We start from the raw sequence: 125,678 nt of genomic DNA on the forward strand, positions 1-125,678 counted from the left end.
CTACAGCTACTCTTAGTACCATTGATGTTAATGTGGCGAGACGAGGTTGGGATATAAAGTAAATACTCTTCAGTTTTAAAGAACGACAACGCCACCCTGGGAATTTCACCCAGAGAATACTGGAAATAACACTAAATCACCAAAAAGGCACTTAGGTTCGCTATACTCAATCCAGAGACGAGGTTCAATAATAAACAAATTGACAATTTATTGGTAATTATTTAAAACACCATATAAAAGCACAATCATAAATATTCAAGTACAAATATGCTTAAAAAGGTATTCAGAGCTGAGGCTTACCAGTGGAGGGGCAGGGATGCCACACACAAACTAAAGAAAGAAAACACACCCAAAACACAAGTGCAACACACTATCACACACACTCACACTAATAAACTAAACAAGGCAGGTGTGTACACTCAAGGGATCCCACCACCAAGGCACCCTAGTCTCCTCCACGTCGGCACTCCGCATCTGAATAAAAAGAAACAAAGAAAATTTTAATATATTACAACAAACTAATGTGTAGCACCGGGGGATAACCCAACTGCAGGACCACACTGGTGATCTACAGCTAGAAAAAGGGCCTCCCACCAGTGGTGTAACAAAAATCCAAACTACAAATCAAAAGCAATAAAACAACATACAATCTGGATAAAACTCTAAAATCTGGAGCAAACGGAATCGCCGTACTGCTCCAACTTGCCGTCCACACGACGATAAGTTAACAGTCAATCAATATGCAGGCCAACTGACTCCGATAACCGGCATGCATATGGCCGTCGTCCACGCCGACGTCCACTGTAAAAGCAAGTAAGCCGGGCCACAGAACGTAAGCAGAATAGCTCAGAGGAGGCTTCTATAGCTACGACCAGCCGCGATGGAGACTTTAGAGGAGTAACCCACAAACGATCTCTACCACACCGAGGAAGTCAGGTGACCAAAAAGGAGATCACAGGCAAGCGATGCAGAGACACTCAAATGGCCACTATTTATACCAGCGCCCCCTAATGGGCCAGGCTGAAAGTGGGTTGGACCGAGGGATAACATTCATCCTGCCACATTCTACCCCTCCTTCTTGCATCGTCGCCCCGACGATGAATTACAAAGACACCCAGATTAGTCCCAAGGCCTAAAAAATGCAGAGACAGCATGTACCCTAGGCTCAGAAATAGAGTTAGCAGCCCCTTGTGCCACCTCCCCTGTTGGTCTTGGGAGATGATGGATGTTTGAATGCTGGCCAGCTGTGGACCGGGTTGTTTTTCACACCACCACATTTCTTGTATCAGAACTCGTAGAGGGAGCAGGAAGAGAGCTAGATGGAACTGGTGCTACACTCGGAGTAACTGTACAAGTGGCTGGAACATCGGAAGTTCGGTCTTCTGGTGGAAGCAACAACTCAGGGCTACTTGGAATCACTGCCACTGGGCTGTAAGATGGTGAAACATTTACTTGAGGAGCTCCTATGCTCAGGAATAACAGGTCACTGTCACGTGATGAGTCATGTCCTGGTTCTGGGGAGGATATTTCTGGGCCATGTGAGCTACTGCTTGGAGCAGGCCCTTCTGATGGTGTAGCTGCCGTTACCACAGCCTTCAACAAGGTACGATGAACATGCTTCACACTGCTGGGATCATCTGCAGGTGCAATGGTATATACTGCCCCACCTCCTTTAGGTGCCTTCAGGATTCTATATACCACGGGTTTCCATCGATCTTGGATTTTACATCTCCCTCTTCCACTCAGATCGCGCAGGAACACCAACTGGCCATTGTTCAATGGTGCCTCTTTCACCTTTTTATCGTGGTGCCTCTTTCTGCGGTCGGCAGCCAATTGCAATCGTTCCTTGGCTCCTTCCTGTACAACCTGTAGCCAGGCTTGATGCTCCTGAATCCACTCGTGCACATCTCCACTGATGGGGTCCGGTACTCTGCCCAACAGAAAGTCCACTGGCAACCTGGGTTCTTGCCCAAACATCAATAAGAATGGGGTTTCCCCAGTAGCCTGATGGGGAGTGGTATTATAACAGTAGAGTAACTGGGGCAAACATACATTCCAGTCTCTTTTTCTGGATACTGGCAGGGTCCGCAACAAATTGTGCAAAGTCCTATTAAAACGTTCACACTGACCATTTCCAGCCGGATGATAAGGAGTAGTGTGGGACTTCTCGATACCATAAAACCTGCAGAGCTGCTGGATCAGGGAGCTTTCAAAGTTACGACCCTGATCGGAATGGATACGCGCTGGTACACCAAACTTCGAAAACCACTCAGTCACGAGAACCTGGGCCACTGTAGCCGCACATTGGTCACGAGTGGGGACAGCCAATGTATATTTGCTGAAAACATCAGTCATCACCAAAACGTTCTCCAGCCCATTCCGGGAAGGTTCGAGCAGGGTGTAATCAATGGCCAAGATTTCATTTGGTCGAGAAGCCAACAAATGTCCCATGAAACTTTGAGCTGCTGGTTGGGTGTCTTTTGCAATTTGGCAACGTTCACATCTCTGACACCAACGAGCTACCTCAGCAGACATACCTGGCCAGTAGCACTGTGAGCGGAGAAGCGCTAGGGTCCTTTCCACCCCTTGATGGCCATGGTCCTGATGAACATGAGTCAACACCTGCTCAATCAGTGCACTAGGCAGCAAAAGCTGAAGTACCACCTCGGCACCGTCAGGGCGATGAACCTGACGATACAGAACTCCTTCCCTTTCAATCAGACGATCCCATTGTCGTAGCAGCACCAGAGCAGGTGGAGCAAGCTGCTGCCGCTCCTCAAAGCTGGGTCGCTGCTTCCGTCTCCAGAACACCAAGATCTCCTTTATCACTGGGTCGACCTGTTGGAGGGCATGAAGATCAGGAGTAGTGAGATGGGGCAAAACCGTAATGGCAGTTTGTGATACCTCAGCTGGTCCCAGCCGCAAGGCTTGTTGAAGAGGTCCAGGCAAGGCTGTACCAGGAACCATGGCTTTAATCTCCTGAGGATCAGGTGGATGCTGGCGAGATAAAGCGTCTGCGTTCTTATTACTCCTTTCTGACCTGTACTTTAAGTCGAAGTCGAACGAAGCGAGCTGAGCTGCCCAGCGCTGTTCAGTAGCCCCAAGTTTAGCAGAAGACAAGTGACTAAGAGGATTGTTGTCGGTGTAAACAATACACTTATGGCCCAACAAGTACTCTCTAAATTTCTCAGTCATGGCCCACTTAAGTGCCAAAAACTCCAGCTTCATTGAGCTATAATTTAGCATATTGCGCTCAGTGGGCCTCAAACCCCGACTGGCATAGGCTATTGGCCTCACCTTACCTCCCTGCTCCTGGGAAAGCACTGCCCCTAGGCCGGCATGGCTGGCATCCACTTCTAAAATAAAAGGCAAAGAGAAATCTGCATAAGCGAGCACTGGTGCTGTTGTCAGTTTAGTCTTTAATGCCTCAAAACTTTGATCACACTCTGCAGTCCAGTTCTCCACGACACCATGCTCTGACCTCTTCTTTGATTTTCTGCCTCCCCACTCTGCCACCAGTCTATGCAGAGGTGCCGCCAACTTGGCAAAACCCTCCACAAAACGGCGATAATAGCTGGCAAACCCAAGGAAGGAGCGTAGTTCCGAAACAGTCTTAGGAGGCTGCCAGTTAGCCACCACTTCCACCTTGCTAGGGTCCGTAGAGACACCTTGATCGGAGATGACATGGCCTAGGTAGCGAACCTCCCGCTGGAAGAAGGCACATTTGGCAAGCTTGGCTTTTAAACCTTCCTGCTGAAGCCGACCTAGCACCACATCCAGCCGCTCAAGATGTTGCGATACTGTTGATGAAAAGATTACAATGTCATCAAGATAGAGAAGCAGAGACTGGCACTGTTGATCACCGAAAAGGCGTTGCATTAGTCTCTGGAAGGTGCTAGGGGCATTACAGAGCCCAAATGGCATTCGGTTCCATTCAAATAGGCCGAAAGGAGTACAGAAGGCAGTCTTGGGCCTATCCTCTTCCGTAACTGGGACCTGATTATAGCCACTTGCTAAATCCATGGTGGAAAACCAACGGGCACCAGTCAGCGCATCTAAGGATTCTTCAATGCGCGGCAGGGGGAATGCATCTTTCCTTGTCTTGTTGTTCAGTTGCCGATAATCAACACACATGCGCGGGCTGCCATCCTTCTTCTTAACGAGCACAATGGGAGAAGCATAGGGGCTGCTACTCTCTCTAATCACCTCGGCCCCTAACAACTGGTTAATATGCTCTTTCACAACCTCGTACTCTGAAGGGGGGATGCGCCTATAACGCTGCCGCACGGGGATATCGTCTAAGACTGGAATGTCATGGGAGATCAAGTTAGTGCAACCCAAATCAGTGTCATGAGCAGAAAAGACCGAGCTGTATTTCTTAAGGAGAGACCTCACCTGTCCCTGTTCCTCTGCTGACAGTTTAGACAAATCAATCCCTTCCATCTGATCCTGCACAGTAGGAGTGGCGGTGTGAGATGCCATTGTGGCTACGTTAGGGAGTACTTCTGTCACACCAGCGGGCAAACTGACCACATGAACATCTTCCAGGGTCCCTATAACGGTCCTAGGGTAAAGCAAGACCGCCGTAGTCCCTACATTAACAACTGGTATGTATGCAGTACCTCTAACCACTCGAACCAATGCAGGGGACGCTAAAAGTCCAGCAGGCAAGTTAACATCAGTAGGTTCAAATAACACAGTGGCACCTGAATATTGCTCAGAACAGGTGGCGGCCACTACTTTCATTACACCACCCGGAATGCAACATGCTCGCTTACCCCTCACTCTCACATGGCCAGACAAATCCAGTGGGGCTCTTATACTAACGTCATGGCACTTTTGCAGCGCCTGCACAAGGGGTTTAGGGGCCTCGGTGACAAAGCCCAAACTAAACAATGCTTCACCGTGTTGCCCAAAAAGCTCGTGGTAACACTTCCGAATGACATTCATCCCCAATACACCCGGAACCGTGGAAGGTCCTGCACCTGGAGGATCTTTAACGACCAACACGCCACACTGTGGAAGAAACTTGTCACAGAGCTCTACACTTAGCTCGATATAGCCAAGGTAAGGAATGGACAACCCATTAGCCGCTTTAAGCTGCAACCAATGACAAGCTTGGAGACGCTCTTGACCCCAGGACTCAAAATGCTGGCGGAAAAAACTTTCAGTAATGGTAGAGACCATGGACCCCGTATCAACCAAACAAGGTACTTTTATACCGCCCATGTCCACATCTATATGAGGACAGGATGAAATTAATTTCGAGACTGCCTCTGGACCATTAGAAACAACCCTTGAGCCAATAGACACCCCACCCGAACTGTGGCTCGGCAATACGGAGGGTGCTAGTTTTCCGAAGCCGTATTTAAAGGAGAGTGCCTGCGATTGTGCAGAGGGGCCTGCGAAGGAGGCCGGGAACGAGGAACGCGTTCCCCATCACACTCCCGAGCAAAATGTCCAGGTTGCTGACAACGACGGCATATAATGGAGTCGCCCCGTCCTGAGCGAGGCATTCGATGGGGGCCCTGCAATCGAGCAATGCTCTGAGTGAGCTGATTAAGTTGCTCCTGCTGGCGCTTTAACAATTCCTTCATCTCGCTCATCTCAGACAAATGGGTAGACTGAGCTATTCCTGAGGGACCGCTATGGACCCCATACTGAATGCCATAAACAGAAGGGACAGAACTGCTTCTATGCCTAACGCCACTAGGCAACCCTTCACGTTCCCACCTAATAGCTTCCCCTCTAATCTCCAGCAATGTCAGTGTGGGCTGCCTCCTTACTAGCTGCTTTAACTCCCGCCGCAAGGTACTATCTAAGACCTGTTCAACAAATTGATCTCTTAATAAAACGTCAGCATTGGGCATGCCATTGGGGGCACTCGATTTAACTTTTTCCATAAGACCCAAGAGAGCGAGGGAAAACTCTTGCAGTGTCTCACTTTCCTGCTGTTTTCTAGAGAAGAAAGCTTCCTGCAATGCTACATAGGAGTCTGAACAGCCATACAGTTCTTGCAATATAGTGATTATCTTAGCAGGATCAGTCCTCTCTGCACTAGAGCGATATTTGATCTCCTCACGTGCTTCCCCTTCTAGGTGGTCAAACAGGAAAAATGCTTTATCAGCCAAAGACAAATGACGTACTCTAGCACAACCTTCTATTTCCTCCAACCATTCATTCAACCCTATACCCGATTTTCCTCTAAACATAGGGCACTTTCTGTCACGGGGCACAAAAACTAGTCTCTCTGCTACAGAGACACCAGCCGTTGGGGGGTTAACAGATGATGCAGTTGAAGTAGAAGGTGTAGCACTAGTACCTGACCCAACAGCCCTCTCCTGACGCAGCCTCTCGTTGTCTGCTTTCAGCTGCGCGATCAAGTCCCTGAGTTCCTGTAACTCTTCCTCCATCTCTATAACACAGCTGTGAAATCCCACACCAAAGTAGCTGCTGCTTTGCCTTTATTCTGTACAAAATAATATAAAAAAACAATTTACGTTACACCAAACAAAAAAAGAAGAACACACGTCTCTGTTTTAAAGAGTATATTCTGTCGACAACGCCAAGTTTGTGGCGAGACGAGGTTGGGATATAAAGTAAATACTCTTCAGTTTTAAAGAACGACAATGCCACCCTGGGAATTTCACCCAGAGAATACTGGAAATAACACTAAATCACCAAAAAGGCACTTAGGTTCGCTATACTCAATCCAGAGACGAGGTTCAATAATAAACAAATTGACAATTTATTGGTAATTATTTAAAACACCATATAAAAGCACAATCATAAATATTCAAGTACAAATATGCTTAAAAAGGTATTCAGAGCTGAGGCTTACCAGTGGAGGGGCAGGGATGCCACACACAAACTAAAGAAAGAAAACACACCCAAAACACAAGTGCAACACACTATCACACACACTCACACTAATAAACTAAACAAGGCAGGTGTGTACACTCAAGGGATCCCACCACCAAGGCACCCTAGTCTCCTCCACGTCGGCACTCCGCATCTGAATAAAAAGAAACAAAGAAAATTTTAATATATTACAACAAACTAATGTGTAGCACCGGGGGATAACCCAACTGCAGGACCACACTGGTGATCTACAGCTAGAAAAAGGGCCTCCCACCAGTGGTGTAACAAAAATCCAAACTACAAATCAAAAGCAATAAAACAACATACAATCTGGATAAAACTCTAAAATCTGGAGCAAACGGAATCGCCGTACTGCTCCAACTTGCCGTCCACACGACGATAAGTTAACAGTCAATCAATATGCAGGCCAGCTGACTCCGATAACCGGCATGCATATGGCCGTCGTCCACGCCGACGTCCACTGTAAAAGCAAGTAAGCCGGGCCACAGAACGTAAGCAGAATAGCTCAGAGGAGGCTTCTATAGCTACGACCAGCCGCGATGGAGACTTTAGAGGAGTAACCCACAAACGATCTCTACCACACCGAGGAAGTCAGGTGACCAAAAAGGAGATCACAGGCAAGCGATGCAGAGACACTCAAATGGCCACTATTTATACCAGCGCCCCCTAATGGGCCAGGCTGAAAGTGGGTTGGACCGAGGGATAACATTAATCCTGCCACATTCAGTTAGACTCTTTTTCTCTAATTGATCTTTCTGAGTTAACTTCAATAATTACTTCCTCCAAACCATCAACGTGTCTTTTAGACCCCATTCCTACAAAACTGCTCAAAGAAGTCCTGCCATTAATTAATTCTTCGATCTTAAATATGATCAACCTATCTCTAATGATCGGCTATGTACCACAGGCCTTCAAGCTAGCTGTAGTTAAACCTTTACTCAAAAAGCCATCTCTAGACCCAGCAGTCTTAGCTAATTATAGGCCAATCTCCAACCTTCCTTTCATATCAAAAATCCTTGAAAGAGTAGTTGTCAAACAGCTAACAGATCATCTGCAGAGGAATGGTTTATTTGAAGAGTTTCAGTCAGGTTTCAGAGCTCATCACAGCACAGAAACAGCTTTAGTGAAGGTTACAAATGATCTTCTTATGGCCTCTGACAGTGGACTGATCTCTGTGCTTGTCCTGCTAGACCTTAGTGCAGCATTCGATACTGTCGACCATAATATCCTATTAGAGCGATTAGAACATGCTGTAGGTATTACAGGTACTGCACTGCAGTGGTTTGTATCATAAGATAAGATAAGATAAGATAACCTTTATTAGTCCCACACGTGGGAAATTTGTTTTGTCACAGCAGGAAGTGGACAGTGCAAAAGTTATGAGGCAAAAATTAGAATACAATAAGAATAAATACAGTACACAACTGTACAGAATAGAATAAAATAAAATACTATATACAGTAGAATAAAATAAAATAAATATACAATAAGATAAAAATAGAATACAAATACAAATACTATATACAACTGAGTAAAAATACAACGATGACAGAAAGGATTATTGCACTTAGTATTATTGCATATGTATGGATGTGTGTGCTTGATCAGTTAAAGTCTTTATTATGGAGTCTGACAGCAGTGGGGAGGAAAGACCTGCGAAATCTCTCCGTCCCACACCGTGGGTGCCGCAGTCTCCCACTGAAGGAGCTGCTCAGTGCTGTCACAGTCTGCTGCATGGGGTGGGAGATGTTGTCCATCAGGGATGACAGCTTAGCCGCCGTTTTCCTGTCACTCACCACCTCCACTGGGTCCAGAGGGCATCCTAGAACAGAGCTGGCCCTTCGGATCACCCTGTTCAGTCTCTTCCTGTCCCCAGCAGAGATGCTGCCGCCCCAGCAGACCACACCATAAAAGATAGCAGAAGCCACAACAGAGTCATAGAATTTCTTCAGGAGTGGGCCCTCCACTCCAAATGACCTGAGTCTCCGCAGCAGGTACAGCCTGCTCTGCCCTTTCCTGTAGAGGGCGTCTGAGTTATGAGTCCAGTCCAGTCTATTGTTCAGATGAACACCAAGGTACCTGTAGCTGTCCACAGCCTCAATGTCCATACCTTGGATGTTCAGTGGTTGCAGTGGAGAATGCTTGTGCCTGCGGAAGTCTACCACCAGTTCCTTGGTTTTACTGGCGTTGATCTGGAGGTAGTTCAGCTGGCACCAGTCCACAAAGTCTTGGGTCAGACCTCTGTACTCCTTGTCGTCCCCATCAGTGATGAGGCCGACTATTGCAGAGTCATCAGAGAACTTCTGCAGGAAGCACTGGGTGGAATTGTGGGAGAAGTCTGCAGTGTAGATGGTGAAGAGGAACGGAGCCAGAACCGTTCCCTGTGGGGCCCCCGTACTGCAGACGACCCTGTCCGACACACAGCCCTGAGTCCTCACATACTGTGGTCAGTCGGTGAGGTAGTCCAGGATCCAGGTAGTGAGGTGATGGTCCACTCCAGAGTTCACCAGCTTGTCCTTTAGAACCGAGGGAAGAATGGTGTTGAAGGCACTGGAGAAATCAAAGAACATGATTCTCACAGTGCTTCCAGCGGTCTCCAGGTGAGCGAGGGAACGATGTAGGAGGTGAATGACGGCATCATCCGCTCCAATGCCAGGCTGGTAGGCAAACTGAAGTGGGTCCAGTGATGAGCTTATTAGACGCCGAAGCTGAGTCAGGACCAACCGCTCCAGGGTCTTCATCAGGTGGGATGTCAGAGCCACCGGCCTGTAGCTGTTGAGGTCCTTGGGGCGTGAAGTCTTTGGCACTGGTACAACACAGGAGGTTTTCCAGAGCTGTGGAACTCTTCCCAACCTCAGGCTCAGGTTGAAGAGGTGCTCCATCACCCCACACAGTTGGTCCGCGCAGGACCTGACGACCCTCGAGCTGATGCCATCTGGACCCGCTGCCTTCTTGCCATTAATCCTCCTCAGTTCCCTCCTAACCTGGGTGGTTGAGAGAGACAGTCTGGAGCCTTGTGTTGAGTGTGTATTGGATGCTGTTGTTGGGGGTGGGGGGGAGTGAGCAGGGTGAATAGAGGAGGTGTGAAGTGTCTGAGGTGGAACAGCAGCAGTGGGGGTGGGTGAGTCTGCAGCCGATGTTGCAGACTGCCTCATGGCTGAGTCAAATCTGTTGAAGAAATGATTCAGTTCATTTGCCCATCTCACATCCCTCCCAGGCAGAGAGTTCTGCTGTTTGTGGCCCGAGATGGTTCTGAGGCCTCTCCAGACTTCACCAACGTTGTTTTCAATTCAATTCAATTCAATTTTATTTATATAGCGCCAAATCACAACAAAAGTCGCCTCAAGGCGCTTCATAGATACATAGTTTTGTTGAAGCTGGTTCTCCATCTTCTGCCTGTAGCTCTCCTTCCCATTCCTTATCAGTCCCCTCAGCTCTCTCTGCACCCTTTTCAACTCCTCTTTGTCTCTGGATTTGAAGGCCCTCCTCTTCTGCTTGAGGACGGTTTTAATTTCTGGGGTAATCCAAGGTTTGTTGTTGGAGAAACACCGTACAGTCCTGGTAGGTACAGTGTTATCCACACAGAAGTTTATATAGTCAGTAATGCATGTAGTAAGGCTGTCGATGTCCTCACCGTGGTCATCACAAATCACCTCCCACACAGTCGACTCAAAACAATCCTTAAGAGCCTCCTCGCTCTCCTCTGACCATCTCTGTACTGTGCGGGTGGCTGGTGGCTCCCTGCGCACTAAGGGCTCATACACAGGGACAAGGTGCACCAGGTTGTGATCAGATCTGCCCAGGGGAGGGAGAGGTGATGAACTGTATGCCTCTTCTGCATTGGCATACAGTAAGTCCAGTGTTTTATTGACTCTGGTTGGGCAGGTCACATACTGGGTGAAGGTGGGCAGTGTGGAGTCCAGTGAGGCATGATTGAAGTCCCCTGATATTATGAGAAGGGCTCTCGGTGATTGTGTTTGCAGTCTGCTGACCACAGAGTGGAGAGAGTCACAGGCTGCATCCGCGTTGGCCGAGGGGGGGACATACGCTGTTATCGCGATAACATGCGAGAACTCCCGGGGCAGGTAGTACGGACGCATGCTAACGGCTAACAGCTCAATGTCTCTGCTGCAGAGTTGCTCTTTTACAGTGATGTGCCCAGGGTTACACCATCTGTCGTTCACAAAAACTGCCAGTCCCCCTCCTTTCCTCTTACCGCTGTCTTTGGTCCTGTCCGCTCGCAGCAGCTGGAATCCCGGTAGTGTCACGCTTGTGTCCGGAGTTAGCGATGTTAGCCACGACTCCGTTAGCATCATGATGCTACATTGCCGGTACTCCCTCTGTGACCAGGTTAGCGACATGAGCTCATCCATCTTATTGGGCAAAGATCTTACGTTTCCAATAATTACAGAAGGAAGAGATGGTCGATAACGTCTCCTTCTCGGGCGACGGCGCTCCTTCCCAGCACGACACCCCCGTCTTTTCCTCCTCAGCTCGCTGGGAATATCGGGTCTGTCCGCCGGCAGTACCGCTGCAGGACTCAGCGCTAACAGCTGATCCTTACTGTAAACAAAGGATCTCTGCTCTGGGTCCCCAGACACAGGTGAAAAAAGTAGAAATAAACTGAGAAAAACGACCAGGACTAGCACAAAACGGTAGAACATGGTTGCAGAGTCTAATTACTAATACGTTAGTTATAAAAAAATTACGAGAAAAAAGATAAGAAAGAAAGAAACTCAGAATGAGCAGAGCTGCTGTAACAGGCTGCCGCACACGGGGGGCGCCGGATATGTCATATCTTCATATCTTCATATCTATCTAATAGACTCCAATTTGTTCATCTAAATGGAGAGTCCTCTTCACACACTGAGGTTAATTATGGAGTTCCACAGGGTTCAATGCTAGGACCAATTCTGTTTACACTATACATGCTTCCCTTAGGCAGTATCATTAGAAGACATAGCATACATTTTCACTGCTATGCAGATGACACCCAGCTCTATCTGTCCATGAAGCCAGATAACACACACCAATTAGTTAAATTGCAGGAATGTCTTAAAGACATAAAGACCTGGATGGCCGCTAACTTTCTGCTTCTTAATTCAGATAAAACTGAGGTTATTGTACTCGGCCCTGAAAAGCCTAGAAATATGGTATCTAACCAGATTCTTACTCTGGATGGCATTACCTTGGCCTCCAGTAACGCTGTGAGGAACCTTGGAGTCATTTTTGACCAGGACATGTCCTTCAACGCACATATTAAACAAATATGTAAGACTGCGTTCTTCCATTTGCGCAACATCTCTAAAATTAGAAATATCCTGTCTCAGAGTGACGCTGAAAAACTAGTTCATGCATTTATTACTTCCAGGCTGGACTACTGTAATTCATTATTATCAGGATGTCCAAAAAACTCACTGAAAAGCCTTCAGCTAATCCAAAATGCTGCAGCAAGAGTCCTGACAGGGACTAGAAAGAGAGAGCATATTTCTCCTGTTTTGGCTTCCCTTCATTGGCTTCCTGTTAAATCCAGAATTTAATTCAAAATCCTGCTCCTCACATACAAGGTCTTAAATAATCAGGCCCCATCTTATCTTAATGACCTTGTAGTACCATATCACCCTATTAGAGCACTTCGCTCTCACACTGCAGGCCTACTTGTTGTTCCTAGAGTATTTAAAAGTAGAATGGGAGGGAGAGCCTTCAGTTTTCAGGCCCCTCTTCTGTGGAACCAGCTTCCAGTTTGGATTCAGGAGACAGACACTATCTCTACTTTCAAGATTAGGCTTAAAACTTTCCTTTTTGCTAAAGCATATAGTTAGGGCTGGACCAGGTGACCCTGAATCCTCCCTTAGTTATGCTGCAATAGACGTAGGCTGCCGGGGGATTCCCATGATGCATTGAGTTTTTCCTTTCCAGTCACCTTTCTCGCTCACTATGTATTAACAGACCTCTCTGCATTGAATCATATCTGTTATTAATCTCTGTCTCTCTTCCACAGCATGTCTTTTATCCTGTCTTCCTTCTCTCACCCCAACCGGTCACAGCAGATGGCCGCCCCTCCCTGAGCCTGGTTCTGCCGGAGGTTTCTTCCTGTTAAAAGGGAGTTTTTCCTTCCCACTGTTGCCAAAGTGCTTGCTCATAGGGGGTCATATGATTGTTGGGTTTTTCTCTGTATCTATGAAGCGCCTTGAGGCGACTTATGTTGTGATTTGGCGCTATATAAATAAAATTGAATTGAATTGAATTGAAAAAGGCGGTACACATTAGATACCAGGTCGGTCTTTAAAGCACCTAATCAAAAATGATGCACTGGTCGTAAAAATCACAGAAAATGCTCACCTGATCTAAATAATAACAATGATAACCTTATATATTTTTGATTTTTGAACATTTAAAAGAGGCTTTACATCTTTAAATTTCAGCGTATTTTTAAACAATTAGTTCCACCTGAAAAAAATAACGATTGGTATCATGTGGTACTCACAGACAGGCCCACACAGCATTACTTTTATTGATTTTTTTGCCCATATCCTTTTCCTTTTGTTCAATGGGGCATCAAGGAGGAATGTCTGTCCAGAGGACAAGCTTTTTAGACAGATGGCCAAGAATCATAACTGTGTGTCAGGATGGGAGGTCAGGTAAAAACCAACAGAACCTTTTTTGGCCCCTTGTTCCAATAAGCTTTTTATGACCAGCCAGGGCAAAAACCACTCTACAGACACATCCTGTACTCTCTCTCACACACACAGACACACACACACATTTTAGATATGGTGCTAAAAGAGAGATTTTTCAAAAACATAGAAACCTTTAGGCTAACTTTATAGATTGAATTTTGAATGAATAAGCAAATTCCATTTGTGTTGGTGTCAGAAAGGACATCGGTGTCGATTTCATTTTCCAAGCCTGCCTTGGACAGGCCACAAATCTGACAAAGGGGCCACCACAGAAACAAACAACCATTCACACTCACATTCACACCTTTGGGCAGTTTAGAATCACTGGTTAACCCAACCCCACTAATTGCATGTCTTTGGCCTGTGGGAGGAAGTCAGATTACCATCTTTCTGTAAAGCAACAGTGCTAACTGTAATAATGTGAATTATTGTTTGCAAGATGGTTTGTTCCACAATGGACTGTGTTGCTGCACGGACGTTTTAGAGTGACACACAAGTAAGGAGTTTGGGCCAGATTGTTAGGCTGTATGTTGCTGTTGTACATGGCAGAGGACCAATCTGAGTCGCATGACTTGTTAATAAACCTTTTACCCCGTTGGGTAGGAAATAGATATTCTGGAGTCTGTCGTGAATGAGACCAGAATATAACACTAACCACAGTGTTGCTGTGCTCCCCTTTATGCTTCTCCCTTGAGATGCTCTCCCAGGCCTCTTAGTGGCACTTCAGATGCTTCAGTAGGTGTGTTTGTAGCTCTCTCTCCCTTCGGTTTTTGTCTTCATTAACTGAAAAGCACGCCATATCAGATTGAGACAGGTGACTGACTGAATATCCCATTCCTACACCTCCAGAAACTCTCTGGTTGCGTTTGCAGTATGCTTTGGGTCTTTGTTCATTTGCACTGAAAAGAACTCATGTGTGAGTTTTGTGGCATTTGGCTGAATCTAAACAGATAAAATAGCCCTGCATACATATTTTATCCTGCTACTTCTAGGAGCAGTTGCATCATCTATAAACACTAGCAACCTCCTTCCACTCCCAATTTCTGCCAAAGTCTCAAGAAATTATTGAGATTTATTATATAACCACATATAATCGCTGTTCTCAATTCTGTAATATAAAAAGGTCCACAAAACTACCATTTATAGTTATCAATACTATTTTTTAATGAATTAACACAGAGAATGTGAAACGTGCTTATTTTAAACTAGTCTGTACATTCAAAGTGGGGGTACGAAAGCTTCCGTGTGTTGGACGCATACATTTGTATCCCACACTCGCTGAAATGGGAGCTCAGGTGCCTTTATCAACTCCCTCCCCTGTGTCTTTGGACTGTGAGAGGACAGCTGCTCCAGGTAATCCAGCGTAGGTCAAACATGTAAACATTAGACAAAAAAGCCCCAGCCAGGATTAAACCAGTAACCTTCATGCTGTGAGGTAACGCCACTAACCACTCTATTTCAGATATCTTGTCTGATGGCATCATCTCACAAAGCAAACTCTCACCTCTGTATGACCTCTGTTCCTTAGACCTTTGCACCATATACCTTTATTTGAGAACAGCCTAAAAATGATAGCAACTTTTAATTGTATTGTTTTTTGGGTCACTCTGGGTCACAGTCATCAGATTTAAGGAAAAACTTTTGAAAACTTTTGTGTGTTGTCATAATGTCAACCCCAGGGTTAAAATCCACTGTGGTGACGTATGGAGGCAAAACTACAAAAAAACAAAGGCTGACTGTCCAAAAGCTTATAGACCTATTTCTACTTAAAGATAAAGGCAGAAAACAGAAGCTAATTACACTTTTTTTTGTGAAATATGCAAACCTCTATCAAGTATTGGTGCATGTTAATCATGGTGTTCTGATCTAAGTAAGCAGGAACATCATTTCTCCTTACATTTGACTGAATATTTATACAGTTCACATTCGTCTTAGAGAAACTGAAATGTCAGCAAACTAGTCAAGAAAGGTGACCATGTTTAGTCTTTATTTTTGTCTGCTGGTTCCCAAAAAGATTGTTCTCCTGAAGTAACCCAAGCAATGTGAAATTAAAGGCATTCATTTTTTTAAAGCATAGATATCAATCAGATTATTTAGACAATGATTCCTTTTTGTTCCTGTGAGCAGTAGCACTTATGTTGTTTTGAAACCCATAGGATGCCCTTGAGCTAAAGTGGTGTCAAACACCACTAAGAAAAACTTTACAAAGGTTTTTATTAGTAAAACAGAGAGAGGCAGTGTGTGCATCGGTAGAACTTAGATCTTACTGTTTATCTTTTCAAAAGGAGCTAAATTGCCAAAGAGTATTAAACAAAAATGCACTCCTCACAATACTATAACTGGCACATTCAGCACAGACTGTTGTAGTTAAACTGTCGTCTCTGGAACATGCTTATTGTGAAGGAATGCAGAAGAGAACAGGTGTGGCTGTTGTGGTATCTCAAGAGCTGCCGGCACATACTGCTCAAGACTACTGACTGTCTCATTAAAATATTTACAAAAAACAAGTATGGAAATCTGTCACTTCTTCTACAAGAAACACATTTTGTTAACGTAATATTTTGCAGGTTGTCTAGTAATTTTTCCAAATACACAATCGTAAGCTGGGAATTAAGGTGTTGGGCGTCAAGTGACAAGTTTTAGATTGGTTATTTTACACTGAATTAAAACCTGAAGGCGCTCAGGGAATATACTTGTAATTTCTACTGAATTTAAATTTAAATGCAAGGAGTAAGGCTGTAATGTGAACAGTGGCGTCTCTAACGCCATGAAAGTCATCTGAGAGACAGGAAATGAGCCATGACTGTCATATTCCAGAGAAATTGTATTTACCGTTGATTTTTTCTTTAAAATTAATATTAAAAAAATTCTAAAAAGTACACCAATGATGTTAATTCATAGCATTAATTAGAATGGTATTTGTTCAGTACTCTGGTGGGATGAGCTACGCAAGTTAATCGTGTCTGCACTCGAGAAATGAAATTTGAAGATCTTTAACCTGCAGGAAAAAAAACATTTACTCTCTTTAAGAGAAGCCAAATATTAATATGGTTATTATAGTGAGCTAGAGGCTACATAGTGGGGTAAAAAGTGTGACAAACAATCTAGGGCTTCAGTGGAGGGAGAACCCTTCCACTACATTAAACTGAAATTTTTGATGTAGTTAGGCTTTTTGTTTTTAATTTAGTGTCATAGTTACATTGCCATGATGCCATTTTCACCCTTTACAAATCATATAAAGTAACCTAGTCCACCCTGCACTCAGACTCACCTTTATAGCACAGCTAAGTTATTCTGAGTGACTGCTAATGCACAGTGTGAGTCATGTATTTTTCCCAGAAAGCAAAAGACAGAAAAAGGAGAGGGAGAGAAAGCAAAGTGAATGAGTTCAGCTGTTACCTTGTTTCAACAGAAAAAGCAGCTGGTTTAGCTTTGAGCAGCTGTTAAAGACGTTGAGCCAATGACAGATGTGAAGCTATATCTATCAAAATGTGCTAGCAAAATGTAACACCATGGGCAGAGTGAGTGCAGGAGTGCACTGTTTCTTAACTGGTGTGCCACGAGGATGATCATGGCATTTTGTCTGTCTGTTTCAGGCATTTTAACTCCTGCTTTTTATTTTAAAAACAAAGAAAGAACTGTTTGTAGGTCGTTACTTCTATACATGCATTTATTTTAGATTTTGCTAGTTCTAATGAAACATGAGCAGCACACCAACATACTTGTGTAAACTCTAACAAATGTTTTTATGTGTTACTAAATCATCCACTATATCTGCAAGACTATTATACACCCTCATATAACAACTTTGAGTTTAATAAAATCAGAGGAACAGTAATATATCATATCATAGCATGTACAAATACCCTAATTTAAGCAAATGCATTTTAAAGCACTACCATTATTCCTACTCATCCAAGTTGCTATAATTGTTGTGCTTCATAAAACTTGCACAGTTATGAAGATAATTACATTAATTAATATTTTATGATGTGCACTGGTTTGACCGCTGATGTGAATTACCACAAAACAGACCGAAAAGACTATGAGGTTGTGAACAGGTTTAGCAGTCCTGTGCTTCAGCTCAGTCACGGGGGGGGCACAAGTCAGTGTACACCTAGTGTCAGTCCCAAGCCTGGATAAATGAAGAGGGTGGCATCAGGAAGGGTATCTATCCAAATCAAACATATGGAAAAATGTGGTCTGAGGCCAGGTTAACAATGACCACCATTGGCCAACAGGGTGCTGGTGGAAACTGAGCAATTGTTGACTAAAGACAAAAAATGAAGAAAGGGGGAAGGTAGTTAGGAGCCAGTGAGAGAGAAGCAAAGGCAGGAATTTGAAGGTGATAGTTGGAAGTTCAAATGTAGGGACAAGGACTGGTAAAGACAGGGAAGGAAAGTATTCAAAGAAAGAGTTTGGCAATGAAAAAGTGGGATAATCAGGGAGATTAAAATAGTAGACAGGAGCACTAGGAGGCTAAGCATACAACAAGAGACATGGCATGGACAAAGGGAGAGTCTTAATGTGAGAGTGTAGGTGGAGAAGGTCAGAAAGAGCTGCACTGTATTTTTGCGGATCTATAGAGAGCAGATGATAGAGTGCCGAGAGAAGCAAAGCGGTGCTGCAGGAGGAAGTCAGAAGTGTCAGAGATGTGAGGTTCAGGACATACATGAGGGAAATAGTGTTGAATTCTGTGGTCAGAGTGAAACACCGAAGGTCTGTTCTGAGCCTTTTCTTATTTGCAGTGGTGATTGACTACTTGACAGAGGTCAGGCAGGAGTTTCTGGTGTTCAGAAATGACATTGTGATCTGTAGTGAGAGTAGGGAGCTGGTAGACAAGAACCTGGATGTTTAGATGAGTCAAGATGAGTTTAATACACGAGGTCAAGAGAGGTGAAGAATAGAGCGCAGTCAGGGTGGAGTAAGTGTCACAACTTAGGGCTGATTTGTGAAGCAAGGATAGCAGCAAGTGTGAAAGTGAAGGTTTACGAGATGGAACTGAGAGCTGCTCAGTCTGTGTAGCAGGCTGGGAATAAGAAGATGTGATAGAGGATAACTGATGTTTGAATACAAAACTAAGATTGCATTTTTTAAGCTTTATGTATCCTGAGAATCGTACTGAAGAAAAAATGAAGAAAATAATCCACTCTTAATTTTGATGCGCCAAGTAAAACTAATTTAACTATAAAATTAATTGTACACTAGTATCTTTAGGAGGAAGGATGAAATGTGAGGAGATTTCCAGCTGTGCAGACTTATGTATTTTTATTAAATGTTGCATACAAACAGCTCATTACTGGCTACCATAGCAGCCACTACAGATTGTTGCATACAGTTATTGGCATAATTATTTGTTAAAAATTATTTTATTTTAAGAGATATGTGAGAGAAGGAAGGGAACCTACAGAGACTGCGTATGTATATGACCCAGAGTGTTGTGCTACATCCTTTATGAGAGGATGACAGAGTCGCTCCGGATGAGTGAGAGGTGACCTTGTTGCTACCGATGTTCAGTTCACCACTGAATATGCTGATATGCAAGTTACCCATATGGAAAAGAAATAGTAAAAACTTATAAAAGACTTGCATAAGATGTGGCGTACTTCATACAGTGAATCATATAAGGCTAATATGATTTACTAATGAAAGTGGCCACTTTCTCATTACTTTCACATGTATTGTTTTAGGAAGTTTCATTTATGTAATTTTTCAAGGGATCTTACATCTGTTTTCACTCTTGTATGCTTTTCATACAAGTTTCACACAAGACAGATACAAAATGTATAAGATTTATATATATCTTTTCCATATGGGTATTTCTTATCCCAAAAAGTTGATTCTATTCATCTGGACGCAGCATTTTCAGTGGGAGAAATGTTTTGTCACTCATTCAAGCGACTTCTTCAGTCTCAGCTGACTGCAAGTTTCCCCAACCTTATAAACAGTACCTCTGCAATTTTTGTTACCACAAAACAGACCGAAATTGTCATGACAATTGACCAACAACCACTGATCAAAGACCATTTATCAATGACCATTGATCGATCAGTACTCATAGATCAATGGTCCATTCACAGAGAGTTAGGGAATGGCTGCAATCACAGCATTGTAAGATGATAAAAGATGTACCTTTAGGCCCCCTTCTCGATTCAGAGATGGTCTTTCCCTTTTCACGTAAATGGCGTCCTTGACGCCACGCTCAAACCAGCGTTCCTTCCTGTCCAGGATGTGTACATCCTTGTCACTGAAAGAGTGTCCACTGGCCTGTAGGTGTAAACAGACTGCAGAGTCCTGGCCTGACGAGGTAGCTCTTCTGTGTTGGGCCATCCATTTAGCCAGAGGTTGTTTGGTTTCCCTGCTCTATAAATCATGGCAATCCTCCTGGCACTTTACAGCGTACACTACATTACTCTGTTCGTGCCAGGGGACTGGATCCTTGGGGTGGATCCGCCTGTTTTGGGGTTTGAAAGCCACAGAGATGTGATGTTTAAATAAACCTGCAGTCAATTGAGACCGAAGGAGTCACTTGGGTGAGTGATGAATAGAATCAACATTTTGGGATTTCTTTACCTGGATGATTGAGCATGCATCGACAAGTTATTTCCATGTTACTGGCTCCTTATTCAACCAAACCCTCTCATAAAGTTATACAAGTATATTATAAAGGACAGCTGCTTCTCTGTGAGTGTAGCTGGTCAGAAAAGGCGGAAATAGGTAAATGAAAAGAAATAATGAGTGTTCCAATCTGCTAAACTAGCAATGATGTATCTATATGTCAGTTGGAGAAAGAGCTAGACAGACACACTTAACCAGCACAGGTGCATATAAATAGAAACATTTCTACAGAAATGTTGGCTCTCAAAGAAAAATACCACAGAAAACCTATTGGGCTCATCTACAAGAGTCATAGCAGGCTTCACTTATGACTGTGTGTGTGTGTGTGTGTGTGTGTGTGTGTGTGTGTGTGTGTGTGTGTGTGTGTGTGTGTGTGTGTATGTGTGTGTGTGTGTGTGTGTGTGTGTGTGTGTGTGTAGGTGTGTGTTTGCTGCGCTGAAACGATGATCTGAAATGGTGCAAATGTCTGTCACTTTAAAAAGTAACTTAGTTAATGCTTGTTCATCTTCTGTAGTGCTACCTAAATGCTGAAGTATCACAACCCCAACTTTATTGACATCTACCTATATGTACGATAAGTACAACAAGGACAAAGGACGGACAGATGGTGGTGAAATTATGTTTTAGATTTATTGACAAAGCATCTAAGATCATTTGGATCACTTTTACTCCTACCAACGATGATCTTCACCACAGCTTGTCTTGCTTCTATCAAGCTGAAGTAAGAGACCATAATATAAAACAAAATAACAGGGTGGATTTCCCCTTAAATATTGGCCCGAAGCGATACACTTCATTGCTCACAAAACACTCAGTGCACTGTGCAAAAAGAAATGATGCGTATGTTTCGGTAAACAGGTCATACAAAGTCACCTGTTCACATAGCTGGGGTCTGCTGAGGCTTGTTTCACTTCAGGTCAAACTGAATGAAGGGAAAATGTAGCCTTTTTTGTGTACACAGGATGAAATGTGCATGAGAGGTTTTGGCAATTGTTTTAATTTGGTAATTGTATAATGCATCTCCCCATCTATGTCTGTCACTCAGTCTCACACATACACAAAAACCCTGGGACGTGAAGTACCTGATGTTTGCTTTCCAAGCCGCTGCAGGGAAATAGTTTGCAACTGTCAAGACTTGTTCTTCTAAAGCTTATGTTAAAACCGCACCAGTGCGAACTGATGAGCATAATTATAGCCGTATAAGTGTCTGAGGTTCTTTATGAATGCACTGATTTAGAGGGAAAAACAGGGGCAGGTTAAAAACAAGATCTAAAAGCAAGAAGAAGTCAAAAAATAGACACACAAGTATAGAGATTCCACTTGTCACATGTCCTCCCCACCCACATGTGCAGGACGTCCAAGAAGAGAAGTGATGGGTCAGATATGTGACATGACTGCTGGGCCTCATCTTTCAACACACGGTCACACACGCTCCAACTCTCTATACTTGTGCCAGCAAAGATAAAACACTGTTTTCTTTCCCTTTTAAGCAAGAGCTATCAAGTAAGCAGAGAACAGGCTGTATGTTCTATCTACAAAGTCAGTGTTACTGTGCGGTGATTCATGACACAGAAATGCTACATCTGCTCAGGCGTGGGAGTAACGCTACATATATGACTTGTGCAAGTGAGTGCGTACTGTATGCTGCATTCCCAAGGTTTATCTCCCAAACTGCCCTCCTTTTGCAGCTAATATTTTCAAGCATTCTTCCTCTACCACCTCACCATTCGATTCAAAAGCCCTGCTTTCAAACACTGACTATAATTAATACACACATACATGACTTAAGTGTGTGACACAATAACAAAGAGTGTGTTTGTTTTCATAAAGTCTGGATCAAATATTTTGAGACACACAACACAGGGTACTCTCTCTTCATCACCTCCCACACAAACTGTCATACCTTGTCACTTAGTGAGTTCCCAGTAATTATGACATTTAGTGCAAATGCATAATTTGTGTTAGGTTTACTTGAGTTTTCAATTATTGTATCGTAGATGTCCTTGTCCTGGAGATGTCTCTTCTAAGTTGCTGTCCTGTTTTGTTCATAAATAAAGTGCAAAGGAAAAAAATAAAGGTCGTTTACCATAAAAAAACAAGGTTTACTTTACTTTTTTCACAGTCTTGTTCATCATGCCCTGCTACCAGTGTAAAACCATGCATCCTTTTATTTTAGCATTGTTGCAAAGAACCAACAAATGTTGCAGAAATGCAAACTTGCACTTTTGCAACTTCATTTGTAATCAGAAATGCACTTGCAAAAGTATCTATCTATCTATCTATCTATCTATCTATCTATCTATCTATCTATCTATCTATCTATCTCTCTCTCTATATATATATATATATATATATATATATATATATATATATGTATTAGGGCTGCACGATAAATCGAAAATTTATTGTCATCGCGATATCAGCCTGCGCGATGGGCCCATCGCAAAAGACGGCGTAAACTGCGATAATTGGGTACCTTAAAATGTTTACACACGTGCTGTAAAGAATTTACCAATCAAAGAAATCCATTTACACATTTGACCAGTCGAATAGAGCCCTTCACGGCATTAACCAATCAAATGGATTAGAGGCCCGCCTCCTACGCAGGTCGGGCGCGAACAACGCTGCAGCAACGAGTCAGAGTTGTAATGGCTGAGAGCGAGACGCGTGACGAGAATGCTACTGAACTCGTGGCTAAAAAAAAAAATAGTACCTCACTTATTTGGAGGTACTTTGGATTTGATAAAGACGACGTTCTCCAAACACAGGTACTCTGCAAAACTTGCCGAACACTCGTGGCAACCACCAGAGGAAACACGACTAATCTCCACCATCATCTTCAATACAACCACAGAGAACTGTTTGAAGAGTTCCAGAAAGATAGGGCTAGCCAAACAAAGGTTGCTAATGTTAAGACAAAGAGCGCAGCAGTCCAACAGCCGTCTCTGTATCAGAGTTTTTCAAGTGGAATTCCTTATGAGAAAACGTCGAAGCGGTACAAAGAAATAACAGAGGCCATTACACATTTTTTGGCTAAAGACATGATGCCTATAAATACAGTTAGCAGAGAGGGCTTCACCAGTCTGATACATAAAGTGGACCAGAGATACCGCATCCCCTCACGAAACTACTTTTCACATGTCGCCATTCCACAAATGTATGAAACATGCCGCAAGACCGTCATGTTTGAACTGAGCCAAGCTGAAAACTACGCAAGCACTACAGACCTATGGTCAAGTCGTACAACGGAACCATATATGAGTTTCACAGTGCACTTCCTCACCGAAGACTTTGAACTGAAAACACGGTGTCTAGAGACTGTGTATTTTCCAGACTCCCACACTAGTGAAAATATAGCCCATGTATTACGTGAGGTGTTAGCCAGCTGGGATCTTAAAGAAGATCGACAAGTGTGCATCACCACAGACAACGGTGCCAATGTTGTGAGAGCCACGGAGCTAAACAACTGGGTCAGACTTCAGTGTTTTGGACACAGGCTGCACCTTGCAATCGGTAAGTTTTATTCAAGGCAGATCTTTTTAGCAATGAAAATGTGCTATACATTATTATCAAATTGATATTGATAAGGATAATGTTACCTTTTTAGACAACTTTAGTTATAAATTTCAATTAGTTTTTTTTTTTTTAAAAAAAGGTTTTAAACATGACAGTTTTTTTGTTTCCTCTTATTTCTCCAGAAAATTCTATCAAAGATGATGCCCGCATTGCCCGAGCCATTGGACTTTGCAAAAAGTTAGTTGGACATTTTTGCCACAGCTGGAAAGCAAAGATGGCTCTGAAAAAAGCACAGCAGAAGCTCAACCTCCCAGAGCACACACTGATCACAGAATGCCCAACCAGGTGGGGTTCCAGGCAGAAGATGATTGAGAGAGTCCTGGAGCAGCAGCGGGCCATTTCTGATGTCATCTCAGCAGACAAGAAATCAAGACACTTGATTCCTACTTGGCAGGATCTTGAGGTACTGGAGTCTGTCAACCAGGCATTACACCCCCTGCAAGACTTTACAGATGCCCTGTCTGGTGAGAGCTACGTTAGTGTTTCATATGTAAAACCAGTCCTTCATCTGATGAAGACGTCGGTGCTTGCAGAGAAGGAAGAAGACAGTGATTTGACAAAATCAATTAAGAAGAAAATCCTCGAGTACCTGATTACTAAATATGAAAATCCAGCTACCCAGGAACTTATGGACATGGCGTGCTTCATGGATCCCAGATTTAAAGTCAGCTACACCAGCACTGATCGAGTCTCAGACATCAAGACCAGAGTGATGTCAGAAATGGAAGCAGTGGCACAGAAGGTATTCATGCATGCTTATATATAAAACCTTTCAATTCATATTTAGTCCAAAATGTTTACTTTTCTTATAATCTGCTTTCTGTTCCAGGAGAGAAGCTCCGCTGAACCAGAGGCCCAGACAGATGATCCACCCAGTCGTCCCCTGAAGAAGGCAAAAAAGTCCCTGGGCAGTTTCTTCAAGGCAGCTCCAATCCCTACCTCCTCTTTTATGCATCTCTCACAAGCTGTTGAAGCTGAGCTTAACAGCTACTTGCTATCCACGGCCATAGACAGTGAGGAAGACCCCTTGGCATGGTGGAAACTCCACAAAATGACATTCCCACAGCTAAGCAAGCTTGCAAGGAAGTATCTCTGCATACCTGCAAGTAGCTCACCTTCAGAGAGACTTTTTAGTACATCAGGAAACATAGTAACATGTCAGCGCACATGTTTAAAACCTTGGAGAGTAAACATGTTGGTTTTCCTTAACAAGAACTTGCCATAAAAAACATTCACTCAGGAAGGATGAATGCAAGATAGAGAAACCTTTTTTTTTTTTTTTCAAAAAATTACAAAAATACACTACCTACATTGTTCTTAATTGTTGATAATATTAGTCTTGGCCAGTACGACCACAAAGGTAGACAATTGTTCTTTGGTGTGTTCCCACAGCAGACAAGTTCTTACCTATAGTTTAATCTAGTAAAGTTTCCACTCCAGTTTTGACTTGCATCATAACTACTTGGTGAGTGGTAAAATGATGAACAACTGCATAGAGATAATTTGCAGTATAATTTAAGTTATGTTTATTTAAAACTAATTATAAAGACCGGGAGGGATGTCTTTCAGAATTCAAGCCTCAGAAATTTTTTTATGGGGGCAATGTTTCAATGTTTGACTGCACTTTGTTGTTACACTGCTAATACAGCAGCTTTCATTAAATAAAACTGTGCAGTAAAACGGAAATTATGTATTTGTTTTTTGTTTTTTTTTTGCTATTTATTTTATCGCAAGTCATATCGTTATCGCAGTATTGATCACAGTTATCGCACATCGCAGGTTTTCCTAATATCGTGCAGCCCTAATATGTATAGATAGATAGATAGATAGATAGATAGATAGATAGATAGATAGATAGATAGATAGATAGATAGATAGATAGATAGACGATTTTCAATTTTCTTGTAGTTTATTGCACTTTTTTGCAATTAATGTAGTTACTATGGACTTAATGCATACATATTATTAAAATATGGGCTATAACAGTTGTATAGCAACTTGAAATGCTCCCACAAATGGCACTACAACATGTAAAAAAATAATATAAGCTCTGGCGGACTTGGTTCTATAGTAGGTCTTAAAGGGTTAAATAAATATCGTCAAATAATCGAGATCTCAATTTCAGTGAAAATAATCGTGATTATCATTTTTGCTATAATCGAGCAGCCCTACTATACGCTTCTTCTGGGCAGAGGTGGAAAGAGTACTAAAATATTTTACTCAAGTAAAAGTACTATTACTTTGCTGAAATTTTACTCAAGTACAAGTAAAATTACCTGTCTAAAAATGTACTCAAGTAAAAGTAAAAAGTAGCTCATTTAAAATGTACTCAGAGTAAAAGTTACATAGTTACTTTTCTGTCAGCAGGAGGACAGCCGCTTCTGAGTAGTGCAAAAAAAGACAGTGGGATATAAAAGTAGTTCTTTTTTAGTGAAAAGAAAAACTTTACAAATTAAAGTGCAGTGGCAGTTAAACTGCAAGTCTATACATGAAAATGGATAATGGTCACCAAACCAATCAACCAAACTGTCAGGTATCACAGTGTTTTCAATACAAAACCATATCATTCTTTCACATGAGAATGTGTTCTAAACTGTCAAATAAGAGAACAAGTACTGAACTGAACGGCAGCTGCTTTAAAAATGTTTTTTAATTTTTTAAACTTGGCCCTGCCCTACTGTACCTCTAGATTAAAGTTCCTTTGTATCCATCCTAGAGTGTTACTCTCTGAACTTCCTGTTAATTTTGAGGAGCAGTTGATTTTCAAAGTTAGTAGAGTTCATACTTGCTCACTTTGCAGTGAACAGTAGTCCAGCACAGCTAAAGAGACGCTCGAAGGCAGCTGAGGCAGGCCAGTGTTACCGTAAGTTTGAGAGAACGTTTTTTGACGTCCCTAATAAGACATCCATGCATTACATAGCTACCACTGGTAAATTATGCCAATATACCTCGTGTTTTTTTTTATTGGAGGTTGCAAGTGCTAATTAATTTCCCCTTCCTATGCCTTCGATGCTTACCTGCCCCATGATGTGGACGTCGGGTCAGCTGGCAGCGCAGCCGAAAGATTGCAGCAGTTCCCAGATCAGATGTACACACTGTGTTTATTGTGTTATGATATCCCCTACCCAACCCTGTGGCTTGTCATGTCTTTCACTATGTGGTGATGTGTCCATTCTTATGCTCTTTTTTTTGTGCAGAGGAGTTTTTCTGTTTCCTGCTCTCGTGCTGTCCTGCCATGGAAGCACAGCATGAGTGGGGGTCTCTTTTTTTCCTCTTGTACCATCCCGTTGTTGTGTATATTTCAGTGTTTTTCCTTCTGTAACACTGCCAATCTCCGACTTGTAACCCCATGTGATGTCTGTGTTATGTGTGTAATGTCGGGGGGGGGGGGGTCCCATTTTCGCTGCAGGGCAACCTGCTTGCGACAAATAAAGCTTGATGATACTGATACTAATTAACAAGTGACAGAAGTCAGCTGTCTTTGACTAATCTAAGGTAAGTGAGCGCTCTGTTATTCTTTTGCCTGCAGTGTGAACATATGTGGGTTAAGTAAGAAAGTAGCCGCTTCTGTCTTTAATTTAACTATTTTTTAAAATAAACTGTTATTATTAACAAACAGGAAAAACATAGGTAAACACATTTTCTTTTGGCAATTTACCAACCCAGTAAAAAAAAATGTAAGTTGCGTGGACAACAACGTGCCCGATTACAGCAAGTTGCTAGTACCAACCAACGTTATCTGTGTTCTTCACAGATGTCTTAACTTAATGTGATTAATTTGAACACAGCCTTTTTGCTACCATAACGGTACGAGTTGTATTTAACTTACCTCGACATGCTTGCGCAGGTTTGATGTGGAATTTTTAAAAGCTGCTAACTCAGTATCTCTGGGCAAACACAGCTTACACTGCATAATAAAGCTGTTGCCTTTCTTGCACTTGAAGCCGAAATGGTCTCTTAAATACGGCCAGGGGTTCACATCCGTTTCTTCGAGTTCAGGGTCAGCAGAATTCGACGGGGCTTCTTTTTTCACTGGATCCGTAACACCGATGTCAGACTCCATCTTTAAAGTGACCTTAGTGCCAATTTGTTCTACTACCCATCATTCCCTGCAGTATTTCCGAAGCGCAATGGTTTTTTTATTTTTAATTTACTCAGTAACGGGTGTGATCGAAAACGTAGCGAACTACAATACTTTTTAAAAAATATACTTAAGTAAAAGTAAAATTACAGACTTGAAAAATGACTTTAAAAAGTACAAATACACAAAAAAACGACTCAATGACAGTAACGCAAGTAAATGTAATTCGTTACTTTCCACCTCTGCTTCTGGGGTATACTCTCAGCAGCATATTAAACATGTCAGGTCCCCATAAGGAGAATCATGTGCTAACAGCTGTCTAAATGACTCGGGTAAAGTTTGTAGCATGCGTGCTTGTTGTTTTTGTCTGCTTCCACTTGTCTTTGCACTAGGATGATGTCGGTGTAAATGTGCAGTCATATTTGTTGTGTTCCTAGTAGTGCTGTCAGCGTTAATCTCGTTGAAATGACATTAACGCCATAACGCGGCAAATCTCCGTTAACAAGTTACCGCGGTTCGCCCCGTGCGTGGGGCTGGACGGCGTCAACACATTAACAAGCAAGCTAACTGCGCTAACGCACTAATTCCCACCAATTGAGCATTGCGTGGCACATCCGACATACTGTTTTACTTTTGTCCATGACGTGCTTACCATCATGGTCATACTTCACATGAAAACCAAGATAGTTCCAAACGCCAGATCTGAATGAGGGTGGGGGAGGTTCAATTTGCCATGTTGCAACGAGCTTAGCTTCTGTCTTGCTAGCTTGCGCTGCGCTCAGTTGATCTGCACTCGACAGTGCAGCCTAGGCGGAGTAGTCGAACGCAGATCCACTGATCGCTCAACACAGACAGCATCGTCAGAAGAAAAGTTGATAAAATAAATTTAAAAATTTGTATTGTTCGATACATATGCGTACCGAACCGAAAGCACTGTATCGAACGGTTCAATATCGATGCGAGTATTGTTGCACCCCTAATACATATGTATATGGGAGACAGAGAGAGAGTTGCTAAATTATTAGTAAAATAACAAGTTTTAGGAGGACAAACTTCTGTTCCACAAAGGTTAAACATTAAACACAGCGATTACGCTCAGACCACAGGCACTCAGCCAGTATATAAATTACATATTATGTCTTATGTATTACTGCATAGGAATACTAAAAAGAACAAACATTTATCACATGTAAATATTTATTTGTGTATTTAGTTAAAAGGTAAAAGATGTCACTGCTATAAAGCTATCACAGATTTTTTATGTTAACCTCTTATCAGCACTCTGTCAAAAGCCCAAGCTGCAGCTTTTTGCTGTCACGTCTCCCTCAGTGTTTACCTTTAAATCTTTTCTAAAGATCCCACTGCTAACACAATTTTTGGATTGTTTATTGGGGTAAACTCAGAATACATCCACATCCCCATAGCTCCAGCTTTAACCCGAGCTGCTTCACAGGACTAGGGGCAGTAACCTGAGTCTCCAGGGGGTTTACTCCTTTCTAATGCCGTGGGAAGGTTGTGTGGGGTGGTGTGATAATAGCTGGACTTTCTCTGGAGCAAACACCCAAGAAGTTTAAGCCATTTTTGGTGCTTGGCTTTTCTCTCTTTATTGGCAGTGTCATGATTCCACTGTCTTTTTTTTTTTTTTTTTTAATTTAAATAAGAACTGGCATGGAGTAAAGACAAATCCGGACTTGCCACTCAGACATTCATCCCCTTATTTAGAACTGAGAGGATCTTCAAGCTGTATTGGGCATCTTCAACTCTTGGCAAACTCCGAAATGTTAGAGCATAGCATGCATAGTCATACACCGCAACAGTAAAATAAACAACATAAGACAGATCTGCACTTGTACAAGAGAAACAGAGTACGCGATCCTCACTGACACATAAAATGATAATTAATTTTCTCTGCTGTACTCATGAAAATCTATCCTATGCTCTCAGGGGGTTACAGTGCAAATGCATTTCTGGAGCCAATCTGTTCTTATGATAAATTCTGTGTTCATTAGTCCTCCGGGGAAGTCCACACTAAAAAGGAATCTGAGGATTTGTCACATGACCTGACTTACACTTGGCTCAACTCCCCAAAGTGGACCTGAGTTCATGATGAGGAAGAGAAAAAAGGATGGGAGCATGGGGGCTGTGGCGGGTGGTGATCTCGGTGCTTATGCCTCCCTGGGGAACTCAAAAATCTGTATGGTTTTCCCAGGCTGGGACAAAGCTCCTTTTTTTCTTTTCTTTTTCTAGGATCAGCATTCCTGTGCTACATGTACACACACCCATGGTAGTTTATTCAAGTTGAAAGATTTCAACCTATGAACTCGTCACTCTGTGCACATCAGTCTTATAAATTCAGTTTTGCTGCAGTTCAGGTGCAGGTGAGAACTGACATGTCAAAGATCCCAAAGAAAATACCTAAACATATAGTAACGATTTACAAATCCGATCAAATAGTAACACTCCAATGAAAAAGGAGGAAAATGTAATTGCTAAACTAAAAAGACTTTTTAAATACTCTTATATTTACTAAAGCAATTAATAACTGCCGAGTGAAGTGGCTTGTTGCAGTTGTCCCAAATGCCTTCTCTCAAATAGTTAATCATTTGTAATTTTTGCATTTTACTTTGGACTCTGCTCTGGGCTGTTGCCGTTTACTTTTTCAGCCATTCTATTGGAGATTTGCTGTTGTGTTTTGGATTATTGTTCTATAACATGAGCAAATTTCAGCCCAGCTTTAGCCATTGGACAGATTTGGCTCTAGAATACTTTGGTATATGATTCATGATTGACTCAATGATGTCAAAGTGTCTAGGTTCTGGGGCTGCAAAACAACCCAAAATCATCACCCCCTCAAACACTGTGCTTGACAGCTGGTATGAGGTTTATGTGCAAATATATTTTTATGTTTGTGTGCCTTGTTTGTGCCTCTTTGGTCGGTTGTTTCAAAGGACATTGTTCCATAAGCCTTGTAACCTATTCAGAAGAGACTTTGCAAATCTAAACTGTGTTTCCACTTTTTCTTTAGAAAGCAAAAGAAGCTTTCCCGTGGCAACCTTTCCAGACAAACCATACTTGTTTAGTCTTTTCCAAATTTTCCTGTTATTTACTTTACCAATAAACAGGCTAATTGAGTCCTGTAGAGTCTTAGATGTAGTTTGTTGCAGTTTCTCATAGTCTGACCTTGGGGTGAATTTGCTTGAACATCCATTCCTTGGAAAATTGCAACATTGCATTAACACATACCCAATGGTTCAGACTAGCAGGTTTTCAATACCTGTGGTTTCATGGAGATGCTCACACTTGTCGATGATCAGTAAATCAACTGCTTTTGATTAGCAACACTTGGCTGCTGCTTACCCTCCTAATTCCCATGGAAGCACCAAGGGTCAACTTAATTTGTCACAGGACTGCATAGAGTCCTGTGAAAATTTCTTTTTTTACTAGACTGTACACAGTCATGTCATGAATGAAATGTGAGGTTTTTGGAAAGCCAGTGGTTAGTTCACCTGATTTTCGGTCAAGACAATGAACCGCAAACTGTTTTATTATTTAGCTTGGTGATGAATCTAAAATGAAACCTAGGCATATCATGTTTACCACAGTTGCTGTATAAACATTGCAAATGCCCATCCTGGAAGAGTATTAATGGCATATCATATTAACTCTCGGTTGTGAGTCATATTTGCAAACACTATCATCAAAAATGTTTAGCAATGTGAAACCATAAAGATTTGATCACATTTCAAATATCTGACTAATTTGCTGAAGAGCCACAGCATACACGTCCTTGTGCTTACATCATTGTTTTTGTTTTGTACTTGTGCTTTGCACCCTTGGGTATTTGCAGTTGTATCACTGCTGCCAGCAGTCATGCCTCAACAGTTACAGTAAATGCTTGTTTGCCTCTTTATTACTGAGCCAAAGCCACATGAAGTGTAAGCCAGAAAGCAGTACCCAGTTGCCCATTTTGTTTAGAGAGACTAGTAGCTGCTGCCCTAAAGGGAAAAACAAGTGCAAGCCAACATACTACAAGTGTAAAACAGTGTAAAAGTGTAAAACCCTTAAATCTATATATGGTCTTTAAATGATTTGATTTATCTGCATATAGTTTAAAATGAGATCTGAAAAATATGCCACTATATATAAAAATGTCTGTAATTCTTGAAAAGTTAATACAACACTTTCAAGTGGTAAATTAATCTACACTTGGAACTCCCTGCGTCGGTGTACAGAGGCAAAATTATAAAAACTTTGTCCTCATCCAAATAGTTATGGATCGAACTGTATTTAGGAGTTATATATACTTGGTTTGCTGGCAATGTAGAGCAATGTAAACCTTTCTACAGGGTGGGCCATTTATATGGATAATAAAATGGGAATGGTTGGTGATATTAAAGTCCTGTTTGTGGCCAGTGTTGGTCAAGTTACTTGAAAAAAGTAATCAGTAACTAATTACTGATTACTTCCCCCAAAAAGTAATCCCGTTACTTTACTGATTACTTATTTTCAAAAGTAATTAATTACTTAGTTACTTTTTAAAAACACGATTTATCACCTGAATAGGTGATAAAGTGATAGATCTTTCAGCACAGTTCTACTTTTTCTGCATAATCCATCATACAAAATGTAATCAAATGGAAAAGTCTCCTTTTTTAAAACTTGTTTTATCAGTTTTAATCTTTTAACTTTATGCATCAAGCAAAAATTTAATTATATGCACCATTCTCTGACTTGAAGAAATTTGTTTAACATTTAAACCTATTTTCTGCACATTCCAGCACATAAAATAAAATATTTTTTGTGTTTACACTCAGTCTTTCAAATAGATGCAAGTAAAACACAGCAGAAAATAAATAAAATCAAAGACTCAGCGGTCCTGTTGCTCTATTTTCACCTGTAAAGCAGGCAGAGGTTTACCCTGGTGCAGGTGTGCCGCAGCGGTCAGTGGAAGAATCCGCGAGTTTCTCTGTGAATTTCCCATTACGTCGTAGCGCACTCGGTGCTTGTTTAGGGTTTTTTTCGCTGTAAAAATAAGTTTTCTTCCCACGCACAACAGACGCTAATATTTTTGTCACTTTTTATGGAATCAAACTCAAAGTAAGGTAAGTAAGTAAGTAAGTAAGTACTTCCACACTTTAAACGCTGCACGCTCATACTCTCTCCTGCACTCGATATATGATCCATTGTTGATCTGCACACAGCTGTTGTCACGAACGTCGCACTCGCTTACCTCACTGTCATGAGACATTCTCGCAAAAAAATCACGGTTTTAGTAACGCAGTAACGCAGCGTTCCTACGGGAAAGTAACGGTAATCTAATTACCGTTTTTGCAATAGTAATCCCTTACTTTACTCATTACTTGAAAAAAGTAATCAGATTACAGTAACGCGTAACGCGTTACTGCCCATCTCTGTTTGTGGCACATTAGTATATGTGAGGGGGCAAACTCCTCAAGATGGGTGGTGACCATGGTGGCCATTTAGAAGTCGGCCATTTTGGATACAACTTTTGTTTTTTCAATAGGAAGAGGGCCATGTGACACATCAAACTTATTGGTAAAGTCACAAGAAAAACACTGGTGTGCTTGGTTTTAAAGTAACTTTATTCTTTCATGAGTTATTTACACGTTTCTGACCACTTATAAAATGTGTTCAATGTGCTGCCCATTGTGTTGGATTGTCAATGCAATCACTAACCATTCCAATTTTATTACGGTGTATCCATATAAATGGCCCACCCTGTACAATAACAGGAGTGTTGAAATAGATAAATAAATAAATAAATAAATAAATAAAATAATCTCAATAAAGGGAAATTCTCTCTTGCAATTAGGACAGGAGCAGTGAAATGTGACAGATCTTTGTCCAACCCTTTTGCCATATAAAGTGGGGTCAAACAAGGATGTTTGCTGGCTCCAACATTTTTTAGCTTATATTCTTTTGCCTACTTCTACATGACACATTCGAAGAGAGCATCACACAAGAAACAATGTTAAACTTTTCATCACTGAACATTGGAAGAAAAAGACCAAAGCATGAGAAGTTCTGATCCAAGATCTAGAATTTGCTGATGATGCAACACTCATTTCCCGCCCGGGAAAGCACTACACTGCTTGACAAGTTCGCAGCTGCTTGTGATGACTTCAAGCTGAACATCAGATTAAAGAAAACCCAAATCTTGTGCCAAAGAACATCTGCTGTCTCAAAGCTTCTAATCAACAGCTATGCACTGGATGCTGTTCCACATTTTGCTTCCCTTTGCTACACAACTACCACAAACAAGTCCATGAAAATAGGAATTTGCAAAAGGACTGGCCTAGCTGCCACCAACATGTTCAGCATGTTTCTCCAAGGAAGTGATTCCTGGACAACCTATGCTAGGCAAGAACACGGGCTGAACACTTTCTACATAAGGAATTTACAACTCCATTTTGGGCATTACATGGACAGACAAGGTCACTAATATGCTCATGCTTGCCAGAACAGTGATACCTACTACCAACTATGTACACTATCCTCAAAAAATCAGACATTTGGACTTGAACATGTCAGAAAAATGGACAATGGACGCATCCCAAAAGACCTTGTAAGAAGGCAAGCACCCCTTTGGATGTGTGTAAAAGAGACATGAAGAGGAGTGGCATGGCCACTGGCCTTTGGGTGAAGTTGCCTTGGACCATTGAAGGCAGAAATTGAGTGACCTCTTAAACAAAATAAAGAGAGGATAGCTGCAACATCCCATCAGAAAAGACACCAGCAAAGAGAGGCTGTCAGACCATAAGCCACTCCCATAATTGGATTCATCTGCAACAGAGTGTGCCTTTTAAGAATTAGACTTGCTGGCTGCTTTAGAAAGTGTTCCACAACTTCATGGCACTAAACATGAACTTTTCTCTGATATTTGACTACAATATGAATTTGTTTGCTTTCTGACAAACTACCGGCTTAGAGACACAGCAATGCCATGAAACCTCTCAGAATATGAGACTTGCCATACCATTAATTAAACCTTTCACCTTGTACCTAGTTGTTACTAGAGCAAAGTTACCCATTAAAATGTTTTTTTCTGATATGAGTTATCTTTTTCTTTGTTGGAAAGAAAGCCTCACTGTGTGGTCAGAAGAAGTGCTACCCCTTTGAAAGTTTCACAAGTGTTGTGGTGGAGTAAGTGACACATTTGCAGACCAAGCTAGCATACAAACACTAACATCCTGCTCTAAATCATCTTGTTTACAAGTTACAAAAAACAGAATTGATTTGTTAGTCATGACTTGTTTAAATCACAACTATCACAACAACTATCAACTTCCTGACACGTGCCCTAACAAACATTTCGTTATGTACCTGCTGCAGCTGTTATTGCATCGCACAGTGTAAATGCCCATATTAAAATGTCATACATTCAGCAAACATAACATTGTGTTTGAAGTTGTATAGTTATAGCACTTTATATTATTTGGATTAATGGCTACTTTCTTAAATATTCGTGTCAATTTATATAATTGACATAGTCTTGCAAAGTTCTGAGGTGACTCAGTGGAATGTTTACAAGATGGAAAATGGTGGTTCAAATGTGTCTTTACCACAAGGTTAAAACCTACCACTGGCTGACGTAGACGTGTGTTCGACACGTTTTGATCTTTGAACGAAGTGTGAAAAGCAAATTAAGAACTTTATACAGCAATGTTTGCATTCATTGAGAGCAGCTTGGAAGCTTGTGCACATTTCCAGCTGTAGAGTGGATTCCTGTAAACTAGCATGTGTCACAATCTTTGTGTGGAAATCTGATAAGAAATGTGACAAAATACTATTTATAGATCTCTTGCCATATTGTCTTGTGGGATTTTTTTTTCTTTTTGTGATAACCTTTTATGTCATAGGAATCATTTGAAATTGTTTTGGTGTTAGCCAGTTAAATACCGGCGTACAGAACAAACTTGCTGTGCTTAAAAATAAGTCATCGGATTATTTTCATTTCTATGTCAGAGAGGGAGCACGGCAGAGGGAAGTACATTTTCTTCATCATGCTCATTAGCACTTTTTATATGACTAAAGCTGCATGAGTGTAACCCACCCAGTTAATTCTGCGTTGCTCTTAGCATAGAGCATAGCAGAATTAGTATACAGCTACAGTATACAGCTGACTCATGATAGCAAAGGTCATACATACATATATAAGCAAATACATCAGTGGGCTACATGAACAGTCTTGAAACTTTGTTTGTAAAACAAAATATTGATATGCTGCAGCATGCATTGCAGCAGCTTCTCTAGCTCTCCTGTATCAGTGTTAAAGTCTCCATTGCTTGGCAGTATGCAGCAATATCAAAACCTCAAGAACTGCAACAGAATCACTGGGAGGTGCGTGGGGTGGATGGTGGGCGTATAGAGCACACACTGAAATTTGAATACTTCCATCTGTGTTTTATTTTTTCATTTAGAAACTGCTTTGCTTAAGTCATCTTAAAGATTGTGGTTTTGGTTTAATCTTGATGGAGCAGATGTGTCTGCATGTCACTGGGGAATTCATCTGTTTTAAAAGATCTCAATCTAAGCTAAGTGAGATACTGCCTGTAGAGGTGTAAACGCAGTCATCATCAGTATTATCACTGGTTATGAATGTATTTTGAAGCAAACGTGTTTACCAATGTGGCAGCCAAACAACTGTTTCAAATTTACCTTTTATTCCAAAAACCCTGATCTTTGGCTAAATGTTTACCGTAACTGTAGCTTTGTCAAATGTTCTGTTTGGACAAGCGAGAATTGTTCAAGGCTCCTTGTTGGCTAAAGCCTTCCTGTGTCACGTTAGCATGTTCTCTGTGTACCTGCATGGGTTTCAGAGTACAGATTCATACATTTTGTTCACCAGGTACTTGCAGACATGGTGACTTTTATGAATGAGAGATAATTTGAAAGAAGTGAACGTCATCAACTGAGATAAAGAATTTGGTTTGATCTTTAAAATTGTCTGATTTAAAAGAGACAACAATTTTAATCTGGCCTAAATCAAATGCTCCATATAGAAGAGTAAAACCAGACATCGCTAAACATGAATTAATTGAGTTACAGAATTTAAATAGTAAAAAAGTAAAAAGCTATTTGGTGATTGGAGTCTGATAAAGCAACAGAATGACAGGAAGTAGGACAGGGCCCTTCGAAGTCTCGGTGCTGGTGCTAGTTTAGATGAAGCAGACTGAAGCTTGGAGAGGGTCTCTGATCGACCAGGGTGAAGTGGAAATGGCGAGGAGGTGGTTTGCGCAAATGAGAGCATCAAAGGCAGAATGACAGGAGAGCACTGACATTTAAAACATATGAAACAGAAGGTGGGTGAGAATGATGATAGCTGAACTTAGTTTGACAGCATGTGAAAATGAAAATGAAAATAATTTAAACCTGGCAATGTAGACAGATGAGTCTTCTCTTGGGCTTCACTTGGGGACGTCAGGTCTGGTGATTTCAAATGCCGATTGTACATGATGGAGGTGGAGGTGGACTTACCTTTTCCCCTATGACTAATTTGCTTTATCATTTGCATATATTAAAACTCTGGAAGTAAAACTTTCCTTTGTTTTACAAGAAAAATACAGCTGATACATTTTCCCTCTCACCCAGTTCTTGGGTATGATCATTTATAGACTCTACTTACACTTTTAATCTGGGTGCTGTTTCTCATCCTGCCCCCGGGTTTATCACTGACCATGTTTTAGTACTCACCACACTTTTCTTCATTGTGACAGGTTACCATTTCACTTAATTTCACAATGCTTAATCTGTGTCCCACACCATATCAAACTCTTAGAATGTAACTAAAATGAGTTTTTCAAAATTATACCAGTCAGTTATGTTAAAGTACTTGAAAACCTGGATAAATTCACTGTGCTAATTTTCAACACACTATTAAATATTGCAAAGGCATGCAAATTAAAACCACAGGTCCCGATAGACAGGTCCCAGTAATGGGGATAAAAAGAAGAATTTTTTTTTGTGCTTTTTTTGTTTTGTTTTGGGTTTTTTCCCCCCCATTCATTAGGAACTAAAAGATTATTCCCAGTTCACAGTGACTCATAACCTCTGAGTTTGTGCTGACTGGTGACTTTTTTGAAAAGGGATCGAACAATCTGCAGCCTTCTGTTTCCTCATTCAAACAGACGGTAAGTCAATTCTTTCTCAAGCTTATACTTAAAGTGCCAATCACAGTGTGTGTCATGCTTCGACTTTGATCATTTTACTTTGATGGAGGTATACGCACAAGTAGCAGTCGAACAAAGTAAAAAAAAAAAAGTTTAAGTACATTAAGTTCATTTTTCAGCTTAATTTTTCCAGCAGAGTGGTTTATGTTGTAGTGTAGTACCTATAGTTTATATCCATAATACATCAATATGACCGGGTTTATTCATTCTTTATTCATTTCTTGAAGCAAGTGAAAAATGACTACATAACCTGAAGAGTACCGTGCATCATGATCAAGATAACAGCGCATCAACACTGTATTTGTGTTGTATGAAAATAAGTCGGGAAACTGGTGTGCAGAGCTGTTTTGCAACTGTAGCGCAATAAAAAGTGCGACTTTTCCCTCTGTGTAAAGACAAAGATGAAGCAGGCTTCTAGACTTTAGTTAGACTGTTTCACATCATTTGAGTTTCCTCTGATTCTGGAAAAGCACTAAATCATCTCCTGCTATCTTTTAATTTGCTTGATAAATAAAGTCGCTTTTTCTTTTATAAACCACACTTATATACTCTATTTCATTAGATATTTTTTATGCATGGTTATTCCCAGTTTAATTAACTATTCTGGTTCAAACCAGCTGTTGTTATGACTTTTGCGGTGACGAAGACGTTGATAAACTCATGTCCTCGTAGGTGCACACTTGGAAATCCAATCATAAAGAAGACCTGAGACACTCATTTCTAACCTGCGCCTTCTTTCTGGCGGCTTCTCTGCTGCAGATGGTGTTTGGTTGTGTTGCTGCGCGAAAAGCTCGCTGGTTAAAGGAAATACAGAGGAGGAGCTGCCGTCAGTGACCCAAGAGGAAACTACTCTGTCAGATGATGGTGTAATTACAGCGTGAAGCGCAGCTCGCAACCTCGGTCGGAGCATCTCTTGCAAAGCAAAACCACCTGAGTGAACGTTTGTCTCCTGTGGATCCGTACTTTCACCAAAGATATGGAGTATAAATTCTGTGCGTAAAAAGAGACGTTTTGGAGATATGGGTTTGGTTACTGGAGAACTGGAGGAACGAGCATTAATGGGAAGTGTCACTGCTTTGCTCAGCGTGAACAAGTGAAAGAATTCATTGCAGTTATGAACTCCACGAAAGAACAACCCGGATTTCGTACGCCCACCATCCCGGTGATTATGTTCATCTTCGGGGTGGTGGGGAATGTCATCGCCATAGTTGTTCTGCGAATATCACGAAAGGAACGAAAAGAGACGACTTTCTACACACTTGTGTGTGGCCTGGCGGTGACAGACCTGCTGGGCACCTTGCTGGCCAGCCCCGTCACCATCGCCACCTACATCAAAGGCACCTGGCCTGGAGCTGATCCATTGTGCCAGTACTCCGGCTTCATCCTGCTCTTCTTCTTCGTGGTGCAGCTAGGCATTGTATTTGCAATGTCAGTGGAAAGATACCTGGCGATAAACCACGCATATTTCTACAACGAGTACGTCAACCAGAGACTCGCAGCGCTGGCTCTTTTAGCCATATACATTTCCAACGTTGTGTTTTGCGCGATGCCCAGCATGGGGTTCGGTCGTGTGAAACTCCAGGAGTCTGAGACCTGGTGTTTCATCGACTGGAACAGCAGTGACACAAGTGTCAAGACTTTTAATTTGATGTACGCTGGGGTGAACTCGGGCATCGTGCTGGCCACTGTCATATGCAACGTGGTCGTGTGTGGAGCTCTGATCCTGATGCACAAGCGGTTCATCCGCCGCACGTCTCTGGGAACAGATCCGCGGCGCGTCGCGGAGCTCCGGCGCAGACGAAATTTTGGACGATTAGCTGGGGCAGAGATCCAGATGGTGATCCTGCTTATAGCTACATCCGCTGTCGTCCTCATCTGCTCCATACCTTTAGTGGTGAGTATGGCGAAATGGTAACGAGCAAGCGCGCCACTAGTATATGCGCGCGCACTAGACTGTCACAGAGTTGTAACAAGCTGGTTCTTTCGAGACAGAAAAACCAGGAAAGATATTGTGTTAAACTTGATCAGTGTAATGAAAAAATAGACTGTGCGCACGCAAACACAAATACCAACACAGGTTTTACGCATATGCTTTCTGAATGTTGTGTCCTTGGTTTAGAGCTTTGTGGTCTGATGACACACTTTGTGAGCCGTCACACGTTTCGCTGTTAACACCCTTTGTGCTTTCACTTCAGCATACACACATACACACGTACACAAGGGAATACGTGTGTTTGTGTGGGGGACTAATGCGAGTATTTACAGTAAATGGCCTGCATTTGTATAGCGCTTTTCTAGTCCCTAAGGACCCCAAAGCGCTTCACACTACATTCAGTCCTTCACCCATTCACACACACATTCACACACTGGCGATGGCAAGCTACATTGTAGCCACAGCTGCCCTGGGGCGCACTAATGCGAGTATTTACAGTAACCAGTGTCGTTAAAGTTGCTAACTTCAAAAGTCTCAATTCTCAGTTTATTCTCAGCTTTATCAGCAGACGTCATTGTCCAACCTGAGATAATGTCAAGGAGCAAAGTTTTGAGTGTTTTTGTTAAAACATCGTCCTCTTTGTGTTACTTTCGCAGAAGTGAACTGTGCACTAAGAGAACTGTCGCTTCAATTAGTACAACCCAGACAAGTGGCACGTTTATCTTTTAGATCAACTCAACAATACATTTGCAAAAGCTTTATATTCTCACTGTGCCCGTTAGAAACGTTTTAGGATAAGGATTTTTTTTTAATATCCGTCAAAATTATGATGTAATGATTAGAAATTATAAGAAGCAATTCATTGTAATGTTAGTAGCGATAACTGAGTGCTGTTTTAAATCTTAAGATTTAAACTTCCGGGCCTGCGGGTCTTGAAAAAGACAACTGACGATTAGACTCGGGGGAAGCCCAAGTGCCAAAATCTCATTTGCTATTTGAGAGCAAGAAATGTGGGAATTTCTTTTATTGGCTTCTTGCCCTTTGTACTTTATCTCAGTTAGCAGAAGTCAGATAGTGTCTGTTTATGCTTGACTATTCCATTTCAACTGTGTAAGAATATTAAATAAATATATAAAATATTACTCTTAAATGAAGGAATCAGGTGTAGCCAATCAAGTGTCGACAAAAACCAAAAAATTGAATTGTTTGTGAAATGTTATAAATAAATAAATAAAAATGTTCTTAATGCTTATTAAACTTTTCTACCTTTCTGTTTTCTCTGCTTGCCTCTCAGCTGAGGATCTTCATAAATCAGCTGTTCAGAAACCGCAAAGACGAGAACTCGATACTTGACGACCTGCAGGCCATCCGCATGGCTTCTGTCAACCCCATCCTAGACCCCTGGATCTACATCTTGCTCAGAAAGACAGTTGTTCTCAAGCTAATGGAGAAAATCAAGTGTGTGTTCTGTAAAATGGGTGGACGGGGACGAAGCAGTGGCAGGCACTTCCTCTGTGCTGACGGTTATCTCTCCTCATCCATCGTCTCTCGGGACTCACCATCACTGATGTCCCGTGAATTGCGGGAAATGGTGAACACATCGCACACCATGCTGTACCCATCAGAGAGAAACATGCAGGCGCGTGGGTCAGTTCAGGCGGGAGTGCAGGGTGACTCTAGCATTCCTGCTGTACAGACATTGCAGGTCCCCCAGGAGGTCCACGGGTCTAAGAGGGGACACAGAGTATTAGAGGACAAAGTGTCGGAAACACCACTGAAAGAGCCTCCAGTGTGTCCCAAAGACCCACCTCTACATGTCACCTTTACAGATGAGACAGCAGATATACAAGAAAAATGTATATAACCATAAGCATAATCACCAAAATAAGACTTTCCCCTCACAGATGGGAACCAGTGAAAGCACTGCAAACAAAATTTGGAGACTGAAAATTCTGTCAGTCTGTAGATATCTTGTGGATTGCTACAAACATTTGACAGATGAATTACAGACCTTCTGTAAGTACCCGTTATCAGTGTATCACTCCACATTCATTCTTTGCTATATTGCTAAACTCACATGAATACAATCACATAACTTTTATTAGTACAAGCCCACCGAGGGAGCATCATAAAGCTCTCCTGTTGCACTTTTTGGATTTCAGTTCATTGCCAGGTTGTCTTTGTTTCGCTGTGATTCAACAACCTGCACGATGTCTGTAAAGAATTTGTTGTGTTAAAATGTGAACAGTGTGCCAGGATGTTAATTTATTTTTAGTGTGAAATTGTACGTTACTGTCTTCTCCGTGAGAAGGTTCAGTTAGTTTGAAGATAGGTGCGGGATGAATGTGTGTTCGTGTTTTATTTTGTTTGTTTGTTTGTTTCAAAAATTAAACTTTTATTGGTTGTCAGAGCAGCTCTTTCATCAAAACTATGATTATGCCATCCCCTGAATCCCATAACAAAGGCAGCTATACACTAGAGTTCCACAGTGCAGACACTGGAGGACGTTAGACTTCAAAGTGACTCCTAAAAATCCTTCTAATCCCGTCATTTTATTGATTTAATTTGTAATGCAATGCGTAATAATCCCAGCTAATCAGAGTTTATAAGGAAGATAAGGCAGGAAATGAAAGCTGAAGCCATGACCTCGATATACTGCTGCTATAGACGTATATAAATATAAACACACGTTCATGTTCAGTGTCAGATTTATCACAAAATGTTGTGTAAATGTGTCTAATGAAAAAAACAGCAACAACTTATGTACCAAATTTATAAACAAAATAAAAGTGTCTAAATATTCATATAAGCTAATAAACGTCAGTGTGTTGTTTTCTTTTGGAATCAACAGGAAGAGTGAATGATGATGAATGATGTGCAAACAAGTATTAACAGCAAATAAATGCTTGATGATGTACAGCTACTGTACGTCAGTAAGTTCTGGAAGAATGACACATTTTTTTGAAGCTTCACTTCTGTACAGCACCACAGAGGATTTTAAACAGTCAAGATGTGACTGAAGCGCAGGTGTTCAGCTTTAATTTGTTTCATTAAGTGTTTAGAAATTACAGCTATTTTTATACACAGATCCACATTAAAAAGGATTGTTTTAATGCGTTAATGAAGTCAGTGACTGCTTGAAGTCTAGAACCCAATGTTGTGTTTGTCTTGAGATGATCTACCAGGTCCTTGCTTCAGTTGCCTTTAGTTGCGGTTCTATTTGTGGAACCGCAGTGTCTGATCAGTTTTGCAGCATTTGCTGAACCTCAGCAGAGAGTATTCATCCTCTGCTTTTAGCAGCAGTCACGTCATCAATAACCAGCAGTGACCCGGTTCCACAGGCACATAACAACATCATGTTTGACAGATGACTTGCTGTTCCTCTCCTTCTCCACGTGTTTCCCTTCATTCTGGTGCAAAATAATCTTGGTTTCTTCTGTCCAAAGTTTTTTTTTTTTCTTTTTTGCATTTTTTCAAAACTCTGCATGCTCTTTTAGATGTTTTCTGGTGAATACCTTGCTGGTTTTCCTGTTTTTTAGTCTGACCAGTGCTTTGCGCCTTGTTGTAAACCTTCTTGATTTCCCTCCACAAAGGTATCTCCTAATTATGGACTTTAGAGCTCTTGTTGACATCTCTTTGGACCTCGTAATGAGAGTTCCAGTGACCTGTTACCAAATACAAGATCAGCATTTGAAATGAACCCAGATGTTTCGTCTGCTGTGATGGAATAATGAAGGGACAGACATCGCCTGGTCATGAGACAGCTTGTCAGTCAAATGTCCGATTACTTCTGAGCATCTGAAAATGGGGTACTGTGTCTGCACTTCAGTCACATCTTGACTGTGTGATTTTAAAAGCTACTGCTGTGGCATACAGAGGCAAAACACAAAAATATGTGTTAATGTCCAAATACTTATGAACCTACTAACATTACAAGCAAGTGCTTCTCCGAGTCTACTGAAAACAAGATTGATCAGTCCAGCAAAGACTGAGTTAAAATCATTAGTTATCACTTCAGGGTTAATGGCATTCACCACTTTGTCAATTAAAACAATGAGGCTGGTTCAATTCTGTTCAGTTTATGTAGCACCAATTTACAGTACTCATTTAGCACTTTCTATTCTAAGGTAAGGATCCTACAGTATTATAGATAAGGGATCATGGATTGTTGGGTGTCAATGAGCAAGTACGTAAGGACAACGGGGACAAATAACATGACTGCGTGTGTTTAGGAAAAAAGCGAAAAGCGAAAAGAAAAGGATAGAAAAAAGACAACTTACAGAACAAAGCATATACTACAGAGAGAGAGAAGACCAAAGTTAAATAGTGGTCGGTAAATGCAGAGGAAGTAAAAGGGAGTTTTTAGGAAATCCGGAGATTAAGGAATTACAATAGTCCAGCCTACAGGTAACAAATGCCTGGCCCCATTGTGGAAGTGATTCTTTGCAACAAGAAAAAAGCAAAAAGCAAAACAAAAGGGAAAGTAGACGACTTCAACACAACCCAAGTGAAATTTAAACATTTCTATGTTATGGATGTTTATAAAAGACGTAGCACCTGCCATCCCCTTGGTCAGCACTGACTGCTTTGAGCAAATTTAAAATCAATAGCCGGTTCAGACGGCAGGATATCGCTCACTTGCAGACAGCTGGTTTCTTTACCTCTGATGATTTCCAGTTCCACTGTGGCCTCCGTCCAGAGCCTTCCGAGAGCAATGAAATGCCCCTCTGAGAACAATAACCCTTTAAAGACAGCTCTGACCTCAGAAATCTGTTAAAGCTGTAGAGCCTCTCGGGAGACAGGAAATAGTGACTGACAAAACAGCTGTGACAGGATTTTAGCAGAGACTCGGAAGGAAAAACGATTCTCCTTGGAAACTTGTCCCTTCTCTCCCCATCTCTTCAGCTCGCGCCGCTAACATGTGACAGCCTGTTTTAGACATTTAAACTCTCGCCATGATGAGCCTGTGAAAACAAAGGGTCATTAGAAGATGCCATTGAAAAAGAGGCCAGTTGTGACATTATGGGCTTTTAGAATAACTATTGCACTATTTTAACTTGAGCTGTTGTTACCCAATCAGGATATTTGAGGATGAAAACAGAATCAAATTGATTTAGACGATGTTTGTCAGAGAGTAGCTGATGAATAATGGCACTTATTAGCATTGCAAACCATTTAAAAAGGTTGTAATTATTTCTAGCTGATGGCTTACCAAACTATACTGTGCACTAATCGTTTTCATGAGCTGGAATAGAATGGCTGATCTTGTTTTTATCTTGGGAGTGTGTAGCTTCATGGCAACACGACCATAGCAGGAACTATCACAAAGGTTGTTCTGAGTATTTTGGCAGATGTATCTGAAGGCAGATTTTGTCAAAACAATAGCCTCTCTGCAAAACTGTGTAGGCTGCAATCATGAAACTTTAAGACGTGTAGCTTATATTGAAATAAGAGCCAAGAAAGGTGTGGTCCGACACATGGCCACTTAGTGCTCGTGCAGTAATGCAGAAAAGACAACTGAGTGACAGGTTGTGCAATCCCATCCCAGCATGCTGTCATGTGTATTCTGTTGCAATGCCTTCAGGACATATTACAGTATCAATCAGCCACTGAATAGTGGTGCTGGCTGCTTCTTGGCAGTTTATAACTTTATTTATACGACTGGAGATAAAGAGCAATGCATGACACATTACGCCATCTCAATATTTATTTCACAGAAACAAAAATGCAGAAGTATTGTGTAAAAAAAAACTAAGCACACCCCATGATTCAATAGCATGTAGAAGTACTTTTACTAATAACTGGAAGCAAACATTTTCCCATTTGATCTGATTTAGTCTCCCACACTTTTGAAGAGGAATTTTGTCTCATTCGTCTCTACAGTGTCGCCTCAATTCAATGAAGTTTGCAGTTATGCACGGCTTTTTTAAGGTCCCATTTCTGTAAGTTAGAGGTCTAGGCTTGATTGGGCCACTGTGACACCTTGATTCTTTTCTTTTTTAGACATTCTGTTGTACATTTGGTGCTGTGTTTGAGTCATTGTCCCGTTACATGACCCGACAGTTGGACAAATGGCCCAACGTTTGATTCTAGAATACTTTGGTATACAGAGGAGTTCATGGTCGACTCAATGACTGTAAAATCAGTCTAAATTATTATGTCTCTGCCACTGTGCTTGACAATTGGTCAGAGGTGTTTGTGCTGATATTTTGGTTTGTTCAGATGCAACTTTACACATTTAAGCCGTGCTGGCATGCTCTTTTTAGATATAAGAGGGTTTCTTCTGGCAACCCTGGGGATATCTGCTCCTGAGAAGATGGGTAACTATGAATAATTCTCACTGTGGAATGACTTGTGGACTTCACTTTGATTTAACATGTCCCTTTAAGCCTTCCCATGGCAGCAACAATCACTTCTTTATAACCGTTGTAGATGCCTTTGTTTGAACCCACATTAATTGTTCTAGAGAAAAAGTAAACAGAGTTATCTTAATCTGTAGGACTTTTTGTCTGGTACCCAAGCGTATTCAGCAAATAAATAAAATTCATCCTCCAAGGATGACTTGCCTTGCAGACATCTTCACTTAAAACCACCCAATAACTGCTGAGACTGTTGATCGCAACATGAAGTGGCAGATTGACTAATACTTTTATCCCTTGAGCTACACTGTTAGAATGGGGGAGGGGGAGTTCCCAAAACTCTGCTGAAGAGTAGGAAAAAGCCAGTAGCCAGTATATACCTGACGGCGTCAGAACAACTTCAAAGCAGCCGTACTCTTAGAAAAATAAAAGTTTTGACTTGTCCCAGAAATGCTGAGGCATCTGTGAAGTAGGAGGTGCAGGTTCGGCTGAGCAAAGCCAGTTGGTTAACAACAGTTCCTTTTTTTCATGCATTTTCTTTTATTTCTTTTGGAAAGTTTGGATTTACATTGAAATTGAACACGTGGCTTGACCAGCATTTGAACCATCCAAATACAGTGTGTTTACAGTTTTTTCTGATTGCTTAAGCACATTTTTTGTAACTATTGGCTAATTTTGCAAAACTCTTCACACAAATAAGAAAACCTGTCACCCAATCATCAAAACATTGTAGTTCTCTTGCAAAAGCAAACACAGCTAGATTAACTCTTCACACCTTCGTAAAAATGGTGTTTCCGTATCAAACAGTACACACAAGCCATCATCTACTAAGCACACAATGCGCCAACTGCACACCGATGGTATGAATACAAAACACATCTGGCGTTTGCCTTCCCTGTGCACAAGGTAGGCTATGTCAGTTTGAGCTCATACTTCTGTCATAGATCCATAAGCATGGAGGGATCCAAACTTCAAGTACTGGTGTTTAGTCAAACACATCAAAACAAACACAAGTGTTTATTTCCAAGTATAGGATTATTTGCAATCGCCATAATGACTATATGGGTTACGTGGTCTGCAGTGAACATGCTTCCTCTGCCCCCTCCTCGTCTTCCTCTTGCTCCTCCTTGTCCTTGTCGTCCTCTTCATCCTACTTCTTCACCTCCACGTCCTCTTCCTCGGCCTCCTCTACTTCTCACTCTTTCTGCTCCCACCATTGTACTCTACACACACAGCTTACCTGTATTATAGTGCTTAGGCTGATTGCAAAGTGAACGAATTATCTAAGAAAGTTTTCACATGTGAAAGTGTGCCAGACAGTTGGCAAATTAGTGTTAATGATAGCCATACATGTGTATACTTTTGCTAGGAGTGTGTTGGAAATTTGGAAATTGAGTGTTGTGCAGTGAATTGTGCCTACAGTCTTGCAAAGTGTGTGTTACAAAATTGCAAACTGAGTGCAAAGCAGTTTTTGTGCTTTTAGTTTTGCACACTCAGTGAGTGGTTTTGCTATAAGTCTGACTAGTTTTAGAAATTGTGCTACAGGATTCACAGTTAGTGTTTAGGCATTCGGTAAAAACTGTAAAATCACTTGGCACACCCTGATTATACACAGGTGACCTCCATTCATCTTATTATGCAACTTCTAAAAACAACAACTGCGCCAGCGATGTTTTTGGGTGTGTCTCAGACAAGCGTGTCACAACTTATATAATCTTTATATATAGTATATTATATAAGTTAGATTACGTTGTAGAAATGTCTTCTTTTTCTCTTTGCCATATTTCTCTATTTCAAAAAGTGTTAGTAGTTTGTTTTCTTTCCTGTTATTATTATTATTACACAGTGTTCCTGTCAGTCATCTGAAGCGCTGACATTTATCACCACTGAGAATCAATCTATATCCCGCCTCATTACCCATCTGTGGTGCTGACTGATCAAGTAATTAATTATATGCAGTTTACGTTCACCTTCCTAATCGTCTTTTTTTTAACTGAAATGAATGTTTTTCCCATCCTTCCTACAAACCAGACAAGAAAAGGGAAGTGACTGCTCTATGCAAATAACTTCAACAGTTTCTTGGAATCAGATGTTCCAGCTAATCCGGTGAGACTTCACAGATGTGCCCCTCACTTGGAGGCATACAAATTCTGTACTGACCAAATCTGCTAATTTTTTGGAGTGTGAGAGCTGTACCTTGATCATAAAACACACTAAGCATGCACTTTATTAGGTACACCTTGTTGGTACCTGGCTGGACAGCCTTTTCCCTTCAGAGCAGCCTTAATTCTTTCTGACATGGATTTGGTTTAATATTTGACATGATAGCATCACAGTTGCTGGAGATGTGATGGCTGCACATCCATGACATGAATATGACATTCCAACACATCTAGAAGATGCTCTGTTGGATTGAGATCTGCTGACTGTGGAGGCCATTGGAGTACAGTGAACTAACCATCACTATTCAAGAAACTGACTGAAAGAGCTGGGGTTCTAATACTTCCAAGACACTGATGGAAGCAGTGTGTTTGCATGGAAGCATGGCAGAGGGAGAGTCATGGTTTGGGGCCTTGATGAGTCCTTGATGACTTACAAATACTGAGGAAAAATAAATTGAAAACTAAAAAAAAAAATGTAAAAAACAATTACCAGAGATAATCGGGATAATAGTTCAAGAGATTAAGCTTGTAATAGCTTCAAATAAACAAGTTAATCAAAAACACCAAAAAACAAAAACTAAAAACTCCCTAAACAAACATTTTTTGAAATGAACAAGTGAGAATCCTGACTTTAGCATGCTGGGATCCTGTGGTATCACATAAAGAAAATGGTTCACTTACAATAGGGTCAGCAACTCACCAGCCGCAATTCAGGATTAGGGTTAAAGCCTAATCCTCTTAATACATATACTATATGTATTAATTTATCCTCTGTCTGTCTGTCCCTCTCACTTCACTCCCGTCACCTGTCCATCTCATCCCAAACCATCTCGACTTGGTTTAGGTCAGGTGACTGTGGAGGCCAGACCATCTGTAGCAGCACTCCATTGACGCTCCTTCTTGGTCAAATAACCCTTACACAGACTGGAGATATGTTTGGGGTCAATGTCTTGTTAGAAAGATAAATGATGGTCCAACTAAATGCATACTGGATGGGATGGCTGTGGGAGCCATGCTGGTTTATTATCCCCATCAGTGTCACCAGCAAAGTACCCCCACAGCACCACAGCTGCTCCTCCATGCTTTGTGGTGGAAACCATGCCTATAGAGACCATCCGTTCACCTTTTCTGCATTGCACAAAGACAAGTGGTTGAAACCAAAGATCTCAAATTTGGACTCATCAGACCAAAGCGCAGATTTCCACTGGTCTAATGTCCATTCCTTGTGTTTCTTAATCCTAAACAAATCTCTTCTGCTTGCTGCTTTTCCTTAGCAGCTATTTGACCATAAAGTCTCGATTCTCCTCTGAACAGTTGATGTAGAGATGTGTCTGCTTATATATATTTATATTGTACAGTAGATCGTACAATAATACATACAGAGAAAAACCCAACAATCATATGACCGCCTATGAGCAAGCACTTTGGCGACAGTGGGAAGGAAAAACTCGCTTTTAACAGGAAGAAACAAAGGGTGGCTACTTTGAGGAATGTAAAATATAAAACAGAGTTTTTATTTTGAGTTATTGTTTTTTTCTTTGCTACATAATTCCATATATCTTGCTTTATATAATTGATGTCTTCAGTATGTATCTACAATGTAGAAAGCAGTAAAAATAAAGAAGAACCATTAAATGAGAAGGTGTGTCCAAATCTTTCACTAGTAGTGTACATAATAAATGTCTGCACAAGTCAGTTCTTCTTCTCCGGTGAAAGTAAACTGCAGGAAACACAACTATGACATTTTTTTCATTGTTTATTTACTCACTGACAATTTGCTGAGCATAAATCGTGTTTTAATCCACATCCTATTTCACAAACAATCATATTCACAAGAGTAAAATGTAACCACAAGTCTCGTGAATTTTCTCTGTACTTTACAATCGCACATAAAGATTGTGGCTGTAGATTTTAACAAGCAAATGTTGTAATTTTCATGTAAATCAGGGAAGTTAAAGTCTCTCAATTTACGTGTCCACATTATTTTGAAACACAACTAGAAGCAAATAAAGTTAATATTTCTACAAATATCAGGATGAATCCTCAGTAATTAATGAACGGACCTTCACAGATTGAAATCTGACCCTCAGCCTGTTTTTACTGTTGTCTGAAACCACATTATGTTACAACTTAATTTTCACATGCACATTTACTACTATTTACATGAATGGGATTCAGACACACATGGTAAAACTCAACTGTCTTAATTTGTACATATTAACATTCACAATTCTTGTGAATGTTAATATGTACAAAAAAGACAAACAAAAGCGGAACCTTGAAAGTCATTTATATTCTCTTCAAAGTCCTCTTGCTTTGACAAACTCTTCCTTTGATGGTGTGGCTGAGTCCTCTGATCCCTCCTCCCCTGTGAGTACATTTTTTACATTCCCCTCAGCATCTATGATTACAGCGGTCCTCTTTAGCTCCTCATACCGTGTCTGTCGCTCAGCGACGGCCACACAAGCAGCTAGCACTTCGTCAGACTCAAAATCATAGTCCTGATTGAGCTCAGGGGCATTAAGGATCTCTTTTTTAGTCTCCTCCTCTTGTCGAATCTTCTCCTTGGTTGCTGTTTGCTGCTTCTGTAACCTCCAAGCCCAGGTAAGGTCTTCCTGCCACAGGGTGCGCTCTGATGGGCACTGGTGGATGGCAATCTGGAATGACCTCACAGCCTAGAGGGACAGTAATGACATGCGCTTAGGGACATATACAAGATTTCAGACTACTGTCCTAAATGCTGCAGGTGATTGCAGCATCAGCGTTGTAATGAGCACGACCACAAGCTTCATTGTGGACAGATTGATCGTTCCATTAAAAGGAGCTCAATAACTTTTATATGACTGTGGGATGGGTTCGCACATTAGTTTGAATGTTAATAGTTATACTGAACAGAAAGATTCATGGTCTATAATTATCTATGTGACCACACATCACTCCTGAAATATGCTGCCTGGTTTCTTCTTCTTCTTGTTGCTCTCTTTAAGGGGTCGCCACAGCAGATAATCTACCTCCAATCAATCTCTAGCATCTTCTTCTGTCACACCAACCTTCTGCATGTCCTCCTTCACTAATTCCATGATTCTTCTCCGTGGTCTTCCTCTTTTCAACATCCTTTGTCCTGTATACCCAATATCTGCTGTCTGCACATGTCTGAACCATCTCACCCTTGGCTCTCTAACTTTGTCTCCAAACAGCTCTGTTTTAGCAGTCCCTCTGATATACCCATTTCTAATCTTGTCCATCCTGATCTGTACCAATCCTGATCTCTGTCAGTGCCAGTGTCCCCGCACAGTATACATCATAGCAAATGGGAAGGTTTACAATCATCTTGTAAACTTCTGTCACACTCGTCTCCACCCACACCACCTTGCCTCTACTCTTCTTCACCTCTCTTGTGCACTGTCGGTTGGCCCCAGGTACTTAGGTGCTTAACTGTCACATCTATCTCTCCTTGCATTCCTCTTCTCACCAGTGCATAACTCCACGTCTCCAGGCTCTCTACCACCTGCTGCCTACTCTCACATTATTGCCTGACAATGTCATAGTCCACGGAGACTCCTGTCTGACCTCCCATTTTCCCATAAAAGTAAAAATTAGAAAAAAGAAAATCTGTTACTTGTTCATTAAAACACAATTCTTTAAAGGATAAGATAAATGGTGTTTTCTGTAATCTGGAGATTGCTTTTCATGCTTGAATTGCTAGCCTGCATTAATCTCCTGATGGGAATCTATCAAAACTACTTGTTGTTAACATTCCTCACCTGTAACATAAATAACATGCACTGTCAAAGATGATGACAGGTTAATCATAATAAGATTTCTGAAAAAAGTGCAACCGTCTGTGCCTAAAACAACACATCAAGTATAATCTTGAATCAACTAGAGCCAAATCAACCTTTATAAATGAAAGTAATCCTTCAACTGCTACTGCAGGAAAAAAAATCATCACTCTTCTCTATAAAACTCATGGCCAAACAAACTTTATGCTAAAACGCAAATCATACATGGAGACTATGCATTTTTCTTGAATTGGATTGCAGGGGATAATAATTAAAGAAGGGAAGGACTAGAGCAGAGCCATGGAAAGGAAACATGGAAATCACTGTGTTCACATTTGCACAAACATGTGCTACTCAAACATGTTGGTGCATACAAAGCTTTGAAACTCGACTGAACAAGTCAAGCTAAAAATAGATGTGCCGTATTTTTCTTTTCCATTCCAAAAGCTTCATTACAGAGGGAGGTGTGTCTATATTTGGTTTAGTTTTAGCTGTAACTTTCAACACTTCCTATTGTTGTTGTTGGTACCATAGGACAGGTTTCCCGCTCTGGGGCGTGTAGGAGCAACATTAGCTGAAGGCGTTCTGAGTTCACCCCTGTTTGTTTGGCTTGAAAAGGGCCGAGCAGCAGAACTGCGAGTTTCGAACACCCACAGGTCCCGGCGTGTTCTGGGGCAATTTAAGCAATCGTCCAAGCCCCAGGCACCTGGGTGTGCTTTCATAGAGTTGCTTTGTCTCACAGAGTTCACAAAAAAAGTAATAGTAAACACGGTAAGTCATCCATCTTAACGGCGCTCCAAATTCGAGACAACTGACTTACAAGTATCTACATAAACAGGCATAGTTTATTGCAAAATCAAATGCATAAATTGATCCTTCCAGTAAAGACCATTAGCGACTGCCTAAGAAAAAAAAAAAGCCATCAACTGTTATGCAACACTACTGATACAGCACAACTACAGCATAACTAAATGTGGATTAAGGGTCACCTAATCCAGCCCTAACTGTAAACTTTATCAAAAAGGAAAGTTTTAATCCTAATCTTAAAAGTAGAGAGGGTGTCTTGTCTGTCTCCTGAATCCAAACTGGGAGCTGGTTCCTCAGAAGCAGGGGCCTGAAAGCTGAAGGCTCGGACTATCCTTCTACTTTTAAATAGCCTAGAACGCCAGGGTAGAATGCGTAGAGTGGCAGCAGAGAAGTATCACAAGGTATCACAGTTGTGTGGTGGGATCTGACAAAAGCATGAGGCCTTTCCATGCGAATTTGCATGTTAGTCGTCTCTTTGCACCTGTTCTTTCCAGGTACTCTGGCTTCCTCTCACAGTCCAAAGATAAGGTTATTCGGTTGGGCGAAACTAACCTAATAAAACTGCAAATATTAGCCTGAATGATTGTCTGTCTTTCTGTGTTAGCCCTGTGATAGACTAGTGAACCGTTGAGGGTGTGCTCTGGCTCTCGTCCAATCAAAGCTGGGAGAGACTCCAGCCCCACCGTGACTCTGAATTGGATAAGCAGTTAAGGAGGTCAGTCTGCAGTAGTTGTGACTTAAAAATACCATTTATTATTTGCATTTTCTTGCAGCCCTGCCTTCACAGGACGTTTTTAATGCATTGCCAGATACACTCACTAGGTCCACCTCTCCCAAGTTGAGCTGAGCCCGACCCAAGGTCTGCCAGCCCTTCCACCACAATGGCCGGAACTTCACTGCCATCTCTGCTGCCTTCACAGCTGGAAAGACTTCCTGCAGAATGGTCAGCACCTGACAACAAAGAAGGTTAAAGATGATGCACGCATGCCATAAACAAAACAGCAACAAAATCAAAGAGAGAAAAAAAGATCATCGAGATCAGAAAGTACACAGGCTTTAAACTGTCTTTGCTTACATTTTGTAGTGTGACTATTTATTTATTTATTGTTGCTTTATATCTTTTCATATATCACACCATTTTATTTTCAGCTTGATACTGGTCAGTTACCATATTAAAAGTAAATAATTGATATCTCCGTCCCTGCAGACTGATTTGTGGTGACTCACTGAACCACTGGTCCTGCAGTACAGTGTAGAGCACCTTCACGGTCACAAGATTTCTCTCTAAATCACTGACATTTTCTGTGATCGCATTTAACAGTGTAAAACTGAAGTTGTTAACGTCTTTAACCTTGTATTATAAAGTCATCTATTATTCAGACGCTGGCCCTTTTTGATTTTGCTTTTGTCATGCCTGAAGTCAAGACCTGACAACTTTGTGCATGTATTTGCATAATAAACAAAAACTATTTTTGAAGAGGTTCTCTTTCGCTGGTAATGCCGTTAAAAATAGCATTATTGTCTTTTACGATTTTTTTATATATATGCAGAGCAAAGCGATGCTGACAAAAATAAAGCTAAACTGAGTATTGTTGTTAGGACATTTATGCTCTTGCTATTGCTGGACACAGGTTTACTTTTACTTCCTCCTTTTTCAATCACATTTCAACATGAGACTTAGACGTGAGAATAGCACCAGTGTACAGCAAGATGCACCAACACAACATGTTGAAGTCTAAAGACTGCTTTAATACCATAGCTTGATACCCACTGATACGCCAGGAATACCTACAATGTCTCTGTCAGAACACCGCAAACCAAAATGCCTTCAAAGCCATAACATTTTGAAGACATCTCATTATCAACAGGATCCACCATAGGTTGGAATCATTAATTTATAGCCAGTAAGACGGAGTAAAAGGTTTACAAACTGGACTGATTTCAGCCACACAGATATACAAGTGGCAGGACACAAGTGGCACAGATTAAATTAAACAGGAAGAAAGTGATGAGAGGAAGTAAAAGGCCAGCAGAGTCACTGTAACCAAACTCGTCATCTGGGCCAGTAATAGGCATTTGATGAGAACCAGCCCATTTTCAGTCTAACGACTGTGAACAACATCAGCAGTGCTAATGGATACTAATAGGTGAAGTGGGTGTACATGTGTGTCCAAACACACTGAAGCTCAATCCAAGTAGAAATGGTATAAGGCCAGTTTGAATTTATGCTATAGCTCATGTCATTCCTGGAATGAGGAAAAAAAAAATCATGCTGCAGTGTTTTCCCAATACCCTAATAAATGCTTCTCTAACGATTTCCTTCTCAAATTTCTTATAATGGATGATATTATATTAGGCTTGGAGTACTCTGTGAGATGTGAATGACTATGGAAATAATGGAGGAAATAATGGAGTTTGTGAGACTACACCCACGACTTCTTTACTTTTCTTGTGTAACAAGAAAAGGAGAACTGAGGCGCAGCCAAAATACCTAAAGGAAGAGTAACTATAAAAACAAAGAGGAAAAGAAAGTTGAGAAAAGTAAAAAAAAAAGAAAAAAGATTAAAGATTATTTACATGGTATTGAAAATAAGCAACAGATGTTAATATCAAAGTGGAAGCGGGGAAAATGGTCTATGTAGCCATGGCCACCGGCAGCTTTCATTAATTTATCATTGCTGATAAACACCATGATATCACAAAAAATATATTTTTTGAAATTTTATGCGACTAAACAAGAAAATTTTAACTATGGATTCCATGGACTGATTATAAAAGATTGATGTTTGTGGACTATTGCTTAAAGTCTCAAGATTAGCATTTGGTGAATTTTTTAAAAGGCAGAACTGGACCAGAAGGTGCAGTGTTAAGCTAGGTGTTAATAATAGAATTTAAATGCTACACTGGCAACACTGAAGGAGCTAGTTTAATGAGTCAGATTAAGGTAGGTAAGATAGGTAATGCCTGACATGCCCATTGTGATATGCAATTAACTGAATCAGTTGCTTGAAAAATATTGGCTATGGATTATATTATGAAAGCTAATGTTAACTGCGCATATTTACTTCTGCTGCTGAGCTGGGCATTAAACTGTAACGTTCTACAAGAACTGACCCACTTGTGGAGCTAGCCTCACGCAGTTACTGCAGTTTTTGGTAATTCTGCACTAGTTTTGTTTTCAGCTCTGACGTTGCAACCTGGTTTACTGGCATAACTGAATACAAAACTCCAAGTGTAAAACAGCATCTTTTAAAGTTTTGAGGTTTCGCATCTCACAAAAATTCTACAGTGTATCAGGAAACAGCAGAACAAAATGGGGTGGCTGTTTCAACCATGTGGTTAAAGACAATGTTAACCACATATGCTTTTTAAAGTACATTTTCTCACAAATGAAATATGATACTGCACTCATGTCAGATCCAAGCCATACATACTGGAACCATGATCCCTTTCAAATGCAATTTCAATGGAAGTGAAAATAAATTATCATTAAAATGGCACTAAGATCCCATTTCTTCAGGGCTGCTACTGATAAGAATGAATTTTAAAAATCTATTATTTGATCACTAAGCAAAACTTGAGTAAGCACTTGGTGGAAAAACCCTTGTTGGCAAGCACAGCAGTAAGACATTTCTTCTAGCTGGTCACCAGGTTTCACACATCTCAGGAAGGATTTTGGCCCACTGCTCTTTACAGAAACTCTCTAAATCCTTTAGGTTTCTTGGCTACAGTTTGGCAACTTAAAGCTTTGGCTCCCTTCACATACTTTCTATCAGACTGAGGTCTGGAGACTGGCTAGGCCACTCCATGGCCTAATGTGCTTCTTCTTTAGCCACTCCTTTGTTGCCTTGGTGGTTTGTTTTAGCTCATTGACATGCTGGAAGATGCATCTGCGACCCATCTTCAGTGTTCTGGCTGAGGGAAGAAGGTTTTCATCCAAGATCTGACTGTGCATTGGCCTCTCCCGTTACATAAAGTCGCCCTGTAGTTGCCCTTTGCAGAAAAACAGTCCCAAAACAAATTGTTTTTACCTCCGTGCTTGCCTGTAGGGATGTTGTTCTTTGGCTCATAATCAGCATTTTTCTTCCTCCAAACACAACGGGTCTGTTGGTCTGCTAGGACGTTACCAGTGGTACCAGTTGGTGACTGTGGTCCCAACTGTCTTCAGATCATTAACCAGCTCCTTTCATGCAGTTTTAGGGTGATCCAAAACTTTTCTCATGATCATCATCACCTCATGAGGCAAGATCTTGTTTACTTGCTATCATAAAATTTGAGATTGCTCACTTACAAAGATGTGAACAAACTTCAGTAGAGGATCAACTAATTATTTCCACCACTGTTTGTTGAGAAAATATGTCTGTTAGAGAATATAATTAATGATATACCTGGGACTTCATTTCATACAGTAGTGGGTTGTCTGGAGTCAACTGAATGGCCTCATCCCACTTCTTGATGGCCTCCCAGTGCCTGAAGAAAACACACACTGTGGTTCAAATCCAACTGAGAAAAGTGGGATTCAGGTATCTATAATCAGAGTCGTAAAGGTAAAGCACATTCACTTCTTAATAGTCATGCATTTATGAACCATGAATGCTTGCTGTGTTCACTGTGAATTTACACAAAGCCAATCTAAACATTGCCAACCTACACAAAACCAAACATCCAGACGTGGCTCACAGCACCAAGTTAAACACAGGTTCATGATGAACTTTGCTGAGGTTAAATTCTGCAGGTAATGCAGCACTGAAGCGCAATCAACTCAAACAGTAAATAATATAATGCAGTGAAATGAGACACCCAGTTTCACCATCTCCACCCAGAGATTTGATATGTTATGCAAACTAACATGGGTCCACATGCTTGTGGACATCATAAAAGCACTTTCCCCTAATTATTTCTATTGTTGCGTGCTGTAGAAATGCCACCTAATTTGAAAGCTGCCTCTGCCCTACTTTTCTATTCTTTCAGGCAACTCCCTAAAAGATTAGAAAACCAGACTATTACTAACATGGCTGTATCATGTTTCATTTGTTTACTACAACCATAACCACATGGTTGGTTTTGTGCTTTTTTTGTCTTGCCAGTTAAAAAACAAAGAAACCTAAAATACATTTATCATCTTTATAATAGGAAAAGTGGGGAAAAAAGAACAAAGAATTTCTTAAAACTATAAAGCTGCATGTGTACGCCACAACATCTGCCCACTTCCGGCAGCAGAGAGTGCACACAGGCTGCAGCAGGTTACATAAACAGAAAAAGGTTGGCTGAAGTGAAGAGACAAACGGTAAACCAAAACCTCCCTTGGTGGTTTCTTAGCATGAGCTAATTACGTTGTCTACTAGTTCCTTCCCAGACATTAAAGCAGAACGATAGCAGAATTTGCACGAAGTCACATTAAGCTTCTCTAGAACCTCACTCCAAGCAGCTGTCACCACTATAGTTAACTGCTTTGCATAGATTTGTATACCAGGATTCACAAGTCTTCAGGTATTTCACCACATATGCATACACTCCAGGCGATTCTAGGAACTCTCTTCCTCTGGTCAATATTGACACAACACTGTTTTCCTGATCAAGATAAAGACAAGAGGTGACGTCCCGGGTATGTCAAATCGACACCTTTTATAGCTTTATGGAGATGGATATCCTGAGAAAATCAAAAGCAATTCAAATCACACAATGAGACAACTAGTGGTCATCACCTACAAAGTTCAGACTGCAGTCAGAAAACATGCCACTGCCATTCAAAAGGCAGAGAGAACAGTGAGGAAACGGAACTAAAGGAGTGTGGAAATCTTTCCATTACATGAAGTAAAGAATAAGGCAAAATCATATGAGGAAATTAAGCAATGAGCTATAAACCATGTGAGGCCTGCAAGCTAAAAATGGCTCTTCTAGTGGCATCATAACTGTTTATCAGTCAAAGATGGGTTAGAGAGACGGGACAGTAACTAGTATCAATTTTAAGAAAGTCCATTATTTGGGCAGCTATTTTGAAACGTAATATAAATTAATATAAAAACTGCATGCACAGAATCATTTTTCAAATCTATCTTTAAAAAACACACTTAAACAGTTTGCCAACTCTTTTCCAGTGGAAGTTATATTCCTCTGATTTTACTGTTGCAAAACTCTTTCACGGATTAAAACAAACGTTTCCTTTAGTGGTTTATGTTTCTCTTATAATGCCTCTGCTCATAGCCTAATACCGTTTGAATGATTTAAGTGCTTACTTGTTATTAGTTTAAAGAAAGAGTGGAAAATTATGAAATACAGTAGAGGATGGATCATCATTTAACACGCTACTGTCCAAAAAAGGAGAAAATCCCAGCATGCTCCTATCATAAGAAACCCTCATATCCTTACTAGAGATGGACCGATCCGATATTACCTATCGGTATTGGTCCGATACTGACCCAAATTACTGGATCGGATATCGGCGAGAAAAAAAAAAGTAATCCGACCCATTAAATATCAAAAAAGCACCTCACAAAACTTGCTACATGGCGTAACTCGGCTCATAACCGTAGCACGTCGCAGCAGTATGCATCACGTGATAAAGCGGCTGTGTGTATTTGTAGCCTTGCTACCAAACCAGCATTTCATCTCCGAGGAAGTTTTCCCAGAGAGAAGTAAAGCAAGTGTGTAAGTTCATCTCTGAATGTTTGTAAAGCATTCCCACGTTAAGCTTAACAACAGATATATGGAGCGACTGCCTCTTCTCTCTCTCTCTCTCTCTCTCCTGCTGCTACTTCAATCCTGAAACTGCTTAATGATCAGCTGATCGGCTTTTCTGTCGGAGTCCGTCTCTCTTCTTTGTTTTTGGCCCACTTTGCACCAGAAAGAGGAAACCAGCGGCTGAACAACAGCAGCACATTTAACCTTGATAAGCTGTTGTTAGAATTTATTTAATATTACTTTCTACACCAGGATCATTTTCTGCGTAGCTGATGGCTGGTAACTGTGCAGGGGCGGATCTAGCAAAGTTTAGCCAGGGGGGCCGATAGGGCATGAACAGGGAAAAGGGAGCACAAAGACATACTTTTCTTTCTTATTCTCATTTAAAATGTCTAGCTTTTAATAAATAATTATCTGAATCTTACACCCAAAGTTTTAATCTGATGTAAAATATATAGAAGTCCATTACTGTATATAGTAACTATTAAGTCTAATATACCCTAGTAAGCTATAGTATTTTTTCCTTTGTGAAGGTACCATCTGTGAATTCTGCAATTCTGTTGAAGAAAGATGTTGAATCTATTTAATTATTCTTGAAAAATAATTTATTTCTGTACATTTTTCCCCCCTGCATCAAATTAAATTTGATTACATCGATTAAGCATCATGAGGTGGAGGGTGGGGGGCAGAATAAAATACCAGAATAGGGAGGATGGTGCAGGTTTAAGTTTATTAGATTAATCAGTGTTGCTGAACTATGACATATTTTGGATGCAGTGTATTTTTTACATACAGGTATAACAGAATAGCTTTAGTGTTGTTAATTATTTAAACTTGAGTATAAACTTGTACAAAATGCAGCAAGATATTAAAAAAAAAAAACAGTTTTATTGATTAAAAAAACACTATATCGGATTCATATCGGTATCGGCAGATATCCAAATTTATTATATCGGTATCGGACATGAAAAAGTGGTATCGTGCCATCTCTAATCCTTACTACACAATAACATGTTGACCATTTCAAAGAGATTTCAAATATCATATTTGGCATTCTCTGCTTTTGAGAAAACACAACTTGCTGGACAAAATTTAAAAATAAAAAAATAATAGACATACCTAAGATGAGCTATTACCTTATATTTTACCTTATAAACGCCTTTAAACGTCACGTTTTGTTTGTTATGCAACCTCCTTGAAATGATGATTGTTTCACTGTGAGGCAGACATTTCGTTTTTTTTAAACACATATGCAGTTTGTGAATAAATGTGTCAGTGAGCCCAGTCATACATATACAACAACGACGAGGCAGCTAATCTCCTAAAGATGGCAACAACAGCCCAAATTACAGAAAACTCTTTGGTAAGCATGACATTTAGTGTGTTAGTGGGAAGTTTATATTACTCTTAAGTTAACTAATGTTTCAGTAACACTAGGGAAATCCATGGTGTTTCCCAAAATTAATCTGAGCGTGTGCAAAGAACTTGCAGCTGAGTTGGATTTGAAATGGTTGTTTCAAAAGCATTAATCAGGTCTGCGATCACTGGCAGTTACTTGCTGCATCAACATGATGATAAAAAAGCAATAAGATGGAAGCTGCGGTCAGTTTGTGACAGAATGAGATCAAGTTGGCAATAATATGCAACCGATTTGTGATAAAGCAGCAATTAACTGACATAAACCAGGAAAAACTGCAAATCTGTTACCATCAATTTTTACAATTCACATTAAAAACAAATTCATATTCACTATTTATGGAGTTAACAAATATTTAGAAATTGCTCCAAAATAGAAATGTAGTTGCTGCAGAATGGCAACCTTGCTTTTATATAAGAATAGAGCCAAAATGCAACCAGTTGGATCGACTCCCCTACTGCAAAGAGTTGTACTCCAGATAAGGTGCTGCCCTCATCGGCGCACACGGACTCTAATTAATTCCAACATGATGGCAATCTGACTGCATTTATACAGCAGATGGTAATTATTTGTCTGCCACTTTATTTGTTACTCTGTGTGTGACTGAGCCATCGCTGAAGTATGGCAACACATTATGCACCATAGTATCACAATAGAGCAATTTTGATATTTACACTGCAAAGCTGTTAATTTTATATCAGTTCAGTTAATAAGCTCTGATGTAGTGATGGTAATGATGATGGTAAAGAAGTGTTTTAAGGCAGCTATGGGAGGGAATCCACTTAAAGCATCTTAATCATATATGGATATTTAGCAACAGGAAATAAAATTAGATAAATATCAAAACAAAATACATTTGTGGCAAATATAAATATTAACTGTGGATGGTAAAACCTTTAGGTAGCAAATAGATGTTAACATAAAGACATAATTGTAGAAAAACAGGCAAAACATAACCCCCCTACTATTCTGCTCACAGAACAAGTGGGTACTATAGGAGCTGTTCAATTACATCACAAACATCTAAACCTTTGTAATATCAGGCTGACATCACAGGTCAATGTTATTAGAGGGAAAAGAAAAAAAAGACATGGCTGACATCCTCGACCAGACACCATTTCAAACCACTGAACTGCAATTATGGAGCAGTAAGACATAATTTCCTCAGTAAAATCCACTTTCTTCTCACAAATATAATTACAGGCAGTCACTGTGGACAACAGCATTACGTCTTCTGGACTAGGAAGCTTTCACAATGTGATTGTTATTTGGTTAAAGAGGTTAAATTATCACAAAACAAACATAAAAACAGCTTCTGAAAGAGGCTTATTTTTTTGTAATATCTGTATCTATTTAAAAAGAAAAAAATTTGAGTTGAAATGGTGAGTATCCATTTAAAATAAAATAAAAAGCTCTCTTAAACTGACCACATTGCTTGTTATTAGTCAGTCTAACGTTAGTTCTAAAGTTTACTTCGGGAACTCTGACAGTAGAGCTTTGAGTAGATTTAAACCTTTAAATCCCTGCTCTGTTTGAAAAGCTTAAATAATGCGGCTGTGTTTTTATTTTCCCCTCCAATATTAAATAGAGATAATCTGACCAGATGATCTGAGAAGAACAAATGCTCTTTGACTTCTGAAACATGTGCTAGACCTTTCACAGAAAAGCCATTAAATTAAATACAAGGAAAACCTCAACCTTAGATGCCTTTCTAAGTTACACGTCTCCTTGGATTTAATATGTTTTTAATGTAAATCTTTACTAGAAAGCCAACAGAAATATCTAAACTGTGATCGATATGTCTTTATTGTCTGTACAATGCTGCCCTCCTCTGGAGAGGATCTGAAGTAACTTGACTCTTACTAACAGCAAAGCTGAGGAGGGAAAAATGTTGAAACTGACAGTTCTCCCAGAACTTTTCACAAGGGAATCTAGCAGCACACTGACAGGATGCCATTATTACCACAGAATACAAATATGTTTCATGCTGTAATCCTACTTGGCACACAGTGTGGAAAATTACTTTGAAAGAACGCGGCTTATGTATACAGCCTTTTTTTCACCACTGGCTGTTTTTGCCAAGGCAACAGCTGCACAAATATTGGATTTCTATTGTCTGATTTCATTAACAACTACAGCTTTATTGAATTGCAGTGCTGTGCAAAAGACTTGAGCCACCCCTCATTTCTTTATTATTTGCTTCCAAATCAGGCTTTCTTGTAATTTTTTAAAGTGGTCTTGAAAAATAGTTGTCCCGTCTTTCTGATGGTCTTTCAAAGTTTTTCTCTGGACATTGGCAGCTTTTTCACTAATTTTCAGTCCAGTCCTTGTACCTGATTATTTTCAGAGGAAGTACAAATCATTCACACACTCAAAAGGCACCTAACTAAAGGGATTAACCAGTGTGTTTTGTCTACATATAACAGACAACTTAGCCAAGAACCAATTTTAAATTGTATCTTTAGAAACTTTGTTACTGGCAGCTTGTAACAAAAAACACAATTTGTTTCCGTTTCTTTGTCTGAATCTATGAAAAGTGCCAAAAATAACACAGACTGACACGTATAAAATAATATTTTTGTTCCAACAAGGTTGATTTCTAAAGAGCTATTAACCTTCTATATCTTGGTATGGTGTGCAGTGCGTCCTTAAAAGAATTTGAGGAAAGTGGACAAGTGGAGGACAAATAAGAAGAGACAGGCCTTAAAAATATATATATAGCAGATGAATAGTATCTGGAAGTAATTTCTTTAAGAAACTGGAAAAAATTCCACCAGAAACCAGACACAGAACATCTGGCCCTTCGGTTTATCAATCTACTGTTCACTGAAGTCTCATCAAAAATGGTCTCAGTAGAAGGCTGTCTTTCAAGTAGCCATTATTAAGGAAGGAAAATGAAGACAACACACTGAGGTATCCCAGATTACACAAGAAGTGGACTGGTAGTCAGTGACAATGGGCACTATCAGTTAGGGACTGGCCTCACCATAGCCCAGAAATGACAAACTAAATTTACATTGAGGGCCACATACAGACCACTTTGATCTTCAGTGGGCCGGACAAGTGAAACGCCACTTTCTGTCAGTGTAAAGATGGTTAACTACACATTTAATGCCTGAGATATCTTAATATATAAAAGAAATGCAATTTCAGGAGCACAATTCAGAATTGTAGAATTGCAGAAAAGGTTCCGATAGCTCACTGCCCATACTGTTCCATATTTATAAAACCTAAACGGTATAAAAATACAGTTAAGTCCAAAAATGAAAATACACATTTTCCAAAGCAATCAAGGGAGCTGGATTGGAGTTTTTGCTGGGCTGTGTTGAAAAATAAAGGCGATCATACCATATATTTACACTAACGATACAAACTGTTTCTGTCCTATATAATGCATTTCCATTTATGTTAGCACGTTTCAATAAATCGCCACAACCATTTCTAAGGCTAGGTTCACACTGCAGGTCTTAATGATCAATTCCGATTTTTTGATCAAATCCGATTTTTTTGGCTACTTGTTCACACTACAAATAAAATGCGACAGCAAACGCTCTCTAGTGTGAACCAGTCATTGGTGTGAACGCTCAGAGCAGCCTGCATGCGCAAAAGAAGATGTCACACACAACGCTTCTCCGGCGCTGATAATTGGCGTCTGTCTTGTGTCAGTGACGTAAAAGACTGATTTAATGCGACATGACCATTCAAACAGCAGTCGCTTTCTAAAACATCCTTTATGTATCGGATTCAGTAGCACATACGAAAGTGACCCAGATCGAATTTGTGCCGTTCACACTGTCATACCATGATCGGATATGGGTCGCATAGGGTAAAAAAAAATCGGATTTGATGCGCTTTCGCCTGCAGTTTGAACGTAGCCTAATTTTCCAAGCTAAGGGTAAGGAAATAATAAATGACAAAAATAAGAGGTGGATCAAAACATTTGCACAGTACTGTGTGTTAGGGTGACCATATTTTGATTCGCAAAAAAGAGGACACTTGGCCCAGTTTCTGTGTGCCTGTCAGAATGTGTTTGCGCCAAGCACTCTCACCTGCCATGCTCAGCCAACAGGGCACCCTCCTCCTCCAGTCTCTTGCTCTTGGCAGCACAGTCCTCCAGCAGGATCTCCCGCCGTCGTTTGATAGCGTGCAGCCAATCCACCTCGGGGTCCTGACTTGGCCCATCATCCACAGCTTTCTCCGCTTCTGCCTCAAACTGCTGCACCGCTGACTTGGACACCTTCTCCCCAACTTTCCTCTTCCAGCCAAATGACGCCATCCTATATGAAAAAAAACGGGATACGACGCGTGGTGGCGGTGGTCACTTATCATATATATGCTCGATTTCAGCTTTAATCACGACAGAGTAGTACAAAAATGTACATTATTATGAGCGCAAGTCTGGCCTGCTTTTGCCATCTAGATTCGTATACATGGCCGCTGAATGAGTTTCCAAAATACCGTAGCAGAAAGATTTATATTTTATTTTGGATATTTAACGTTTATTATGGCAATAACATCCCCAAAACTCGCTAGAAAAACAAATTAAACTTCGTCATACTGACGCCAGCTAACGTTAATTCGGGCAACTCAGCTAAAACTTGCAATTAAAACTTGACATGCCAGTAGGCTTGCCTACATAAAATTAACTTCTTTTAATTTTGAAGGTATGTTTTTATACTTCGTTATTTTAGAACAAAGTGGGGACATACGCACATTCATCCACGGCTTTCCACGAGCAACAGTGGATAAGCTGCAGTTAGCTAATCGTTAGCCACATTTGTTGACCTTCACGTTGCGTTCAGGTCTTATCGGTTTAAAGCCAACATCCCATCGTAAATACTGGAAAATTTGAAGAGCGGGGGGGGGGAATCAGCCCGTTTTTGCACAATTCATGCAGTTTCTTTTGGTAAGTATATATCTCCAATTGAAACTACAGACGTGAGGGAACAAAAGTGTAACTTTGCGTTAACACTGGTGAACTTTTCGGAATGAAATGTGTACGCCCTTTTTTTTTTTTTTTTTTTTTTAAACTTTGCCTTGAACCGGTCCAACCCCCCTCCCATTCTGTGGAATGCGCGTGAATGCAGCATGACCCGGAAGTTGTGAGAATGTTTACAGTCTTTTAAAGAAACAAGAACCGTGTTTTAAATCTTTTAAAGCGCACGAAAATCAACGTGAAATCAAAATCGGTTAATATAGATTTAATTTAAACGACAAATATATGAAATTTTAATAAAATTACCGATGCCTGCGATCACATTCCAAAATACAAGTCCAATGCTATTGCTGTAAACAGAAAAGCTTAGTATGGTAGTGGTAGATTTAATATTCTATATATTCTTCACAGTATGTTTCAGGTAAAAACAAACAAACAAACAAAAGTCAAACATAAATGTGCATTTTAGCAGTTTATTATGCAGTTGTGTATATAAATGATTCAATACTGTCCATTCAGATTTACACTGATCAGTCTGGTTGGGTCCCCTTACACACCAAACAAAAACAGAACAATTATTCTTTGAAGCAGATGAAGCGGATGCTGAACTCAGACCACTAGGACAATACTCCATCAGAGGCAAAAAGAAAAGAGAACTTTTTTGCACACATTCTTTCAAAATGTATCAAGCAAGCCATGAAAAGCAGTTTATAACCAGAGGTTGCAACTCCTCCTCCCCCCCAAAAAAACAAAACAAAAACAAAACCCCACCATAGTGTTTGTGCCTTTACCATGATCCATATATTTTGTCTGTGAGACATGAAGGTCAAATGTGGATATGAACAAAAGATGCAAGTTGGTCACAATTATCGTCACTCCTGAATTATCTCTGAAAAGTAAAATGCTCATACAACAGATAGTTCAGATTGCTGACATTTGCTAATAAACATGTCAGATAATAAGATTCTGACTTTACAGCAAGGGCATACAAATACTTTAATTCAAATAAGAACCACCCCCAAATTATCTTAAAAGTTTGATTTAACTTGATCCTGTTGACATTGTTTTAAAGATGGCAGTAGTTACTGATGTCTATAAAAAGATGACAATCAGATCTTTTAGGTTTTTGCAGTTAGAATTTTTTCCCTTTTTGGTAATGCAAAGCACCTAGAAAAATGAATAAACCAACCATAAAGAAAGTGTAATTAGATTATTTTAATCCTCAAAACCGCAAAAACAGCACCAAGAATTCTGACCGGCACAATTTCCAACTTTTACTGACATAAAACTGATAAACAGTACTGATAATGATAAGGCAGCCAAACAGGCATAACTTAAAACTTTAAGACCACGGAGAGGCAATGGATAATGAGATACATCACACTTATAATCAAAGACATATCCAACTCTACTTTGTGAGCCTGCAAGTTACCAGAAGTGCGATCTACCTCCCCGATCTATGTCATTCAAAGCTCATAAGTCTGTTTCAGGTTTAAAAACATAAAACCTTTAACAAGGTCAAACTTCAAGGGAATGTACAGGAAATTAAAACATGTCCAAAAATGACATTGTGGATGTATTCACTTACCAACAGACATTGTCCACGCGCTGCATGTAATTGCTACTACTCACTGAGCCCTGAGGCCTATTCATGTGTGATGGCATTTACAAAACAAATGTAGGCAAAAGGCATTTCACTTAGTAATCATACTGAAATCGTATTCATTAATCTAAAACAAAAACACTAAAGAAATAAGAGAAAATAAGTAAAAATCAACTTGTCATTCTAATGCGACATGGAAAGTTATAGTTCTAGATTTTGACTGTCGTGGCAAAAAGCTGTCTAAAGTTAAATACAAAGACAATCGTGTATCAGAATAACTGATTGAATGAAATAAAATTCATTATGATTACAAGCCAGACTGTTTATAAAAAAAAAATGATATAATATATATATCATCCAGCAATAGATCTTATTGCAAGAAAGAAAGAAAGAAAGAAAAAATCAATTTCCTTTACAACCAACACTCCACCTACTTAATGCACTGATAAATATGTTTACGTCTTTATATATAAAAAGGTGGCGACAGACAAATTCAAAAACACATTTTTACAACAGGACAAAACCATGAAATTTAGTCTGACAATTTCTTAAAAAGAATTAAAAAATAATAATAATAATAACCCAACATAAATTTGATGAACGCATTCTTTAGTCCCTGACGCAAGACAGAAATACAGGAGTCACAGAACTTCTTCAGACTCCAATGAATGTGATGGGTTTGCCCACCCTAGTTATATATAACGCTTCGGAACATGTGCACCAATTCTCAGATCCCTACTGAAAAGAACCAAAAAAAAACCCCCCAAAAAAAACAAAACAAAAAAAACAACAGCAGCAGGAAATAAAAGAAACTTGTGCAAAAGTGCTTCCTGCATCCCGTGACTGCCACCCAAATCCCCAACCTCCATGTGTGGCTTCCTTTTGTACAGGTAAGAATGTGATTTTGCTCTCTGTACTGAAAAGCAGTGCTCACCCGACTACAGTACAGAAAATTCAGTGTAATCACTTGCGCATATGTGTAGTTTGGATGTAGACGCTTGCTATTAAGTTGTTCAGGAAATTGTAAAACCCTCGTTCCTAAATGTTCTGTCCTAGCTAATTAATCAGCTAGTCATTTGTCTTTCCCCCAGTAACCCTTTGCATCCCCAGTCAGCTCAGTATACATCCCTTCAGCTTAGGGAACACCAACCTGCATCAGTGCCATGGAACAATCACTTCATCCTCAGCCGGGATGAACTGAGCCACGATTCAGTTGCATGCTTATTGCTATAAAGACACTCAGAGGGAGAAAAAGGCTAGCGATTGTTTTGCGAGCTATCGTGCAAGTAGTTTAATAAGATTTGCACACATCTCAAAGAACTCGATGGTGTGGCTTCCTGGTCGAGGGACAGATGCATTGTCCCCGCCTCCTGTGGAATCGATGGATGAGGTCAACGATGACGTCAAAGAGCCTTCTCCAGTCTTGGTGGGGTGCACGGTACTAGGTGTACCTGGAAGTTCTGCTCCATCTACATCGTTCTTAATAGCGGTCCGGTAGTTGCCCACAGAGCCAGAGCGCAGAGGGGTAGCACTTCCAGATTTTGTCTCCAACATATCATCTGAACAATAAGACAAACTGATTTTCAAACACAAGAAGTTCAATGGGTATCACTAGGGTATCTACAAGTCTTGGAAAATACTCAATTCAATTCCTGCCACAGAGACACTGCTGTAAACAGTGAAATTAATCACTAGTTTATACTTAGTCGATTGTTTAGGTTAGGGATAAAGTGTAAGATTTTTGTAGTCAAAAATAAAGATTATTTTCTTCCTTTTAACCTAATAAACTGTAATATAGATATTGCACTGCGGACACCCAGATCATCCTGACACCCAGAGTTTGAACAATTTTGGGTTCAGTTCATGAAATATGCACAAGCCAAAGCAGCGTTCACCATTTCCTCTCAAAGCAGCTGTGGCTACACAGTCCATGGCTCTAACACCCACATACATCTCTGTTCACTGACTTCTTCTTAGCCACCATTTACTGAGATAAAAAGCCTTTGGTTCATGAGGGGTTGACCAGTAAACAAATTTTAATATAAGCTATTCGGCTTTCTAAAATGAACATATTCTAAATGCAGCTATATTTGCCGGTGCATGACCTGCCTCCTATGAATGTGGTTATGCATTTTGTTAGTACCAGTTTTAATGCTGGAAACAGACTGCATACAACTGTATTTTAATTTTCTCGATCAAAATACTGCTGACCGTGATATATTTATGAGATTACTGCAGTCCCAATGTCCACTTTGCTTGGTCAAATTATTATAATCTGGGGTGTTAGACACACACTTGCAGTGACAGGAGGTGTCAAACAGTCAAGGTCTTGAGCCAGCCCTCATTTCTTTATAATTTGCCAGGAAAAATAGCTGGAACTATTTGTTTATCTCTTGAGCTCGGTCCCTTTTCTGTGATTGAATGAGTCACAGGTTAGTGTTAAATGGCTTAACAAACAAAATGTTAAGGCTACGTCCACACGTATTTTTGAAAACGCAGATTTTTCTATGCGTTTGCACCTTTCGTCCACACGTAAACGGCGTTTTTGGTCACTGAAAACTGAGATTTTTTAAAAACTCCGGCCAGGGTGGATATTTTTGCGCCACGTTATTGTTTCGGTGAAATGAATTTCTACAATACTGTTAATTGTACTCTCTGCAGTGTTTAAATGCTTACATATACACACAGTTACTGTCCCTCCACACATACGACTCGGTTCTGCTTCTATGCCCCAGCTTTGTTTACTTCTAGACTTCTGATTGGCCAACATTTCTGCACGGTTAGGAATCTAGCGCCACCTGCTGCTTTGGCATGTTCATAGCAGCGTTTTCCTTCATTTCTGCCTTTATGTGTGGACGGGATTATTTTTGAAAACGAAAACGGTAAATCTCAGTTTTCAAAAATACCCGTGTACGTGTGGACGTAGCCTAAGACAGAGGGATTGGACTTCAAATGAGTAAAAAAGTAGCCAATGTCCAAAGAAAAACCCTCAGAAATCCTGGAGAACTATTGCTCAAGACCCCTTACACAAAAAAGCTCTCGCTGCTTGGAAGCAAAATATAAAGAAATGAGGCAAGTGCTGTATATATAGGTGAAAATCTTTCTTGTAATCCACATTCACACATCCCTTTCCTTCCCATGCAGTGTCAGAGGATGCATCCAACTTTCCTGATCTGGTGCCCGATTTGTGCCCAATTTGGTTGTGCCTGAACTGCTGCTGCTACAGCAGTCCTATTATGAACTTGCTAACAGCATTAGCACCCAGGTTCCCAACAGGAGGCAGGACTGTTGCACTGATACAGCTGCTGATGGCTTATACTTTTTACAACTTCTCTCATAGTCCTCCATGTTGTCCACCAGATGGACATTTAACAATGCCGAATCTTGCTTGATCAAACCATTTAATATGTATTAATATGTTTGCAGTCTCTCAAACTTAGTTCCCAGATAATTTTGTTAAGACCTGCAACAAATATTACTGCAGGTAAATGATTAATTTAAGAAATGCTGCTAAACTATCACGCAAATAGTTTAAAACCTAAATTAAGCTAAGCTATAAATCCATGCGATTAATTATGTGTAGTTATAGACAAATGTTAACAATCAGCATAATATTTTCTATATTTCTGAGTCATCAGGTATAAGTTCAGATAAACACAAGCTTAATGATGGACTTTGCTGTAGCCCAAAGCCAAAGCTTCACATACTTTAAATGGAAAGCCTGTGATGTATCAGAAGCACACAACAGCTCTTCAATCTCATGTTTTCCTTTGAGGTAATGCCAAACACCTACACAGACTTCCCAAACCATCATCCATGAGTTAATCATTTATAAATTCCACACTGAGGCAGCATACTAGAGGACAAAATCCAGATAAACACCGAAGATACAGAGAACTGAGTAAAGGGCTTACCTGAAGATCTAGGTTAACTGGTCAAATGTTGCAAAACTGAGTGTAAGTTGTATGAGACTAGTTTTAAAAATTAAATATATTACAATACAAGCAATCAAAACTTGATCCATCGGTAAATTACAACACATGCTGTACTGCTGCCATTGAGCTTCATGAGTCAAATAATGCCCAAACACTGATGTGTTATTACTGCCCTTTAACACAATTTCCTCATTTCCTCATGTTTGCATTTGTATGCTGGTGTGCAATGTTCCCTCTAAGCTGCGCACGTGCGCAATTGCGCACTGCTGGCAAGGTCTCTGCAGGTATCAGGCTGTTGTTCTCCTTTATCTCATAGTGGACAGAAATTATTTTTTCGAGTGGCACAAATAATTTGTGTGGCATCAGATTTGATGCAGAACAGCTGATTGTTCTGTCAATAGTTTGAAATGTTTCTTTTAAAAAAACGCCTTGGCTGCATTAAAAAAAAAAAAAAAAAAAAGCTACAAAAAACGTTGTTGTTTGCATAACTCAGTCATTTTTTTGAAGAACTATATAATTAATTGCCCAACATTGGTCATTATATACTATATTTTGCAGGCAGAGAGTTACAGGACTCTCTCCCAGACCACAGATTCATACTCATAAGTCAGAGCTTTATAAAAAAAAAAAAAAAAAAAAAAAAAAAAAAAAAAAAAAAAAAAAACACATCTGCTGTCGCTCACAGTGGTCCAAGGGATCGCTCAGGGAGTTTGTGTGTTCGCTCAGACACGTGAAAAATTAGAGGGAACATTGCTGGTGTGTCTGCCATCATAATTGAAACCGAGCAGTTCATGGAACTAATAAATCTCGAACAACAGTTACTTTTATTGAAACACAGGAAGATAAGGGGAATTCACAACTGACCTTGAGTTTATGCACGTATCGCCAGAGGTAATAAAATGAGACACAAAGGCATCTACACTGGCAGAATATTAGCCTGTAATTACATTCTATTACATCTTGTTTCCCTGTGGTATAATCCATGTGCTAATCAATAAACAGATATTGACATCTGCGTCATATGTAGTTACATTTCTGGGAATGTGCGGGTCAGGCTATGACACAGATTTAATGGTGCACTTTGAATCATCACAAATAACGGCCTCGTGTATGATCTTTCATGTGTTTTATTCTCTAATATTTGAGCCATACACAGGTTAGCTATGTAACCTTATCAGTGTATCCTGCCGGGTGCTTATGCAAATGAGTGGTGATCTAAATGCAGACTGTTTCCTCACCTACTGCTACAGACTAGTGAAGGTGAAACTTACCATCTATGCTACGGAAGTCAAGGAGGTAGGTTCTGCTGTCCACTGTGTACAGTTGAAGGCTCATCTTGGCAAGCATCCCAGTAACAGGATTCTTCCTTCTCACACGCAGATAGTATGGATTCACAACCTAGAAAATTATTGAAAGGAAGGATAATGTGTCTTTGTGATGCTTTAAAAAGTACACCTGGAGCTTATTAAACTTTTAATACAATCCAACTTCAATAACTAACTGTGAGATTACATTTTACTACATTTTTTTTAAAATTGTAAATATTAAGCCTTTCCTCCTATATCTTGTCCCTCTTCTTCCTTACCTTCCACTCATAGTCCAGCTGTTTCATTGCACGGCACACCTCGGTCATGATATCATTTGGTCTACTTTGACTGCGTATACCCAGGTGCCACTTGGCTCTCCTAACACCCTGGTGCTTGGACTTCTGAGGGTTCAGTTCATCCAGTGTGTGACGGATACTCCTGGGAGGAGTCTCCGCCACGAGAAAAGGTACACGCTCAGGGTGAGGCTTCACTATCGCTGCACCTGATGAAGTCAGGTGTTGGTCATCTAGAAAAGAGTCAGGAGGGCTAGATGCCAAGTAGAAATCCTTGGCTTCGCTCATGATGCGACGATTGTCAATGATGAGATGGTAGGCAACAGCCAATGGATCCTGATGGTTGCGACTGTATATGCAGGCAAGGACCTCCTCCTCTGTGCACTCAAACTTCTCGCAAACCTCCTTCAGGGCCTCGTCGTCGATCATGTTGTTGCTGTAGGAGGGGTCCTCAGGGAACAAGTACTTTGGCAGATCTTTTTTGAACCACTCGTCCTCTCTGTGGCGAAGAATCATTTTGGTAGTTAAAAGATCATGAATGCAAACAGCACCAACAGAACTAATTTTCTACGCAGACAGTCCCTTGCCATCATGAAATAATGTGATTTACAATCTAGACAACCAAAAACAAACAAAAACAAAACAAAGCCTATAGGATTTTTGACTTTGTAAATACTCCGCCAGGCTTACCGGATCTCTTTGATGGTGGCTCTTTTCATCGGGTCCACCTGCAACATGTGTTTCAGTAAGCTTATTACTGCAGGGTTCAGATACTGTGGGGTGAAGAAGATCCCATCACAGATCTTCTTAAAAAGTGTTGGCACATGATCATCATCAAAGGGAAGTGTTCCACACAACAAGGCGTAGAGAATCACCCCACTACTCCAAATATCCACCTCTGGTCCAGCATATAACCTGAGGAGGCGTAAAAAGAAAGAATCACAAAATCTATTTTTAACTAGGCTGTGTTTTTGAGTTGTGTTTCTGTCTCACTTCGAAATGTAAGTAAAGTATCATTAGAAGAAAAGAAAAAACCAAACAGAATTTAAAATAAGCCATTACCTTCCTGAGATGACCTCAGGAGCAGCATAGTTTGGAGAACCACAACTTGTTCTGAGGAACTCTCCATCTGACATCATGTTTGACAAACCTGCAAAAGATTTTAACTATTATATAATATGCACACTTTTCAAAACACAACAACTTCAATTATTTACCTCACATAAACATTTAATGTTTTTAATGCAGTTTCAAACTATTCTAGTTTGGTTTTAGCTTAAAGTGCTTTATTAAGTATATAACTAACGTGAAAAATACTAAAGCAGTAATGTTTCGTTTTCTGTCGGCCCCCCAAAAAAGCTGCTTTATAATTAGCTGTACCATTTTTTTAAGATTCTCCACTTACTGCAGTTCATCCTCTCAGCAAGGAGACAATGTCTTTTTCACTGGTAGCAATGGTGAACATGATTCATGAATTAACAGAAGAGTGACAAAAATACTTTACTAAAGATTCAAAATAATTTGGAATAACTGCAGGTTAAATAACAACCAATGCACACTAGAATAGTTTAATATTATCAAAGTCTTGAATGTAGTTCTGTATATTTGCTTAGCCAAATTTAAGGAATGTATGAAGGATTTTCTGAAACATATTTTATGTTTCTGGCACACTACTGCCAGAAATGATTGATCGTTGAAATAACAAACTGTTATTAGAATGTGTTTTCATGCTCGCACTAAACAACCCTGGAATCTGCTCATGGATTATGAACCTATGTGGTAAAAGCTCACACTAAAAACCCATCAAAATACCAAATGTAGTCAGATTTGGAGGACAATTTTTTGAAATTCTGTTTCAAATCTGGAGGTTTTGTAAAAATCTTTTGAGAAAGTAACTTGTAATCAAGTTGTGAAATACTAGTTAATATATGATTTGTCTGCCTTTCAAGTTAACGACTCTACAGAATCGGCATTTTTAACGGTGGTAAATGATCTGTTACTTGTGTTGGACTGACTCAATCTCTGTTCTCTTGTTATTAGACCTTAGCGCTGTGGTTGAAACAGTGGACCACAAAATACTTAAGAACAGGCTTATGAAACACTATGTCATCTCAGGTGTGTCAACAGTTGAGACCATACTTTCCAGAAAGATCTCAATATATGCTTTAAATTATTTTCTGTGTCGTGCACTATTAAGTATGAAGTCTACATGCAATGATCGGGGAACATTCTTAATTTCATTGTACCTGTGATAATGACAATAAAGTTTCTGATCTGATTGATCTGATTACAAGGGTCAGTCCCTGGCCCACTTTTATTTTCAATAATATGCAGCACCAGTGGGTTAAACTCAGCTAAAACTGAGATGTCAGTGACTGGAATGGCAAGAGTGAGTCATAAGTATGACCAGTTGTCTTTGTGTTTTGATGACTGTGTGATCCACTGAGGATTTGGTAAGAATCTTGTTGTTTTTTGATCAGAGCCTTTAATTTGCCTTTTAATTTGGTGAGAAAAATGGCTACAATCAGACATATGATGGCGCTCAAGGACGCCAAGGTTCTAGTTCATGTCTTTGTGACATCTTGCATCATAGCAATGCTTTACTGTGAGGTTTGCCCAAGAAAATCTTTAGAGGTCTGCAGTTGGTTCATATTGCAGCACCATGGATTTTGTACTGCTGCAGTCTTATAAAATATTAACTAGCAGAGCACCAAGCTACCCGAGTGATCTCGTGAGACCATATGTACCTATAGGTCCCCTACACTCTCAGGGGAGTGGTGTCCTGAAGGTCCCAAAGGTTAAGAAAACAACATATTTTTATATCATGCCCTAACATTATGGAAAAGCCTTCTGTCTGACATTAGACTGTCAAGTTCAACTGACACCTGTTTTCTATTGTATGTAGTTCTTGGGGTATTATTGTCTTTTTGTTTATTTATGCTTCAGTTATGGATTATGGTGTTTTAATTATTTATTACTGTGTTTGCTTTTAGCTTTGTTTATTCTTGGCTTTGGAAAGGACTTTTTATGAAAGTGCTCTAAACATTATCATTACTATTAGGGCTGTGCGATATGACACAAAATCTCATATCCCGATATAAGACATTATCGTCCGAAACGATATAAAAATCACAAAAATGTAAATTCTTTTTGTAAATTCTGTGAATCTCGGGCAGCTCGACTTGCGTGAAGTGTTTCCAACTGAGCGTCATGTAGCTGGAGTCGAGTGTTTTAACCAATGCATGAAACGATACATTTTTTAGACATAAGTTGTAACGGCTGCCGTTTTTTTTGTGAGTATTTATTACACGGCGTGGTGCAGGGAAAAGCCTGTTCTAACGTTTGAGTCTAAGGTTTACTTTTTAGCATCTGACGGCTAGAGCTGGGCTATATCATACCGTTCACGATAATACCGGTATAATGTTGGGCAACGATAGGAAAATGAAATATCGCGATAGAATATGGGTAAAACGCACATGCGCAGTGCCTTTGTTTACATACGCACATAGCGGCGACGCAGAATGAGAAGAGCGAAAGCGGATCGTTAAATGAAATAGATGAACCAGAACTGGTTTGTAAAAATGCTGCAACTTCAGTGGTGTGGAACTGGTTTAGCTTTCGTCCGTCAGATACACAACAAAGGACTATTTTTGGTAGCGCATGCTAGCGGGCCGTCGTTATTACCATGTTGTTTTGGAAAATACGGCACACTTAAAATCAATCCTTTGATTTTTCTGAAAATCGACAGTGCCCCTTATAATCCCATGTGCCTTATGTATGAATTCTGGTTGTGTTTACTGACCTCAAAACGATTTTATTTGGTAGACTGTGCTGGAAAAATCTGTCAAATGCTTTAGTACAACTTTGCTAAGCTACGAAGCCGCACCGCTTGATGGATTGTTGGAGCATTATGGCTATCGTAGGCAGGAGCCTCGCGGAGTGATACGTACTGTGCTTCAACATAATATTACCGTACTGTGGTGTATAACCTCTTTTTTTAGTTTTGTGGATATTATATACGGTTATGCCGGCCAGTTTCCACTGGAAATGCCTTTTGGTTAAACTGTCAGAAAGGAATTTGCATTTGCACTGTTAAATTTTTATATAACTTTAATGCGCATTTAAAAAACAAAACAAAAAACAGCTGCTTGTTTAAGAGAAAATACATTGATGTTTTTTGGGGTTTTTTTGCACTAATAAAGTTGAGGAGTTGTAAAGTATTTTGTCTGGTGTCAATTATATCGTCAGTTATATCGTTATTGCAAATTTTCAAATGTATATCGTGATAAATATTTTTGGTCATATCGCCCTGCTCTACTGACGGCTCTTTTTTGCTTCTCATCCGAAAATACTCTGCATACTCTTTCACGTGATTCAGTTTATTTTGAAAAGTCTCAACAGGATCTTGAGCTTTATTGTGAAAAGTTTGTGGTTTTACCGTCATTGTTGCTAAAGACAACGCATAAATACAGGCGCTTGTCCGTCCGTAGTGTAGTTATATTGAATATAAGAGAAAGAGAGAACTTTAAGAAATTAATATAGCCACTACAGTGACCATCAAAACGATGAAAAAAAAATATTGCCGTAAACAGTTTATTTTGCGACACCACGAAACAAACGATAGCGTAAAATTAAACGATAGCCGTTTTTATATCGTCATCCGATATATATTCTTATATCGAACAGCCCTAATTACTATTACTAATGTGTGTATAATTAACAAACTAAAACAGTGGTTCCTGCTGAGACTTCTCGATTCAAGTCCAAGAACTACTCACCAAAGTCTGCAATCTTAGCATTCATATGCGCATCAAGCAGCACATTTTCTGGCTTAAGGTCTCGATGTACCACCATGTGTCTGTGGCAGTAGTCTACTGCTGAAATGATCTGCTGGAACAGTCGTCGACTCTCCTTTTCATCCAACTGTCAAAGCAGAAATTATTCATTAGGTGTGATCTTTCCTTCCTCAGTCAGAACATCACTGATGACTAAGCAGCACCTCATGTTGTGTTTTGAATATCTTTTTCAGCCTTCACAGTTTACAAAGTTCAAAGATTACTTTATCTCCACTGTAGTCTGATGATGACAAGTGTATGATACTTATCTGCGTTATCTTTATCTCACTAATGATAAACTACACAACATCTGTGCAACATGAAATGATTGAAAGGGTTAAAGAAGTTTGGAATCAATATACAAGTTTCCAGTCCTAAAGTACCTTTCCATTTTTGCAGATGTAGTCAAAGAGCTCTCCCCCTGAGACATACTCCATCACCATGAAGATATCTGTAGGGGTGCTGATAACCTGATACCTACAGTCAAAACACAAGTCATGTGGGTTATTAGGAGTTGGAAGGTATTATACAAGAAAACATTTAGACATGTCTGTTACCATTTAATAATTATTACAAAGAATAATCGGAATATGTGCTTAGTTTTGGACAGCTGACTCAAATTTTTAGTTTTAATGTTACTTTGCCAATGGTCTATTTTAGCCCATTTATGATTAATTTTAACAAAGTAATTTAATCAACCAGCAGCTCAGTTCAACCCACAGGAGATTGTTAACACATCTAATTTTTGGTTTCCTGTAACAAAGAAAAACAATTCCTCACAAACAGGAAGAAACTTAGTTGCCATGGAAGAAAATTGGTGTGCTCAGTATTGGAAAAAAAAAGTGTATGAGAGCAGCACTTTGTGCAAATGTTGAATATTATAATATAATACAAAAACAATTGAGCATTTTTATGTTTCTGCTGCCAGACAGACAACAGACTGAGCTATGAGTTAGACTCCACTGCATACTTGCAGTCCATTAGTGGCATTCATCATACCTGCATCTATTTGCACTAAAATGCTGTGTAGCTCTCTTTGCACATAAGCCACATCTGTTGCTGTTTTACATAACCATTATCAAGCTGTAGAATCAAACCAGGAGAAATTCTTGATAGCAAGTCCCAGAAACCACATTGTGTGCAGCCTCTAAAGCTCAGATTTTACAAGTTTTAAATACAGACAACAACAACAACAAAAAATGCATTGACAATGTGACAGTGTTAAGATATTTTAAGAAAACATTCAGAGCTTTTGTAAATCCAATACACACACAACATACGCACTACCATGCTGGATAAAACCAAAGGCAATAATGTCTGCCATGCAGTTTGTAGCTCAGCAGATGTTAGAGATGTTCACTAACTGTGAATCTGATGTGTTGCAATTGCAGAAAACATCCCATCAATAAAAATGAAGCAGTATTATGTTACATTACTCGATCTGTTATTATCCCCGCTAGACAGACAATGTTATGTACTTTGCCCCAGTGGTCTGTGCACCCTGCCAAAGATGGAATCAGTCTCTCATGCGTAGACACACAGACATAGCTTACATTTTTTAACATGGAACGAGTATTTCAGGCAATTATACCCCCCCCCCCCCCCAGTCAGTTTAATGACCCTGTAACTGTGGCCTCAAGTCTGTGAACATTCCCTTACCAAACAGGAAGTCCCCTGACAACTGTCAAATAGTAAGTTTAGCTTAGAGCACCAGAACATTATGGCACAGTCAGCTCAGACTATGACGTTAAAAAATTACTCATTTGAAATGACACACTTATCTGTTTTAGCCTACCAGATGTTGACAATAATACCAGCAGAGCAAGCTACACAGCTACCCACAACAAAGGCAAAGCCAGTGCACTTTTGTACGTTAAAATGAAAGACCAACTGAGGGAATAACGAAACAGTCAATACTGCACAATAGGGAGAGGTCAGAAGAGAGAGTGGACTGAGTCAGACAGATACTGTCCTAGATGGATGCATTCTAAAACAACACTATAAAGGCCTGAAAATAGCTCAGTGGGTGGCATTAATGTGGTGGCAAGGGGATTATGGAGCAGCGAGCAGGGTGTAATCTAGGACTTACAGTTTAATTATGTGAGGGTGCCTGAAAAGCTTGAGGTTCTGGATCTCCCGGCGAATCTTTCCCACCACGTCCAAACTGCGGATCTTCTGCCTGTTCAAGATCTTCACTGCCACTTGATGCTTGGTCAGCTCATGTTGGCCCACTGAAGGATAGAAAGAGAGTGGATGGAGCATTTCTATTACAACCAAGGCCATATAAAATAGGGAATGGTGAAGTATTATGCAAAACAAGGCATCTTCACACAACTTAAGGAAAGGTGTAATTTGTTGTTTACACTATTAGGATAAAGGTTACCAGACATGCTACGAATCTTAGAGGTGAAACCTATTTTGGAAACAGAAGGCAGCATGGTGGATGAAGGACAGCAGCAATAGGACCAATATCCTGAAGTCAGTGTGAGGAATGGGAGATCTAAATCACCACCTCCTATCACAATTTTAAGAATATAAAAAAATAAAAACATTCAAATTAAAGAAAAAAAATGGAAGAAAGGGAAAAAAAGTATTTTGTTTTCAGTCAACCATATTCAATCACTCAAGCATATCAAAGCATAGCTTTGTCATTTGGTATTATGGAAAGACTGTAAAACAGTTCTCTTGTTTTTTGCTGAAACTGGCTGCCTACTGAGTGTGATAAATCTAATGCTGAAACAAAAGTCCTTCTAGAAGCAAATCTTGCCACGCACAATGTTGAAACAACTTCCAGCAACATTAGGGCACATACTTACTAAACATCAGTCAAAGCTAACCAAAACCTCTAACAAGTTTGCAAATTTTACTTCTATCTGCTGTTTCAGCATTCTCTCAAATATGTAAATTCAAGAGTCTTTGAACGCCACATCTCTACTTTATAAAGTCTCCAGCTGAAAGTTATATTTTAAAAAAAACAAAGAAAAAAATCCTAGCACATGCTAAATGATCTGTAAAGATGAGTGGGGATACACAGTCAATACATGAGCAAATAGGTCAAATACAGAGTCCTCGTAACTGAAAGCGGTAAAAAGCCGCACAAGATACAAAAAGATAGCATCTCAATGGATGGTGGGAAGACAGCGCATTTGCCCATGGGAGTTAGCAAACAGCTGGTTTTGATTTACCAGCTGTGTCGGTAGTAATCAAGACCATAATCACACAGCACCAACTCTACCTCAACATCAACAAATAGCTGAGAGCTGGGAGGTGACTCATTGGGAATTAACCGATCACACAGCTTGCGGTGGTTCCACTCCATTTCGATATATATTGTGGTTTCAGTGTTTCTACTGAACAGAACAGCCTGTAAGGTAAACAAAACGCACAGATACGATTACTTTTAAGAAATAAAACAGGTTTTTAGTCCATTGCGTGTTGATACAACTCAAGTTGTATATTGACTTAAGCTTCTAAGCGTTCAGCCCTGTGCACTGACAAAGTGGGCGTAGATTCAGCAGAGTTTGTCCAACTCTTTCCATCGAAATTTCAGAAATAACATTGAATGCTTGAAACAGGCAACAAATACGACTCGTGGGGAAAGAAGTTGTGAATAAATGTAGCGCAGAGTTGGGTTTAAAGGCAAGAGAGAGGAAACCGTACTTTACCGATTAAAATGTACTCTTGCTTGCGGCAACATCAATGACGAGGGCTGACTTCCCGGTGTATGTCTCAACAAGCGCTTCGCTCGCTAGCACGCAACGCAACCGACGCTAAATGGCAAACTATGTGACCAGCTACAGCCCAGTTTCATAAAACTTGCAGTGTCTTCTTTATCTTAGAAACTACAACGACATGCTCTAAAACCTGCGTTTTGTCACACACACAAAAAGTTCAGAAAATAACGCGACAACAAGTGTGTTGCCTCCCCAGCACTGCGACAAGTTAGCTTTCCTAGTATGCTAGCTTAGCAGCTAAGCTAAAAGCTCCCTCTCCCACCGTCTCGCAGCTGGCAGGATGCACAAACGCCTGAGACAGTTACACATACCTTTAACCTTCCCAAACGTCCCCACTCCGAGAGTGTCTCCGAGAATGTAATGTCCAATTTTAACTCTTCCTTCATGCTTCACTTTTTCCGTCGCCATCTTCCCGCAGTGGCCTTGCTGCGGGGTTAGCTAGCTGCGGTAGAGATGGACCGGACTCCGCTATGTGTTTCTCCACTCTAGCGGCTCCGCTCAACACTGAGGGTGGGAGGCGTCCCGGCTCCTGTGCGATTCGTCAAACTCGTCAACGACGTAACATGTTGCATTTAAATGCTCTCAATAAACTCCGAAATTGTTAATCTGGGTGAAGTTCATGTTGTAAACTTGTTTTGGCCGGAAATTCTACCGTATAGGCTAAATCAGGGCCAGGAAGTGAAAGGAGAGAAAATGTGCTTTAGGAATATATGAGATTGATAAATTATGATGTGCCCAATCAAATACTATGGAAACTCTGGATAAAGTCAGCAGTTTTCTGCCTATATAAAAAGGATTTCTGGCTGCTCTCTTACTGGGGCCCTATTTTTATCTGTCTAAATACAACATAAAAAAGATTTTAAAAACTGACAAAATACCATCAGGATTAAATACATTAGAAATACATTAATACAGTGAACTATGTTTCATAAGAAACCATTCTCATAATCGTCTCAAATATATTTCCCAAACCTTGTTAACTTCATAAAAAGTATATAAACAAAAGCTGCACTCCAGTCCAAACTATCCAAATTACAATAATGCCGCTTCAGCAAGGGCAAATTAAACAGGGTTATTGTATCCACAGATTTCTGTTGCCTGGTGACACAATCAGGTTTTGTGGGTTTATACTTAAGGCACACTGTACAAGTGAAGGAACATTTTAATGTAGATAGTGCACAGCACTGTTTGGAAGCAGAAAGCTCAATGTGGCGAATGAATCAGCAAACTCTGCTGAAATATGACTCCTGGTCCATAATTCATGCTGGAAAAATCACGTTGAAATGAGTCATAGCATGAAGATCAGTAAATATGGCTCGATTGTGTTGGAGTAAATATATAATGCACCATTCTTTCCCCTATACTATTCAGTTCTGCAACATGGCAAATCCAGTTCATAGTTGTGGTTTTAGGCTCTTGTTTATGAGGTGGATATATATTTTGCCATCATCCCACTCTGCAGTATTTGTTGCACTTATTGTTAACTGTTAAAAATATTGAAACCTTTCAAAGGTAAATATGGTAGATTACAAGAAGAAAGGACACTCAACTGTCTAGAAACAGAAAGATGTGCACAATATTCATGGGAACCAGATTTCACAACAATTGTAATTATTCATTTTATGGAGTAAAAAGTCTTTGAAATACTTGTTAAACTATGCTACATTTAATATGCAAACATATCCAGCAAGAGAGGAAAAAAGACAGTTTGACCTTGCTGTGTAGTCTGACTACAAAACTCCATAAACCTTGTAAAGAACCACTCCTACTGTATGTCAAGACCTGAAGCATGAAAAAGCCTTACAGACATGCAGGGAATTTCAATGAACTGGTCAGGAGGAGAAAAACTCCTCACTGACAGTAATGCATGACCACACGGATTATGGTTCTAAGGAGTGTCAGGACTCATGTTTAAAGCATGGGACAATGAACCTGAAAGATCTTAAAAATCTTTCACTGCCCTTTTTAAAAAATATATTATTATTTTTCTTAAGTACAAACTGAAAAATACAGGTTTTGTTCAGTCAGTGATTATTTAAAAAAAAAAGAAGAAAGGCTTGGTGAACAGTTACCATGACTCCCTTGAGAATTCTAGTAGGAATTAACAGTGAGTACCAAAAGTCCTGTCAGTGACACTTAGTGTATTTTTGCAAGTGTGAATGTTGTACTTTGTATGCAGTTTGAGTCTCAGTACGTAGGGATCTGGCTCACTGCAGTACACATAACAGGTATTTGATTGAGCTTCTTAGCACACAGAGAACTCAGTATACATCCCAGAAGTACTGCACTCAAGATACCCAAAATGATGATTTAAAGTAATTTGATTACATGTAAAAAAGAAAAAAAGAAAGAAAGAAGAATTCAGTGTAATTTGGTTACATAATTACAAAGTAAAACATTATATTAAATGGATTATATTATATCTTTTTGATTGGTTCTTGCCATAACATGAATGTTAACAGTTGTGAAATAGGGCTATGTACCAACACAACACAACTGATGATCCCAACCCCATTAAGAAGGCAAGAAATCCCACAAATGAACCCAGAGAAGGCACACCTGTGAAGTGAAATCCAACTCAGGTGACTGCATCATGAAGCTCACTGAGAGAAGGCTAAGGGTTTGCAGTGCTGTCAACAAGTGATAACATATCATATGATATATATGATATATTATCACTTGAAGCTCACCAAAAATAAGTTTTTGAAGTTTTCTTTAAAAAAGTATTATCAAATATGTTATGGTGGCTGGTGTCAGCTATATAATCATGACAGCTATATACTACTGGTTGTCAGACACAAACAGCACTGTATCTGAGGGGCACTAAGAAGGGTAAACTGGCCACGTTTTGTTTGTTTGTTTTTTTTAACCGTACAAATCTTTGCATGTGTGTGTCATCACATGAAAGTATGTTCTTGAAGACACCAACTGCAGGAACAGTATTGTATTGTTAGTACAATATTGTATTATAATACAATATTGTTGTCAGTTTTGTATAAGTATTGCTTCATATCTTATTGCAGTATTTTTGTTTGTTTGCATCCACTAAGCAGGTCATGGGTTACAGTTAGAGCCTGACCCATATAAGATTTTTAAGACATCACTATTTGAGAATTAAAAAAAAAATCCAATAGCTTGATATACCAGTCCATATTTGTTTTTCTTTCTGGCACATACATAAATAAATTGCCCAAATATTTGTTATGTCTAGGGATTTCTTTACTTCTTTAATCTAGGCCCCACTCTGCTCTGATCAGCTGGTTGTATCCAAAGGTAAGTTGTTAACAGAGAAGTTACAGAGTGGCCTCTGGTGGACAAAAAGTGTAAAACATCAACATCCATAGCTTGGTTGAAGTGTTTCTCCCGTCTCTTCTTCACTTTTTTAATATTTCATTTTACAGTCATTATAAATGCTAGATGATAATAGATAATATCGCCTGAAAATATCAGTCTGATGATAAATCGTTGGGGCTCTAGTTACATTTCACACCATAGCAAACTTAAATGTCATCCAGATGATTGTGGCAGCTCAATGAAAAAGACATATATACACAATAAACGCATTTAGTTGTATAGTTAGTTATGTCATATGCCAAAGTGGCTTACGTATCCACGTGACAATTAAAGGCATCAACCAGAGACTGTAAGGATGCTAAATGCAAAAATAAATAAATAAATAAAAAAGTTGTAAAGAGAAACAATGCATATTAAATTAATGACACTACTTGAACAACATGTCAGGTTTATAATGTGGTTCCAGCAGGAAAAGTACTAAGAAAGCAGAGAAGCTAGCCAAGTTTCCCAAAAGCTGAATGTTTCTATTTTCATAAGTGTATTTCTATGAATGTTTAATTAGTGACAGTCTATTGGTTCATTACAGCCTGTATGTGACTTTGCTTTTATACCACCAGTTATCCCCTTTTTATTTTTCACGTTTCACTTTTACATTGCGTTTTTACCAACAAAGGATAGAAACCATGCCATAACTTGGACTGTCCAATAGATGGCGATGTCTGTGCAGGATCTGGTAAGGAGACAGATGATGAATATGCTGCCCTGCAGTGCCCTAAATCTCATACACACATAGCTAAGGCAAAATTTATTATGGTGTGCAACAAAAAGTGGCAAAAAATAGTTTTGTTATTGAAGACCGAATACGGGCCTGCGGATCGGTGTCTTTAAATAATTTCCCCCAGGGATCAATAAAGTATTCTGATTCTGATTCTGATTAAAGAGAAACCCAGCAGTGCCAGCAAATTCATCTTCCTCCACTATGCTACCATAAGCTCCTGACAGTTTATTACATGCAACAGTGGTTATCATTTTAATTAGAGACAGGCTTATTATAATCCTACTGGGCCCGCCTGTTTGCATGCTTGTTAAAGTATTGCTCATTATCCTCTACTCTGTTCCACACACAGGCAGCTGCTCTCCCCCCTAACAAGGAAAGTGAATGGGCCTCACATTTCATACAGAGAGCACAACACATTCAGACCAGTTTAAGAGACTGTTAATGCTCACGTTATTTTACCTGTTCGTGAAAACAAGCAAAACGAAAAGCTCGTGAGGACAAACAAGTAGCCTAATGCACTGAGACAATGACCCAACTTAGTGTGTACACCCAGATTCTCTTATGGTACACACATCACTTTTGTGTGTGTGTGTGTCCATGCAATACGGACATGGATATCTCCAAATTAGATAATATATCACCTTTTTCTGCATTTGTCAGCACTAAGACAAAGGATGTGCTGTAATCTAGCATAAGGATTCCCACTTTAATGGTCTGCCAATCTTTATGACTGTGGTGCCATTCAAGGACACTCACCTTTGAATGTACTGTAGCGAGATAAAATTACTATTTATCAAGTGAAATCTGTTGCTGTGTGGCTGCTGCTACATTCTAATCCAAAGTGCAGACTTTCGTCTGTAATTCAAGCAGTTTCACAAAACTGTTTAGGAATTACAGCAATGTTTCTACATAGCATTCAATTTCCAGAGTTGGACAATCTGAAATAATGTTTAATATTATAATAAGGTCCCCCCGGATGCTGTTGAGGTGGGAGTTATGGGATGGGGGCCTCTGCTACACCTTCCCAGCGCACGGCCAGGCTTCAACTTACAGGCAGCAAGCCAAAGGGATACAAGGACACCTTCCCCTGCCCGCCGCCTCTCACTGAGGGCAACTCCAGGTTGGAGTCCAGCCTCTCTCCATGAGAATCCAAGCCATGCATTGAGGTGAGGCGACTAGGTGTCTCTCGACCTCAACTAGCTCAGATTCAGAAGACGTGTCCCAAAAGCCAAACCTTAATAGCTGGAGAAAGTACTACCAGGGCCTCTGCCTGACTCACTTTTGCAGTCAATTATTGCTTATGGCCTTGAAACCACTGACATACTTAAATGATGGCTTCCTCTCTTGATATGTTACACCTTCAGTTTCTGCTCCTTTGGGGGTCTCCTCTGCCTTCCGTTTTATTTCAGTAAATGAAAAGCAAGCATATGTTGGGCTGACTTGACCCCTGAATATCTAATTTCTTGGTGATGAGAAACAAGCGTTGCTTTCTGATCTGCTTCGCAACATTTGGCTGAATCTGAGCAGGTGTTATAGCCCGATACACTTCAGGTTTCATCTTGCTGGTTTTATCAGCATTCACATCATCAGGAAACTCTAGTTACACCTACAGCCATACATGCATAACGTGCCTCCACTTTCTGACAAATGATGTGCTATGATTCAGATGTAAAAGTGGTTAATGCAATACTTTTGAACCATTTTTATTAAAGCAAGAAGTCAGCACTTAAATCACTTCCTTTGATTTAAGAATCCACTGGGCTCCTGTACAAAGGCCAAGTTACAAAAACTATATCACTGTTCAAATACTTACAAAACTAACCATCTGAAACTTGCTAACCCTAAAATCTTACCAGTTTAAGACAAGTTTTTCCACAGTGAACAACTCAACACTTGTGCCCAGTGTAAGAAGACTTTTAATTGCTTTGGCGTCGGCAAAACAATGTGTATCTTAACAACACTAAATATGTAAAATAACCACCAGACGAAAGACAAAGTATCATAATGGTGTTAAAACATGTTATGTGTCAAAGTACCAATTTCACAGTAAATACTGTTTGTTAAAAGAACATTTATACTGGGGAGACAAACACAGTCATAAATTACTTAACATGTAGGAGAAGAAACCATGTTAGAGATAAATGGCTGGCTTATGGAACAATATGAGGAAGACAATTCGACAAAGACAAATAACCAAATATCAGGTTACATTTTTTTCAGTGGCATACAAATAATGGTTAGAAAAAGGGGGAAGAAAAAAAAAGAACAGAAAAAATAAATCCACCATATGTGAACCTCACTCACTCAGAATATTGTGGAAACCAGTAACAAAAATACATCAGACACTTCAACAAACATCATTAAAACTCTCACCAAACACTAAATGATAGCATCTCACGGTTTTCTTGAATTCATACACTAAAAGGACTGCTTGAACTGAACACTAGTGTGCACTCCCTCCTCCAAACTGTGTAAGCTCTACAGTATCTGCATTTTGAGGCACTTGGAAATAATATGATTGTACGATGTGTAGTATAATATGTACATCTGTTCTGCTTGCGTGCCTGTATGTCAAACTTAGACTAGCGGTTCTAAATAGAGTCATACTTACTGCTTTTCAAGCCACACAAGGACACTGAAAGTCAACAACATGCCTTATCCTTTTACTAACATTGTGACTCACAAAGTACAGCAAGTACACACATGTACACCAGTGTGTTTTTTTTTTTATATATCATAAAGTGGGAATGATAACTTGGTTACTCATTCCAGATCAGTACTTTGACTCAAAAGGGGCTTTAGACCCAGAGGAAGTGGGTAGGGCTTGAAATCTCTGGCATCTGATCTGAAGCGAAGATGTTGACCAAGATAAGCCTGGCAGGAATGCATGAAAGAGTGCTAAGAAGAGTGCAAAAATGTGTTGGAATAAACTGTTCATTTTCCTTGTGCTTTTCCAAAAGCATAGTGCTCTAAATCATTAAAATCAATGTGTCAAAAAGAAAAAAAAGAAACAGACCGTGGAAGCAAAAGAGACCTCTGGAGAATTTTAAGTCTTCCCTTAAAATGCAACCATGAAACACACTACAAAATGTAATTTATCAAGCTGATTACAAGTTACTATTATCACTGCTACATTTTAATTAAAGGAGGGAAAAAAGAGGAATAAAATATTCACAGTCAAACAATTTTAGTGAGTTTTGGGCTCAGTCTTTCAAACAGAAAACTCACACACATCATATATTCACAAAATGACGTTCTTGATCACTGGTCCCACATGAACACGACACTCCACATTATTCCACATAGCTATTGATGGTCCCTCAGCTCCTTTAGCAGCATGGAGGCCTGACACTTAAGGAAGGCTAGCGATGTCCCGCTTTGGAGGGGGTCCGGCCGGCTTGCAGGGAGAGCCATTGGCTTTGTCTTCAAAAACCAAAACTCTGTGGAGAGAGATGAGTCATGGGCAGTTAACACAAGATCTCCATTTAATGTTAATTTGAGCGTATCCCAGCAGGGAAGTTGCACCCTCTATAGGTCCATCACAGGACCAGCAGAGCAGTATTTACATCATTGTCACCATGCGTAATTGCAGCTCAATGCAATTACGCATGTAAATATGATGAACATGGCTATCTGAAGTTCAAACCCAGCCTCAGAAGGGGAACAAAGGTGATTTAGGAGAGTGTGAACATGACAGGTTGTTGCTGGTCTGGGTATTTCACTTTTAAAGGCTGATCTACTGGGATTTTCCCACACAACCAGTTGTAGGATTTACAAAGAATGGTCTGAAAGAAAATATCCAATAAATGTTGATGAAAATCTGTTGTTAATATAAGAGGAATATGGCCAGATTGCTTTAAGCTGATAGGAAGCCCAGAGCAACATGAATAACCACTTTAACAAAGAATAATAAAGAACATCCCTGAATGCACAACAGGGCAAACCTTGAACCAGCTGTGCTACAGCATCAGAAGACCACTCCTGTCAGCTAAGAACTGGAAAATGAGGCAACAATTGACACAGACTCACCAAAACCGGACAGAAGTTTGGATAAATGCTGCCTGGTCTGTTGGTTTCTGCAACATTTGCCCGTAAAAGCATAGCTCTACCCTGTATCAACAGTTTAGGCTAGTGGTGTAAAGGTGTGGGAAACGTGTTCATCACAACCTTTGGACCAATTAGCACCACCTGAGCATCTTTTAAAACACCACAGTATTGTTGCTGACCAACTCCATCCCTTTATGACCACACATCTTCAGAAGACAAGATAATCTGTCATGTCAAAGCTCAAATCATATTAAACTGGGTTTTTGAACATGACAGCAAGTTCAATGTGACCACCAAAATCACCAGATCTCAATCTAATAGAGCATTGGAATGTAGTAAAATAAGAGTCACACCAAAGATGTGCAACTGGCAAATCTGCCACAACTACGTGATGCTATCATGTCAATATGGAGCTAAATCTCAGGAATTATTCTGCACCTTGCTGAATCTGTGAAATGGAGAATTAGGACAATTCTCAAGGCAAAACAGTACTAGCAAGATCCTAATAAAGTGCCTTGGCATGTTCCCTTCAGCACCACGGAGAGAGGCATAAAGACTGTAAAATATTAATTTAGATGTAAATTTAAAAGACTGACAGTAGACACAGGATGTAGCAGTCAGGCAAGAAGCAGCTGAGCAATAAGTGAAAGGAATGGAATGAAAGGAAACCACAAAAGGACCGAAGGCAACAGTGGTTCAGACTGGACACAGCACAGTGAGTGATCTGACAAGAGCTATTCAGAGCAAATGCCTGCCTTTAACTTCCTTTTTTGGAAAACTCTGCAAAGCTCCAGTAAGCTCATAAGGAGTAATGATCCCAGTGACGAAACAGGCACTCAGCAACTCAAACTCTGGCACATTCCTCTGACCACTACTCTCACTCATTTTTCTTCACACTTAGGACTTGTCTGCCATTCTACCCGTCACCACTAATATTCATCAATGTAATGTTTGAACTGAAGAGTTTTCATGACCATTGTGACCATGTTCTGTCAGCATAAGGATTTGTGATACAGAGATTACAGAGATGAGCACACATCTGTATTTTACCCAAAGTGCAAGCATATTTTAAAAGGGGTTGAGGTGGGAATTCTGGCATCTTAATAGCAGATGGCCAATAGTTTTAAAGGGAGCGACTCACGTGGACTTTGATGCCTGTGCAGCCAGACCAGCTGCAATAACATTGAACAGACTGTTTAATGTTATGGCATCTATGTGTGTTGTTTAATCAGTGTGACTTTATTATCTGATAAAGACTCCATTACACTTATCTCTTCAAAGAGCAAGGTTTCCTTTGCTGCTCTCCTGCAAGACCTTTAACAAATCCCTACACGGCTCATTTGTCAATCAAAATCTTGGTCTAACAAATTATGACTGTGTCTTCTTTTGTACTTGTGCACTGCACTAACACTAACTTAGCCCAGTTGCGGAGCTTGGTGTCATTCATTGCCCTCTAATTACAACCAAAATCAATTATTGTCCTGCCAAATGCTTTGAATAACATCAGTCTAAAGCTGTTCCGTGGCCTCAGCTTCTCCCTCTCATATCCTCTCGAGACCCCCCCCAAAAAAAACAAAAAACCCACATGAAATAAAAGCTATACTATACGCTCCTTCTGAGGTATAGTCTCAGCAGCATATTAAACATCAGGTCCCATAAGGAGAATCGTGTGCCAACAGCTGTCTAAATGACTCGGGTGAAGTTTGTTGTTTTGTGTGCTTCCACTTGTCTTTGCACTAGGATGATGTCAGCGTAAATGTGCAGTCATATTCGTTGTGTTCCCACTAGTGCTGTCAGCATTAATTTTGTTAAAATGACATTAATGACATTGAGGAAGTTGCCATGTTGCAACGAGCTTAGCTTCTGTCTTGCTAGCTTGCGCTGCGCGCAGTGGATCTGCACTCGACAGTGCAGCCTAGGCGGAGTAGTCAAACGCAGATCCACTGAGCGCTCAACACAGACAGCATCGTCAGAAGAAAAGTTGATAAAATAAAACATTTTGTATTGTTCGATACATATGCGTACGGAACCGATATATCGAACAGTTCAATATCGATACGAGTATTGTTGCACCCCTAGTTAGTAGTTAACCATACAGATAATTATTTCATTTTTCTGTAGAACAAGAAATATGATATGCATGTATTACATATATTAGAAAGTGTAACCAAATACTGATAAATGTTATTTCTGGATGCAACAACAGTGTTACTAGATTATCAGCAAGCAGACAAGAGAAGCAGGAAGGGATTTAAATGTTTATAAATAGCAGCTGTGGGATTATGGGATACACTTTTGAACAACATTTGAGTGTTGTTCAAAAGTGAGGAGGAAATGCTATGCATTTTCTCTGCTTGCTGTTTTTCAGGATTATAAGATTTGTCTGCTAAAGGGTCCAGCCAGCTTAGTCCAGCAGAGCTGACACGCAGCAGCCATTACAGGCTCTAGCTCCTGTAGGTTGACCTAGTGCAAGGCTGCTTTAAAAGGCTTACACTGGCTACATTAACACATTTAAAAACAGGTGCACCACTTTATCCCCTGGGGAGCATGAAAAAGTTATTACATATTCTATAGACACCATTTCTATTGTAAAGGGTACATTTTAATGACACAGTATGGTAAATTTTGGTGGCTTTGTCAGGCCTATGCAACCATAAGTGGTTAATCAGCCTATTCTCAGTACCCTAAGATTAGGATCCCCACTACAGAGAGGGATGAGCTGACTATGGATAGGCTACCGAGATGGGTTTTGTTATCATGCTGATTAGCAGCCAATGCAGCATGTGGGCTGTGACATCATCCCTTGTCATCCCTGAACCCCCTGCTGTTTAAGGAAGCAATTGGCTGACACAGCACACAGTTCATATCCTCCCTATTAGACATGTGAACACAAGCAATGAACCAGCACACAGTCGTACATTAAACAAAATATCACTGTTAAAAACAAAAACAACCCCAAACACACATGCACACACACTAAAAGGGGGTTTACTTACAATTTGAGCACAGCTGAGCGCTTGCCAAGCATCATCTTGACAAAGTCCCTGTAGTTAATGGTGTTGCTGCTGCCGCCTGTCACCTCCACGATCATTTTTTTCAACTCCAAGTGGGTCTTGGGCACTCCCAGTTTCTCCATCATCCGCTTGAGACCCATCAGATCTGAGACAAAGTGGAGTTGACAAATGGATCCACGATTAGCAGAAAAAGGTGAATTGCTTTCCTATTTATGTACAAGTCTTTCTTTTCCACAATAATATGAAGAAAAGAAAAAAAACTTTCAAAAACGCTAAATTACATCAACACCTACAATAGACTTGACTAAATTTACACAGAAAGTTTCAAGCATTTATCACACAGAGATCGTTTCTGTCTAACAGTTTTATAATGTCTGCTTCTGACAGAAATACCATTTATTTCAGCTGGAATGAGTTTAAAATACATTGTAATGATTTGGTAAAAGTGCTTCTGAATCACAAAGATATCTGTGCAAAATTATGGAAAACCAATATTAATTGTGCAGAGACCAGAAAACTGAATAGGGGCTAATATTCAGAGATATTTTGCTGACTGGGGAAGTTTTATAGGACATACAGGAGCTTGTTTTAGGAACCGCAAACAGATCCTGACACTACAGTTGGCCCCTGTTTCAAAACCTTCCACAACAATGGACAGAACAGTCTCACTTCCCATGCAGCACACAGCAAAGTAACATGAGCCTGTTTAAATCCTGCGCCCACTGGGGGCAGACAACACACACACAGTATTAATTACTGTTGTCTCATGTCAACATGGGCTTGAGCGACAGTTGTTATCTGGGTTGTTTTTTTTACTCACCAATCTCTCCTTGGTCGTTCAGGTCAAACTCAGCATATTTATCTGCAAAACAAGCACAGGAGATTATTACCAACAGTGGTAGTTCATTCACCATCCCCCACACACATACACACCTCGCAGTACAACACTAACAAGCACCAACCTCCAGAGAGCATATTACATGTCAGCAAAACAGTTAGCACACTCTGCCCAGTGATCTCAACATCTTACACTGTGCTGACAGCTGACCTAGCAAAGACACAAACAGCTGATAAGGACAGGTGGGTTTTTGTGTGTGTTCTCCCACATCTCTGAGCAGGAAGCAAGCAATCTGGCAGCTGCAGGGAGCCGTGGCAGCCAGATTAAGAGTCAGAAGGTCAGGAAGTTAAAACAGTACTTCAAGTTTAAACAGAGTGAAAAGAAAGATGTTTGGGCCCAAAATCGCCAAGCACAGCAGCATACAGACAGTTCATGGGCTGTGAACAATCTCAGCCCACGAGGGCCGGTGTCCCTGCAGGTTTTAGATCTCACCTTGGGTCAGCACACCTGAATCACATGATTAGTTCGTTACCAGGCCTCTGGAGAACTTCGGGACATGTTGTTGAGGAGCTAATTTAGCCATTTAAATCAGCTGTGTTGGTTCGAGGACACATCTAAAACCTGCAGGGACACCGGCCCTCGTGGACTGAGATTGCCCACCCCTGCTCTATACTCATTTCACTATAAAGAAACAAAAGTTGTAATTACTGAACATTCGAGACACTAACACATTGTCATTGTTGAAAACACTCCCTTAACAACTCCTCATTCGTGGTTTCAGCTAAAGAAAAAAAACCCTTGTTATTTATGCGATAGAATAACTTGGATGTATGTGACCAAATGTTACAATTTTTTTTTTTTTAAATTAGCATAGAACAACATTTACCATTAATACTTGGAGGGAAACTCTTATAATAGATGCAGTGAAAACTTTAGGAGAAATAAATCTAGTATCATCAATTTAGTATCCTTCTAAACGTCAGTTAGGGACACAATCTCTGCAGCTATGATGGTGAATAATGATCTGAAGAGTTGATGGTTTTGGCAACATTGTGACATCACGAGGTAGCTGACCTGTGACCTCTTTGAATATAAAATGTTGAATTGAAATTTCATTGGTTTTTCTCGAGTCTAAGTGAACTATTGGGTCAAATCTGAAATTCCTCAGGAGATATCACAATTGTGAGAACGGGACAGATGGAGGGATAGCCTGAAAACATAACGCCTCCAGCCGCAGCTCTAACGGGAGCATGAAAATCTCATCTAGGACTAAAACAAGTCATGACTTTCATCACTGATAAATCAGACATTTCTTTTCTTTTCTTCCTATTGAAAAAAAAAAAAAATCACTTTGCTGTATCACACCAAAAGAAAACAATTCACACATTTTAAAACATGGAATTGAAAAAGTCGGTTGCTTTTTTTTAAAGCTTTCATTTCTAAACTGGGATGGAATGAAATGGAATTGGCCTAAAGATTACTCTTGGTATATCGTCTAATCTAAGTGGTTTTAACCACAGACAGGCTTAAGAATAAATAGTAATTACTAACCACTGGATTTGCATTCACTTATAAAAGCACAACATAAACATGTCAATGAAGTGACTGCTTCTTCGGAAGCGGACATTTTTCCGCTTCTGCCTAAATTTTTCTGTTCCCTTTTCCCTGGAAGAGCACTTTAGTCAGATTACACTTGCTATTTCTGTACCACAATGGGAGCTCTGTGTGTGTGTGTGTTGGGAGGGACAGAGAGAGGGTACTGTGTTAACTGAGCGAACCCGTGGGGAGTGGGACGGGACAATGCCGACCCTGTTCGTAAACTCTGAGGAGTGGGCCTCCGCACACACATGCGCACACACACAGCAGTTTTTGAGTGGGCCACTTGTCGTAGCGCAGCCTGTTGATCATCTGCAGCCACAGAAAACGGCTCAACTGCACAAAACTCAAGTCTTCAGTTGCTCCTCCAGACCCAAATTCTTTTGGCAAGTGATGCTAGAAAATAAATGGCATCAAATTCTCAAGAAAGCCTTAAATATACTTTATTTTTTACTTTTCTCTGACATTCATAAGGAGGTCTGAAGTGTAAGTTTGATTTAGACAAAGTTGTTTGTCTACCACCCACTTAGTCAGCTCATCAAAAGGGATTTTCCATTTTTAAAAAAGGAGGGTGACTTGCTGATAAAATAGCTGCAATGGACGGTGACCACACTGACTTCCTCTGCCACTTTGGCCAACAGATAAACACAAGGATTTCCCATCACTTTAAAAGACCCTAACCCCCAGGGCAGAGGCCACTGTCAATTAGCTTCTGTTTAGTCAAAATAAAAACAGCCCCCCCCCCCAAAACACAACTTCAGTTTTCTTTTTGGTTTGTCTGAGAGTGATGAGAAACAAAAACAACCTGTGGAACTCTAAGCAAAGGTACAGTGCTAGTTTGTGTCTGTGTCTGTGTGTGTGTGTGCGCGCGTGCACTAATTCTGAGCAAATGCAGGCTACATACTTTAGCTCAATCGGTAGTTGATTATCAGCACCATCTTTTCATTTTAGTCCCAGATTAGTCTGTGTTTACTTTGCCAAGTGGCCACAATTACCAGGCAAGCTAACAGGGGGGACTAACACGCACACTTTACACTTTTTTAGAATTTGTGGTTGCAGAAGTTTGTTTTATTTAAACTTTTTAACTGTAATCGAGTTAATGGGACTGAAAAACTCAGACACAGGTTGATGCGTTCTGTCCTCTTTGCGCAGCAGTGGTTCAGGGGGTAGAGATGGTATGACTGATGGACTGATTCCTTAGCTACTCCAGTCTTCAAGATACTGAACTCAGAGTTTCCCTGGACACTTCTCCACAGCAGTGCGTTCACAAATGTTAGACAGGGTGCTTGGGTATGAATGTGTGTACTGATGATTCGACACCGATACTGGTATGTATTGGACATGGCAGGAGTTGCATCGGTGAATCCCTTGGGCTGAAGTAGCTAGGGCTGTACTCTCCAGGTTGATTAGTGGACTGGTTTGTTAACACAGTCTCATTTGACCAAATACTCATTTGTTGGATAACTGCTGCTGTTAGAAGGAGAAAAGATCTGTACCGATGAGTACAATTTATGTATGTACAATGCTTGAGACTAAGGCTCCGTTCACACTGCAGGTCTTAATGCTCAATTCCGATTTTTTGATCAAATCCGATTTTTTTGTTTGGTTGTTCACACTACAAATAAAATGTGACAGCAAACGCGCTCTAATGTGAACCGTTCACGGCCCTAAAGCGGCCTGCATGCGCAAAAGAAGACATCACACACACACACACACACAACGCTCTGTTTAGACTCAGACCAAACAGTATTGTTTGATGGCCCTTAATATAAAGACCTGTTTCGGACTTTACATTTTCCAATTTTGCTTGAAGTTTTTTTGTTATTTAAATATGACCTAATAATGATCCTTATTGCTGTTTTAGAGAGGAGCAGTGCTTCAAAGGATAGCTGCAGATTTCTGTCAGAATCTGCAGATTAAACAGTACAAATAAAATGTTCACATTTCTCCAATGTTGTCTTCCAAACAGTTTCACTAACATCTACACTGGATGGCCAGGAAGCGATCACGATGTCGTCGGGCGCTTCTCTGGCGCTGATAATAGGCGTCTGTCTTGTGTCAGTGACGAAAAAGACGTATTTAATGCGACATGACCATTCACACAACAGTCGCTTTCTAAAACATCAGATATGTATCGGATTCAGTACCACATACGAAAGTGACCCAGATCGGATTTGAAAGTATCGGATTTGTGCTGTTCACACTGTCATACTATGATCGGATATAGGTCGCATAGTGTCCAAAAAGTCAGATTTGATGCACTTTTGCCTGCAGAGCGAACGTAGCCTTAGAGTGTGAGAATAATAGAATCAATACTTTGATATATTTGGTCTAAAAATTGTCCCCATCCAAAATCTGGGTGTAAAACTTAATTTTTCATTAAAACTGAAAAAAAAAATTCACAGTTGTAATTGCTCAGAACATGAGGCTTATTAGTGTTATTGCTCATTAGTTAGAGTGCTGAAATCACCAGCTGAAACAGCTCTATTTTAAAAAAATCATATTAATATTGGAAAGCTTATATTGGTCAGCTCCAAAACTGTTATTTCTGTAAAGTAACTTTGTTAATGTGATTTAATATGTTTCACACACTATATTTTCATGTTTTTTAGATTTCATTTATGTTAATAAGGCCAGCAGCCTGAGTACCCTGTGGCTGATTAATTTAATCTAGTGACTAACTGATAGGAATAATTACATTCAGCCATGAAAGTAGTAACAAGTGTCCAAAAACCAAACAAATCAATGAAAACTTCAATATAGAGTCACCTGAATATGCAAAATTAATTTAAAAAAAAACCCCCAAACCTGCATTGGGTTTTATGGAAGTGTTAAAATAAAATAGGACTACATTTTATCTTGGTTTTTTTTGTTCCATGTGCTGGGTTGCAATGAGTCGATCTGACTGGTAGTTAAAAGTAGTGTGACCTTTAAGCCTCTGGGACAATGTGGAAAAGACGGGGGGGGGGGGGGGGGAGGGGAACCCAGCAAACCTCCCAGGACCCTGGTGCTTGGTCCCATTTCTGTTTATATATTACTGCTCCATTTCCTCCAGCAAGCATGCAATGTAAGTAGGACACTGGAGCATTTTTTCTTCTTCATTGCAATACTTACGCTGTTTTTTTACAATAAACTGCGTTTTTGGTCTGATGTGAAACCGATTAAAAAACTCACACCGACTGTAAAAAGAAAAAAAAAAAAAATCTACATGCCTTAAATGTAAACGCAATATCTGTGGAATGGGGAAGGAGTTCTTTTCTAAATTGTGCAACCTTTATTCCTGTATTCAGCAAGTATCAATGTTTTTACTCCTGTTCCCAGGAGCTAGGAGTTTACCCAGGAAAGCTCCGAATATTGCAACAACAAGCAGAGTCACGCCCCGGCACATTCCTACCAGGCCACTAAGGACTTGGCCTTACAAATGTTTTAGAAATCACAGCATTCTGTCTTTCCCACAGAGAAAAACAAAATGCTGAAGACTAAAGGATTGTGTGTGTGTGTGTGTATATTGCCTGCCAAGTAAAAAAATATTTAAGCTAAGACAAAAGCCAGGAAAAACCCCAGCCACACCACCGCAGATAGCCATCAGCTGAAGGAAGGGCTGGATTTTCTTACTTTTGAAACCTTCCAACTTTTCAGCCAGGTCTTCTTCATCACTGTATTTCTGGTCTTCCAGGTACTCCTGAGAAAGAGGAAGGGGGTAAAACAAAAGTGAAGCTGGTCATAAAATACAGGTTTTACAAGTTTAATGAAACTGGGACTACTTTTTCATCTTCCTTGTTAGATTCCAGCGAATTCCCCACACATAAACAGAACTTTCAGCACACCAAATCTGACTGTGTCCTGTCCAAATTTTGAACTGGAGACCAACGACTCCCTTTACTGTCGTCACTTATCACCGCGTTCATTAAGTGGAACACCTCGCAAGGGTATAAAGCTGCCAGAAGGGAGCTAATGTAATAAAATTATAATGATGCAACATGGCGTGTGGGAGTCATCCACAATCCTTGCAGGACAGAGCGAGAGCCAGAACGATAGAGCGTGCCGTTGTTCTTCGTGCTGACCTCAGTGTGTCTATCGAACTTGCAATTAAGTGTAAAGAGGATAAACACCACGACTGGACCTTTATCAGGGATGCCTGACTCAGCTGTGCTGAATCACACAGCAATTTCCCACACAGAAGTGTCCTGCTAGTCATTTACGTTATGTAAACAAAGGGAGGGCCAGTTTTATGAGTCGTGAAAATCTATAAGGAACGGTTAAACCGAAATACAGATATATGGATTACACTTTACATCTATGAGCAAATTACAGTCATTTTATTTTGTTTTCGGTCATGAAAAACAAGAAGAATAGTGCCAAAATTTCCTTGTCACGTTTACATATCTTGCACATGTTATTAGTTCCTCATTAATGGAGCCTTAATAAGAAAAATAAATAAATAATAGAGAGTGATGCCAGAATACAGAACACAGAAGCTGAGATTTGAGATCGGGAACTACAAGATGCAGTCATGATAATACAGCGGAATTAAATGGATGTCACTGTACAAAAGAAAATCCTGGATTTAATCACAAAATAACTGATATTTTTAGACAGAGCCGCTTAGAAACCAGGGGTCATTTCTCTAATGAACAAATAAATACAAGCAGTGCGTAGTGGCAACTGGGACTGCTGTGCAAATACATTACTGTCACTGGCTCCTTTCCAAGTGGCCTGCCTTTTTTTATTTTTATACATATATGTGTACATTTTGCCGCAGCAGTGAGCTGATGACATCCAAAGCAGAGGAGGAAAACAGATTACACAGATATCTCGTCAAACTACGGCTGACGAAGCGTGTTAAACAAAGAGCTCATTGTAACACCTGTTTCCCGTCGGCACGAAACGCGTTTTAAACGTTTCCCACATTGATATAATCGGGACAGAGGGAGACGTTCACGGTCCTTTAGCACGGAGCTGTGTGACAGCATGCAACCATTCAACAAGTGCACCCCAGACCCTGCAGTTGGTGACGGAGGGAAATCAATAAAAATGCATCATCAACAGCATGGTCACGGCCAGCTTCAAAACACGAGACAGTGGCGTTTTGATTTCTAATTCACCGCACTCCTGAGACAGTTACCCGGGAATGCACCGAATCCTCAAAAACGAGGCCAAGGCCAAGTCAAGTGTGCGCGAGCTCATTAAAATTCAAATTACCGTGAAGTGCCGTTAGAGAAGCTCGCGGCAAATAAAGAGAACACGCGTACCTGGTTTATTTCTTCCAGTTTTTGCCTTTGCTGGTCTTTTAACAGCCCGAAGGCTTTTCCACCTGCCAAACAAAAGAAAGTGAGGTTATTTTTATTAAATAGCTGGTTAATACTAACACAGGCTTAGCCTGGACGGTAGCCGGTCGGCCTGAGATGCTCTATTGTAAAGACTAACATTAAGCTGTAGCTAGCCACAGACATAAGCAGATGCCCGCTAAAGGGGGGCATGGCAGTCCGTAACCATTTTATTTATTACCTTGGAGATTTTTACTTGAAGGCATCCCGGAATTTATCTGTGATGTAAAAATCCAGAAAATGAAAAAAAAAAATTCCGAGCCAGAAGGCTGCCGCAACTGTCCGCCTGGGAGATACTCCTATTTAGAGAATGGGCTCAATAGGCCACTCACTGCACCGGTGTCAAAACATACACTATTATCAACGAAACATCCGATCAGTCCTTTCAAAACAAAACGTTGAAATCCAAGAAAGTTGATTCTGTTCTTCTGGAAGTAGTGTTTTCAGTGGGAGAAACGTCACGCACGCACTGAACTGGAGAGCGACTCCTTCAGTCTCAGCTGACTTTATAAACAGCACATTGGCATAATGACCGAAACTATACTATAGCACCAGTGACTAACAATGAGGTCAGTTTCATGATCAAATTGCCATGACTGCAATCGCACATTGTAAGATGGTAAAAGAGTTACCCTTATGCCCCCTCAGCGATTCAGAGATGGTCTTTCCCTTTTCACCTAAATGGCCTCCTTGACTCCCTGCACAAACCACCATTCCTTCCTGTCCAGGATCTGTACATCTTCATCACTGAAAGGGTGACCACTGGCCTGTAGGTGTGACTGCAGAGCTCTTCTGTGTTGTTTCAGAGTTCTAGCGTGCGGTATGTTGATGTTCGGATTCTGATTACTTAATCGGTTGTTAAAATAATGAAACAGATATTAATCATAGACTTTCAGCTTTCCAGAGCCCAATGTGAGGTCGTGAAATACCTTACTTTGTATTGTTTTGCCAAACGCAAACGCTTCCCACTGAGACATATGGGCACAATCTGCATCAATGTTACGAGTCTATTTAAAACTCCACGCACATTACATGGGACAGCCACATTTCTTCTGCTTTATTAACAATTTGCTTTTATTTTGAAAGGTGAAATATCCACATTCCGGTATCACGACGCAGAAACGCTCCTCTCGTCAGTAAGTGATGCGCTGAGTAAACTGGAACGCCTTCGCCATCACGTGGCCTCTGAGGAATCTGCTCACAATAAATCCGTGACCAAGACAATACACGGGCAGTGAAGGGTAAATATCCACATCGGAGCAAACAAGCTGACTGGGATGAATTAAAAGGTGAAATAAATGTGCAGAAATACATTTGAGGTAAGGTATCTATACAAACATCTTTTGTGAAACAATCGCTCTATAGTAAAAAAAAAAAAAAAATTGCATTAACATATTATTCCGCAAAACTGGATTTCAGCACATCCAGTAAAATGTTAATTTACTCCCCTGATTTAATCTGACTCGCCGTCCTTTCATTGGACGAGGCTTTACACTCGTGTTAAAAACGACGTTTTTGTTCCACGTGTAACACATTTTGTGTGAATTTTAACACGTGTAAAAAAAAAAAACACCCAAAAACCAAAAAAAATCTTTCAAAACAACACGTGTTGTGTTAGATCTGACACGCCATGTTATTCAGGCACCAAATGTGCTAAAATCTAAAACATAATACAATATTGAGGAAACACAACTTGTGTTATATATGAAAGTACATGATGTACAGCATCAGTGTGGAGGAATTTTAAGGTCATGCCAAAGAATCTCAACCTGATTGAAGTCTAGATGTTAACTAAGCCACTCCAACATCTTTATTTTATTTTATTTTAATATTATTTTGAGTCATTCAGAGGTGGACTTGCTGATGTGTATTGTATCATTGTCCTGGTACATAACTCAGGTGCTCTTGAGCTTCAGGGTGTGAACTGATGGCCACACATTCTCCTTCAGGATTTTCTGGTAGAGAGCAGAATTCATGGTTCTATCAATCACAGGACTGACAATAAACTGGACTGGGCTAAAACACCACTGCAGTTTACAGGAAGGGCCAGAGCTGTTTCTATTTTCTGAGGTGGCTGAGGTCTTTTAATACCTGTCGGATGCAGAGGCTTTGCTAGTCTGTTGTGGCCAGTGCTAGCCTCATGCTGTTGCATGCTGGGGCACAGTACACACTGCATAGTGCACACCCTTAATATCAAATCCTCAATAGAGATAATCATTATGATAAGGACAATATGTGTAATATCCTGGATTATTTATAATCAGAGCTGTGTATTTATTAAAGCTATTTTGTTATATTTTGTAATTTTGTAATTATTTTATTATTTAATTCAGTTTGGTAGTCTTGGTAGTCATTAGTGCCCTTTTGATAGGTTCCTCAAAAGATTCACAACTGTTCCCAGCTGTAGAAATGGCTTTGTGATGCTTTCCAGACCGATAGATGGCAATGACTTTGACCATCCTCTGTTTTTTAATTAATTAGTTAATTGTTTCTTCACTTTGTCAGACAGGTTCGATTTAAGTCATTTTTTTATTCAACATGTTTGGCAGTGGTCAGGCCAGGGTGTGGCTAGTGAAATAGAACTGAGATTATCAGCAAATTATATTTACCTTCATCCAAATAGCCTTGATAAATGAGATCGTCTTTTTGTTTTTAAACTGCATTGTCTTTAGTCAGGTTATTGCTAGCTAATATTCAGATTTGTATGATTAACACACTTAAGTGTGACAGATATGAAAAAACAAAAAAAATCAAGAAGGGGGCAAAATGTTTTTCACATATTCTCCGTCAATACTAATGCAATGCCATTATAATTTAATTAGATAACAGCCACATTAAAATGTCTGGTACATACATTGCTCATGGCATTAGGCCAGAAAATCAATAATCTTTACCAAGCTCAAAAACATTCAATAGCCCACACTGACCTTGTGCCAAATTTCATATTGCTTCCCAGGAGATATCCAAACTTAGAGAGTGATTGGTTGTGTTTTTATTGAACTGTTCAAATAAAATTCTAATTCTTTCCAGTTACACCAGTTCATGCCGATCAATTCAAATAAAACTCCATCGTCAGTAATATAGAAATTAATCTCTACTTTCAAATTCCTCCTTGAATTTTCGGTGTTGCTACTGAAACATTGGCCAGAGAAAATATAGTCGTTGCAATTTGTCGCCCCCTTGTGGTCAATTTTGCAAAGCCCTACAAATGAAATGTATGTTTTTTTGTTTTTTTCAGGTTACAGGTCATTATTTTTTATGTTTTTCTTTTTTTTCTGGTCAGCTTTGGGTTGCATATGGTTAGAACCACTGTAGATATATGACAATGCCATAGCCATGTTATTTGTTTGTTTCGGTGTTATTCAGATAAGATAAGATAAGATAAGATAGAACTTTATTAATCCCTCGGGTGGGTTCCTCTGGGAAATTCGATTTCCAAAAAAGCACAGCACCGACAGAAGTTACAGAGTTATACACACACACATATATATATAAATACAGAGACAATATAAATAAAATATACGAAGGGGATAAATAGAATAAATAGGAATAAAAATAAAAATAAAAGTGAATTCATGCATTTATTCATTCATTTATTCATGCATTTATGTATTCCCACTGAACATTATTTATGATATCAAGCCACTGAGGCATGCTTGATGGCAGAGAGAGCATAACAGAGTATATGGAGAGCTATATAAATCACTTTCTCTGTAGCACATTTTCTGTGCTCATGTGCTCTATTTCTGTTCCTGTAGGCCTGTCAGTACTATTTATTTAAAACCGACCGCTGCCTGTCATTGCAATGACTGAAACTAGACAACTAGATACAATTAATTATTGCGAGTGATTATGGTGCAATTACTGTCCATCAAATGCTGACAAATTTGCATAAAAGTTGTAATATTAGTATGGTAATTTTATTTTAAGGTATAACACAAATGTCACCATAATCAGAAAAAAAAAAATCCCTCCATTAGCAATTAGAACAGATCTTGTAACATATGATCAACAGCTGAACTGAAAAGAATCAATCTGCATTTAGATCATTTAGATAATTAGTGGTTATTTGTAGAAACAGAACAAGATATACATCTATGGTGTTTTTTCATTTAAAGTAAAACAAAAATAAACATAAATAAATAAAAGCACATATAAGCTGATAAAAACTTATGTTTTTATCAGCTTGTGTATTATTCAAAACAGCTGGTTTTGGATTGTGGTTGAAGAAACATGAAAGTTTTTATGATGCTTCAGAAGTCCCTTTTTATAATGTTTTATTGTCTAAATGATTGATCAAAATTAACATGACTGCTACAGGATCATATGGTTTCATCAGATAATCAGCTTATAAATCTTGTTTTTTTTTTTGTTGTTGTTGTTGTCTTCCTGATTTAATGTGTTTTGATAATGTCAGAAGTGGTTTTGCCAAACATCATGATTTCACAGTAAGCTGACCTTTTTGGAGTGAAAGTGAATTTCATATCATTGCATTTGTTTCCTATTAGACCAGGTGTCAATCTCATTTGAGTTTATGAACCACAAACTATCCAAAATGCTCTCAAGTGGACCGGACCAGTAAAATCACTGCATAATAAAAATAATATTTCTCTTTCTTTCATGTTGAGAATTACATTTTGAAAGCATTCACTTGGGTCAGAACAAACAATATTTACAGCCACATGCCAAAGTAATAAGAACCTTTTATACCATTACATTAGAACTTTGCCAGACAACAGAAAGCATTATATCTTGTTAAATTACTTTACTTACCTAATGAGATTTAGCAATCTGACATTGCCAGAATAAGTGATAATAATAATCAGAATGCATGTTATTGAAAAATTAATTGCAGTTAATTGCAAGTTTCTCACATTGCCTTTGTGATCTAGTGGACCGAATTTGACTCTTTCCAAGACAGTTGTGGCCCCCAGGGCACATATTTGACACCGCTGTACTAGTTAAGTATGGAACATTTTTGGCAAAGGTAACTTATGAAGTTTTGGGTTATGACCAACAGTGTTTATGAGGTCAAAAAATTCTAATAACTTCCAGTTCACGTTCACAAGACATTCCTGAGATACATTGCCTTCAAAGGATTTCAATCCAGAGACAATCCAGGAACATAATACCTTCAACCACAGCTGTGGCTGGCGCAGGGAGAGAAAAATAACTCCCAGACTACTGACTGATAATGAAAATAAATGTTAGGTGCAACCCCAAATCAAAGAGTGACCACAAAGTTGCAAGAAAGTGGCCAGAATCAACCCAACAAAGACTCCAATGTGGCCCGCTGAACTGCTTTGGAAAATGTAAAGGAGAGCATAAATTTTGGACTTTTCACTAAGTGTGACATCTTTTCCTACTAATAAAGACCTCTCTGGGCTATTCAGACTACACCAAAGTAAATAAGTAATCGAGTAATAATGAAATGACAGAAGAGTTCCTGTTTTTCTTACATTTCTTTCTTCTGTTTTTCTAATTTTGACATCCCTGCACTAGACAAACAAACAGCCAGCTGATGTGGTGAGAGCACAGGGAGGAAATAAAGTCAGATCACATCAGTTTTGCTTAGAAACCTGAGTAGCACAGATACCTCAGTCAGCTTTGTAGTCTATATATTTTATACCAAAAATATAGATTTCAGTGTGGACAATCAGGGAAAGGAAACTGCAAAGAAGTTTTAATTGGCTAAGCTCCGTCAGTGGTGGCACCGGACGTTTGAAGAGTCTGGTAGTGTCAGTCCTTTTGTCTTAAGGGGTGTCATTTTCACTAACTGTGATATAGGCATTGTCAAAACTTCTTGGAGTGTAACTGGGGGCCTTATTTTGCCCGATTAGCCTTTTTGATAAACTTGAATGTGTATGTGTTGCTTTTTTTTTTTTGCTTTTTTTTCTGCAAAACATTTTGAAGTGTCTCACTTAATTGATTGGATGGCGCTTATTTGCACATGGAAATTCAGGGGTGATATTTGAAAAACATCACTTCTTCTGTTAAGGGCCTTGCTGCAGTGAATACAAACACAGAACAAAAAGGCAGCTGTGGGCAAAGCCTTTATCAGAAGTTGAAGCATTTTGAAATGTATTTCTTTTGTCATTAAACAAAAAAAGGCTACACGGGAACACGTCAGACCTGTTTAGTTAACAGAAGAAAATGCATTTTTGTGCTTTTTACATATATTCACACAAGTTTGCATTTTATAGGCTGTAAGAAAGCAGGCATTGTATTATGTTTGGTTATGTTACTGTACACCCAGAAAAACCTTCAGGAATTTATGGGTGCATGCTTTAAAATTCACGTTGTTCAGTTCACCACAGTGGTTTTAGTTTTATTAAAGGAGACGCTGTTAATACTCACCAAAAAAAGCTTGATTGGTCTTCAGCTGGAAAGCCTAGACTGCATCGTATTAATCAGCAAGACTACACTGGGAGCCCTTTTTTTAACATTCATTAATTCAGTGTTACATCACAGGGCTGCTTGGTTTTAAATAAATTATGGCCTTGGCAAGACCACAGTCTGGTACTAAATTGCACTTGCGATGCACTTTCATATCATAATGGGTTGCCCTCCCAGTGATTTCCTAGCGCTCTCATATTTTTGTTGATGTTCAGAGATGGGAACCCTGCAGAAACATAGCCTGTAGACGAGCCATTGAGATTCAGTCTTGATTCAAAGGTGACATTTTATGCTTTTCATAGCAATGGGCATAGCTTCAAATAATGAGGTCAGTGTATGTAAAAGTAATCTCTGTGAGGCAAAACCTCAGTCTAAACACTCGCTATTCGACATCTATTCTTGTGCCTCACTTTCTTTAATATAATGAAGGATTTTCTTTTACCTGTGAATCATGCAACCGTACCCTAGAGGACTCCCAGAAAAAAAAAAGAAAAGAAAAAAAGAAATATGGAGGTGGAAATGAGCATAATCGGCCCCCCTTTGAGAACTGCTTTAATAGTTTTCTTTCCACCTCTGTGCAATAGATCTGCACAGCTGCCTGACTAGAATGAAGTTTCATCCTACTGCAGAAATTTTAATCAGGTTTTGTAGTGTCTTTGTACTGCACTCACAATGTGACAAGATTAAGAATATCAGAAATTATGAATTCTAAATATGGTCTTTACCTGTTCCATTTCCTGTAAGTACACAAAAATATACTATAAATGCAGTTGGACAGAACTTCCATGCTGATGTTTGGTAACAGTATCCTCTGGGTTAACATCTTCAGATGGAACGGTTGTGCTTAGAGTAAGAGCAGTTAAGAGTCATACATAATACATTAAGAGTAGAGAATGAAGAAAAATAGGCATTAGTCTTACGTTTTAATATAGAATAAACATTTACTGGCCACTTGGTTAGCTAGAATTAAGTTTATCAACTTAATTCTTGTTGACAAACCCCTTCGTCACCAGCATCCACCTCAATGGTTATGGGATAGTTTCATATTGTTTACGCCCAATTCTGACTCACATGTGACTGTATCACAAATGAAGACTCATCAGACCAGGCAACGTTTTCTTGGTGAACCTTTTGTGACACGTAGCCTGAGTTTAATGTTCTTAGCAGACAGGACAGTCACATAGTGCGGTCTTCTGCTGCTGTAGCCCATCTGCTGCAACAGAGGCGGAGGCAGACATTTGATACATCCGGGGCTTAGCCCTAAAGGGTAGTACGCATGTAGGATTTGGGGGGGGGGGGAAGGGGGGTTGAAATGACTGAAAGATTACTGGGCTCTGTTTTTTTGTTCAAAAAAGAATGACTTCATATAGGGAAAAATATGTATCACATATGCAGGACACCTTAAACTAGTTTTTTAATTAAGCAGCAAGGCAGAACAAAGTTGGGGCTGTATCAAGACATGCGGACTAAATCCCAATCCAACCAGACCCAGAACTGATCCGGAATTAAAACAGGACTACTGTCACGGCTGGCGGAGTGAGCCGTGTGGTGTGGAGGAAAAGGAGGACCCAAAATGCAGCAAACTGATGATACGAGTGATGTTTATTTACAAGGTGGAGGTGGCAAAAAACAGGCAACGCAGCATGAGCAATTACAAACGGAAACCTAAACTGGGAGAAACTAAAGAGCAAACCTGAGACCATACAAAGGGGTGCGGGGCAGAGAGCTGCAGAGTAATGCAGGCAGATAACGCAGACGAGCCGAACACAGACCGACACCCACTAAATATACTCACACAAGGTAATCAGGTAATCACACACAGGAGGGAAGAACAGCTGAACCTAATACACATGAGGACCGGAGGAGACACAGACTTTCAGAATAAGACAGGAACTCTAGGACACGAGCCTACGAAGTAAAGCAGGGAACACACGGACTGATTTACAACACAACACGGGGACAAGAACAGAGCACCAAGGACAGACACAGGTAGGGCTGAATATACACTAACTTCAGGTTCAACCCTAAACCAATACAAATCAGAACAAACACAAGGCACAAAAATGAACTTCAAGAAAACACAAAACGCTGGGTCAAAACGACCCAGGACCGTGACAACTACATCCTGTTTTTATTCCAGTTCAAAATCAGGACTACTTAGGATTTAACCAAGACAGACCCAGAATCAAAACTAGATGATAGTAGCACTAAAAATCACCATAGACCTGCACTACACTTATTTTTTAATTCTACTAAAGTACACTATTTAGATTGAGAAAAGTTTATATAATTATTCAGCCTTGTTGTGCAAACAAGCCTGCATAACTTAATAAATGTAGAATTTGAAAAATAACAAACCTAAAAAGAAACACTAGGTACGAGATACATGACTACCTATGATACGGTGATACTTTTGGTAAACAACCATTTGACTAACATGTCTGTCTCACCTGCTCTTGTTCCATCTCTGTTCCTCTGTGGCTCTGTGTTTTGCCTTATATGCATCCACAGCTGTGCCACCAATTTACTCACATGGACTCTACTAACCTATCAGAAGCTTCTTAAGCTCAGAATGGAATCGTCTGGAGTTTTCTTATTAATTAACAATAAACTTAGTGCATATGTACTCCTAAATTTGATGAAAATAATAAAACAATAGACAGCTCTGTCTCTCTTTAACTAATTCAAAAGATATTTCAATATTTATTTATCCAAAACAAAACAAGTTTACTCTAAATTGATGTTGTACAGTAAAAATGTTCTTGTGTTTTCCATAAAGTGTATGTAAATATCTGGTTTAAACTGTGGATATACTGCTGTGTACTGAAATCCCTCTTGTTTTTCATAGAAATATACTGAACAACATACAAAGCATAATATATAAAATAACATCTACCAGAGTTTTTTCTTTGAAAGAAGCCCCTTATGTCCATTCTTGTATATCAGTACATTACTTAAACCGATTTATTTAGCCATGGAGGGTAACAACTGAAAATATGAAATAAACACACATGTAAACTAAGACTCTCTAAAGAAACAGCATTGTTGTTGTTCGGCTTTTCATTTCTCCATTTGTTGATTCACTTGAAGAGCAAGTAACGTAATATGGGTCAAGTGATCAGTTTGATATCAATCTTTCGTGATTCACCGTCATATTTACATTATTTGTACAGTACGAATGATTTGCTTTGGTACCTGGTCAAACTTCAGTTCTCCTCTGTCTGCGCTTCTCCAACAGCGCACTCGCAGGCAGCAGCTCCACCGCCCCCTCGCTCAGTCGCTTAGTGCCTGAGCTCGGATCATACCAATATTAGGGGGGATTTACGCACAGTCGTTATGTTGCACTTATAGTGCACTTCTACAGCTAGCAACTTTCACACGCCCCTTGTTGTTATTCTTTCCCTCGAGATCGATAGGTCCACAGTGAACATCTGGCAGGTCAAAGGTCAAAGGAGGTTGAAGCCAGTGCAGAATGAGAGAACTCCTGCAGCGTGAACACACAAAACATTCATGTGCGGCAGACATACTGAATCTGGAATGTATGTGTGTCAGAGGTGATGACAGAGTTGCAGTGTTGCATTTGTAACACACGATACTTTACCACTACTGAATGTAGAGAAAGTTAGGATCTTAGGCTTATGGCCTCTAGGAATCGACTAAGGAGCGAATGACACACAGCTAAAAGAACAGTCAACATTTATTCAAAACAAAACCAAAAACAGTCATTCAACAGTTCACAACAGTTCCAATTGTCCATATTTGTCAGTCTGTGTATTCAGTTTTAGAGTTCAGAGTTCAGTGTTCAGAGTTCTTTTCAGTCTTTTCAGTTCAGGTGTGTGAGTGTGTGTGTATAGTGTTAATGTTAGTAGTACTACCCGGGTAGTGTATTGTTCTGAGATCTCATAAGCTTATCTGTCAAGAAGTAACGCAGTTGTCACTTCTAAGTAGGCTGGAAATCTTTCCTGCATCGCAGCTGGGGATCCGGAATCCTGGCTCGCAACTTTAGACTCCAACAAAAAAACCAACCTGCACAGGGCAGTGAACATATTTTACATGAATATCATATAACAACTTAATCAACACTAGTGACCAAATGTCTCTCACTCTTTGTATATAACGACTTAATGCAATCAATAATAAAATTAATCAAAGAACCTTAAAACAATTTCCACATCATACAAATTTAACTCAAATCTCATATTTTGTGAACAGCAGTCACATCAATCCAATGAATTGAGAGAATGTACATTACTGATGCACGAGGAAAGTGCAAAACGTGGTCGCAGTACTATTTAGCCAAAGACTGCTCATATTTATCATCTCATTACAATAAATAAAACTTACCTACTAGCTTCCAAAGAAATATTTCCGATTGGCTTAAAACATTCACAAGTGAAGAAATAAAAAGATAATACAGCACTTAAAAGGAACACATGAAATTTACATTATACTGAGCTAACGATTAGCTTGCTATGCTAGCGCAGTTAGTCAACTCACCGGAAATGAACAAAAAACACAAAAACAGAGGTACATCAGCATCAACAAAAAGTGTCCGCGTTTCCCAACAAGCGGAAAAGTAAAATCCAATTTGTGTCTTCACACACAATCCTTGTTCAAGAAAAAGGTTAAGGAAAAACTCTGTGAGTAGCTCCGACCAGCATACGTAGCCTTAGCGCTATTCTCCTTCTCTATAGTTCTCAACTCAAGTTCACAAGCACTAAACAATCTCATAGTGCCACCTACTGACATTCTTGGGGAACAGCAGTTCATTTTCATGAGGCAGATTTTAGGTGGGTTACACATTCAAAGATGGAAAAGAAGCAGAAATGTAGCAAGGCCTCTGCAGTTTGATGTAGAACTGAGACGGATGTAATGACCTGACCGCAGGGTGAGCAGGAGGGAGAGAGTTAAAAGGTCAGGCAGCAGATATCACTTTGGAAATGAGTTTTTGGGCTCTTGTACAGAGAAATGGTAATTCACAATCACTAGTCATACAGGAGGCAGTGAGAAAATTAGGTTAAGGTTTAAAGGTTAATTGTATCCTTGCAGGGCGTCCTTTTCTTTCTCTCCCCTTCTTTTTTTTTTTTTTAAATCAGGAGGAAAAAAAGAGCAGTGAACCAAATATAACGGAGTGAGAAAATACAGACAGGTGCAACAATTTCAACAGTTCATTCTCGGAAAGCTGTCGGATAACCCATCACTGCTGACAACTTTTGTAAAAACTATATTTTGCTATGAATGACAGAAAAGAAAAACATAACCTGTACTTCACATGTAACACAAAACATCCTACCCAACAGATGGAAACAATCTGAGACCAGGTAAAGAAGGTTTCGCTTTGCTTTTCTTTTTCTTGGGCGTACTCAACATCAAACCCACCACACGGGGGCAGCATTGGTTCATGCTGGCATTGCCTCTAAACATGGCCGTTATTATTACTGCAGGCAGTATATAATTTCAAACACAGAAGGTGTGGGAAATCTGTAACAAAACATTCTAAAGAAATACGAACAATGAACTCAAACCCGATCCTTAAATTCATCACCGGGGAGAACCGGACGGATCGATGTGTAGTTATGCTGAATGCTGAATCCGAAGGAGGTCAGTGATACCGCTGGAAAAACTGGTAAATCATCACAAAACATAAATGCTGCAGAGTGGTCAGTAAATATTCTTAGAAAAATATGTGCTTCACTGAATATCAGATTTTGTTTCATGCTGAGCTATTGAGCTTCCAAAGACAAATGTGTATCAAAAAAAGGGAATGGATTGAAAGCAGGAGTGAACATGGACTTAAATAGTGTGTTGTGTTAGTGTAAGCAGCCATGAAGACCTGACAGTAGATCCTGTATTTATTTAAACTATAAGTATTACATTCTTATAAAGATCTATTAATATTTGGGGTGAGTGAAACTGTTAACTGAAGCAAAACTAACAAAAACAGACAAGTGGGCAAAATGACATGCCTTAATGTCATAATGTTCATTAAATCATCTAATTTCTGTAAATAACTTTGGGAAAATATCTTGTGATTTGTTGTTATGTTGCAATTAGCTTCTAAATAATGACTAATGCACTGCTTTAAAATATTCATTAGTGTTACTGATATTCATTACCTTTATCTTTGATTACACCATGCAGTCGCATTAGAGCATGAATGGCGATCATCCCTAATTACTCCTTACAGGAAGCTCATAAATGTAAGATCACGTTTGTAATATCCTTCCATCCATTCATCAATCCGTCTGTCCTGTTGCTCAAGTTAAAGCAACAATGGCAGCAGCAGACCTGTGTGAGCTGGTAAATAATAATTGTTTATTCTGGTTCAGAGTCATTTATTATGTCTCCATCTCTGCCTCGGAGAACCGATTTTTCTGCCTCTCTGACAGGATTTCCCATGTGGGAAATGTCTTTGCGGGTGTTTTCTGCACACCGGTGTGATGGAAACATCATCAAATGTTTGACAAATATGAAGCTATTATCACTGCACCAGATTACACTTACACATTTATTATGCACGTTTATGAATGCATGGACAGATGAGGGCCAATCTGAAGAAGTGGCAGCTGGAGCCCAGGTTGAGGAGGGAAATTGGCCTTTATCTGGAACAATCTCATTGTCCCCCCCCCCCCCCCCCCCCCCCCCCAAAAGCTTGTTGCTAGTGTAGGTGAGTGTTGGAACTATAGCTGACCTCTAAATTGGGTGTTGTGCCTCAGTTCCAGGTGCAGCCAGGACCAGTACAGTGCCTATATTTCTTCAAGCAACTAATGTCAACTAATGTCAGCCTTCTTCTCCTGTTTAGGAATAAACAGCCTTTTTTGTTGTTGTGTTGCTGTCTTGAATTGCCATTTTATTATGAAGTGTGTGTGTGTGTGTGTGTGTGTGTGTGTGTGTGTGTGTGTGTGTGTGTGTGTGTGCTGGTGATACTTGGAGGAACATGAGCTTCTTTTAGGGACACTTGAGGGAAAGCAGTCTGCACAGAGAATCGTGCCCAGACTAAACAAACCAGGAGCCAGGCATGGTTAATGGTGTTCTTACCCAAGGTAATAACCCCTGATCACGATGGACCACGTGAGCTAAATGAGCTTAAAAAGATTAAAGTGTTTGTCAAAGTTGCCAACTTAAATATTGACTCTTTCCTGAGGTTACCACTGTAGCGGTCAATTCAGGACTGGTTTGGAAAAATTTAGCGTAATATACAAGTGAAGTTAACCTTGTGTGTGTGTTTGTTTGAATTTGTTCTCATGGAAACTGCAGCATGTGATGCAGGGAATGCAGTGACAGTCTCACACTTGATAAAGAGAGAAAAGCAGACGATGAAAGGAAAGCCCGTGGCTTGTTTTCATTGCAGTTCTTTGGAGGATTGTACATGTGTAAATGTCTGTGTGTACGAGTACCGCACTTTGAAATGTCATTTTTTCTTCCATTATGTAGTTCTCTTGTCAACCAAATATATCTTAAACTAGCCATCTGTGAAACAAATGAGAAATAACTTTGAATGTTTCCCTGAAAGGTCTGAATTTGTCTCATCAATACTTCAATCTGCCAGCACATCTTCAATCTTTATTTCTTCACACTATCCCTTTGCATATTTGCAGATACACTGTATTGCCAAAAGTATTCGCTCATCTGGCTTCACATGCATTTGAATTGGAGTGACATCCCATTCTTGAGGCATAGGGTTTAAAATGAGTGTGGCTAATCCTTTGCCGCTAAAACAGCTTGAACTATTTTTTTTGTCAAGGCTTTCCACAAGGTTTAGGAGTGTTTATGGGAGAGTTTGACAATACTTTATGAAGCACATTTGTGAGGTCAGACACAGATGCTGGATTAGAAGGTCTCCGCTCTCAGTCTCTGCTCTAATTCATCACAAAGGTGTTCTGTCGGGTTGAGGTCAGGACCTCCGTGCAGGCCAGTCAAGTTCTTTCACACCAAACTCACTCATTCATCTCTCTATGGAAATTACTTTGCGCACTGGTGCACAGACATGTTGAATCATTAATACTTCCTTTCACTGGCACTTTACACTTGATGCAATGCCAAACACAGATTCATCCATTGGATTGTCCGGCGGAGACCCGTCATTCATCACTCTAGAGAACACGTCCATTACTCTAGAGTCCAGTGGTGGTAAGCTTCACCCCAACTCCAACCAATGCTTTCCATTGTGCTTGGTGATGCAAGGCTTGGATACAGCTACTCGGTCATGGAAACCCATCCCAGGAAGCTCTATGCAGTGTTCTTGAGCTGAACTGAAGGCCACATGATGTTTGGAGGTCTGCAGCATTTGAAGCTGCAGAAAGTTGACAAGATCTGCGTGCACTAAGAGCCTCAGCATCCGCTGACCCCACTCTGTGATTTAATGTGACCTACCACTTTGTGGCTGAGTTGCTGTCATTTCCAATCACCTCCACTTTGTTGTAATACCACTACAATTTGACTGTTGAATATTTACTAGTGAGGAAATTTTCTGTCTGGACTTGTTGCACAGGTGTCATCCTATCACAGTGCCATACTGGAGATGCTGAGAGCGACCCATTCTTTCACAAATGTTTGCAGAAGCAGTCTGCATGCCTAGGTGATTTTACACACCTGTGGCCATGGAAGTGATTGGAACACATGAATTCAATGATTTAGATGGGCGAGTGAATAGTTTTGGCCTGATTCATCTGGCCAGAAATTTGTTATTCTGTTTCTGCTGATCCCCACTGTGCATGTTAGTTTACTTTTATATTTTTTATAACTGATATTTTAAAGCTGAACGACCAACTAGCAGTTCACTGGCAACACATTTAATATGAAGCATTTAAACAATCTTTATAGCAACATATCAAATATTCCATCTTATCAAATGTGAATATTGGCTAATATTCAATAACATTTGGCTCTCTGTCCTGCCATCCTCACCTACAACTGGTCGTGGAAGATGGCTGCCCCTCCCTGAGCCTGGTTCTGATAAAGTCATGTTCTTGCTAAAAGGGAGTTTTTCCTTCCTGCTGTCACCAAGCATTTGTTCAAAGGGGGTTGTTTAATGAGTGAAGGTTTCTCTCTATCATTGTAGAGTCTTTACCTTACAACACAATGCACCTTGAAGTTACCTTTGTTGTGATTTGGCAATATATAAAATATAAATACTGAACATTTGAACTAAATTGAAATAATATTTGCTTTCTATGATGGTAAACTCAAATTTTTTTTTTCAAAAACTACAGTTTTCTCCTAGAATTTAATTATAATTTAGTTTAGGTACATTTTAAATGTTTCTGACCATTTGGGTAACTGTATAAGATGAGAGACAGAGAGAGAGAGAGACATTTAAATACAGTATGTTCAAATTACAACTACATATGTAACATGTGAGACAGATGAGAAGATGGATAATAAAAGCTCTCCTTTAGTAGTGGAAACGTCAAACAAATCTACCCTTAATCAATTTAAGTAGACCAAAAAATATACTGTAAACCCGGAGCTATTAAACCTTCTTTGTCCGGTTGGTCTTGGATAAAATCCTATCAGAATCTGAAGGATACTACAAAAAAAAGAGATTACTTTTTACTGGGAAAACAGAAAAAGGTGCGTGGGGGTGGGGTGGGTTGTACAAGGCCGAATCTTTGTGTAGCTCATATTCAGCCGCTGATTACAGCAGGAAATGATGCTGTCCAATTGGATGGGAGCCTGATTGTTGCCGCACTTGTATCTGCAGAGAGGGATATATGCTTTGCAAAAGGGCAGGCAGATTCTGTGTGTTTTCTTTTTTTCCTTTTTTTCCCTGAGTGAATAATCCTCTCTCTTTCCAGTCCCTTGCTACTCCTCGGAAGTGAAGTCTGTTCCGGAAAGGCTGGCTGAATGGGTAGTGTCAGTATCCAGGTGTCAGCGGTATACTTTCGCTGTGTGAAGGTTGAGAGCATGTAGGGATTAGTGGGAAGTGGTGTTTGAAGTGGGTATTACCTTTTTTATTCACCTCGTGTGTATCTTTTCTTTATTTGCTGGTGTGCCCAAGCAGCTGGAGAGAGTGTCTTGTCAGGGCACAGCAGAGGGGGAGAGAGGGGGAGGCCGAACCAAACGTATTCATTCTGGTACCTTCGGCTGCATAAAGGGATGCACAAACAGGTCTGCTTCCATGATACAGATGCACTCGTTGTGGTATGTATGTAATTTGTAAATGCATTTGTGACTTAAATTACTGACAATTCAAACTGTTTTATTTGCTTTCATCTGCAATTAAAGGTTTTAAGTTTATGGCAAATTTAAACGTAGGATGCCACTCCGGAGCAATAGGAACGAGCTGTAAACACAGCAATATTACATTCGCACGTTTAAGGGTGACAAATTTGTTAGCAAACAGACGCTAGCATCCAGCAGATGCAGGGAGATGTTAGATGTTAACAGTTTAAAACCGTGAATAAAAAAGTCCACTCTCTGTTTTCATTTTTCCTCAGCTGGGGTTTGCATCACCTGCCTCGGGAGATATATGGCACTTCATCTACTAAATGCTCAACAGGTTCACTTGGCGGCCACTAATATTTGCTTGCCTTTTGTTCCGGTGACAGGCAGCCAGTGCGCAATTGTTTTTTAGAGCCTTTCCTGCTGAAACAGCTACCCGCTGAGTCCATTACGTGCCCTTTAGCACCTTTCAATGAAAAATCATTCTCTGTATTGTGCTTGTCACATCAACAAAAGCTGTTGAGAGATTTGTTTCTGCTCTTATCCAAATTTTGAATGTTAAGCTTTCTCAGTATTTACAGAATCAAAATAAAGAAGGTTAAAAAGTCTTTAGTCACAAAACACCAGCAAACATACCCATTTCCTTTGTAAAACATATAATTAACCAGCTGGGCTTTGCTCTTCTTAAGGCTCAGGCTTTCGGCGCTCTGCAGTAGGCTGTATTTTTCAAGAGTGGAGTTGTTCAGGTCCTAGACTTTCCCCTGGCAGCAATAGTCCAGCTAATACATGCTGGATAATATAAACTGTACTTACCTGTCTAAGAGAAAAACAACTCTGCTTTAGTTTTTATTCCTCTCGTCTCTTTCACTTCCTTTCCTCTCCCAATAGAAATTCCAGTCGATTGTTGTCTATGAGCTGACTCTGTCGTTGCCAAATTGCAAGCCATGCTATATTTTTTTTGTTTTTTTGCAACTCGGGATTGAATGACCCCTCTATCATCTTTTGCATTACACACCTGTCATCGTGATGGTTTCTGAGTCCATGGAAGGAAGTGGAAATTTTACGACCTGAGGAAAGATATTAAGCACAATATAGAAATCAAGCCATTGCTTCCGAGGGAAGAAGCAGTTGCAGTGAAGGCTGGTCAAGGTGAGGTCAGCGGATTATTCTTTCCTTCTTGAAGCCCAGAAGAATTCCCTTCATCTTTAGATAGAAAACTTTAGATAGATACCACGAAGAAAAGGTTAAAACAACAACAACAACAACAAGAAAAATAGATTATGGATACATTCCTGTCATGGCTCACCCTGCAGTGCATTGAGTCAGCTCTCCTCAGGGTGTCTAATGACCCTCAGATGGCTGTGGGTTCTGGTAATTGTGCAGTGTTGTTTTGACTGACCTCTCTTGGCAGTTTTGACACACAGAAATATATGTTTCTCGTGCATCGCCACTGGTCTCTTCCACGAGTTTCACCTTAAGACGAATGATATTTCATTCTAAAGTCTTCTCACTCCTCCCTCTTCACGTCCCATGAAGCAACACTTCGTTTTTATGGCAGTGTTAATTATTTTAATGCTTGGTTTTATTATCCAAAAACAAGAACTAAACAAGACAGATGCCCTTAATGAACCCTCTCCATCTACATACTCATTGTCATAGTTTATCATTATTGTATTAGTTTGTATTATTGCTTTACTTAAAACATGAAAACTGTAAAATGCTGCTGTTCCTACTGGAAATGTATTACCTATAATAAACTATTTGCCCTGGTTAGAGGTCTCAAGGCTGTTCTGGAAGCTTCCATTTCTCCTGTTTTCAATTTGTGCAAATCTCTTTACACAGAAGTCCGCTTTTTTTTGGGTTTTTTTGGGGGGGTTGTCAGCTCTGTCTCTTCCGCTGTCAAATCAGACCTTCAAGCTCCTGACTGGGAAGGGAGCTCATGTCTGATACAGGTTTCCCTTCAGTCACATTTTTTAAAAAGCGTTTTCAAATTACTACACAGTCCTACACCCGCTAACGTATTTGGCATTCCAATTAATCCCCCCCCCCAGGGCGGGACTGGGACAAAAAAATCGGCATTTTGACTAGAGACCGGCCCACCAAAAATGTGACGTCATTCAGGGGTAAAACCGCAAAGGATTCTGGGAACTTGTGGCAAGAGGTACTAGCACATGCAGGCTTTCAATTGAACTCAGTTGCACAGCGATAAAAAGAAACACAAAAAAATGGCAAGAAGCTGTTGTATTATTAACTGCAATAGCCGGTGTTGTGCCAAAAAGCGATTGTCTGCCAAAAACTGATTTCCGGTATTTGCCAAAAACTGATTGCTCGTATTTAAATTGCTATAAGTAACTTGCTGGGCTATAATATGTGAAACATATGTCAAATGCATCCCTCATGGATGACATAAAGTCATCTCTCCATCTCCATCTCCTGCTCTTTTATTTCTCTCTCTCGCTCCATCTCTCTCTGCTGCTCTTCTGTCTCCTCTGTCACAGACTTCTCCACTTTTGATGATAAATCAGCCTGGTGCAACATGTAAGGATTGGCACAATTTGTTAAGATTTTGAGGAGTTTGAGAAACTAACCTTAAGCATAAAATAAAATTTACTATCAGTAACTTCATAGCACCCGCCCAGCAGTATATAAACTCCGTCATGCTAGCTAGTACGCAGTACCAGTTATTCTAAGCGCCTGTAAAAAGTCAGCACAACAAAAACAAACTCCAACTAAACTTGGTTTATATCTGACACAGATAGACAGCAGGTCATAACTTCTTACCTGAAGTTCAGTTCCTCTGCCACTATGACCGGCGGCCGCCTCGGGTCTCTCCTCCTCTTGCCTCCCCTTTCCCTTATCCACCTGCTGGCCTCCACCACTTGCTGATGTTGCTAAATCTGTGGAAGCTATGCCATAGCTACCGCCAAACAATTCAGTTATTTTTACACATTTGGCAGCGTCTGCCTGAAGGGCTTGTTTCTTTTTGGCCCTAATTTTTTCTGCACCTCCTTTCCTTTTTTTGTTCTCCATTTTCTTTAGTTCGTCTATAAGATTGCTAAACAAGGGGGAGGGTGCATCCGACCTCCTTGGCTGTAATTGGTCCAGCCCAGAGTCGATCATGACCAATTGGCCAATCCAACACCTTTCATTATTTATACCCTGCCAAAAAAAAAATCAAAAAAAAAAAAAAAAATCGATCGGCCCATAAAAACAAAAAATCGCCAGCGGCCCAGTCCAGCTATGCCCCCCCCCCCCTTTATTCAAAATAGAAAAGATGTGTAAAATATACAAATTTCACAAAAGTATTGGCTCATTTTTAATTTGATGGCAGCGGCATGTCTCAAACAATATGGGGCAAGGCCATGTTTACCACCATGTAACTTCCCCTCTTTTAACAACAGTCTGTAAATGTCTGGAAAATGAGGAGACACTTTGCTGTGCTTTTGGGAGAGGAATCTTGTCCCATTCTTATCTTTTATAGGATTCCAGCTTCTCAACAGTTCTGGGCTCTTCTTGGTTGTATATTTTATTTCACGATGTCCCAAATATTCTCACATGGTAAAAGGTCTGGACTGAAGGCAGGCCATTTCATTACCTTTACTCTTCTTCTACAAAATCATGATGTTTGCTAGATGTCTTTGTTCCTTGTTTAAATCTCTGTATCATCAGAGATGCAGGCGATTGAATTAAATACTGATAACATATAGAGGTTACAGTGTCAGTGTTTTTCAAACAGAATGTTCAAATTTTGATTTGTCTGCCCACACAGCACTTTGACCCTTGCCTCAGCCCATTTTAAATGAGCTTTGACTCTGAGAAGGCAGTGACGATTGTGGACCATGTACACACGTGGCTTCTTTTTCGCATGATAGAGCTTTAACCTGTATTTGTGAATGGCAATGATTTTGGAAGGTGCTGGTGGGTTGACGAGCAGATGAGCAACAGGTGTGCAGGGTGAAGCATAGGTGCTGGAAACTCCACCGAATAGACAAGGCTAGGTGGGGGCTGCCCGTCAGAAAGCAACAGGTGACTGAAAAAAATGCACTAAAACAGAAACCTTCTAACCAGCCCAGGAGCCATGACATTCTGAGAAACTCTGGCGCTCTAAGATGCTCTTTTTATACTCAATCATGTATTGGACCTGTTGCCAATGGTAAGTTGCAAAATGTTCCCTGTTTCTTTCCGGTAACACTTACTTTTCCAGCCCTTTCTTTTATCCGTGTCAAAGCCTTTTTGAGATATACTGCTGCCATCTACTTCAAAAGGAGCTCCTATTTTTCATGAAATGCTAAAATGTTGCAGTTTAAAAATTTGATATGTTTTCTCTGTCAAAAAAAAATAGAGTAGCTGTTTTGTTAGAATACTGGATAATTCCTCTTATTCAGAATATTCTTCCTAAACCCCAGAGTTAGTTGCTTGGTTATAACATATATGTATATGTATATATGTATACATATGTATGTGTATATATATATATATATATATATATATATATATATATATATATATATATATATATATATATATATGTATATATATATATATGTATATGTATATATGTATATGTATATATATATGTATATGTATATATATATGTATATGTATATATGTATATGTATATATATATGTATATGTATATATATATGTATATGTATATATATGTATATATATATGTGTATATATGTATATATGTATATGTATATATATATATGTATATATATATGTATATATATATATATGTATATATATATATATATATATATACATATATACATATATATATGTATATGTATATATATATGTATATATATATGTGTATATATATATATATGTATATATATATATATATATATATATATATATATATGTATATACACATATATATATATATATATATATATGTATATACACATATGTATATACACATATGTATATATACATATATATATGTATGTATGTATGTATTTCTTTCTTTCACACTTTGGGGGGTATGGGGCATGCTATTCTCTAAATAGATAAGAAGCATCCTGTTTATATACTGCATCTTCCAGACTGTGTTTGCACTGACCGTTTTGACAGGGTTGGCTACGTTCAGTCAAACAGAAGAACTCACCAAAACATATTTTGCTGAAGGAGAAAAAAAAGAGCCCTTTCAAGAGCAGACAGAGTGCTGGTAGTGCTATTAGTGAAAATTATTTTGTTGACCTGGAAACTCTACACACAAAAGCTTGGCAGGATAACATAAAAACCAATCAACGACACTTAGGATACAAATCTGAGCCTTTCTGTTGTTAAAAAAAGTACTTATTTTGACACAGGGCATTGCCTGGTGGGTTTACTTTGCAGCCATTTTCTAGCTCCTGTTTATAACCTTGTCCGTTCATTGTACTGGACTGGACCACTTCCATGCATTTTTGTTCGTATTGATTTTCTGAGATATTTTGACAAAACAACATGGATGTCCCGTTAGCAGCAATGATACATTAGTCACCTTGTGAGTTTGTCTCTGTGTGTTTGTGTGTCAGCATGGAGATATATGGCCCTGAAGACAATTTACTAGCACTCTGAGTACTTTGGCATCTGTTTATGCACTTCCCAGCTACGAGATTATAACCACTGACAGGTGAAGTTAATAATAACACTTCTCTTAACATCGTTGCTGATTGAGCACCCCTTTCTTTGCTCCCTGGTGGTACAGTGAGACAATGTGACGCACCAACCCCCCAAAACTACTCAAGAACTGCTCAGAGAACCTCACACAGAGGCCTTGACCTTGCCTCCAACTCCAAAGTCCTAATCCGATTGAGCATTTACAAGAATATCTCTCCTGGAAAAATTCCAATTTACAGAAACCCTCCCAATCTTGCAGCTCGCATGTCCCAATCCCAGACTGCACGGGACATCCTCCAGAGGTCCCCTGTCCTTGCTCCAATTTATCAGAGGTGTTTTGGGGTTCCAAAGGGGACTGTCATAATAATAAGACTGTAATATTTTATGATCAATATATAAATATTTCTCTGTTTGTGGACAAAATGTTTTTACTATCACAATTGTGCAAGAGACATTCACTAAACTTTACAAGTGTTTTAACACACTTGTAAAGTTTATTGGGTCTAGTCCGATCCAGGAGAACTGGGGTCTCATTTATCATGTGGTAATGATTATACTGACTGGTCACAACATGGTGAACTGTAACATCCAATCAAAAATAATCTCCACAAAAAGGCTAAAATAAATTCAGTATCCTATATGTTTTAGTAAGCAACTTGTAGTGTTTTGTGGCGTTTGAGTGTATTTTGTTTGGTTGGAGACTATTAGCACAGCTGGAATGTCCAGCTGCAGACGGGAACCTGTTATCATGAGCTGTACAGTGATGTGAGTGTCCACAACTTGTAAACAGAAAGAACATTTTCCATCATTATCTTCCCTCCATAATACTAAGACAGCATCAGTTAAACTGGATCGTATGATCTGCTCAGGCGCTTCCACTTTGCTCTCCAGTGTGTGCTTTTCTGTTTTGTGCCTTTCTCTAGTTTGTATATATTTCTCTTGACTGTATACATTTCTTCCATTTGCTATTTATTCCTAATGTCTTTACTATTTATATCTTTTTTTTTACTTCTGCACAGTTGGGGTGAAACACTCGTAATTTTGTTGTACATGTACAATGACAATAAAGGGCTATTCTATTCTGCTCTAAGCAGAAGGTGAGGTAAACAGATGTATGATTTTGCTGAATACACAAAATACTAAGCAAAACGTTGACTTCTGACGCAGACTAACTGATATAAACTGATATGACGTGCATACAACACAGTGGCATCTAACCCGGATGTTTTACACTTTCTCCATCATCTGACAGACGACAATCACTATCATCTGTTATTTACCAGCCTGTTAAATTTGGTTATATAACGGACTGATACATTTACAGAAGTGCTGATTTGTCATCAAAATGACATCAAAAAATATCGAACAACAATATAATGATTAACATCTGGGCAGTCGGGGAACACTTTCTGAATTAAAACTTAAAATCTCTGAGTTAGAAATCTAAATTAAGATTATTGTGTATGTGATGTGATATTTCTGCAACAGGTGTTTTGAATTTATTTTATGGGTTGGGTTGAACCATCACTAAGAAAGCTGTGAGGTTTTTCTTCAAGACACTGTCACACGTTGCTCTTTCCCGAAAAAAATGCTGTTAGGAAACACATTACATAGCTTTTTAAGCATGACTAAACCATTTAAAAACATGTTTGTAAATGCCATACTAGGGAAGAGGATATAAGTATTAGCTAATACCTTACTAATACTTACTAATAAGTCTTACCAGCACTTTTTTTTTTGACTGATTCTATAAAAAAGTAAAAGATGTTTTCTTTTTTTTCCGGGCACCTTGCACACAGCCTATCAAGCTTAAAAATAAAACCAGGACAAACAGATTCAGGGATAGCTTCTTTCCCAGAGCTATCACCGTAGTAAATAAGCTCAAAAACAACTGAACCTATTCCATACTGTCACTGTCATTATATTATGCTGCTATTCATACTGTCATTATATTATGCTGCTATTCATACTGTCATTATATTATGCTGCTATTCATACTGTCATTATATTATGCTGCTATCCTGTATATATTGTACATACTATTGTTTGAGTACTTACGATTGTTTTTTTTTGTACTTTTTATATTTTACATTTATATTTATTATTGAAACTTGCACCAAGGGAGTGGCACTCCAATTTCGTTGTACTCTGTACAATGACAATAAAGGCTATTCTATTCTATTCTATTCTATTCTATTCTATTCTATTCATTGATTAAAGGTTCATGGTATAATATCATCTTTTAAATCCTATAAAAGCAATAAGGCACAATGATGATAATTATATAATATAGGAAGGCACAGTTATGTCTATAATGGCTTTGCTCTACCACCTGCTTTTAGACCTAACTCTTCAGAGCGTGTCGTGATGTTATGCAATTAGACCATAAGTTGAACCCACTGGCACGTAGAGGTGGCTTGCAAAGGTGAGCCTCACACTGTCCTGCAGATTATGTGTGTTCTTTCCACAATCACCATTTTGCTCTCAAACTGTGTTGTGGCTCTCAGAAGGCACCAAGGCAGAACCAGCTCCACACTATCACAGGCAGCAGCACTATTAGCACATAAAAAGGCAGGTAGAGAGAATTTACTGTGGGCGCACTGATTATTCATTCATCAATGCATAGATACACATTTTTATTCTCTCCAGTGCTTCATATTCAGGCTATTTTCTTATGGAAAAGCCTGAATCTGGACGTTAGCAATGTTATTAGATTTTTTTTTTCTTAAAATGGCGTCTTCTTAAACATGCCTGGAATGCTATTATGAGCAGATGAACATAATGGGGCATTTATGGGCTTTAG

General features: G+C 39.8%; 5 protein-coding genes and 1 long non-coding RNA gene across 6 annotated transcripts; 2 read left to right on the forward strand and 4 right to left on the reverse strand.

The window, feature by feature from the left end:
• The first annotated feature begins 22,574 nt into the window (after nt 1-22,574).
• LOC147326188 (E3 SUMO-protein ligase ZBED1-like) lies at nt 22,575-25,919 on the forward strand. The gene is made up of 3 exons (XM_086301211.1): nt 22,575-23,693; nt 23,879-24,498; nt 24,586-25,919. Exons 1-3 carry the CDS (start codon nt 22,829-22,831, stop codon nt 24,979-24,981), a joined length of 1,881 nt encoding a protein of 626 aa, XP_086157337.1. The 5' UTR covers nt 22,575-22,828; the 3' UTR covers nt 24,982-25,919.
• A 12,923-nt stretch (nt 25,920-38,842) lies between these two features.
• On the forward strand, nt 38,843-42,812 carry ptger4b (prostaglandin E receptor 4 (subtype EP4) b). Its single transcript, XM_086301212.1, has 2 exons — nt 38,843-39,921; nt 41,255-42,812. The coding sequence occupies exons 1-2, from the start codon at nt 39,142-39,144 to the stop codon at nt 41,822-41,824; spliced, it is 1,350 nt and encodes a 449-aa protein (XP_086157338.1). The 5' UTR covers nt 38,843-39,141; the 3' UTR covers nt 41,825-42,812.
• Nucleotides 42,813-50,219: 7,407 nt separating this feature from the next.
• On the reverse strand, nt 50,220-66,021 carry ttc33 (tetratricopeptide repeat domain 33). Its single transcript, XM_086301214.1, has 5 exons — nt 65,882-66,021; nt 65,218-65,445; nt 57,459-57,540; nt 53,890-54,021; nt 50,220-51,156 (listed from the first exon to the last, which is right to left on the reverse strand). Coding segments are annotated over exons 1-5 (819 nt in total). The 5' UTR covers nt 65,884-66,021; the 3' UTR covers nt 50,220-50,781.
• A 542-nt stretch (nt 66,022-66,563) lies between these two features.
• On the reverse strand, nt 66,564-82,375 carry prkaa1 (protein kinase, AMP-activated, alpha 1 catalytic subunit). Its single transcript, XM_086301213.1, has 9 exons — nt 82,123-82,375; nt 80,167-80,308; nt 78,461-78,554; nt 78,021-78,165; nt 74,305-74,392; nt 73,933-74,157; nt 73,228-73,741; nt 72,914-73,040; nt 66,564-69,266 (listed from the first exon to the last, which is right to left on the reverse strand). Exons 1-9 carry the CDS (start codon nt 82,217-82,219, stop codon nt 68,983-68,985), a joined length of 1,716 nt encoding a protein of 571 aa, XP_086157339.1. The 5' UTR covers nt 82,220-82,375; the 3' UTR covers nt 66,564-68,982.
• A 5,406-nt stretch (nt 82,376-87,781) lies between these two features.
• Nucleotides 87,782-101,061, reverse strand: aif1l (allograft inflammatory factor 1-like). Its single transcript, XM_086301215.1, has 6 exons — nt 100,887-101,061; nt 100,631-100,692; nt 98,994-99,060; nt 93,765-93,806; nt 92,927-93,089; nt 87,782-89,323 (listed from the first exon to the last, which is right to left on the reverse strand). Exons 1-6 carry the CDS (start codon nt 100,909-100,911, stop codon nt 89,236-89,238), a joined length of 447 nt encoding a protein of 148 aa, XP_086157341.1. The 5' UTR covers nt 100,912-101,061; the 3' UTR covers nt 87,782-89,235.
• A 9,719-nt stretch (nt 101,062-110,780) lies between these two features.
• Nucleotides 110,781-111,894, reverse strand: LOC147326193 (uncharacterized). The gene is made up of 2 exons (XR_015130598.1): nt 111,599-111,894; nt 110,781-111,127 (listed from the first exon to the last, which is right to left on the reverse strand). It is a non-coding gene; the product is annotated as an uncharacterized LOC147326193 (long non-coding RNA).
• Between the last annotated feature and the right edge of the window lie 13,784 nt (nt 111,895-125,678).

Source organism: Aulonocara sp. 'chitande type north' Nkhata Bay, linkage group LG7 (genome assembly GCF_057382095.1).
Source record: "Aulonocara sp. 'chitande type north' Nkhata Bay isolate Kocher_YH1m ecotype deep benthic linkage group LG7, A_spYH_male_GT1.1, whole genome shotgun sequence".
Classification (NCBI taxonomy): Eukaryota; Metazoa; Chordata; class Actinopteri; order Cichliformes; family Cichlidae; genus Aulonocara; species Aulonocara sp. 'chitande type north' Nkhata Bay.

Bases quoted from the DNA above. Each gene is read 5' to 3' on its own strand.
- prkaa1 (XM_086301213.1), bottom strand. From the start codon at position 82,219: ATGGCGACGGAAAAAGTGAAGCATGAAGGAAGAGTTAAAATTGGACAT. The intron at 74,393-78,020 runs GTGAGTAGTTCT...AATCTTTTGCAG, and splicing joins TGCTAAGATTGCAGACTTTG to GTTTGTCAAACATGATGTCA. The intron at 73,041-73,227 runs GTAAGGAAGAAG...ATAATTTTCTAG, and splicing joins AGCTGGACTATGAGTGGAAG to GTTGTGAATCCATACTATCT.
- LOC147326188 (XM_086301211.1), top strand. From the start codon at position 22,829: ATGGCTGAGAGCGAGACGCGTGACGAGAATGCTACTGAACTCGTGGCT. The intron at 23,694-23,878 runs GTAAGTTTTATT...TTATTTCTCCAG, and splicing joins CAGGCTGCACCTTGCAATCG to AAAATTCTATCAAAGATGAT. The intron at 24,499-24,585 runs GTATTCATGCAT...TTTCTGTTCCAG, and splicing joins TGGAAGCAGTGGCACAGAAG to GAGAGAAGCTCCGCTGAACC.
- ttc33 (XM_086301214.1), bottom strand. The intron at 57,541-65,217 runs GTGAGAGTGCTT...TGTTTTCTTCAG, and splicing joins CTGTTGGCTGAGCATGGCAG to GCACTGGGAGGCCATCAAGA. The intron at 51,157-53,889 runs GTGAGTGTATCT...CTGTCCCTCTAG, and splicing joins ACTTGGGAGAGGTGGACCTA to GCTGTGAGGTCATTCCAGAT.
- aif1l (XM_086301215.1), bottom strand. From the start codon at position 100,911: ATGCCTTCAAGTAAAAATCTCCAAG. The intron at 99,061-100,630 runs GTACGCGTGTTC...CCTCTTTCTCAG, and splicing joins AACTGGAAGAAATAAACCAG to GAGTACCTGGAAGACCAGAA. The intron at 93,090-93,764 runs GTGAGTAAAAAA...ACTTTGTCTCAG, and splicing joins GAACGACCAAGGAGAGATTG to ATCTGATGGGTCTCAAGCGG.
- ptger4b (XM_086301212.1), top strand. From the start codon at position 39,142: ATGAACTCCACGAAAGAACAACCCGGATTTCGTACGCCCACCATCCCG. The intron at 39,922-41,254 runs GTGAGTATGGCG...CTTGCCTCTCAG, and splicing joins TCTGCTCCATACCTTTAGTG to CTGAGGATCTTCATAAATCA.